Source organism: Eupeodes corollae, chromosome 1 (assembly GCF_945859685.1).
Source record: "Eupeodes corollae chromosome 1, idEupCoro1.1, whole genome shotgun sequence".
In the NCBI taxonomy this organism is placed as follows: Eukaryota; Metazoa; Arthropoda; class Insecta; order Diptera; family Syrphidae; genus Eupeodes; species Eupeodes corollae.
Window position 1 is genome coordinate 2,750,961 of NC_079147.1, and position 144,179 is coordinate 2,895,139.

At 32.5% G+C, this 144,179-nt stretch overlaps 6 protein-coding genes across 12 annotated transcripts in view; 3 read left to right on the forward strand and 3 right to left on the reverse strand.

Annotated features, from left to right (window-relative positions):
• LOC129941850 (sideroflexin-1-3) overlaps positions 1–229 on the reverse strand; it is a 9,344-nt gene extending 9,115 nt beyond the window's left edge. Inside the window, exon 1 of the mRNA XM_056050601.1 lies at positions 30–229. The gene's annotated coding sequence lies outside the window, so the exon portion shown is untranslated. The remainder of the gene's footprint in view (positions 1–29) is intronic.
• Positions 230–15,147: 14,918 nt separating this feature from the next.
• On the reverse strand, positions 15,148–108,278 carry LOC129942635 (probable sodium/potassium/calcium exchanger CG1090). Of its 4 annotated transcripts, none has more exons than XM_056051659.1 (7): positions 34,417–34,890; positions 25,721–25,909; positions 25,399–25,642; positions 20,075–20,364; positions 18,999–20,004; positions 18,699–18,887; positions 15,148–16,577 (listed from the first exon to the last, which is right to left on the reverse strand). In XM_056051659.1, exons 1-7 carry the CDS (start codon positions 34,417–34,419, stop codon positions 16,567–16,569), a joined length of 1,932 nt encoding a protein of 643 aa, XP_055907634.1. In that variant the 5' UTR covers positions 34,420–34,890; the 3' UTR covers positions 15,148–16,566. The 4 variants fall into 4 exon arrangements, with proteins under 4 accessions (XP_055907634.1, XP_055907632.1, XP_055907633.1 ...); XM_056051657.1 differs by lacking the exons at positions 15,148–16,577; positions 34,417–34,890 and adding exons at positions 17,661–18,088; positions 108,137–108,278; XM_056051658.1 differs by lacking the exons at positions 15,148–16,577; positions 34,417–34,890 and adding exons at positions 17,661–18,088; positions 81,375–81,492.
• LOC129941741 (uncharacterized) lies at positions 75,461–76,687 on the forward strand. Its single transcript, XM_056050449.1, has one exon. It carries the CDS (start codon positions 75,461–75,463, stop codon positions 76,685–76,687), a length of 1,227 nt encoding a protein of 408 aa, XP_055906424.1.
• Positions 85,638–86,915, forward strand: LOC129942636 (zinc finger protein 586). Its single transcript, XM_056051660.1, has 2 exons — positions 85,638–86,316; positions 86,437–86,915. The coding sequence occupies exons 1-2, from the start codon at positions 85,806–85,808 to the stop codon at positions 86,673–86,675; spliced, it is 750 nt and encodes a 249-aa protein (XP_055907635.1). The 5' UTR covers positions 85,638–85,805; the 3' UTR covers positions 86,676–86,915.
• Positions 108,279–108,348: 70 nt separating the features above from the next.
• LOC129942639 (uncharacterized) lies at positions 108,349–114,397 on the reverse strand. The gene is made up of 4 exons (XM_056051662.1): positions 113,957–114,397; positions 113,720–113,862; positions 109,033–109,120; positions 108,349–108,959 (listed from the first exon to the last, which is right to left on the reverse strand). Exons 2-4 carry the CDS (start codon positions 113,846–113,848, stop codon positions 108,496–108,498), a joined length of 681 nt encoding a protein of 226 aa, XP_055907637.1. The 5' UTR covers positions 113,849–113,862; positions 113,957–114,397; the 3' UTR covers positions 108,349–108,495.
• A 2,836-nt stretch (positions 114,398–117,233) lies between these two features.
• On the forward strand, positions 117,234–139,002 carry LOC129942634 (ubiquitin thioesterase trabid). Of its 4 annotated transcripts, none has more exons than XM_056051654.1 (10): positions 117,234–117,537; positions 126,957–127,264; positions 127,327–127,918; positions 127,989–128,181; positions 128,248–128,355; positions 132,988–133,606; positions 133,668–133,912; positions 133,975–134,186; positions 134,247–134,395; positions 138,277–139,002. In XM_056051654.1, exons 2-10 carry the CDS (start codon positions 127,137–127,139, stop codon positions 138,323–138,325), a joined length of 2,295 nt encoding a protein of 764 aa, XP_055907629.1. In that variant the 5' UTR covers positions 117,234–117,537; positions 126,957–127,136; the 3' UTR covers positions 138,326–139,002. The 4 variants fall into 4 exon arrangements, with proteins under 4 accessions (XP_055907629.1, XP_055907627.1, XP_055907630.1 ...); XM_056051652.1 differs by having other exon boundaries at positions 138,326–139,002; XM_056051655.1 differs by having other exon boundaries at positions 138,330–139,002.
• The last annotated feature ends 5,177 nt before the right edge of the window (positions 139,003–144,179 follow it).

The window sequence follows — 144,179 nt, forward strand, 5'->3', positions numbered from 1 at the left end:
AATATTAATTTATTGTTATACGAACTTACTTATTGTTTAAAAAAAAAAAACTAACAACAATTCTTTCGAAGAACGTTTAAACTTTGTATATAATTGTAGGTACTAAAAATGCTGTGCCAGCAGCAGCGGAAGAACAGAACAAGGCCACACAATATCAATACCGCACGAGCACACGACCGACGAAAAGACTCTTACCACGACGACCTGCCAAACACGAATGGGAATCTCTGCTTTTGGTAATCAGAGGTTCTCCTCAGTCATGTGCATGGCAGTTCGGTAGATATCAGTGGATACCTAAACTTGTTCGTGAAGAAAATCGATAAATTTGGTTTGGAAGTTAAGAGCTTTTGTCTGTACAAAAATTGTTACTTTTTTGTTTACAGTTGTGTTTAAGAGAAGCTAATCCATTATTATTTATAAAGTAAGAAAGTCTTTTGAATGTTGGTAGTAGGAACATGAGCATATTGTCAATTTGATCTGGTGCCGCTAGTGGTCGAACTCAAAAAGTAAGTTCAGTTCAGCTAAAAAATGTAAACAAGCAAAAAGAGAGGGGAAGTTAATAGCGACTTCCCCGTGCCGTGCGCCGAGTGAATTTCATTCAAACAACTTTTTCTTTCGTTCTCGTGCCCTTCACACTCTGGATCAACTGAAAAGGTTCTAAGTTTTTTAACTTGCGACATACGAGTATATTAACTAAATATATGACAAGTATTGCATTTGGAACTCGAAAGAAATCAAAAGAGTGGGTCCCCGATTTCGTCCGCATGTCTGTCATCGGAGCCTACACCATTGGTTCAATTGATACTTGGAAATTAAGGGTTTAAGCAGAAAATTCGAATTGTAGGTATCTATTATTATTAACGAACCGATAGATTTGTATTAATAACATTTTTTTTTTTTTTTCAAAATACGATATCTCGAAAATTGATCATTATTTTTTACGAAAATCAAACACAAAACGAATATAAATATGCTGTAAGTAACTCAATTCTAAATTATCTTGAATATAAAGTTCAAAAATGTTTTATATACAAAATTGTTTAAAAAAAAATGCTCTGACGATTGTGATTAATTCAATGGCATTTATATTTTTGAAGACATCCTGGCTGCGTTCAATCTCGTGTTGGATAGGGTATCTTGGAAAGGTGGATTGTTAGATACCTTGTTAATCGAGTTGGATAGCTACAGTGAATTAAAAAATTCTGCGTACAAATAAAACAAATGAAAATAACTTAAAAATTCCGCTTTATTTTAGGAATAACTTCATGAAATATGCTTCCGTGTTTTATTAATTGTTATGTATTCTTATAAAATAAAAAGTAAAGCTTGTAAAAAATTTCACAAAAAAAGATATTTACAAAAAATTAAAACACTAGCAAAATTTGTCCCAAAAAAGTCTGCGTACAACACTGTATTTTTTAACTTAATACCTTGTTTGGTATCCCTTAGCGCTAATAACAGCTTTAAGTCGACTTTTTATGTTAGAAATAAACTGCTTTGTATCTCCAGGTGTAATTTTATTCCACTCTTCCTGCAAAACTGTGCGTAGAACAGCTTGCGAAGTAATGTTATGTGTGCGTAATTCCCATAGATTCTCTATGGGTTTGAGATCAGGTGATTGGGGAGGCGGGTGAAGTTGCTTCGGAACATGATGCAAAAGCCATTCCTGAACCAAAAATTACTTATGCTTTAGGTCGTTATCTTGGACAAACGTGTAATTCCTTGGTACACCAATCTTTTGAAGACTCTCAGACAATTTTGTTTTCAGTATATATAGGTATAAATATTTATCCATTGTAGTATCAATAAATTACATATTTCAAACACCCTATGACCCATACAACTCCATATCATCACACTTTTACCACCATGTTTGATGGTGGGATTAATGTTTTGTTTTGCAAACTCTTGGTTTGGCTTCCTCCAAACCATGGTACGGCCATCGGATTTAAATAAATTGAATTTGTTTTCGTCACAAAATATAACTGTTTTCCAAAACTCGTCTGGTGTTTAATCCACTCCTTTGCAAACACTAAATGCTTCTTAGCGTTCACTTTTAAGATGTGCGGTTTCCGTCTTGCGATTCTACCATGAAAATTATTTTTTCTTAGAACAACTTTTACAGTCTCTGGATTAATGTTCCCATCAAAATCTGGTAATTACCGACGCGATTTTAGGAGCACTTATTTTAAAATCCGACTTAACTTGTCGCAGTGATAGTGGTGGTAGTGGTTTTACTTTTAAAGTTCCTGTACTTTTAAAGTTTTTTACCACTCTTTGGACAGAGGAATGACTCCTGTGAACAATATCATCAATTTTTCGTAAGTCCCCTTGTTGTAAGGCTCAATAATACTTGACTTGGTATCCATAGGAATTTCACAATTTTTTCGACTCATTTCAAAAATTAGCTCTATCACAACTATTTTTCACTATATCAACTCAAATTACAATAATTTTCAGCTTTGCTAACTCAAATTTTCAACTGATAATTATATAAAGAAGCCAACAAAACACAATTGACAAGATAACAGTTAATTTCCCGTTGCACTTCACAGTTGTTTCTAAGTAAGAACAGTGTCGAACTCAGACTTTTGATTTTGTAAGAATACATAAAATATAATAAAACACGGAAGCATATTTCATGAAGTTATTCCTAAAATAAAGCGGAATTTTTAAGGCATTTCCATTTGTTTTATTTGTACGCAGACTTTTTTGATTCACTGTGTATTAAGATAGCAGTCAACAAATAAAAACAACTTTCAGTTATTCACAAAAAGCAGAGAAACATTTAAGCTTCGAAATCAAAATTGATGTAGGATAAAACATTTAATGGAACACTAGACTGAACCTAGACCTTTTTTCAAATTCATTTCTATTACTTCAATCTTAAACCTATCCTTAAGTATGTAAGCCGGCCAAGGCTCAAAATCCCATCCCAACTACCCACTATCAAGTCCCGATTGAACCCATCAAAACAGGTTTTCCTGCTTCACCCTATCAGTACCGATTGTACAGGAGTCGCCTATCCACGGTTTGTCGTCTGACGTGGTAGATTAGCGGAACTGCCAATCTATTCTGTATCAGACCGCATCTATCTACAAAAAAGAATGCCACGGGTGGAATGAAGCCGCTCAAGCGTGCACTCTCTAAATACTCGTCGTTCGCAAAGAACGCCCCGAAAATTAAATTGTTGTTCGAAGACATAGCTCTTGCAATGTGACCTCTAACGAGTTTTATCACGAAATTGTCAATTCTGTTGTTTCGAGCCCCGTTGTATAGGACCTCGTTGGAATAGTAATGCACATAAGAAGATTCGGCTGTTCGATATAAGCCGGTACAGCGTCGTAAACACTGCCGCTCGAACACCCGAAACTTTTCTATCTGGGAAGGGGAAACGTTGAACTACACAGGACAACCATAAACGATCATCGGCCGTATGAGGGCCATGTAGCAAATTAACTTCACGCAGTGGTCAACCGACAGAGAGAAGGCTCTGGCCCTGGTCAGAGCAGCATTTAAATGTCTGTCGCAATATAAATACTGATCTAACCAGATACCGAGGTACTACACTTTTGCTCGCTAATGGCTACCCGTGAATATCAACGATTACCATCTTGAGCCAATTTTTGCACGTATCCCTCGTGGGCCTAGCCAACGGAGTCCGGAACAGAATTGTCTTCGACTTCTAGATATTTATTTTCAGTTTCCAGTCGTCGCAATATTACTGAATCTTGTCGAAATCACGCTGCAACAGAATTGTAATAACGTCAACCTTTCGGGCCGTTCCGTACGCAATTAGATCGTCGGCATACGCAATAGCCTCTGTAAGACTTTCTATCAGATCGGTGGTGTAATTGCTGAAGAGAATCGGCGAATTCACCGTTCCCTGTTGAAGACCATTTTTAATTGAGAATGTTGTGGTAGAAGTTACATTTCCACTTTTGACAACAAACTTTCTACTGTTAAGCATATCATAAAGTCCGCAGCCCACTTAGTCAGAGCCCTATTGATGATATTTTCGAAAACTTTGCTGATACTCGGAAGAAGACTTATCGACTGAAGATTTGACGGATTGGAGTTGTCCTTTTCATTTTTCGGGAGAGGATGAACCACAGCGGTCCTCCAACGCACTGGATAATATGCATTATTCAGTGCATTGTTGAAGAGTGTGGTGTAAATGTCAATTGCTTCTATCGGTAAATGTCTTAGTACAACCTTGGATATACCATAGACCACTGCTGACTTTTTATTTTTTATTAAATTGAAGATTAGCTGAAGCTTAACCTTCGTCACTCACACGGGACTTGCTCCCGTTTGCACGGCAATTATGGAATATGGCAAGGAATCGTCATTGAACTGCATGAAACCGCGGTTCTCAGATCGACATTGTGTGATATCATTTCGGACGTAAAAGTGATTAAGTGGGGCTCTGTTTTCCAAGTCGCCTAACATTTACCTTGTACACTAGCTGGAAGACAGTTCCCACAGCTTCCACTATCTCCTTCGGATTTTCAATTATGTAAAAGTCATCGTCAAAGATGGATTCTTCTGGATCTATTTGCGCTGTACGCTGAGTACATTCCTGTTCTCTGAACCATGACCTAACAAAATGGTCATCTACAAAACGAAAACAAAATAGGTCAATTTTGAAGTTTAAAAAAATAGATCATAAATACCTTCTAAAATTCGGAGGCAAATGGCTTCTTCATCGCCTATTATGTACAGAACATCCTCAAATACAACTTCAACTAACATTTTGTATCTTGTTGTTTACCAACAAATACAAAAAGCTGAGACAAATTTTCAAGTTTTTTAAAATTCAACCATTTATTGAATCAGCTGTTCTGTCAGATACCTAGATTCCCCAGAAACTCTTGGAAACCTTTGGATTCCTATTTTGACATCTCAGCTGTTTTTGATCAGCTGTTATTTTACACGTAAAACACTAACTAAAACGTATCCGGATACCCTATCTGTCTGAGATTGAACGCAGCCACTTACATACATATGTATGTATATTATTCGTACATTTATAAGTCGTACATTTATAAGTCCTATTTTCAGCATGAGTATACATTTGAAATATTTGTATAAGTTATTCAACTTTACATGTCCTACATAAATCTTGAAGCAATTCTGAAAAGGTTTTTTAGTTCTAAAACAAACCGGTTTGCACACGAGACTATATCATCAAGTTTTCCAGTAAGTGTTACAAAAATGAAAATATTTTGAAAAACTTGAATTTTTTAAAATTTGAATTGATAGTTTTTATTTGATACAAAATCAGCAACGAAAATAAAAAATAAAAAAATTAGTTGGCGCAATAGTCCGTTGAGAACTAGGGCCTAGTGACTTACAACTCTCAACCCTTCCTGTGTGCGAGTTATGTTGTCAGGGATGAAGGGGACCTACAGTTTTAAGCCTAGCCTTATAGAGGATTTGTCAATTTCTCGCAAGATTTAGTACCCGTGAAAAAAAAAACTTTAGATGGCACAGACAGGGTTTGAACCCAAGAACTCTGGCATGATAGTCCAACGCAAACGAAAATTAACTGCACAAAATATTTCCTTTTTTGTTTTCAAAACCACAAGTGTATAATATTGAGAGTTTTTCAAAACTTCATATATGTAGAGTGTTGACAAAACCTTTAGCAACTAAAACAACCTCCATTTTTATTTCATTCAAAAATTAATAACCTAAACAAATCATGGTATTGTTTTTCAAAATTTAATACATTATTTATGTATGCACTTCTAAAATTTCCAAAATTTAATACACTATGTACATATGTACTTCTAAATGGACCACAAGCGAATATAGCAAGCTAATCGGTGTTCTTAGCTAACTTTTTGTAAAACGACCGGAAACAAATACTCTAACGAAATAAAAGAAAAAATTATAAAAAGAATATAAAAGTGGTATGAGTCAAATTAAAATATCGGACAAAATATTCCAGACCAAGAAAAACAACAAAACGACACGATTCTGCTATAATAAAATCAATTGAAAAGACCCTTTTATATCATCAAGATAAACACAAATCCAACTTGACCTGAAGGTAAGCGCGAGTACAATTCAGAGACGAGCTGTTGATGGTGGACTAAAATCTTTTAAAGCTGTATAAAAGCCTTTTATTTCCACCAAAAACAAGCTGGCGAGAATAAAATTTCCTCATTAACACATCAACTGGACCGTTAGAATATAGGGGAACATATTCTTTTCAGACGAGTTCAGATTCAATTTGTAAGCTTCCGATGGTTTCCGCCGTGTTCGCAAACCAGCCAAAGAGGCACTAAAACCACGTTACACCCAAGCTATTGTGAAACACGGAAGAGGTAACGTAATAGTGTGGGGATTTATGGATGGTGCAATAGATCGTTGACTGTACCGTGACATTTTGCAAACAGTAATGCTGCCACACGAAGGATCAGCTGCCCCTGAAATGGATATTCCAGCAGGACAACGACCCCAAGAACCACGTCCAATACGGTTAAGACGTGGTTTGAAGAAATCCGGATTGACGTGTTACAAGGGCCAGCACATTTCACAGATTTCAACCCCAAAGAAAATTGAAGATCGATGAACTGTAAGGACTAATTGCAAAAATAAAAATAATCTGTTTTATCAAATTAATTAAATATTATAAGCAATTTAATTGACTCCATGGCTTGAAGATGTGCTGAAGTGATTTAAAACAAAGGCTTTGCTACCAACTTCTAGCAATACTTTAGTATGACTAAAAAATGTATACACATATATATATTTTTGAAAAGTTGCTTTTGTTTTGACAAGCTTAATATTGAACTAATTGTATGTACATATATATTTAATGAACTATTACAAAAACAAGTATATTTGATCTTCTATTACAAACTGTAAATATTTATTTATATTTGAAGAAGAAAAATATACAATAATTGAATCCTAAATTTGTTTTTTAATTATTTTATAATCTAGACAATTAAGTCTTATAATATATTGAGAACTCATAACAATTACAAAATCGTAAACAAATTGTTTGCTAAAGAATCCTTTTTGTTTTATATTTGTCTTGAAAATTCGGTATTATTCATTTTCAAAAAGTTATATTTAAAAAATGTTGGCTTGATAGAGTGTTTCGAGATATAAAAATAAAAATACGTACCTCATTCTTATCATATGGTTAACATTTATAGCTGATGATTTTGGCCAAATTATTAACTTTAAAGTCGTTTGGGAAGTTATACCTTGTTTTAAAGTGCCAGTTTTTACTCTTGGTGTCTAACGACCGAAGAACAGCGTCTTTAAAAATTTAAAGAAAAGCAGTATTTAATTTAATAAGGTATTCTTCCTTATATTGTTGGTGTTATAAAGAAAATTTACTTACATATATTTCAAATAGAGTAAATTAAAAAATCAAAATATGTCTTACAGCAAAATTACAACCTAACATACATTTGGTAGTATTATTTTTTCAAAAATTACTCAACACACTTCGATATGCAAAATATTTATAATCTTAGAATCGTACGTAGGCCTGAAATAAAGAAAAATTGGGGTCTGTAGAAATTGGTTGCGTTGTGAATGGATTAGTTTGTGCGGGTTGTATAATTAACTGTGTAAAAATCAAAAATAACTTTGATATTTATGCAGGTTCGTGAACATGTGCAGATATTTTGTGATGTAAATATGAAAATCTGTATAACAGCTTATTTTAAAAACAACATTTCTGGAGTACACATTGATTTTGCAGACGTTTTTTTATAACAAAGAATGCATAGCAAAAAGGTTGAAGGGAATTTCTTGAGCTATACCGGTAACACCAGGCTCTTTAAAAAGTAAAGGATACTAAGACTGCGACAGCTATGAAAAAGATACATAATTACGGACAAGTTACCGGAATGACTTTAAGAAAGTCAAAAGTAGCCAGAAGTCATGTCCTGGAGCGTATGATATTTATAAACCGCCTGTATGGTATTTTTCATTGCTTTTGTATGTTTTCATTACTATTTTTCCAATTTCTTCAAGATAAGAAGCTGTCAAGAATTTAAAATCTTTATAGCTGTTTCCGCTGGCCAAAACATTAATCGATAAGCGATGATAGGCGGATATTATTTTTCTTATCATAGTATATGTATATCTGAGCGATCAAAAGACGTGACCTTCAACATGGAGATCTCTATTAAACCCTTTATCGAAAGGATAGGTAGATCCTGGTTGATGCGTTGATCGATTATCAACGGTAGCGGAAAACAATTTTCTGACCTTACTGACTTTGTCTTAATACAACGAGGACTTTGAATGGCTTTCGAATAAAGACCATCAACGACGAGATTTGTTAAAAATAAAAAGACAGCGATTTCCCCTAAAGGTGGTACCATAAGAGTCCAAAAGATTTTATTTCGTTAACATGTATTTGTACAAAAATTCATGTAATTTCGAAAGAGAGATGACGTTACATTTTCAGTTTAATTTTTAAGTCGAATTTATAAATATAAAAAAATGGCGATTGGTATAATATGAGCGCTAGATTTGAATTTAAAAATTAAATGTTTACAGTTACAGAATTTGAATTTAAATCCAAGATATTTAAGAATTATTTACAACATTTAAAATAAAAGTTATTGATGATTCGTAGTATTATTTTCTGCTTCAACATTCCGCCTCCTTTGAAAGGACTTCCTTTCAAGATGGAATCGCTGCGAGTTTGCGAATGGGTCTCCTGAATTCTTCTCTTGACGTTTTTATATCGCCGAGTCTGACTCGAACATCTGGACCTTCGATGATTTTCGTGACTCTCCCCAAGAGCCACTTTTGAGGAGATAGGTTGTCCTCGTGAGTAAAGACGAGGCTACTAAGTGTGATGTTTGGGCTGGACGACGCCCACTTTGCACGGCCTTGGAGTTCTTGGATATACTCTGATGACCATTGCTTCCAAAGTGAGTTTTGACGGCATTTATTCGCCGCCATCGTTGTAGATAGCTGATGTCGGATATATCTTCAATTGCCTGAGGAACTATTGGCCATCGGAGTTATTGGCCTGGAGTTCATTATGGCCTCGATCTCCACCAGCGCAGTTGACAGTTCTTCGAGCTTGGCACCTCCACCGAAGTAGGGTGCCCTGGGGGGTATAAAATGAAAATTTATGGTGGAATTAGAACTAAAATGAACATATCGCGTAATTCCCTCAGTTTTGACTGTGCGCCAACGAAATTTGTCGCATTGTCACAGTGAATGTCTCTTAGGAGACCTCTACGACTTATCATCCTTTTCAAATGCTCCTATAAAAGCATCAGCTGAAAGGTCTGACACAGCTTCCAAGTGAACTGCCTTCGACGAGAAATAGACAAACACTGCAACATAAGTCTTATAGGGAACTTTGCCCGAATTTTATAATAGGTGTATATCGGACCACAAAAATCCACCCCGCAACAAACAAATTGACGTGATGGTGTCAATCTTTCGGCAGGCAAGTTTCCCATAACCTGCACATAAAGTTTTGGCCTATACCTTGCACAATGGGTACACTTTCTTACTACCCTTCGTGCTAACTCTCGAATATTTAGGTATTACCCAAAATCTTTGTCTGGTCAATGCGACAAGAGCTTTTGGACCAAAATGGTAGTTCGAATAATGAAGATGTTCGACATGTTTGCATGCTTCAAACGCCCACCCAATTTCAACAAAAGAAGCTCATTTCTATCCTTGACGAAGCAACTTAAAAAATGTATGGACCCTTTAAGCGGTGCGTTTAATTGCATAGCTTCAATTTCCTTAGCAAAGTACTTCATTTGAATTAAGTTAACTATGATTTGTAGTGAATATTCCAGTTCATTGGCTGTCAGAAATTCACTAGGAAACGGGATTCTCCATACACGCAAATTGAGGTACCTTGCAACAAAAGCAAAGATTCTGATGAGTTTTTTATACGAATTCACTCTCTATATTGTTTTCAAATAATAGTTTGTGTCAGGTTGTTGACAATTTAAAGCCGTTTGTCATTTTTCCAACGTTTTTCCTCTGGAGAAGGACAGATATCTATCGTGGATGGCCAATTTTCCTCCCGTTCAACTAAAAATGCTGGACCGTTAAACCAAATCGAGTTTTGTAGCTCTTCTACGGAGCATCGGGGCTGTTGGAACATGTTTCCAAACCACCTGCTTCGTTGTTTCCTGAATTTCTGCTATTGAGATTTGATGAGTGTGTGGATATCCAGTGCAAAACAATTGCCGAATCAGTCCAAAAGAATGCTTCCGAGAAGTTTTTGTCGATCACTCTTTGAATTTTTACCCAAAGTCTGGATAAAAGATATGCTGCACAAAGCTCTAATCGCGGAAGTTGTTTCTTTTTACCTGGCGCAACTCATTAGTTTTTTTGTACACTACTGTGACAGATAGAAGTTGTTCAAAAGCAAGCTTCTCTATGCGTACATAACTTTTAAAATCTTCTTCAAAAGTTCTAATTCTAATTCTTCTAACATTTTAGTTTTTTTTCCAATTAAGGGAAGAAACCTTATAAACATTGATTTGAAAACGTTTAGGTTGTTATAAGAGGAGACTAATCAAAGGAATAGGAATAACTTTCGAAAACATTCCATGCATAAATCGTCAAAACAAAATTAAGTAACTTGTTGTTTTTAAAAATATGCTGAGTTGCTTTCATTCCGTTTTGTACTTAGGTTAGGGTAGGTTAACGTGGCTACGGATTAAAATCCACACACTTAGGCCAAGAGAAAGGCCCATTGTGATACCACATGAATCTAGAGAATTACTTCTTACTAGTCGAACCATTTTGAGCTTTTTATAAAGTGAAGAAGATATTTTATATCCTTTTTAGCTAGTTCACTGGGATTATCAAAAGAGTAGTCCCCCAGATGAAGTTTACGTCTGAGTGAAAGAGCAGAGCAAGTGCAGAGGAGATGAGAGATTGTTTCCTCTTCTTCGTCCATACAGCTCCTACAGAAGTCATTTGAGGCTACACCAAGTCGTATTGCTTGTCTGCCTATAAGACAGTGTCCCGTAAGGACACCTATTAGGGAGCTAATATGAAGTCTGCTTTGAGATAACAAGTCTTTAGAGCCATATGAGTTTTGTGGCTGCGCAAGTTGGTAAGTTGTGCCACCTAGAATTTGCTATCGCAAAAGCTGTTTCTTTTAGCATAAGTTTACATGTAGCTATCGGTATACCTATCTTCTCCCTTTTAGGGTATGACGGTTCCATTTTTAGCGAGTTCATCATCCTGTGATGTCTCTGTGGCCCGGCACCTCCATAAGAGACGATCGGCAATCGAGGGCCGTTAGAGATTTGGTTGAGACACCGTCAAGGGATTTGATAGCAGCCTAAGTTTTTTCCAAATAGGGGTTTAGGAATAGTGTAGTCTATGGTATAGAACCAAAGAGGTTCAAAATGATGGAGTGCCCCACATTGTTGTTGGTCTATTGAGATGAGTCGTCGAGTCTTATCGCTGTACTCGCTGCCACTTATTTACTGAAGATGTCGAGGGGTGTCAGATGGAGGAGAGTGTCTAACGCTGCTGAGGGTGTGGTTCTCAATACCCCGCTTATGCAGAGACATGCAGTGCGTTGGACTCTGCTGAATTTGTCGTAGTATGTGACTTTCTCCAGTGCAGTCCACCATACTGCAACCCACTACATAAGTATCGGCCGGATGACCGATGTGTATAGCCAGTAGGTTATGCGAGGTTGAAAACCCCATTTGCTTCCTATAGCTTTCTGGCAAAGGAAAAGAGCTGCTGTAGCTTTTTAACTCTTTCCTGTATATTAGATTCAGATATCAGACCTAGGTATTTGGCTTCATTGACAAAAATTAGTGGTATACCTTTTATTGAAGGAGGTACAATTACTGGGATCTTGTATTTCCGTGTGAAAAGTACGAAATCTGTTTTTTGAGGATAAATACTAAGTCCGCAGTGATCAGCCCTTCTAGTGAGCATATTGAGTGCATTTTGGAGGAGGTCTCTCAGTGTATTAGGATGTTCCCCTGTGACTTGCTATCGCCGTCATCATCGATACACAACCACTCTGTAGCCTTCACTCTCAAGGGATATTAGTAGTTCGTTAACCACTATGTTCCACAGGAGAGGGGACAGAACACCACCTTGCGGAGTGCCTCTTCTGACATACCTTTTTGTGAAAAAAATCTCCCAAATTAGAGTTGATGATCCTGCTTTTTAGCATTAGATTAATCAACTCACAGATTGAGTATTCGACGTTTGAGGTCGTCATAGCAGAAATGATAAAATCCGCTCAACGTTGTTGAAAGCGCCCTCAATATTCAAGAAGGCCACCATAGTATATTCTTTTTTCTCTAGAAACAGAGTGTGCAAGGCTGTTTCTACCGATTTCCCTATGCAGTAAGCATGCTGAGACATTGATAGTCTCTTTTCAATGTTGTTGTTTTGTACTTAAAAAATCGTAATTTTGTATCAATCTCTCAAGGGGCCATCGCTTATACTTGGTAATATTTTCTAATAAAAGAATATTATCATTATTTTGAAAACCAATTTTAAACATAAATGAAGAAAAATATCATAATATTTCTAAACAACAGCTTTTATTTAAATAACCTTTTTTCACACAGAATAAAAATAAATTCACTCAATAAATTACATTTAACACGATATCTTTCGTCATCCTTAAAACGAATCATAATTTTTAATTTTAAATGTATATATATTTTAACTTATAAAGTGATTTATGCTGAAATGTCAATAATTTATATCAAACTAATGTTATTTCTTCTCCTTTTTGCGTATGCTTCCGATAATAATTCAAAAATCATTTTTTTTGATAATATTGAAATAACAATTTCTTTATTCACTTTAAACTATTTATTTTAATAATTTATTTATTTTGATAAATAATAATATAAACAATACATAATGCAATAAATTACATTTTATAATAACATTCATAAATTTAATTATAATAATAGGTAATTAATAATATTATTATACTTACTACTTATGTTCTATTGTATGATTAATCCATATACATATATATGTTGCAATTTCGTTTCATTCTAAATGTGCATATAAAATTGAAAACACTATTTATTTTGTTGTGTAAATACATACATATACTGTGTCTTTTTTACTATTAATTATTCAATTCTTTTTAATAAATGGATTTATGTAATAACAAATAACAAAAAATAAAACAGAAAAATAAAAGAATTAAATATATGAATATTAACAGCCATAGACATAGAGAATTAGATAGGAAGAGAGAAAGAGTTTCAAAAAGTAGAATAATTTTAATAACATTTTACATTTACAATAAAAAGGGTTGACTTACAATGTTTCTTTTTATTTAGCAAGCACTTGTTAATTATTGTCAAATACATATTCTCACTACGAAATGTTGGTTAATTTTTCTAAAGTTTATTTTTGTTTGTTTGTTTTTTTCGTGTAAGACCCCGAGTGAAAATAAAAGTGCATGTGGTGGGAATTCTTAACTTATTTTCATAATTGAGTTAGGAAAAAAGGTTTCCGATATTTAATGTTTTGTCAAAACTGTACTATTTTAATAAAACTATGTATTTTTTTACTCAAAACCATTTTCAAATGATTTAGGGCAAAAGGATATCTTAGCAAAGCAAAAGCTTCTTACTTTAATTCAGCAATTCGTATGGGAATAGACAGAATCGGAAATTTAAATAAAATAGCTAAGAATCGATAAAAATTACATTTTAAAATATTTAAAGTATTATAAAACAATTACTTTACACAAGTAGTACGAAATGTTTGAGAAAAGAGAATTGTATTAGCAAAGAATGGAAATTATTTACAATATAAATAGAAAGTTGCCATTGAAAATAATGTTTAAGAAATTAAAAAGCAAATGAATTTACAAAAATAAAAAAAAGAAAGAACGAAACCATTTCCATTATATTGCTCGATTTTTAATTTTTTACTTTCGTAAATATTATTCCATTTTCACATTTGGTTATTTTCATTTTATATTTTTTTTTATAAAAATGCATTTTGTCGGTAATTAATTACATAGTATTTATGTTTAAGTTTTATGAACACGTGACATGCATAGATACTTATGTTGTTTTAATATTTTGTAAAGCTGCTGCTTATATATTTTTTATTTTGTATATTCTTAACTTAACCCAATTAATAATATTTCAACAAAATTTTTAATATTGATGATATTATTTTTTACAATGTTTTATTAATAAAAGTATGCTTGTAATTTAACTATTTTTGTTTAATATAATATAATTTGTATAACTATAGATTTTTTTGTTTTTTTTTTTTTAAATTTAAATACATAACAGTCAACATTTTTTTTTTATTTATTCATTTTTTTAATATTTTTATTATATTTTGTTTGTGTTTTGAACCTTATAACCTAAAATAAAAATGCTTTAATATGTCTTTTCTAGAAATTGTATCATTTTTCTTTTTAAATTGAACGCTAGGATTTTTTGTTTATTTTTATCAATTCTTTGTTTCCTTTCGTACCAATGTTTTATGGTTTTGTTTATATAAACGAAGGAAATGAAATGTAAACTGGATAAATAATTGATTGCGGTAAATATAATATTATTTAGTTTTCTTTTTGTTTCTCATTTTCAATAAAAATAATTTATGATTTTTGGTTTTAAATATTTTAACGTTTAATTTGTATACGAATAGATTGAAAATATATACTTTTCATTTAAGTTAGATATTTTAGGTTTTCTAAATATTATACATAATTGATTAATAGAATTGACCAAAGGTTACTTTTTTTTTTTGTTAAATTGAACAATAATAATTGAAGGAAGTAGCACGTTGGTTCTTAAGAAATAGATTTGTTTTATTAAAATGTAATTGAATGTGGAACTGTAACAACTGAGTAAGGTTTATAATCAGCATGGAAGTTTATTTAAGATTGTATATAGTTTTAAGTTTGTATATGAATAAATTATAAAAGAAATTAGTTTTGTTCAAATTGAAATTCAGAAGTTAGAGGAAGTTTATCAAATTAAAACTATGAATAAGTTGCATTGTTGAATCTTTTACAGAATTTGGTTTGCATGAACAGAGGCTAGTGGCCTAAAAATGTATTTAAGCACTATTGAATTGTTGAATTTTGTGTATGAAACAGCAATTGAAAATATTTAAATATACTTTTTATACAAAGTAAAGGTGTTTGCGACACCTTTATTGTAATACTGCTAATTTTTAATCGATTTCATGTTTTTATCCTTTCAAATTGTTTAAAAATGGGCACACACATGGAAACCTTTGTTAAATCAAAGAAATAAAGCCGTTGTTACCAAAAACATGTCATGCAGCTGTTTACACAAATAATTTTCTATAATTTTGATTTAAATTTAAAAGCGACACTGGTTAAAATTTTCGTTTAAGCGATTTCAGTTTAAATTCAAACTACAAACACACTATCATTCTTCAGCTTCAATATTCAATACAGTGAAAACTCATTGAGTTATTTAGATAGTTAATTTAACAGAAATGTTCGTCTTTACTTAAAAACATTAAATACCATATTGAACTGATAACAAAATAAACATTCACTTCTATTCCTGTGTGATTCGTTGCATGTAATTAGTTTTTGTTTTTATAAATGAAATCTTTTCTGTTATTGTGCTTAAATAAATACATTGCACAGTGGTCCTTTTTGCATTTTTGTTTCCTTAAAAAAATATTCAAATATTCCTTGACCTCTAAAAATGCTTTCAAAACGTCTTCAATACAAAATCAAATAAACATTTTAAGTATATCATTGTGTTTTTTTTTAACAATTTAAATTCCTTGTTCGCGATTTATTAGTTTATTTCCGGTTTAATATTTTGTCTATACTTCATAAGAATCTTCCTAGCTAGGTTTTGTTTCTTTTAATTAATAATATTAACGCGATTTTTTATTTCTTCTAATTATTACTTGGAGTTGTTGATCTTCTTATAATAGTGATCATTTGTTCATATTTTCTGTTGTTTTCGACTTTAAGTTTAATATATTTTTTGTTATTAATTTCAATTTAGCTTGAGAATTTATAATTAATTTATTGTTTCGAGTGTTAACGATTTAATACTTTTAAATTAAAATACAAACAAAAATTTAATATCATCTTTCAGTTTGCCTTTCTTTAATAATGTTATGTATAATATCACACAAAAATTAGAATATATTTTTTGTTTAACAATAATAATTATAAATACAATAAATAATTTTTCTTAAATTATATTTTAAAATACTCTTGGTGAAATAAATTTAAATTAAAACAGTTAATGTGTTAACAAGGGCGAATTGGTTATAGATATTTGTTTTTAAATATTATATATTTATGACTATTAACATATATAAATATATATATGTTTAAATTAACTGTTTGTTTAATGAATTAATGTTTTTTAAGGTTTGTCAAATTTGTAATCATCATCTATACAACAATGACTGAATGGCATATAGCTATAAATGTATACTTTTTTATTTTTATTATTTTTTTTTGTTTCTGGTGGTTCTTTAATGATTGATTTAATTTATATTGTTTTTGATGTAGTATGTAGAATTGTAAATATCCATTTGGAAACTGGTTCTCCTCGAATCTTCTTAGTATTTGCCTAGAAGAAAATTTTGATTAAATATTGATTTAAAATTATGAGCTCTTTATAAATTTGGAAAGGAAAATAGGATAGGACCACAGAAATAGGAATACCTATTTAAAAATATATATGTATATATATTAAATAAAAATAATGACTATTAATTTTGTTTTAGAAGAAATGATAAAAATTTTGTTTGTATACAGATCTGATTTTGTGTTTTTGTAATGATTGTCCATGATGGTTTTCCTGACAAACGATCGTTTATATGTCTCCTTGTGTATGGAAATAAAATGAAAAAAGTAAATAAAAAGTATTAAATATTTAGTGTAGTGTTTTTTTTTCAAGTTATCACATCAAATTGAACTTCGTTTAAACTATACAGAAGCCTTTATCCAGCAGCAAACTTTAGGAACTTCTATAAGCATCAACCCAAATGAGTATTAAAATTAAATAAGTATTATTTATAAAGCCTCCAAAAATGTATAATATACATTTAAAGCTAAAAGCAAAAACCAAATAATTATAACTTATAAGTTTAAAAGCCCTCACCTTTTAAGCATAAAAAGTTGATTAAACTAAATTAATACTTCTCTGATAAGGCATTTTTCATGTAGAACCAAAATATATATAAATGGACTAACGATAAATGCCTTGAAATAGTAAAACTATTTATTTATTTGCAATTTAATAAAAACACATTTATAGAATGAACATATTTATAAAATATAAACAATTTGGAAACCAATTTTGTTTATCAGTAAAGTGAAATTAGTTTCGTATAAGAAAAAATTTATCAATAATTAATTAAAATGGTGCATTTCTGAGAAATCAACATAATTATAAACTGGAAAAACATTTTCCTAAAACACATACATATGTATTTAAGTTAAAAATAACAATTTAAATATTTTGTAATCATAAGATCAATTTGTGAAATTGTATAACATCATTAGTTAACGATTTAATTTTCTTTTTTTAGAATGCTCCGTTAAATTATAGCCTGGATAGCAATTTCGTGCTATCCAGTCGTGTATTATATTTTTTATTTATTACCTCATACTGATATATCAAAAGCTTTTTTAATTACTAATGTATTTTTAATGCACAGGGCAAATATAAATGAAACTGTTCAATAAAAGCAAAATAAAATCTCAAAAACCTACACTTGAAAACCTAGATTTAGAAAAATAAGAAGTATACGCCATAATGACCCATACAATACTTTGCTTTGATAAAGTTGTTGATGCAAAGTTAAAATATTAATATTAGGACGGCGTTAATAGTTTGATTTTTTATCTGAATTTATTTGGAATCTCAATTGTTTTTTTACAGATAGAAATATTATGCATTTTAAAAATATACATGTTAAGAATATTAGTTTGAAAACTAGAAACTTTTAAAAATAGCAAAGAAGATTTAATGTTTGCCGGCTTATAAAGACGAAATTGATCTTTCGTAGATTTTTTTTCGAATTTACCACACTCCAGAGGGTAGTTCATCTCATTAGTAAAATGTATTACATCTTTCTGTAAATAAACAGTGTTTTCGTACGTACAATGTTAAATTTCTATTTAAAAAAAATGGTTTAAAAGAAAACTGGACTTGAAACGCACAGTTTTATTAAAACAACTTTCTATATTGCTTCTATTTCCCTTAGCCTACATTTGTACAGATATATATAGGGTAACTATTACAGAATCACTTTTTAAATAATTATTTTCGATGAGAATAAAGTTTATGCTTATTAAATGTTTTTTTTTTACCTGTAAACTGAATTCTTTTATGTTTTTCTTTATTTTGAATTTATCGACTGAATTCTTGAATAGAAGCTATTTTTTGTTTTGATCCTAACTTGAAAAGAAGTTCAAAAATCAACAAGCTTTAACAGCAGTCTAACATATTCATCATCTTTACTTTTGCTATCAAATGCTAAAATATAAAAATTTATTAATACGATCAATTTGTTTAGAGAATACATCCGAAAAAATGTAAGTGTATTTTTGTAACAAAATTAAAATAAAATGTGAAAATGTGTAGCAAAATTATACCGAATAACAACATCTCATGCCTGAACCAATTATAATTTAACCATAAACAAAAATAAAATAATAAATACACTTAATCACGTGTACTTACTATGACATTGTTCTGGATTAAGCTGACCAAATACATTCAATTCATATAACGACGCGAGTGTTATAAACAAAAGATACCAAACCATCAGAATAATACCCAAACGTTTATCTAATTTCCATCCATTCAAATGTGTTGACAAAAGAAGGAAGACTACTGTCGAGAATAGCGATAATGTTGAATAGGCCAGACCTGGATAATAGAAAAATAAGTTTAAAAATTAATCAATAGAAGGTAGCAAACTCTCGATCACATCGAATCAAAGCATGCATTTTGTGATTGTTTTGGAAATATATATACAACCTTTCGAAATAACATTAACATGTGAACCAGGCTTTATTATAGCAGTTTGTATGAACCACGGAAGACCTAAGCACACTAGTATATCAAAGACATTTGATCCGATCGCGTTAGAAACTGCCATGTCTCCAAATCCTTCTTTGATAACAGCTATTGAGCTTAGGGCATCGGGTACAGAAACACCAGCAGCAACAAATGTCAGTCCCATAACGGTGTCCGGGATGCCGAGTGTAAAGCCAATCACGGTAATCATCCATACCATGAAGTATGAGTAGAATGAGATCCATACCATTGACACGAAGAACGTGAATGGATACCAATTTCGGTATTTTTCTGTTCGGCAATCCGGCATTGTTTTCTGGCAAGTATAATGAATTGGATATACTATATACCATGAAATCAGAGCTGGAAGTCCACCATCCACAGGACGATCTAGTGGATTTGGTCGTGGTTCAGTATTCTTGGGATCGCGGGACTTGTAGAAGTCACCTTGTTGAGCATCAGGCTTTCCCACGACAGCAGTGGATTGCTTGTTAGAAGCTTCTTTTTGTGTTACTACTTGATCGGGCTGGTCAGCATTGTATGCATAGTTCTCTTGACCTTCATTCTGTGCAAATTGATTCATCCCCCAATCGTCGCCACCTGCTGGCTGGCTCGGTTTAACATTGGCTACTGGCTGAGCTGATGGCTCTTCACCCCAGGCAGAGTTTGGATCCCATCCAGCATTAGGATCTGAATAACTTTGATAATCTGCGGACGGTTGTTGCTGCTGCTGTTGCTGTTGTTGCTGCTGTTGACCAGGTTCCTGTGAAAGGCTGGTTTGCTGTTGATTTCCTTGCGTATAGGACGTGTCGGGAAGATTCTTGTATGTCACCAGAGCTGATTGTTCTTCTTTTGTAGGAAGCTTTATTGGAAGATTCAAAGACAGAGCCCACTTCTCAATGTCAGAATTGAAGCAAAGTGTTACACAATAGACGACATAGAAGAGCAACATCACCACAGATTCCATCTACAATAAAACCATAATAAATTTAATTATATTACTCTCTTTAGTACATAGTACATAAAGCTTGACCTACCCAAGATATAACATCGTTAAATATTATAATCAGCATAACGAGAATTGAGAGGCAATAAAAGAAGCAATCACGCACCAATGGATACCAATTAAGTTGGCAAACGGTTCCGGAACATAATGCACAAACTGATATTACGAACATGATGTTAAAGACAGCCGATCCAATCACGCCACTGATACCGATATCATCTTTAGCAAAGAATACTCCTATAACAACAGTTGCCAATTCAGGAGCAGAGCTGCCGGCTGCCATAAATGTAGCTCCTGCTACGTCCGGAGACAGTTTCATTTCTAGAACAAATTATAATGTAAAAGAATTTTATTTGGTTCTTTTTTTTTGGGCTCAACAAGTTGATGCAGTTTTGTGTTTCAATTTGAACGACAATTCTTCCAAATGGCAGACTGTTTTTATTTTTAGTGTTTTAAGTGTGTTAATGTGAGGTTTATGGATGAATTATCAGATATTTATAGTAATTATAGAATGCCCTGGAGATAATGGGACAAGAATCATAAGTTTAATTTATTTAAATAAGTCGGCATTTCGAGGTCTTGACTGTTTTTTTATTCTTGCCCTAGAGCATTATTTTAATCTGAATTATTGGGATCATATTTAATAATTACTACAAAATTGGAAACGGGATTAGGTTTCACACCTCCTGGATGATACCTATTAGTTGACCTATTTCATGTCAAATTTGACAAGATTTCATCGCTGTTGACATGAAATGAAAAACAAATCTTGTCAAAAGTGTTTTGACTTGTTTTTGAATTTGTTTAAAAAATTCAATATGCAACTTAACTTTTTGTTAAAATATTTTAAAATACATTTCAACTTTAGTGTAGTCCGAGTGTAATGTATTATACTATGAACTGCAATCAATGAAGTTACCTTTGAATATATGTATATAATATGGAGTACAGCCTAACAAAAACCATTCCCAAATCCCAACTTTCAAAATCTAAATCAGATTTTGATGCTGATTCGAATTTGAAAGACTAAGAGTTGCAAACTTACCCTTATCTAGGATCAGAGTTTGAGGAAAAATCAATTTGGATGTTACCGACGAAGACATTCATATTTTTAGAAAAAATTGACAAAGTTTTATCATCAAGCTTATACAAGAATTACAGCAGAGTGCCAAAAAATTTAAAAATTCTCAAACAGATCAGCATGCTTTCTGTCGACACATGCCTTTCCCGAAATAAAAGCTCATTGCTTCCAGTTATGGAAGAGATGAAGGTTGACCCCGATTCAAAACAAAAGATTTTAAGCCAATGGAGCATCTTTGTTTCATAAAATGAAAAAACATAAAAGAGACGGTGGCTTTTTGTAGTGAAGTTTATTCGCATAAGGATGCCAGTGGAAAAAATCTATTTAAGGAGTTAGCAAAGTTTTCTTTATTTATTTTTAGTCAATTAAATTTGATTAAAACGAAACAAAGAAACAGAATGCAACTGTTGTTAACTAATTCTCTTTTGACGATAAGAAATAATTTGTATATAATAATAATTTATAAAATATAAATGGCTCACAGCTTATTTGATAAAGTACTAGATTTATAATTTAAGTTCCCATAGTTTGCAAACAAGAAAGATTATCTACAAAAATTCAATGCTATTTCAAAGAAAATCAAATATACTCCAACAAAGAACAAGAGTTTATTTAAAAATATTGGTATTTAAGAAGGTAACATCAAAAAAACTAAAAAAAGCAATACATTTCACGTCACAGATTATTTGATACAAGATCATTTGTTTTAGAAAAAACTTGCTAGTTTTAAGAATCCTTGAGTACTTAGTATGGTACACTTTTGCCTTTTCAAGAGCTTGTAATCATTTTGGCATGGAATCAACAAGTTTCTTTGTTATTTCCGGTGCATTTTTCTGCCAGGACTTCTTCAGATCATTTTTGTTAGAAATGTTAAGTCTTCGTATATTAATGTCCAACATAGCCCCCCCACATTTTCTATCACGTTCATATCTGGTGACTGAGCCGCGAGACGTCATCAAGTGAGGAAAATCTCAGATAAGCCATGTCTGCGCCATTCCTGACTTATGCTTCGGGTCATTATCTTGATGAAATCGGAAATTTTGATGAAAAACCAACTTTACTGCACTTTGAATCAAATTATTTTTTAATATGTTTAGGTACATATTTTTGTCCATTGTCCCTTTAATAAATTCCAAATTTCCAGCCCCTGCTGCAGACATACAAGCCAATACCATCACGCTTCCCCCACCGTGCTTCACAGTAGCTTTCAGGTTCTTCGTTTTGAGTTCCGTATTTGACTTTTGCCGGACGTAGGACATTCCTTCGGACCCAAAAATGTTAAATTGAGATTCGTCCCACCATTTTATAGCGTCCGACAATTTTAAAGCGAGAATCACACTGTCTCAGAAGTCAGAGTTCTTCAAAATATGCTCCTTAGCAATGGCCATGCGGCTTCTCTGATTTTTCTTACTGATCAGAGGCTTTTTTCAAACGAGTCGTCCATTGAAATCATGCTCACGAAGCACATGGCGAATGGTTTCAGCACAACATGTCTTAATTAGTTCTTCTTCCTAGTTCTGTCTCATTAGCAGTTTTGGGGACTGATATCTTTTGATTGTTTTTGATTTGTCTAACAATTTATCTTTCATCAGACGCGTTGATTATTTTGTTCGATGCGTTTCTTCATTTCTCTTTAATACGGTTTTCAAGAATAAATCCCTCTATTTTATGCTGAACTGTTGAGGCACTCAAATTTACACATTTTGCAATTTGCCGAATAGAGCGTGCATTTTTATTGTGGTGAATTACAAATTTGCGAGCTTTAATTGTTGTGCGACGACCCATTTTGAAACAAAGGCTTGATTTAATATTTTGGCTTACAAAATTACATTTTTATTCATGAATCGCATGCCAAATATCTGAGTACAGTAGTGAAAAGAGAAAACGGACTACATAAAACATCAAACCTGTTAAGGCAACTTCGAAGAAACGCAACACCTTTCAAAGAATGGAACGGTCTTGCTGCGGCACAAAATGTAACGCTTCCTTTAACTGAAAATTACGTTATTAAATGGCAGAATTTACTTGAAGACCTGATTGCTAAAACTGATAATGCGATATATTTACTTTATCTAGAAAGGGTATCCTCTTCAGAAAGTAGAAACATTTACAGGAAACTGAACCACCAATTGTCATCTGATATGAGTTATTTTTGCAAGGAACTGACTGCAGAAGCTATCGGTATCATCTTTAGAGCTAGAGTCGAAATACTTAATCTAAACTTTGTGCCTTATAGATCCAATTTATCACAAATCTGCACTATCCGCAATTTAAGAGAACAAGAAGGTACTCACCATTTTATAGCAGTTTGCCCAATATTGCAAGAAATAAGGCGATTATTTTTTCAAGCCAGTTTTTTTTACTTTTAACGAGCTTATTGATATTCTCAACGGATCAATTAGTTGGGTTAACCTCTTTAAATTTTGTAAACATGCGTTGTCATATCGCAATAGTTTTTGAACCTTAAGAAATATTCTCCCAGTTAAAAAATAACAAATATTTGTGTTTCAAATCACGTGAAAATTGTGTACCTAGTTTATGTTTCAAATCATTAAAATTGCATAAAAAGCATCCTTGAAATATTTGTGTTTCAAATCACGAACAAATTGTATAGTATTTATGTTGCAAATCATTAAAATTGCATAAAAAGCATTATATCTTTCAAATATTTGTGTTTGAAATCACGTGAAAATTGAATAGTAGATATTTAGGTATGCTCCAAGTCATTAAAATTGCCTAAAAGTGTAATATCTTTCAAATTTAAAATATAAAATGTTTCTCAACATTATCTGTCAAACTGATTATCTATTGAAGATTTAAAAACTTTTATATTTTACTTATATGTGATTTAATTTAAAAATGTCTATCAGGCAGACGCAAGCTCTGCCATGTCCTCATGTTTTTTGTTTTAAAGGATTTTAAACTTATAAATTGTAATAAAGAAATTTATCTAATTATGCAAAATTGATCTCGAACTAACCTAGCCACTGAAAATATAAATAAATAACTACTAATTGCGTGAAGATTTAGAAGTAGGTCCAATAAGTTAGCTGTATCCAATAAGCTGTGAGGGATTTTTTTGATCAAAATTGCGTTTTTTTCTTAGTAGGAAGAATATAGACGTTAATTTGGTTATTCTAAAATTACAAATTGCTCTCTGAACATGGGTCTGCAAAACTACATTTAAATTTCGGACATACATATATATTTTACTTAAGTGATATACTTTTTTTATTTTGGAAATAAACACTGTATCAAAAAAGCTGTGAGCAGCTGTATATAAAAAAAAATAAATAAATAATTGCATGCATCTAAAATTGTCTAATATATGTAAGTCGTATCTTTCATTTAGTTTAGGAATTCTATTGGATACGATTTCAACGTTATACAAAAATAATTCATAGCACCCGTTTTGCAGATCAATAGCTTAGTTTTCGGTCGCAAATTTGTCTTTTTTGAAATGCAATTGAAATCGTCTACAAAAATTGTTGTTTTAAAGTTTTGAAATCATGATTGAAGCCAGTGTTAAAAACTGAACCCAGTACTAAACGCTGGGGAGTATCTGGTAGTATGCAGAAAGGAAAGCAATGCCAAACGGAATCAGATTTCTTGGTCAAGCTAAACTATAGAAAAAGAGTCATTAATGTCACTTTCTGAGAATAACAAAGTTATGGCAATCAAGTGACTCGGTTGGACATTAAATCATTACTCCCAGTTGATTCATCGCTAAAGATAAGGTTTGAATTTTTTAAACGAAAATGTTTTAGGACATGTCCACCAGTGATTTTCAATTTCGTATACGAAAACTAAAAGTGGAGCAAGTTAAATGTACTCCACATAAAATTACTTAGTATGTTGATACTCGTGTATGTGCAGCAACCAGCAACAGTTTTTTGGCATTCGATATTATAATAAATTATATTAAGTATGCAAACGTTTTTGTTAGTATAATAGTTAAACTTTTTTGACCTATCGTTTGCAACAGTCGATAAATCCTTTAACATAATTTCTGTGTAAAATGTTTCAGATGAAATACTGAAGATGACATAACATCTCCATTCCTATACATTAAAAGGTTTTTGAACTCCATCTTAAAAAACCCATAAAAATGTCTTACAGTGTGTTTTTTTGTTGTGAGAATGATGTTATGGAAGTGAATGATTTCATTGCACTACATTTGTTACTGAAAGTATTTCCTTGAACAAGAATTAATCAAAAAAAAGTTAATAACAAATTGCTTTTAAAATAAATATAGGGATATTAGCGTGCAGTACCTTCACAGATTCGGTCCAAGCTAGCGACAAAATAATCATCACACACAATGGCCAAGCCGAAGAAAGTAAATATCGCTACAATAAAGTGAAGTATCAAGCCGCCATGGCGTCTAGCATATTGACCCATTAAGGGTGGTGGAAATTGTTCGATAGCTGGCGGGGTGCAATTTTCTCTTTTCGGCCTCCAAGTAGGTACGGCATGTCTATGATGAGGGGCGGTAGGCGTTGTTGTGGGGAATTCTTCCTGTTAAATGGAAAATAAAAGAGATGAATAATTATGATAAGATTTTTTTGAAAATTTGAAATCATGTTTGGAAAATACTTTTGGTATCGCGGTTGTATACTCATCCGGGTTGTTCTGTGGATTTGGTGAGAAATTTTCTTCTAAATTCGTTTTGTCTAGGTCTTCGATGTTTTCGGGTGATTTTTGAGAGTATACCGAAATGCATGTGTATATCAGGAACAACAGCCCCATATTCCAGAACCGACCTCGTCTTGTTCTCCTCATGGCCTATAATGCAATAAAAAGAGGGGCTTAAAAGTTGTTTTTAAATTTGGGTAAAAGAAAATATATATGTAAATACATTATATAATTTGAAAGACTTGAACGTTTTTGAATTGCCACCAATTTAAAGTACTTTTTTCAATATTCACAAACGGAGAAGAAAAGGCTTTTCAAAATGTACATATTTATTTATTTATTTCATTAAATTCATTCAGAACTGCTGATTACAAAATTCTACAAAATAATAAAGCTAATAAGACATAAACATTTAATTAATTAATCAATTACATATTTCAAGAATTTTTTCTTAAAACAATCTCTATTCATACAAAGGTCAATTTCATTATAAACCATATTGAATAGATGCAGAGAACGCGTTATTGGTTCATTTAGACCATAATTAGTCCTATGAAGAGGGGGCTAAAAAAATACATATATGTTGTGAAAAACTCGTGATAAAACATGGAATGGAATTAATGAAAGCAAATAACAAGAATTTATTCTGTCATCAATAATATCCTTATTGAACAAAACACTTTGGACTTGTCTCCAACATTGAAGCGTTTTTAAGGCAATTAGAGCGCACCTTGATTTATAATCTGGTAAAGATCCAACCCAGTTAAGTTTTCGGAGTGCATAACGAGTTAATCTTTTCTGAACTCTTTCTCAAAATATTATTTTCATAAAAAGGAGACCAGACGATCCAACAATATTCTAAAACAGGTGGAACTATAAACATAAATAAGGTCTTCAAAGTATATGCATCCTTAAAATCTTTGGAGTTCCGCTTTGAGAAATTTAAAAGTGAATTACCTTTAGATACCATGTAATCAACATGAGATGTAAAGTCAATATTTGAATCAAAAATCACCCCAAGATCATTTACTTCATTACCCTCAGAAGACAAACATCATAGAATTTATATTCAAAATCAATAAGATGAAGACATAGATACGCTAAAAATTTTACACTTCGAGTAATTCAAGATTGTTTATATCCAACTGCATTAATAAGCAATCTTTAAGTGAAAATGTTTCTCTGAAAACTTTCACATCATCGGCGTAAATCAAGCAGTTACCAAATTTAAAAACTGAAGGTAAATCATTTATACAAATAATAAAAAGAAGTGGGCCCAAATGACTGCCTTGTGGAAAACCCGATACCACGTCTGTAAGATTCGAAACACAATCATCTAGTTTAACAGCTTATTTTCTATCAGAAAGGTATGAACCTAATCACTGTACAAATTAAGCATTCAATTCTAACATCTTAACCTTTTGTAGGAGAAGACCATGATGAATGCGGTCAAAGGCTTTAACAAAATCAGTATACAGGATATCAACTTGTCTAGACTTAGACTTAAATTAGTACACGTTGATCTATCCTTTACAAAACCATGTTGTTTTTGAGACAAGAAATTCTTGACAGCAAAATAAAGTCTTTGGGTGACCATTTTTTCAAATAGTTTGGGAATAACTGAAAGTTTTGATATTGGTCTATAGTTCTTCAGTAAGTGCTTAATACCTTTCTTATAAATGGTATCTATAAAGATATTTTTTATTCATTAAGGAAAACACCAGTTTTTAAAGATTTATTAAAAATAAGGGTTTAAACACTACAAAGTGAATACGAACATTTTGACTAAAGAATGGGAGGAATCATATCAAAGCCAGTTTTTTTTGACACATCAATATCTTTTCTACCTTAGCTATCCAGAACATCTTGTTCTGAAAAACTCTGTAGTTTAAAATCAATCAAAGGAGTTATATATGGTATGGATACAAGCTGCTGATATTTGTTAAAATATCACAACTATAAGAAGTTTGAAAGAATCGAGCAAATGGGTCAGATGAGGACTGAATATCATTGGATTCAAGTTCATCGGATTCCATATATTGAGGAAAAGATGAACAATTTCTTTTAGAGTTCAGAAATGTCCAAAAAGATTCAAAATAATGTTTTATATTTGATTCAGTATTTATAATATAATGTCTATACAAAAACTTCTTCTGCACGATCTTTCGAAAATCTTTATTTATAACGCTTAAATGTCTTATTTTTAGCATTCTCTAAATTTTGTATCCTTTTGCTTTTTTTAGTTAAGGTAGGAACAAATCGTTCAATGCTTTTATTAACAATATTTTTTAAACTTGTAAACATATCATCTAGAGACTTGCCTTCCAATAAATCCTTGCAGTTCCCAGTATTATAAAAATTATTTAATGCGGTGAAATCTGCCTTTGCAACATTAATTTTTTTGTTTTTCGAGAGGGGCAGAAGCATAATTATAGTTTTCAAAAGAGAGAGAATAGAGTTATTTAAAGGAAAAAATCATACATTTTTAAGGAATACTTTAAATCATTGTTCCTCGTAATTTTTTATTATTAACAAAACGACATTGTAATTGTTTTAGAACTACAACAAGCTCTTTAAAACAAAAATAATTGTAACATATTATTAAAGGTAGCGGTAGTGTCCTGGCAAGTTATTAGGTATTTCTCCAATGTTATAGGAAAAATATTAGCCGAATTTCGACTCCCTTTAATGAACAAATAAAGTCAGAAACTTCGGTGGAGCAAATAAGGACAATGAATAAAAAAATATTTTGTATGTGCAAAATTGTGTATCGAGTGCGGCGAAAAAGCTATGGAAGTTTCATTTATACAATACAAACAAAACCTTCAACTCAAATTGAAAAGGGCAGGAAATATATAAATAATTTAACAATTTAATTAGTTATATTTAAACAAGGGTACGAATAATTCAAACTAACAAAAACATATTGGAAAGATGATTAATGAATCAATTGATTGATAAGCGGATTTTCAGAGATTTCACAATTTAACAAGAATCTGTTAGTCAGTTTATTGATTCTTAGAGATATCAAGTCATCATTTGTTTTCTCATGTAAGTCTTAGTGGAATGATATCGTGGAAAGTTAAGCATCATTTTTAGAAGTTTGTTATGTGATATTTGTAGTTTTTTAAGATGACATTTTGCACATTTCCCCCACACCTGTCATTCATACAGAAGTATTGCTTGGAATACTACTTTTTGAATCATCATTTTATTGTCGTTGATAAGACAGGACTTTCTTTTTATAAAAAGATATAAAATATTCATAGCAATGCTAACTTTTTGCAGAGTTCTGACAATATGTTCTCTGAAAGTCAGTTTTTGGTCTAAGTAAATAGCAAGATATTCCACACTTACTTTCCATTTGACATTTACACCATTAACGGTAAGTTGATTGCTTGGTAGGTAACAAGATTTTCTTTTTCTACTGAAAAAGATGGCTTGTAGTTTGTCACCAATCAGTATTATGTGCCACTTAGTGTAGTAATTAGTCATCAATTCTATCGCATTTTTTAAATTTGTCTCAATGGTAGGATTAAATTCATGCGATGGAAAGATGCCTGTATCGTCCGCAAATATGGCTATCTGACAACCTAGTAATCTAGGAATATCAGAGGCATACGTACAGTTAAGGACCTAGTACTGATCCTTGCGGGATATTGGTCACAGTTAGCCGAAAACACTAAAGTAACAATTGGAAAACCTTTAGATAATTTTTACAAGATACGAAGGAAACCTGAAATATGCCGTCTTGTGCACAACTCCATCGTGCCAATCTGAGTCAAATGCCTTTTCTATGTCGAGTAGAATAAGCAGTGCAGCAAATAAGGACAATGAATACAAAAATATTTTGTATGTTCAAAATCTTGTATCGAGTGTAAAAAGCTATATAAGTTTAATTTTTGTTAATAATGGATCTATATTCCTAAGTATTTTGATGAAAAAACTACCTAGTCAACTAAAGTTTGCTGTTGTCATATTTTATTAATTTTCGTCCTTCAACTTATTTGTGCCTGTTATTTATTCAAAAAGTAGGCAAAGTGCATGGTGATTTTAAGTTTAAGCGTTATAAAACTATTTTAAGATGATACAGACATCATCGATTTAACACAAACCCAAAAATAACGCCTATTTTCCAATTTTTAGCATACAAATGACATCCACAAGATTTCGTAAATAATTAAGATTAAGATTACAAAAATAAAAAAAAAGTTATATTAATCCTGAGGCTGTCAAGAAATAGTATTAAAATCCTGATTTGTTCAACGAACTAAGACTTGATAGTTAAAAAACAATTAATACCTATCCAATAATTATTCGTATATTTTGAATAATATTTAAATAAACCTGCCTTACATTTTTAAACTTTGTATATATTTGTATATAAAGTAAATAGCATATATTATTTTTATAAAGCATCAAGTTGTCATCTTTTGTTTTTCTCTAGTGTTGTATGCTTAAATTAATCAATACTGGTTAGAGGTCACTATACTATGCTCTTTTGTGTGAACTACTCAAAAAAGTTTTTCCAAGGATTAAAAAAACGTATTTCTATAAATCAAATAACTGATAGGAACATACAAATAAATTCACATAAATCAAATGAATGATGTGAACTTAAAATCCTTGAAATTTATAAACAGGACAAGTGGGTATTTAAAAAAAAAAAACTCTGTCAATAGACTTATAGATTTATTCATTTTATTCTGATGACATTCAAGGTATAAGCATAGGCTTTGTACTCTATAAAAGTCAATGATCCAAAAGCATCCCTAGATACAGCGATACAACTGATTTGCAGTAGTCCTTTACGACTTGAAACACTTGAAGATGATCGTCATTTTCTCCAAGTAATAAAATTGAAGTTGTACGAGTATGTATGTACATAAATACAAATTTGTATACATTTTAATGAGCACAGATCAATGTACACAGTTGCGGTCAAAAAATAGAAGTGTAATTTTAAATATTTTTCAACATTTAAAATATTTGCGGACGGTAGAAGAGTTTCGTGAGCAAAGAGCGAATGTGAAAATACTGGACGACAAGATGTTGCTTTATGCATCTGTATAGATTTCTTGATTTTAAAACCAAATCTTGCAATCTTGTTAATCTTCGAGCTGACAAGTAACGATAAAGAACTCTGTTTTTTTTTTTATTTCATTTTTATAATAAGCGCACACTCAAGGGGATAATACTACCCTCATTATGTAGACACAGTGTGAGCACTAGGAAAGAGAGAGAGGGTTTGAAAAGAGGTGTCGGTGCACATCGATTTTGAATTCCTGAATATTGCAATAGCTGGGAAAGACAGAGTGTGGCAAGGCATTCCACATTCGCATAGTACGGCTAACGAACAAATCTCTGTACTTGACAGTACGACCGAAGTTGGGCTCGAGGGTATATTGATGAGCATTCCTATTAGCGCCAGTATTACGGTTGAACTCTTTAAGGGGAGGAATGCAACTGGCTGTTTCTCTAGAGCACAAACCATTAAAATACCGGTAAAAGAGGGTGAGACAAGAAACATTTCGACGATGTTCAAGCGACGTAAATTATCTTATGATGGTAATATCACCAATCAATCTAAATGCTCTACGTTCAATACTGTCAAAGAGACTTAAGTAAGTTGCAGGAGCACCACCTAAGATATGGGATTTATACTCAAGCTTTGGACGTATATAAGTCTTGTAGATAACAGGTAGATCAGAGGGGGAGTAAAACTTCTTGCATCACCTTAGAAAACCCAAACATCTTGCGGCTTTTTTGGCAACATCGCGTATGTGACCGCTCCACAAAAGGTTGGTGATACACATACCGAGAAAATTGAGATGTTCAGTCTCCTCGACGCAAGTGCCATCTATGGATAATGGCGAGGGGGTATATCTCGCTTTAACATTAACTTTAACATTTAACTTAAGTATTAAAATCCACGCGATTTTTTATTCCCCATTGTACAATGCTGTTTAGGTCGGAATTCAAGTAGGTTATCAAATTTTGTCGTTGCAGTTCCACATCCGAAGAAAAGGATTATGAAAAGCTAAGAGTACTATCGACAGCGAAACAATGTATTGGATTAGAAGTTGCAGACAGGAGATCTTTAATAAAAATGATAAAGAGTGTTGGAGATAAAACAGAGCCCTGGGGCACACCAGCATTAATTTTATGGTTTTCAAACTTCTAATACTACTTGTATTGAACGATCCGAAAGGTAATTACTAATCCAATGAAGCAGGGATTCATGAAAACCGAAAGCACGCATTTTCGATAAGAGAGTCTGATGCCAAACCCTATCAAATACTTTTGAAATATCAAGTGCAAAAATCAAACTTTCTCCAAAACGATGTAAAGATTTGTTCCACTGTTCGGTTAAATGAACCATGAGATCACCAGTGGACCTTTTGCTACGAAAGCCGTATTGTTGGTCATTAAGAAGCTTTCGATCTTCAAGATATTTCTTGAGCTGATAATTAATCAGCATTTCCATGACATTGGAACGACGGGACGTAGGTGCAATCGGTCCGTAATTAAAAGGTTGAGGAAGATTCGCCTTTTTTGAGAATAGGCTGGACAAATGCAGTTTTCCATTCGCTCGGAACGAGACCTGAGGAATAGAACAGATGAAAAAGCTTATGCAGTGTTTTTTCCAGCGACGAAGAATACCTTTTCAGAACAATCGGGGATACCATCTGAACCAGCGGATTTAGGAATGTTGGGATTTTTAAGAACTCTTGCCACAGTACGAGTGTTAGAAGCCATGGAAAATGCCTTGAAATTTTAACATATCTTCAAAAATGGATTGAATTTGACATACCTTCAGCAATAGGTTGAGTTTTTTTTTTTTTTATAAAAAGTCTAAGAAACTCATTTATTCAACAGGAGCCGGCTGTATCTGAACTCACAAATCATTTCTTTCACTTTATAAAGTCGATGATGTTCTGCATTTGTGGTGGTATTTTTTACCGCAGCCGCAAGTAAACATGTTTGCGTGTACACAAAAATGTATCATATTATATTAACTTAAATTTAATAGGAATTTAAAATAAAAACAATTTCGGTAAATAGAAAACTAATTCTTTTTTAAAACTTTTTTCTAAAGCGTTCCAAAAAACCTTAAGTTAGCTTCATTAATTTTATACTATCACAATAATTCTAGACGTTATTTTAATTATTATAAGTTAATGATCCACATCTAAATCTGTCTACAGTATTTCCACATGAAGGCAAAGTTACATGAATGACGTTATTTTGTATCAGTTCATTACCTGACGTTATTTAATATTCTCACTATGAATTGTTCAGCGATTGAGTTACATACACTTGGGTTTAATTACTCATACTTAGTGCCTAATTAAACAGCAGCTAATAATAATATTTATACAAAAAATGCTAACAACACTTCCTTGATCCTTCAAAACAAAATAAAAGCACACCTTAAGAGCTCAAAACTTGAAGGAACAAGGGTTCACTGTTTTCAAGTTGACGACGACGACGACGATGATGAGGATGATGAAGACGACAACAACGGCGATGACGATAAAAGCAAAAATATTAAAATCCAATCCTCTTAATACGCAACAACTAAGACGACTAGATTAACCACCACATCAAGATGCAGTCACAAGTCATCCTAGGCCCATCAGGTAGCGGTAGCTGGTATAACTTGGAGAAGTAGAGGTTCAAAAAGACGACGACGGCGATGGTGGTGGTGGTGGCGGCGCGGCGGTAATGTAACTTGACACCCCTTTAGAGCGAATTTAAAAGCCCAACCGAGAAACAAAAGAAATAATATAAATAAATGTGTGGTGTGGATGAATAAACTATTTTGCTGAGGAAATCACCGACAACGTCAACTTCGACGAAGACGACGACAACGACAACAACGACAACGACGGCACAACTACTTTAAATGTAGTCTTATGGGTTTCTTTTTTCTCGTAATATTTTTCTCCAAAGAATCACTCCACCCCTTCAACCTTCTTCTGGCGCAGTTTCCATTTCTTCCCATCACAAATCCTGTTTTCTTTTTTATTAAAGAGAACAATAAATATTATTGTTGTTTGCTTAAGCATTCGCTCTTGCCTCGCTCTTCGGTGGTAATTTTTATCAGCTTTTCCTCTTTTTGCCATCATTTACTACACAAAATTACGTGCCAACCGACCGACCGACCCCCATTTAAAAGGAGTACAGTTGAAAGGCGTGGGGGGGATTAACCGCCCATCATGGTGCCATGCTTTCAGCTTCGCCTTCCTTCCATTCATTCACTCAAAATATCGATTTACGATTTTCCATCTCACACTATATTTCACAGTTTGAACTGAACGGCAAAACTTATATCTGTCATATAACATTTTTCTTCAATTGACCACCCCTCCAAATGTGATCCTTTTTTTGTTGGTCCTAGGTCCTTTGACTCCCACTCGAATATCTCTTTCCATACCCATCATCATCACTGATGTTCCTTACATCATCCGGAAAAAAAAAATAAGTTGAATAACTGAAAACGGAGGATTTGCAAAATTCAAAAACACACAAATTCAATGCACCCCCATCTTTATAAATAGGATACAGGATAGTGCAAGGATTCAAACGGTCTTGAGGGATCATTCAATTTATTTATTTATAAATAAGAAAAATATAAAAGAGATAATTTTTACCATTTCTTTCTTTTTGATATTTTCTCGAGAAGGAAAAAGAAATAGATAGCTCTACTCGTAGACTTCTTGGCTACAAGGCCCTTCTTTATATAGGCTTCAGGAAATTTTTTCACTTCACTCACAACACTAACACACTATATGTAGATACACTTTGCACTTTTCAAATTTGGACTTTTATAGGAAGGAGTTTTGAGAAAAAATAAAAAAATAAAAAGGATGATTATGAATTCTGAGAAAACTCCTAAAAGAGCTTCATTTCTTCTTTTGTAGTTCTACTTTCTAAGTTTTATAGATTTGGAGATATCAATTAAATATTTAATTTTATATTATTTAAATTTAATATGTATGTATGAAGAAGAAGTTTGTCACAGCACAACACTTAAAATAAAGACAGAGCTAGCGACGAGAAATGGAAAAACCTTTTCATTGAATTTTCGTTTGGTTATTTTATTCGCCTCCCAATATACACTCTGGTTGGATGGTGATGATGATGATGAGGTAGTGCTCTTAGTTTTCGTATTTTTATTTTAAGCTTTTCGATATTATTCTTCCGTGCGACACAAGAAGACCACAAATTATACAAACACCAACTTGTGTTAAGGTTCTCTTTAATGAAATAAGCTCAGAGAAGGTAGGGTTCGGGTTGCGAGCAAGAATTAAAGTGATGAAAAACTAAAAGTTAAGATTTGTTATGCTTTTTAATAAGATTATTGCACTTGATATTTCAAAAGCATTTAATAGAGTTTGGCACCAAGATCTCTTATCGAAAATGCGTTTCTTTAGTATAGATGAATCCCTTCTTCGTTGGGTTAGAAATTACCTATCGGACCGTTCAATTCAAGTAGTGTTGGACGGGTTCAAATCTGATATTCACAAAATAAACGCTGGTGTGAGCCAGGGCTCCGTTTTGTCTCCAACGCTCTTCCTTATTTTTATAAATGATCTTTTGTCTGAAACTTCTAACTCACTAAATTGTTTCCCTGATGACAGTATCCTCAGGTTTTCATATTCGTTTTTAGATTCTCATCCTTGACCTTCGGATGTGGAACTTCAATGGCAGCGTATGATAAGCTCATTAAATTCTGATCTCGACAGCATTGTACAATGGGGAATCAAAAACCGTGTAGAATTTAATGCTTCGAAAACTCAATGCTGTCTCCTGTCGTTAAAGCGTAACCTACCCCCGATGCCGCTATCCATGAGCGGCACTTGCATCACGGAAACTAATCAACTTTCAGTACTCGGTATGAATCATAGATCACCAATTATCGAATATTCACGTATTCGATATTGCCAAAATGCTGCTAGGTGCTTAAGATTTCTCTGACGATGCAAGAAATTGTTCACCTCTTCTGATCTGGCTGTAATTTACAAAGCCTTCTTTTGGCCAAAACTTGAATATAACTCACATATTGGGCAGGTGCCCCTAAAACAAGTTTAAGTATTTTGGACAGGATACAAAAAAGAGCTTTGAAAATGATAGGCAATATAACTATAAAGGAAACAATTAAGTCACTTGAACACCGCCGCAATGTTTTATGACTTTCGCTGTTCTACAGATATTTTTTTACACAGTGTTCAACATTCTCCCCCTCAAAAAATTCAGCCATAGTACTCGTACTTCTAGAAATGTACATCAGTTTAACCTTCAGCTCAATTTCGAACGTACTGTCAAGTATAGAGATTCTTTTTTTTACCGCTCGCACTGTGTTTAAACTTCAAACATGTTAAGGGTATTAATAACCTCTTGAGTGTCCGTTTATTATAAAAAAAATACGTTGCAATTATTAAACTTTTATCATTATTATTATTATTTATTAGCAATATAATAACATAAATAATTACAATGGTAATATTAATTATATAGCACAAGCTTCAGGGACTAACGCCTCTAATATTTTGTTATTATTTATACAAATGGTTTAATGGGTATAGTTTCTTAACTTTTAAATTCTTGATGGTCCAGTAAAATTAGGCTAGTAGAAGAGTCAACCTTGGAATGATATTTAGTATATTTCGTAAAAATTCTCTAAAATCTCGTGACTTTTGTTATTAGTTCAGTTTTTTTATATCTCCAATACTTTTAACACCTTTCTAAAACTGTCAAGCAACATTGTTCTAAAATTTAGCCTAACAAGTTATTTTATGCGCTTAACAAATTCAGAGATAGAGGGAAGAAGGCAAGGAACAAGTTTTTGGTGACAAATAAATAGCAAAAAAAATTGAACTTTTAACATAATATTTAGAACACCATAGGGAAGGTGTAAAAAAATTGTCAGCTTAATATATCTTACTCCAATGGGCAATCCTTATTTTATTGGATTAAAAGTTTTTTTTTATAAATTATTGTTAAACGTATACATATATGTATTAGTAACATTTCAATTAACATATTCTAATGAGAGTATAAGCTCAATTCATAAAAGCAAATAAAACTTGCAACTTGACATCTATAAACCAATTCCCTGTTCAACTGAAATCATTGAATCTTATGAGGCGAATAATTTTGACGTTTCATTTAATTGTAATCTAATAAAATACAAATTACGGACATGCTTCCCTATCTGTTTTAAACCAACATGTAGCGAAATAAAATAATTATGGGGGATAAAAACAAAGCTCTTAAGAAAAGTAAAGAGTCATCACCATCCAAAGAAAAACAAAATGCAAAAATTTTCATTTAGTTTCCGTCGATAATCATAAACTTAAATTCTGTAACAGCGTTTAAATGTGACAGTGAAGTCTTTCAGATTTCTAAGTTGGTACAACTTAGAAATTTTACCAAATACTTAGATTCCGGACATCCATTTTGAGATAGATCAGACTTGGTCCTTAAACCTCAGCTTGAAAACTTGAATTATTATAGAATTGTAACCACAGTTTTATTTAAAAGCAGTTTATAGGTATGATATGTTCTTGCGCAATTTTTGAGTTTTTAGTTACTTCCAAAACAGATTTAGAAAAACAGAGAGAGTATCCTAAAATCAAATGAGCGATTTTCTAACTGACCTTAAAACTCAGTGAACAAGATACATTTTCTAATAACATCATCTCTCATAGTATCACTGAAGTAAAATCCGGTCCCTAATAAAGTACTACACCAAAGGTGATACAGTGCACTTCCACTTTAGTAAAACCTACCCTCTCCCGTTCATGCGTACATAACGTACTCCCACATACACTTCGATACTCTATAATATTGCGGAAGAGAAAATTTTGTCTTATATTTATACATATACACTTTTCACTTGGCTTTTCCAAGTGAGATTAAAGCTTTGTGTAAAAGGCTTTAACCTCCACATAATGCTTATTCTTGGCCCTCATTCATTTGGGGGGTGTTTGAGTATTTGTTTCCTTTCAGGATGTTTCAATTTTCGAAAGTAACAAACAAGAATAAAATAAAATTAAAGAGATTAGTGCTTAAACTTTATACAAAAAAGCTTTTATCGTTAGGTTTAAAGTGCACTTGATTTGATTTGTCAATTTTGACAGAAGGAGCAAGTTATGCATATGATTTTTTTTTAGAAAAAATACGTGACATTAGTAAAAGACTTTAAATTTCGTGCATGTTTGCATGTATTTGTATTTCTATCAATATTTACTTCATAATAGGAATTTGTTTTTGAGAATAAGGGCTAAAAATAGTATTAATGTTGAGAAGAATAAATTTAAGTATTCAAACAATTTGACATTTATCACCTTTTAACTTGATGGGATACGACCTGTTTTTTGAACGTAATGTCTGGTTATCGCTTCACACCGAAGAAAGTTGTTGTACATTAAACCAGTTTCCTTAAACAATATTTTATACTGAGATATTAATTTCACTTTTGCGGAGGGACTGTCATTTGGTGGAACATGTCTTTTTTTTTAATTCTGTTTGTGAAGTCATTTCGTGTATAGAAAAAAAAACAAATTATTAACAAAACTGCAGTCCGAATTTTGTTAAAACCATTTAAAAACTTTTCAGTTTTGAATTAGTAATTTTGTTCGGATGCAAACATTTTATGTCAAGAAATTTTCAAAAAAATATTACAATTAAGCGAAATATTTGGTTTCAATTAAAATACCTCAAAGTGCTTTTAGATATCAGTGAGATTTTTAAAGATGAAACTATGTTAAGTAGTTAAGAACATCCACTTCCATTTTTTAACTCCCAAGAGTTCCAACTATTACACGTGTGCGGGTGTTCACTGCGTCCAGCATTTTAGCACCAGCAATCCCAACTTTAGGCATATTTTAAAGAAAAACTGTATTTTTTAAAGTGAAATTGCATTTTGCATGATGCGTCATTCTTAAAAGAAAACATGTTCTCCTGAACTTTAGCTTTAGTTAAAAAGTAATTAACTTAAGTTATTAAAGTCTTTTCGTTAATTCCAATAGCTGGGATATTAAAACTTTAGTTCTAATAAGAACAGTGTCAAAGTTTGTAGGTTTTTATGTTGGGTTAAAAAAAAAACTTTCAATTAGATTTTTCTCAAATTTTTACTGAATGTTGACAACAATAGTTTTTAAAAGATAAAAGTAGTTTAAAGCCTATATCCCAAAGTTATGAAAAGATATTTGAGTCGAAAATTAATGTTTACCAACTTTTGTTCAGGATTTTATTTTTTGTAAAAAAACAGTCAATTTGATTTTTCTCAAAATTTTACTGAATGTTGAAAACAATATTTCTTATAAGATAAAATAGGCTTAAGGCCATTATCTCAAGTTTTTAAAAGTATATTTGAGTCGAAATTCAATTTGTACCAAGTTTGAGTAATGTTTTTTTAGGTTTTTATTTTTTATAAAAAAAACTGTCAATTCGATTTTCTCAAAATTTTACCAGATGTTAAAAACATTATTTTTCGTTGCACAAAATTGTTTTGGATATAAAATCGTTTTGTATTTTGAGGTGAAAAAATTTTTTTTTTTTCAGTTTCTTGGAATAATAAAAAAAAACCCTTAATTGGTATCACGTTACAATATATTATATAAAATTTAATTTAGGTTGTTTTTGGTTCCTAAGATATTTAGGGTTAACCTAAATGTTCACCTTTTTTAAACTGCTATGGTAAAATAACCAGCCATGCAATTTCTTGAGGCATCTTTCTGCCTTATTATCAGTATAACAAAATTTATTTGAAGTCGATATCTCTTCTGGTTGTTAAGCTATTTACGACGTAAAAACGTCGCGACCGTACGGACGTACGAACGTACTTACTCACGCACGCAAAGACATCTTTCTAAAAATCTTTTATTTCGACTCTAGGGACCTTGAAACGTCGAGAAATGTCAAAATTTTCAATTTGACAAATCGGACCCATTACAAAATCTTCCTATAGGAAATTAAAAATTATCAGTAATATTTTGAAAACCAATTAGTTAGCGATTTGCTAAATATTCAACAATTTATTAAGGGGGTATACAATTTTAAAACTTTCCTTTTATTTAGTTTAGTTTAGTTTATTCATCAAACAGAGATTACACTAATCATCCATACAGACTACTTAAAATTAAAATTTAAACAAAGAAAATAATAAATAAATAGTAAATAAATAAAGACATTTCAATCAATATTTAGGAAATGGAACACAAGTTTATTTTTTAAGGTGACTCTATTAAAATGGAAATCAAAGTCTATTACATTAGAGACAGAATTGGTTTCCCTAACACAGCGAGTTATAGGTTCATTAACTGCGTAATTAACCCTATGGTAACTTACGTGGAGTAGATCATAATCTCTGAGTTGACGAGAAGGAATATTTAACTCAATTAAAGATAGAAGGTATGGGCAGTTGATATGATGCTACAGAATATCACGAATAAATAAAACAGAGAAGATTTTACGTCGATTTTCAAGTGACTCTAAACCGATAAGTTTGCATCTCGTAGCATATGAAGGAGATTCAATATTCCATCCAAGTTTCCATACAACAAACCTAGTGAAATTCTTTTGCACTCTTTCAATTCTTAATGAATGAATTCTATAGTATGGGTTCTAAACAACACAACAATATTCTAACATAGATCTTACGTACGCACAAAAAAGAGATTTAATAGTATAAGGGTCTGAAAAGTCTGTTGAATTTCTTTTAATAAACCAAGCATGGAGTTAGCTTTGGCAGCAATATATTCAACATGTTTGATAAAATTGAGTTTGAAGTCAAAAACAACACCAAGATCTTTCTTTTCATTGACTCTTTCAAGAACACTACTGCCAGTTTTATATTCAAAGAAAGTAGGACAGTAAGAACGATAGAATGAAAAACATTGACATTTTGAAACATTTAAAGATAATTGATTTTTCTTGCACCATTCAATAAGCTTGTTAAGGTCTTCTTGCAAGAGGAGGCAATCATCAGTTTGTTGTATGCATCTATAAAACTTAAGATCGTCAGCAAATAAAAGTCTTAGAGAATTATAAAAAATATCTGGCATGTCATTAAAAATAAGAAAGACTAAGGGTCCCAGGTGACTAACTTGAGGGACTCCTGATGACACATGTACCGGATTAGAGAGAACATCACCAATGGAAACAAATTGAATGCGTCCTATAAGATAAGATTTCAACCATTGCTAAATATTTGAATGAAAACCAATGTTTGATAGTTTGTTCAGTAGAATAGTATGGCTGACTCTATCAAAGGCCTTTGCAAAGTCAGTATAGATGACGTCAACCTGATACCCTGCCCCAATTTTATTGAGAACATAGTTTGTGAAAATAGAAAGGTTAGTAGTTGTCGACCAGCCCGATACAAAGCCATGCTTTAAAGGCGATATTTCTTCCTTAAGCAAAAATGAAAACTTATCACACACAAGTTTTTAAAAAAGTTTTGGAATGGTCGACAGTTTGCAGATTGGACGGTAGTTAGATATTTCCTGTTTGGGCCCTGCTTTATGAATAGGAATTATGAAAGATTTTTTCCATTCAGAAAGAAATTCACCTTTAGAAAGAGAGAGATTAAAAATATAAGAAAGAGGTTCAGAGAGTACTGCAGCACACATTTTTAAGACTATTGGAGCCACTCCATCTGGACCCGGACGATTGTCATTATTAACATTTAAAAGTGCTTCTTCAACTTCAGACTTGCTAATAACTAATCTTCCAACATATATCGCGGTAACCGAATTGTCGTTGTCATAAACAGATTGTTGGTGATCAATGGTACTTGCATAGTTTGATTCAAAACATTCAGCAAACAAATTACAAATCGTAGTCAAATCGGAATAGGTAGAACCGTTATACTGCATATTTTTTGGAATTCCACTGTTTTTTTTTTTGTTTTTAATGAACGTCCAAAAGCACTTACTGTTTACTTTTACACTACTTTCAACTGAGATAATATACATTTTATATAGAAACTTGTTAAGAATATTGAATTCCCTTTCAAGACGAATATACTTGTCTTTAGCCAAAGAGTTATTAGGTAACATTTGGAGAAGCTTATAAGCTATGTTTTTTTTGTTACTAAAGTTACAAAGGCTTTTATTGAACCATGCAGGTTTTGAGTTAACGTTTTGAGTTAACGTTTTGAGTTAACGTGTACTTATTTAGCTAACTAGTAAACTGCTCAAAAATGAGCATCCAAACTTGTCTAAAAAGTGAAAGTTCGTGAAAATAAACAAAGTCAATACGATTTCGCTTAAAATTTTACATTTTACCAGATGTCAAAAAAGTTATTTTTAGTTACCCAAAATTATTTTGAAGATAACATATTTTTTTTTTTAATATTTGAGGTGACAATTAGTTTTTCTTCAGTTTTTTTTCGATCTATAAAAAAAAAACCGTTAGTAGATAACGTACTGACATCCCTCTAAAAATATCTTACTTTGATTGTAGGGACCTTGAATCTTCGAGAAATTTCAAAATTCCTATTTCGACAAATCGTACCAATTACAATAACTTCCTATAGGAAGTTATAATTAAACAAAAATTAAGTCCGAAATTTTTAAAGACATTTAAAAACCTTAAATTAACTTCCCATAGGAAGTTATTGTAATGGGTCCGATTTTTTAAATTGAAAATTTTGACATTTCTCGACGTTTCAAAGGTCCCTAGAGTCGAAATAAAAGATTTTTAGAAAGATGTCTGTGCGTGCGTGTGAACGTACGTTTGTACGTCCGTACGTCCATACGTTCGCGACGTTTTGTTCCTCCTCCATAGCTCAAGAACCAGAAGAGATATCGACTTCAAATAAATTTTGTTATACAGATAATAAAGCAGAAAGATGCAGAAAGGGCTCTAAAGAAAATTGCATGGGTGGTTTTTTTACCATAGCAGTTTGCAAAAAAGGTGAAAATTTTGGTTAACCCTAAATATCTTACGAACCGAAAACGCTAAAGACTTGAATTAAATTTTATATAATGTATTGTAACGTAATATCAAACATGTATATTTTTTGAAAAAAAATCCATATAACGGTGTTTTTATAAATCAAAAAACCTAAAACAAAAATTGTCACCTCCAAAATTTTACGACTAAAATATGATTTCATCTCCAAAACAATTTTGTGCAACGAAGAATAATGTTTTTAACATCTCATTGACAGTTTTTTTATAAAAAATAAAAATCTAAAAAAAAACATTACTCAAAGTTAGTAAAAATTGAATATCGATCCAAATTCTTTTTTATCTTTAGGCTTCAAACTTATTTTAACTTATAAGAAATATTGTTTTTAACATTTTGAAAAATCTTGAGAAAAATCGAGTAGACAGTTGTTTTTACAAAAAAATATAAACCTAAAAAAAAAATAATAAAAGTTATATTGGCTTTAATTTACTTTTATCTTCCAAAAAATATTGTTGTCAGCATTCAGTAACATTTTGAAAAAAACCGAATTGACAGTTTTTTTTACAAAAAATTGAAAACCGAAAAAAAATTAACGAAAGTTGGTAAAAAATGGTTTTCGACTCAAATATCTTTTCAAAAATTTTATATAATAGCTTCTGACTAATTTTTACTTATAAGAAATATTGTTTTCAACATTATGACAAATTTTGAAAAAAATCGAATTGACAGTTTTTTTGCAAAAAATAAAAACCTAAAAAAAAATTTATAAAAGTTGGTTAAAATTGATTTTCGACCCAAATATCTTTTCAAAAATTTTGAATATTGGCTTCAAACTTATTTTATTTCACAGAAAATATTGTTTTCGATATTCAGTAAATTTTATATAAAAATCCAACAGTCCGTTTTTTCATAAAAATGATGCCCAAAATGGCTTACTGAGAAATCGGCTGCAAACATTTTTCGTCTAAGAAATCTTTGAAAAAATATTAAGAATCCTGCAAGATTTTTTGTTCCACTCAAAATACTCAAAGTTTAACTTAGGTTATTTAAGTTGTTCGTTAAAGATTAATAATCTAGTTCTAATAAGAACAATGTCGTTACTTTTATTAAGAATTGTAGTTAATTTATTAGCAGGAATTAAAAATATATATGTTATGTAATTTTTAATCCGTCTACAGTTCGAGGATTATTTTGTGTCAAATCGCATAATTTTGGTGGTAGATTGACGTTTTCAGAACGTGTAAATACTTCTCACAGAAGGCAAAGGCCTAACGACATCAGTTACAATTTGACTCTCTTTAATTTTTTGTTTTCACATTTTCACCGACTTAGGTTTAGTCTTTGGGTGATTAGTATCGCATAGTGCGTGAAAAGAAGCTACGTTTGAATCACGACTTTTGTAATTAGTTTTAATTGATTTGTTGATTGTTATGTGACCCTTATTCAACAATTTTCTTTTGTTTATCTAACTCTGATCACCCAATGTATTTAATTTCAAAAGAGTTTGAGAAAAGAGTGAAAGAGAGTTTTAGTACCAAGGTATGTTTGACTTACGTATAATCTTGTTTTTGTAAAAATCAGATTATTTCTCACTGCTCAAATTGAATGTTCGACTTCTTTTCTTTAACCACTGCCTATAAAAGTGGTCTTTTCAAAAGTCTCATACAAATCTCATAAAATTAAATTATTCTAACGAATATTAATACTCGTATAATAATAATTATACAAAATTGTTTGCCATCTTCTTCTTCATCTTCAAATAAAAAAAAATAAAACTTCTTAAAAGACGCCATGTTATTGTAAATGATCGTACTTATATTTATACAAATTAGAAACCTGAGTGTCGAAAGGGATAAATGCTAAAATATCAAAAGATACATATACAAGACCCAAACAATCTGTTTAGCTCTAATCTAATAGTAAGACATTTGAAAGAGCAAACCGACATGTCAACATTTATAACAAAAGACCCATATCATAAATAACAATAATTTCCACCCTTCTTCACCTTTTGTGTGCCAATTCTGCGGAAGTATAAGCGATACAAGCCACTTGGGTTGAAAACAAATAAAAATAAGGGTGTAACGATACCCTTGAATGCTGACGAACGGACGGACGCTGCGCCTATTATCCTCCAGCGTCAAAAGAAATACCATCCATATATGCAATGAATAGGATTCTCTCCGTTCGTTCCAAGTCGCAAAGTCAACTTTTCCATACAAATACATATATAAATAAATTTAATAATGGTTTCACATATAAGTTGTGATATTGTTATCATTTTATATACAAAATATTCACATAGAAAGATATCAAAACGTATTTTTCCCAATCTTAACCGCAGTCGCATCACATACTCGTATCTATGGTACGAGTATATAAATTCACGGACATCTGGATGTCTTTTGTGGTTTGCACTTTTTGACACCTTTGCGATCGAGACGGGTCCTTAAACGTACCTTCGTATGAATGCACTTTTGTTGCGTCACATTGAGAGCTATTAATTAGGGATATCATTTCTTTTTGGAGTGGTTTTTATTGACAACCATAATAATAGAAGAAAAACATTTCAGTTAGAGAACAATAATGTCCATGAAGATTGTGTAAGGAATTTGGTTTCTTTCGGTGGTTAAGAGATTTCTTTTGGTATATTAAACGATGGTAGAAGATTCAGGATAGATTCATAACAATTTTAAATAGTTTTCGAAATAATAGGTATTGGAACCTTTCGCTGCCTAGAAAAAGATGAAGAAGCGAATATAATCGATTTGGGTTTTAATCAGCGTTGCGAATTTCTTGATTTTCATTCACAAATGTTGGTATATTTAAGACTTATTAAATTTTATTTTAGAATTACAGTAAGACTGTATTTATTTTACACTATCCAAAATTTCTTATTTACTTGTGCTAAATTTAGGTAAAATTTAAGATTTTTTTTAAACTTAAGATAGCTTTAAGTAAAATTGAGCGTTTTTCTTTATTTGGTGAAATAGTGTGAACAAGGTTTTGAAACTTAAAATTAAGTTATAGTTTTCCGAAGGGTTTCGATAGGTATAATTTCAAAGACAACTCAATCTATCGCGTCGGGTTTTTGAGATAAAATGTTTTTGAATTCGCAGGCATCCAACGATTTGATTATTATGTACCTACGTATTTACATTCATGATTTTTTTTAAATAAAGTTGTTAATGAAATACCAGACCTGTAATGTACAGTGTTGGCCAAAACAACAGCAACTTTATTTGCCTTGATTATTAAATAATTAAAAAACAACTTTAGAATTCAAATATTGAAGTGAGAATTAAATAAAACGTTTTTTGTAGAAATTCATTAAATATAGTACAATTATTACAATTAGTCCAATGTTAAGCTGGCCAAAACAAAAGTAAATTTAAAAATTACATTTGTCTTTTAAACTTACTAAAATATTTCTAGTATTTGGTAGCAAAACCCCTTGTTTTGGATCACTTCAGCACATCTTCAAGGATTGGAGACAATTAAATTGTTTATTATGCTGTTTGGGATACTTTCCCAAGCCAATTTAATTTGACCAAACAGATTATATTTATTTTTGCAATTAGTCATTACAAGTCGTTTAGATTTTCTATGGGGTTCAGATCTGGATACTGTTTTGGACATTGTGACCCGCCAATTCGGTTTTCTTGAAACCGTGTCTTAACCGTATTGGACGTGTGCTTTGGGTCGTTGCCCTGCTGAAATATAAATTTCAGCGGCAACCGATCCTGTAATGCAGAATTATACTTGGTAAACTGCTGCGATATATAAAACGATCTATTACACCATCTATTTGGTGAATCAGTCCCAGTCCATGCCCTGACCATCCATCCATCCCCACACTATTACATTGCCTCTTCCGCGTTTCACAGCGGATTAAGTGTCGTTTTGGCGAACGCGACGAAAACCATTGGAACCTTTGAAATTGAATCTCGTCTGAAAAGAATAGGTTCCTAATTCTAACGGTCCAGCTGATGTAGTCATGAGGAAATTTTAATCTCGCCAGCTTGTTTTTGGTGAAAATGAAAGGCTTTTTTACAGCTTTGAAAGATTGTAGTCAACCATCAACAGCTCGTCTCCGAATTGCTCTCGTGCTTACATTCAGGTAGAGTTGGGTTCGTTTTTCTCTTGATGATATACATAAAACTGATTTTATTATAGCAGACTCATGTGGTTTTGTTGTTTTTCTTAGTCTGCCACCTCTATGGATGGTTTGGAATGACTTTTTGGATTTGTAAAATTGTATTATTGGGCATATCATTTATTTTGGAATGGAATATTTTTCCGATATTTTAGTTTGACTCCTTCCACTTCTATATTCTTTCATAATTTTTTTTCTTTTATTTCGTTAGAGTATTTGTTTGCGTCCATTTTACAAAGTTAGCTAAGAACAGTGATAAGGTTACCCGTGAACTTCATTACACCTAGTAAATAGATACAACTACACTCGTTTAACACCTTCAATATGAGCAATGAATTTTGTAGTTAACGGACTTATTTTTCTCTATTAATAATTTCTTTTGTTATGAAAAACACACAATTGGGTTAACTGTCCTACTATGTCATATTTAATGAACCGTTTTTTTTTATTTTCTCTTGAGGGCTTTTCAGAATTAGAATATTTATTAAAATTTCTAACCAAGATTCCCTTTTACCCAGCTGCAGTAATTTTTGATGTAACGACCTCAATGTCAAGTGTTCCATAATAACAGCTCTTCATATTACAACACACCCTTAACGTCTTTGATAAAGCTTTAAAAACTATTGTATCCCCTCTAATCGTGGAAATAAAAGGTATACCCATAATTAGAGCTATCGAAATTAAATAACTTTTCGTCTACTTTTCGTGATACTTTTATTTTGGGATCATGACGAAATCTAGAATACTGAAAATCTCGAAAATAAAAAACTATTATCTAGAACGCAAAAATCCCGAATTCACAAAAATCCAAAATTAACAAAAATCTCGAAAGACTCTATCTACATATTTTCGAGATTTTTACTTTCTAGATAATTAGTTTTTAGATATCGTGGTCGACCCCTTTATTTCGTCTAGCTTATTTGAGCTATGAAAAATTCTTATCACATTATTTCCGTTTTTCGTCAAGTATCGGTTTTTCTTATGTTTAAGATGGCTCGATGTTTAATAACTCTTAAAACTGTTGAGCGACTTGCATTTATGCCAATTTATTGTTTTACTTCTGTACGAATTTTTATGTTTTAAGTAAAAATAAAAGACATTAAAACTTCAATCAATTTTATCAGCTCCTTGGTGTCTAAGCAATTCGACTTTAGCTTTTGAAACACTGCTAAGGCATGTAAATCTACCCATTGGTCTTAAGATAAGAAATGGAATTTTACTGAAAACGATAACTGTTGATTTAATCTTTTCATTAAATATTAATAAATTCACATAAGCGACGATTTAATTTTCGTTGTACCCATGCAGTTGATCCTTAATCATTTATTTTGTTACATCACGAAGGCTTGCTGCAACTCTGCTTATAAAGGGTGATTTTTTTGAGGTTAGGATTTTCATGCATTAGTATTTGACAGATCACGCGGGATTTCAGACATGGTGTCAAAGAGAAAGATGCTCAGTATGCTTTGACATTTCATCATGAATATACTTACTAACGAGCAACGCTTGCAAATCATTGAATTTTATTACCAAAATCAGTGTTCGGTTCGAAATGTGTTTCGCGCTTTACGTCCGATTTATGGTCTACATAATCGACCAAGTGAGCAAACAATTAATGCGATTGTGACCAAGTTTCGCACTTAGTTTACTTTATTGGATATTGGCAGAAAATCCGCTTTTTTATCGACAAATTTTGTTCAGCGATGAGGCTCAATTCTGGTTGAATGGCTACGTAAATAAGCAAAATTGCCGCATTTGAAGTGAAGAGCAGCCAGAAGCCGTTCAACAACTGCCCATGCATCCCGAAAAATGCACTGTTTGGTGTGGTTTGTACGCTGGTGGAATCATTGGACCGTATTTTTTCAAAGATGCTGTTGGACGCAACGTTACGGTGAATGGCGATCGCTAACAAACTTTTTGTTGCTAGAAATGGAAGAACTGAACTTGGTTGACATGTTGTTTCAACAAGATGGCGCTACATGCCACACAGCTCGCGATTCTATGGCCATTTTGAGGGAAAACTTCGGAGAACAATTCATCTCAAGGAATGGACCGGTAATTTGGCTACCAAGATCATGCGATTTGACGCTTTTAGACTATTTTTTGTGGGGCTACGTCAAGTCTAAAGTCTACACAAATAAGCCAGCAACTATTCCAGCTTTGGAAGACAACATTTTCGAAGAAATTCGGGCTATTCCGGCCAAAATGCTCGAAAAAGTTACCCAAAATTGGACTTTCCGAATGGACCACCTAAGACGCAGCCGCGGTCAACATTTAAATGAAATTATCTTCAAAAAGTAAATGTCATGGACCAATCTAACGTTTCAAATAAAGAATTGATAAGATTTTGCAAATTTTATGTGTTTTTTTTTTTAAAAAGTTCTCAAGCTCTTAAAAAATCACCGTTTAACATGCTCGTAACTTTTTTTATGAAAACTAAGTGAAATACTATAAAGATTAAAACTTTTTTTTTTAAGTAGTCCATAATTTTTAAATCATGTTGTATTAGGTATATGACCTCCCGAAAATCTCGGAAGAAAAACAAGTGTTAAACACTGACGATCGTATCCGTAAGTCACGTAAAGCTCACGGTTTAATTATTATATTTTGTTAACTTTTATCATTTCTTTTCGTCCATTTTGCATAATGCGGTAAGGAATTGTTTATAAATTAAATATTAGGTTTCTGATAGCAAAAGTGAGAGATTTGTATGAGTGTTTGTTTATATTTCTGAGAATACGGAAATTTCAGAAACATATGTATCAAAGGGCCTAGAAAGACCTTTATAATAATTTCCATTCAAAAGGGCTCTTAAAAATTTCTAGGTCGTATTTCAATAACAACTAACTAAATTCTAGAAAAGCTACAATGAGAATGTTCCAATTCTCATCGTTTTACTTTTTACTAGACGAGAATTATTTGTTTTTCTTTTGTTTTCAAGCAATCCTTAACGACGTTTTCAAAGCTTATCATTCTCCTAATAACAAATTTACAAAATTTCAATTTGTAAATATCTTTATCTATCATGTTTATATGAATGTAAGTATTTTTCTTAGATTTTCGGTCAAAGACTTTTACACCAATTACGCCAAAATTCTTGATGAAGTTCTTAAATAAATAAAAAACTCGATCTTGTAATTCTGAGTTTATCTATAGAACGTCATATTAAAAATATTTAGAACTGGAGCATTTTTTCACATCTAATCCTATCTACGGAACTCAGTTCGAAACCATTTTTGAGTTCTAGAATTTTTATATCTCGGTTGAATCGAACTGAGATCTTACGTGTTTTTTTTTCCTTTTTGTAGCACCCCTTAGATAGCTCTGTGTTAAAATTCTGACATTTAACAAATAAAATTTTAAAAAAATCGTCAGTTTTCGTTGAGGCGGAAATATACTATAGGTTTGATATTCGCACTTTGTGCTTCCGTGTTTTATTAACTTCTCATAGGAAGTTACTGTAATGGGTCTGATTTTTTAAAATAAAAGATTTTTTTCGTTTTCTATAGCTCCAGAACCAGAAGAGGTATCGACTTCAAATAAATTTTGTTATACAGATAGTAAGGCAGAAAGATGCAGAAAGGGCTCTCAAGAAAAATCCGTGGCGGTTTTTTTACCACAAATAAATGGAAATGGAAGGGATCTACAATTTTAGGCCGAATCCGATCGGCTAATTTGAGAAAGTACTTTTTCATGACAAGATTTACTCTTGAAGGATTTGTCAATTCCTCGTAAGAGGATGTACCCGCGCAAATTATTTTTTTTTTAAATAAAGGTGAACCCAAGACCCCTTTCATGACAGTCCAACGCACTAACCATCATGCAACTGGTGCTACCATAGCAGTTTAAAAAAAGGTGAACATTTTGGTTAGCACTAAATATCTTACGAACCAAAAACGATAGACTTGAATTAAATTTTATACAATAAATTGTAACGTGATGTCAAACAATTATATTTTTTGAAAAAAAAAATCCTATTGACGGTTTTTTTTATAAATCAAAAAAAAAACTGGAAAAAAAATTTGTCACCTCGTAAATATTACGAATACAAAATGATTTTATCTCAAAAAATATTTTGTGCAACAAAAAATAAAAACATATGGTAAAATTTTGAGAAAAATCGAATTGACAGTTTTTTTATAAAAAAATAAAAACCCGAACAACAAAATTAATAAAAGTTGGTAAAAATTGATTTTTGACTCAAATATCTTTTTAAAACTTTGAGATACTGGCTTTAAATTACTTTTATCTTTTAAAAAATATTGTTATCAACACTCAGTAAAATTAACAGGTTTTTTTACAAAAAATAAAAACCTAACAAAAAAACAACATTCACGACTCAAAAAGCTTTTAAAAATTAAAAATAATGTCTTCAAAGTCTTTTTATTTCACAGAAGATATTGTTTTCAATATTGAGTAGTTTTTTTTTATAAAAATCCAACGTTTTTTCATAAAAAAATTAAAATCTACACAAAGTAGTACGCAAAATTTGGTAAAAATTGATGTTCGGATATCTCTCAAAAAAATTTAAGAAATGCTGCTAAAATTGGTAAAAAAAATGTTTTCAACAAAAATCTCGTTAACAAAACTAGATTTTCAAACTAAATAATTTTTTATTTGAAAAATATTGTTAATAATTTTAAGTTTTGTAAGAATAAGTCAACTAACAACTTTTTTAACCCAAAACGAAAACCTACAAACTTTTAAGCAAGACAAATCGACAGACGGGATGGGAAGTTATCAGTGTGGGTCGCATCCCAGCTTTTTTTTGGATTTTGTTTAAGATTTTTTGTATTTATAATTATTTTTTTTTTGACATTGTATACATGTATATATGTAAATACATACATATTTTCGTCTTTCGTCTTGCACTGAACATCTTAATCGAATAAAGATCAAGAGTAATTAGTTTCGAGTCCCTAATATATCGTATGATGCGTGCAATTTAAATGATAAGAAATATTATATTGAAAGTTTCAAGAAGTCGTGTGTTCAGTAGATTCAGAAAGATTATTGTCGAGATGAAAAATGTAAAATTCATATATGTATTGCTAAAAGTTGACTTACTTACTTGCTAAATAAAGTTTAGTGTTTTTGAACATTTCTTCACATGCACATACCTATAGTTAAAACTGGCGTCTTTTCTTCTATAACAGATTTATCCTAACATTTATGTGAAACTGTCAGCGTCCACAACATTTTACATTATGAAGGTCCTATTTATTACTTTTTAGCCGGCCGGCGTCCATGTTTACGTATTTTCTAAAAATATTTTAGTATTGCACATAAAATTCAAAACCGGAATGACTCTAAAAAATTAGGTCTTTGAAAGAAGTAAAAATATTTCTATGCAGAGTTCTAATATCCTAGACCCCCTATAGATCTAAATTAAGAGTTCTTACGCTTTAAAAACTTCATGAGGAAATGAGTTAGAACTCAATCGAGTTGTTGAGAATATAACTTTGCCAAAAAATTGGCCGTTAAATTTATAAATTTATACGCTAAAAAAGTACAAACTAATCTAAAATGTAACATAGCAATGAACCCGAAAATTGTCATAATCTTGCCCAATGAAAATTACCATTCAAAAATAAAAAAACGCGCAGTTTGGCTTTTCAGAAAACTGTCCAGACATTTCTTCGCACATTTTATTAAGGAAACTGAAGCAGTTGAGATATTGTTCTATTAAGCTCTTTTGAAATGAAATTCTATGAAAAAAAAATTGTTTCGGTTCTGAAGGAATTCTGTTGTATAGCCAACACATACCTATTTTTTCGAATGGGTAGATCTTGAAATAAGGATTTTTCCTTATTTGGGATCACCAATACATATTTTTAAATATACTTTGAGTAAGAAACATAACGATTAATTTATTGATTAGCAATATTAATCAAGTCGGTTCCCATCACTTGTTCCAATCACATCGAGAAGAATAGCCTACTGATTGTATTGCAAAATTCCGAAAAAAAACCCACTCCTCTTACAATACCAGACATACTGACGCTTTTCAATTCACAACAGGTACTGTTGGCGGCAACGTTGTTTTAAGACGCACGATCAAAGATTTTACCGAGTCTTGATTGTGGCCAAAGAAAATTTGCCAATATAAACCATGTGACAACAGGAGTAGGACGACTTCATATATCTGTTTTGTATGTATATCCAAAAAAACATCTAACAAAAAACCCCGAGTCCCAATGGAAAACCCTTAAGAGGACAATCGCATCGGTGTAACATATTTTTGAAGATTACCGCTTGGGCCAATATGTGAGTGAAGGTGGATGATGTCCTGAGAGTCAACAAACAAAACCTCTGTGCCTATCTGTTTGCGAAAGATTGCAACAAAAGGACGTCGCAGTGCTCTTCACACATCTCTATGTTGGACAAGAGTGTTGACAGTAATGCAGCGCGGTGTCCTTTTGATTTTGTGTCAAAGAAAAAAAAACGAATTTGAAGGACATAAATCAATAAAAACTCACAAATGTCATGAGGACTAGTGCAATTTATAACACAGTGAGATGGAGACACAATCCAAAAGATGCTCAGAACTTCACAAGCGGTTTTGTTTTGTGTAGTTTTTTTTTTTAATTTCAAATCAAATGCGAAACCTGCTGGAAAACCAATACATTCGGCAAGGGGTTTGCTCATTTCGGTATATTTGTTTGAAAACTATATTATTAGATATCATATTGGGAATGTGTTTTCTTTATCTGATCAATAGCAAATAAATCCTTTATTTTTAAAAAGGCTTAATTCATGTTGAAGACTCTTGAAAGAAAGGGGACTTTAAGAAGATTTAAATGTTTTTAGAAAATACGGGCTAACATTTGAATCGTAGCTAGAATGTGTCTTTTCAATTAATATTAAAATACACTACTTGGCAGTTGGTCGCATAAAATACAAAGGTGGTTTTTAAATCTAGTATTTTGACGCGTGGATTGAATTCTTCATTCATTTTTCATCATTCTATAAAGAGATAAGATCGAAATTGTCTAATGTATCACATTTCGATTCTAAGTAGTTCTTTTTCGAGTCACACATCACTTAGAAAAATGTTCATTTAATTTAAAGATCACACTCATTCAATTCCTCTATGTATTGGGATTTGATTTTAAAAACGATTGCAATTTGTTTTTGTTTAAGGTATACAAATCTCAAAACCTTTTATAAATCCTGGATTGTGCGGGTTTTAATTATTTTATTCATAGAATCTATATTTACAACAATAGTTTGTAAAATAATGGCCTGGAAACAAAAAGTTGATAAGGATTATAAACAAACTCAAAATCTGGGATGATAAGCAAAATAGGCGAATTTCATAGATGTAAAGTGATAGTCAACTTGATCACTAAAAAGCAACAAAACGCGATACTCATTTTGAAACAAACAGTACGGTTCTGTCACAATGCTTCCTCAAACGATTGAAACATTATCTCGGTTGCCTTTTTCCGTTAGTGAGTTAGTGCGTTGGACTGTCATGCAAGGGGTCTTGGGTTCAATCTCTGCCTGTGCCACCTTGCGAGGAATTGATAAATCCTTCAAGAGTAATTCTTGTCATGAAAAAGTGCTTTCTCAAATTAGCCGTTCGGATTCGGCCTAAAATTGTAGGTCCCTTCCATTCCTGACAACAGTACTCGCACACAGAAATGGTTGAGAGTTGTAAGTCACTAGGCCCTGGTTCACAACGGACTGTTGCGCCACCCAATTTATTTATGTATTTATCACAAGTCACCCAATTCCGTACTTCAATTTGGATACATCGCAGCCTTTCCGTTAATTCATCGTAAGCACCAAAATAAATTATATCTTAAACGACAAATCAAAAGCTTACGGATGGTCCTTGAACCAACTTATACAATAAGCCAGTAAGAGAATTTATTAATTATGCTTAAGCTAAGGCATGACAATATCCTTTAAGGCTTTATGTGTTACTAGCAAATTTTGATATTTAAGGAAGTACTCAAAAATTGCTGCATGACAATTCAAATCAGAAATCATATTAAAAAGACGGGACTCTCTTTACTTTGAATAGAAAGATTTTGAAAATCCCCAAAAAAAAAACTAAAAAACTTGCAAGGAAAATCAAGTTTGTGTGATAAAACCCTCGCAAAGGGCACAAATTAAATCAAATTTTTTCGGAAGGGACATCTTTGGGGGAAACTCATATAGACTTATTTATTTAATAAAAAAAAGAGTAACTATAATATTGATAATTTTTAAACAATACATAATATCTACTAATAATATTTACAAAATGAATTTAACTAATTATAATATAATTCATAACTTTTTGTTTGAATACATGTTTTGGAACTTCAAGTTCGACTGTATCTGCATATTTGTTAAAAAGTAGGCAAGCTTTTGTAGTAGGCTCATTAAATCCGTAATTAGTCGAGTGTTGGGCTGTTAAGAAATGTTTGATAAATAAATGATGTAATCTACGTCAACTCTAAAATCCAGTTTGGAATCGAATACAACTCCCAAATCCTTATGATTAAAAAGAAAGAAATATAATAGGATTGAAAGATCTAGTAAGCATGAGAACATTTATTTATATTCAATCCAAAATCATTTAAAAGGCACCATTTAGATAGTTGTTTAAATCATCTTGGAGCTGTTTACAGTCAGATATTGAATTTATGAGCCTGTATATCTTCACGTCATCTGCGAAAATCAAACAGTGTGAATTTAAAATAAATTTCGGTAAGTCGTTTATGAAAAGTAAAAACAATAGGGGTCCCAGGTGACAACCTTGGGGAAATTTGGAGTAATTTGAAATTGGCAATGATTTCATGAAAAAGATTTTAACGATTTGAATTCTATTTAACAGATAACTCTTAATCCAGTCAAACATCAAAGAATGAAAGCCTATTTGAGTTTATTCAATAATAATTCATGGCTTACCCTATCAAATGCTTTTGAAAAGTAAAACTATGCAAACATGGATATTCGAAAAAGTTACGATGCAATCACTCACAACAAAAAAGCTATAAATTACTGCATATTCAATTTTTTTTTTAATTTCGAAAAATGTAAGAAACTTAAAGATAAAGGTTGAAATCTTTATTTATTTATATATCAAGCTGACTGTACATATAATGTCAATAATAATATATATTATCTTATAGACTTATTGAAAATAATATAAAATAGTTAGCAACTTGCGATGCTTTACAATTAAGTAAATACTTACAAGCTAACCACCCAGGATAAGGAATATTTAATTTATAAATCACCTTTCTTTTAAATAAATCACGACTAATATTATTTAATATATATTAATATAAGTACGTACTAGATTTGCCTGTTTCAGGCACCGTGTTATCGGGTCATGGAGCCCGTAGTTTACTCTATGAAATGGTTAAAAAATAAACTACGCACTCTCTGTTCTTTTGAAGGAACATATAACTTTATCAACGAAAGAAGAAAGCAGCAATAAATTTGATAAGCAATGAAAACTATCTCAAAGTATCGAATATTGCAATTAATCTACAAACTACTATTCTAGTAAATGGTTTTTGAATGGTATTAAGTCGTTTAGAACGAAGAGAATAATACGGGTTCCATATTACACAGCAATATTAAAGGACACCTTGTAGGAGTAATTCTATGAATTACGAGATATAAAACCAAGTATAGAGTTAGCTTTTACTGCAATGAAGTCGACGTGTAGAGAAAAAGTCAGCTTTGGATCAAAGATGACGCCAATATCATTTTTATGAAATTGACACCATTTAGTAAATAAGTAAAGTTTGATAATCCCAATGTTACGATGAAAAATTATATAATCAGATTTAATCACATTAAGACGTAACCGGTGTGAGGAACACCAGTTAACTAAACTAGGTATCTAAATCGTTTTGAAGAACAATTCGATCAGATGTCAATTTAATACTTTTCAGCTAATTAATTCTGATACAAATGGACAAGAGCAGAGAATAAATAATAATATAAACGAAGCCATGGCACAAAAGATCTAAGTCTTTTCTAGATTAAAGTAATTTTTTAAACTTCTTATTTCTATGAAAACTAACCAACATTTGTATTAAAGAAGCTATTTTCTCTTTTACACAGAAGCATGTAAGTGCATTTGTTGTTATTTCTTTATTTAGATCAACTATATTATCAAACCCCAAACCCAAAACTAAAGGAGGTCATCTCTTGGTTAACAAAAGGCTCTTCCAACTCCAATCAATCACTTCAATCACAAAAGCCAAACTATTACATACCTCTCAAAAATTCGTACATTTTTTCGGTATTTTTTGCAAAAAATATTTTACAAAACAACATAATTAAATTGAATGAATAGAAAACCACACGAGCGTTACGTGACTGATGGTTTAATGTAATGAAATCTTCATCCATTATAAATATGACAGTTTTTGTGTACTTTGACTAACATTGAGTTGCATCTTTGTTCAAAATATTTAAGATTTTTTTATGAAAAAAGATGGAATTCTAGAGAAAAAAAACTTTTATATATTTGGGAAACGTAAATTCAAAAAAATAACTTTTGAATTGTGTGTTTTCGATGTATTTGAAGGTTTGTTTGGCGTGATAATTCCTACGTAATATGTTCATCATATGTATAGCTATCAATCTAATTTTTTGAGACAACTATGTTAAGAGAGTTTGTAAATGTTAATACATTATCAATTTGTTATTATATACAAAATATAAACGTGATTTTGAATTCAAGCTTGAAATGAATCCATAATGACAAACAAAATCGAAATCTGTTTTATATCCCTTTTACATTCATTTTTAAATAAACTTATGTAGATGTAATATACTTTAAATTAAGTTTTATGTACTCTATGATACATAATATTATGTATGTATGTATTTAAAGCATTATGACATTTAGATTTGTTGTGTATTATAAACTCTTTTTCAACAAAATATAAGAAAGTAATTGCTATTATTCAATTAGTTACAAAATTGCTTTGGTAAGAAAAAATTCCTTAGTTTCAAAAGTCGCACACTTTGACCACCATTATTTATTTCAAAAACAAGTTAATTAAACCAATTATAATAAAAAAAATTTTAATTTAACATAATAGTTTTCATTTCTCAATTAAATATTCTAAAAAAAAAATGGAAAAGGGACCAAACGTTGGTGATATCAGAATTTTGAACTACAAAAAATTTCAAATTTAACTTTATTATCCGGTAATATACCGGGTTCAGAAACGAAACTTTTGTAATAACACGGGTGAAAGAGATTATGATGCTGACAATCGAAATATACTTTTTTAAAGGCTTGTAATTTCTTTAGAATCAAAATCAATCAATAGCGCTTTCTTTTGGTATTCAAAAAAAAAAAAACTTTTTGAGACTCTGTTAATTCATGAAGTAGTTATATTTTTTTTTCAATGAAGTTCGTTATTATTTTCTGAGATCCTTTACTTCATTATTCTGTTTAAATATTTCCACTATCTTATTTATTTTCCATAAAAAACCTCACAACTTATGAGCTTACATAAACCGTAAAAAAAATGCAGCATTAAAGCTGAAACGGTTCTTAATATAAAAATACAATTTATATAATCTTAAGGTTTATAATCTTCAGGTTTTTGAAACATATAAAAATAATGTTGAGAACGGTTATTTCTGAACATGAGCACACGCAGCTAGGAGCGGAGTTCAGATTCGGAATCAAAACCAAAAACTAACCATAAGTAGTTAATTTTAAGGTTAGTTTTTGGTTTTGAACCTCAATGTTTTATAAACTTTAGATAGAGTCAAATGAAGACTCATTTCATAGGAAATATAAGTGATATACTATGTGATTTAAAAATGATAGGTCTCTATATCTGCTCTGTGAAATCATCATACAATATTTTGTTAGGAACTATGCTCAGTTATACACAAGCCAATGAAACATGATTTATGTATTTGTTCCAATTTTTTTTTAAAAGGGACCTAATAAATAGGTAACATGGTGAGATTTAGATCCAGGACAAATAATTCCCTTAAAAAAATATAGTTTGGTGGAACACTGAACATATGCTTATTTAGTATATTTTACTCAATCTTTCGGCTAACTCCTTGACAAAGTTTAAGTCTTTAAAACTCGGTTTATTGAAAAATTAGAACTCGCTTGATTTTTTAATTATTTTTTCATCAAGTTCTCGAGCGTAAGAACTATGATTTTCATCTCAGCCTGAGATAAAACTTTGATTTATTAGACCCTAAAATTTGAGGGTCTAGGATTTTAGAAGACTGTCAAGCAATGCTTTTGATTCTTGTTTAAAGTGAAATAACAATAAATTGTTAGAAAATAATAGTAATTGACGCTGTTGTCCAGCTGACAACAATTTTCAGACTAAGAATTAGACATAATATAGGTATGCATATGTAATGTATTAAGGTGTTAATGTTAAGCTTCTAAACCATAATACTACACAAGAAAACATAAAACCATGGACAATTTGTCAAGAAATAATTTCAAATCTCAAAAGTGCAATATGTCCACAGGTTGACATTTTGTTTGTTTAAACAAGTCAATTCGTTTGTATGGACATTATGTACTTTTAAAAAGCCATAATATTTATTTAGTTATACTTTTTTTAACGAAAATTATATTGCAGAGTAAAATTCGCGTTACTCTCATAAATGTTTTCCCAACAACGGAAACGACCCATTTACCCTTGCTAAAGTAACTTTAATTCTATGAATTTTTCAAGGAAGACATACCCTGTTTCAATTTTTAGTAACCGTGGACATTCTAAGTATACATGTCATGTAAATCATTAATGATCTAATAGTAACAGCAGCACTTCAAACATTTATTAAAACCAAATAAGCAAAACATTTAAAAAGCAACCAATTTAAAATATTATTGAAAATGTTGAAACAAAAAACTTTTAAAAGGCATTTGTTCCCAGAAAAATAAATTAAAAAAAATGTATTTAATAAACCGAAATCAACAATAATAATAACGCATTATTAAAACTGACAACCATATTATTACTCGCTAAGTAGTTAATTATTCGTTAGAACTTTGTTTTATTAAACCGAGATCTAAGTCCTTAAAACTGAAATTTAAATTTACACTTAGTTCTAAGTTAAGAGAAGAGTTTTATTATTTTCAAACCCAAATTTAAAGATAAACCGAGAATTATTAGATCAAGTTTTAAATTGATTTTAGAACCTTTTCAAGGTATTATAACAGCCATTTCTTTAAAAGTTAATTTTATTTTTATTAAAAAAAGAGAGCAAAATAGTTTGATCACTTCATGTTCTATTATTCAGCCGCTTGGTCTAGTAATCCAACAGGCTTTTCTTGTAACCATATACATTTTAATTAACAAATTTTGAGTACTGCTTCATTTTAAAATACATTATTTTTAATTCAAAAAATATAAAAATAAATATAATACATGCTTATTCCAATCAAACGATATGACTCAAAATCAGTATTTTTACTTTTCGATGTCAAGTTTCTAATTTTTGTTCTGACGAATGTTTCAAGTTTTAAATTGGCAAATTTTAGCAATTGGTAAAATAGATCTGAAGACCCATACGTCATCTCATAACTTTTAAGATTGATTTTTTGTTTTGGCATAAATACAGTGCTTCAAATCCTTATTATTTAGAATAACTACAAAATTCAGAGCATAATATTGCCTGGGAACTGGAAAAAATAGCCAACAATTATTTTTTAAAGCTCTTTTATTGCTAAATGTTTAAAACAAGGTATATGGGGAAGGATTAATTTCAAAAACATGTACAGTATGAAACATAATTATTTGAAGTTTTTAAAGAAATTGTACTTGAATGTCTTTTAGCAGAATAACGACTCAAAATGGTTTCGGGTCACTCCATTAGTCCCATGTCTTGAATTACAATGGAAAACTTTTGGGAAACATAAAAACAACCAGTTTATTATTACCAAAAAATTGTAACCCACACCGAAAAAAAACTATAAAAGATCGAATTTTTATACAAAATGTATTACCAACTGATCCGCTTATTGATTTTTCGGTATCGATGGAATTTATAGTAGGAAGTGATTAGCCATAGAAAAAAAAAACACAAATTAAGTTGATGTAACTACTAATACACTCTGGTTATTGTGATTAATAATTTAGTAAACAAATAATTCTTATATTCACCGTTTGCTTAAATTACTTCAAAAAAATGATCTTGAAGCGAGTACTACCAAGATTGTATGCACTTAAAATATTGGTAGGACCCTCACTTCCATATCGTGCAAGAACCATGAATAGTAACAATTTTTCCACTGACTTTTCCTCACTGTTTAGTTAAATTTAGAAACAAAACACGCTAATTTTAAATTATAGGGGATCATATGTTATGTATAATAAGTTCTATCACAGTTTTTAAGAATGGCGGTGGGAGATCGGGTGCAAGGGAGCAATGGCACTATAATGGTGAAAGAATATGCAAAAACAGCTTTAAACGTAGCATGGAAGCAATGTTTTAATAATAAGGAAATTACGCAAACCAGTAAATTCAGGGTCTTCGAAGCTGTATCAAAATCAGTTATGTTTTATGCAGCGCAAGCTTGGGGAGGTCGGAAATATGGAGCAAGTGGAAAAACTGCTCAGACTTTACATAAAACAGATTTTCCCTTGAGTACGCCAAACTACATGATCATGCTGGAAACGGGTTTATAGCCTTTATTAATAAATCTTTCTCTCTCACGCTGCAGGCCGATTACATCCTCAAAGTTCTGGATATGCCAAGTTATCGTCTCCCAAAGAATGTAGTTTTTCAAACAATCCAATCCCGAAGTGGATGGTTTAAAGATTGGATTGAACTAGCCCAGCAGGTGGATGTTGACCTAAACTATAGAAACCTTGCCTCTTAGAAGCCAACTTTATATCGCCTAATAGCTCGTTTGGATAAAGCCTCAGGAACACAATACACGGAGCAAGCCAAAGCTAACTGCACCGCATGATTTACAGTAAACTAGACTACGATCTCCGGGAAAGAAACTACGTCCACAACAAATATACCATCGACCAAATTTCGTGCATGTTCCGGTTAAGAGGAGAACTCCTTAATCTGAACTACATTCCTCACCGTGAGGACTTACCGATTTTATGTAACCTGTGCAACTTGAAGGAGCGCGAGGATGTTTTTCATTTTGTTGATTGTTGGTTGCGATATTTAGAGAAATAAGCAGACTTATCCTAGGCAGTGACTTTCTTTCAAATACTGATATCACAAGACTTCTACAGGAAATGAATGTCACAAAATTATATGCATATTGCAAAACAGCACTTAAGAAATATAGACATCAAATTTTAAATGAAGCGTCCATTCCTGAAAACATTACTCGCACACAGGAATGGTTGAGAGTTGTAAGTCACTAGGCCCTGGTTCACAACGGACTGTTGCGCCACCCCATTTGATTTGATTTGTTTTAATGTTAAACTTTTTTTAATTTATATAAAGCTATACTTTTAGTTGTCAATCGGGGAGACGGCAATGCCATGCATAATATTGATTGTATTAACCAAATTATTGTTAAAAATTTATGCTTAAATAAAATCAAAACCTAATCTAATCTAAAGGGTGATTTTTTTGAGGTTAGGATTTTCATGCATTAGTATTTGACAGATCACGCGGGATTTCAGACATGGTGTCAAAGAGAAAGATGCTCAGTATGCTTTGACATTTCATCATGAATATACTTACTAACGAGCAACGCTTGCAAATCATTGAATTTTATTACCAAAATCAGTGTTCGGTTCGAAATGTGTTTCGCGCTTTACGTCCGATTTATGGTCTACATAATCGACCAAGTGAGCAAACAATTAATGCGATTGTGACCAAGTTTCGCACTCAGTTTACTTTATTGGACATTAAACCAACCGCACGAATGCGTACAGTGCTACAGAAGAGAATATTGCGTCTGTTTCTGAGAGTGTTGCTGAAGACCGTGAAATGTCGATTCGTCGCCGTTCGCAGCAATTGGGTTTGTGTTATTCGACCACATGGAAGATTTTACGCAAAGATCTTGGTGTAAAACCGTATAAAATACAGCTCGTGCAAGAACTGAAGCCAAACGATCTGCCACAACGTCGAATTTTCAGTGAATGGGCCCTAGAAAAGTTGGCAGAAAATCCGCTTTTTTATCGACAAATTTTGTTCAGCGATGAGGCTCATTTCTAGTTGAATGGCTACGTAAAAAAGCAAAATTGCCGCATTTGGAGTGAAGAGCAACCAGAAGCCGTTCAAGAACTGCCCATTCATCCCGAAAAATGCACTGTTTGGTGTGGTTTGTACGCTGGTTGAATCATTGGACCGTATTTTTTCAAAGATGATGTTGGACACAACGTTACGGTGAATGGCGATCGCTATCGTTCAATGCTAACAAACTTTTTGTTGCCAAAAATGGAAGAACTGAACTTGGTTGACATGTGGTTTCAACAAGATGGCGCTACATGCCACACAGCTCGCGATTCTATGGCCATTTTGAGGGAAAACTTCGGAGAACAATTCATCTCAAGGAATGGACCGGTAAGTTGGTCACCAAGATCATGCGATTTGACGCCTTTAGACTATTTTTTTGTGGGGCTACGTCAAGTCTAAAGTCTACACAAATAAGCCAGCAACTATTTCCGAAGAAATTCGGGCTATTCCGGCCGAAATGCTCGAAAAAGTTATCCAAAATTGGACTTTCCGAATGGACCACCTAAGACGCAGCCGCGGTCAACATTTAAATGAAATTATCTTCAAAAAGTAAATGTCATGGACCAATCTAACGTTTCAAATAAAGAATCGATGAGATTTTGCAAATTTTATGCGTTTTTTTTTTTTAAAAAGTTCTCAAGCTCTTAAAAAATCACCGTTTATAATTAGTTCTAGAAATTCTCGCCATTTTCTTTCAATCTTAAACTCTTTGGTAAAAAAAGAATGACCTACAGAAAATATATGGGTTAGTTTCAGAAAAAATATAAAAAAATACTAAAACTAATTGATTTTTACCAAGATTCTAAACTATTCCATAATGCCAGCACAAATCTTTTAATCTGAATGCAACATGCATTCACATGTAAATTAAATAACATATTGAAAGATTAAAATTTACATTACAAAATCTTTCTATCTATACAAAGCCAGAAAATCCACATTATCCATAATCCGAAAATCGGTTAACCCAGCAAAAGTGATGTCACTTGAAATAATACGTTTTCATAATTTTTCTGAATTTCCATTCATTGCCAGCATACGGTTTGCGCAAGGCGATCAAAATCCTGATTTTCATTTGAGAAAATCCCAACAAACATCCCCATGGACTATCCCACTATTCTTTTCACACCTGAAGCACACGCTTGTCATGCCTCAATACGGAAGCAGGGGATTCCCGAATTGAAACCACTTAACACCTTCGGGTAGATTAACCCAGCTTATTATGATGATCGGTTTGTAATCCTCCTGTGGTAAAGTATTCATAGAACCTATAGATAGGAGGAAACTAGTTCAATGAGCTGTGTGGGCTCTAGCTGCTTGCTTGTTGATTGTGGATTCTAGGCCATTCAAGAGCGTTCCTCTTTATTTTAATGCGTGCTCTCGTTTTCATTCATATACTAGGATGTATAATGAAGTGCATCATACACAAAAATACGAAGACAAGTATTCTAGGATGTTTGTTTTCGTCAGGACGCATGTTGGGCTTAGGTCGGCTTTATTCAATTTGTCGAGTAACACGCTTTAAGGATTACATTTGAGATCTGACACTCGAACACAAAGCCCCATTCCTCAACAATGGAGACATAGCATAAGGGTCTTCTTCTCAATGGGCCGTGTCGGTCGGCTTCTGTTAAAGAATTCAACACAAAAACTGTGCACATTCACCAAAGTCAAATGCAAATTGAAATTTTCAGGGGCAATTTCATTTCATGATGTCTTAAGTATAGCCTAGTGTAGTATTATGTGTATGTGGGTTGCCAGGGTACAAAAGGATTTATAACTTCATTGAATTTTTGGCACCTACTGTGAATAATGATGTTCTTTGGGTTGCAAAAGGTGCGTGTACCGAGCAAATTGTGTTTATCAGACAATGAATTGTCAATGAAATGACCGTATCGCATAAATGTACCAAACCATGAAAACCATGAATGCATTTGGAATCCTGTGAATGAATGTAATGGACAATAAGTACTACTATTTCCATTTCGTTGACAAGCTAATTTATTATTTTTTTTCAAATAAATTTGCACAAATGATCTTGGTTGTTGGAGCGGCCATATTGTTTTGGCATTTGACAGGAACGTCTGTCAAATCCGTTGTTAATAATTTTAAATATTCAGTTCGATTCAACCATTTTGTTTAGTTCTGAACAGAGCTTGAACTGTCAAACTCAAAATTATTATCGTTAACTACATTTTGTACTTCCAAAGTTAAAGAAAAAGTAGTTGTTGCAGAAATTACAAATGTCATTTCATGGCTATTAAATGCTCAAATGCAATAAGAAATCTTAGTTGTCAACATTCTAAACACTTTGTTCAAAGCATGTTTTTATTCAAAAGACTAGATGTGTGCGTTATACAGGGTCATTAAGTTTGGGGTTTCAAGTTCGTAACGTTGGCATTCGACTCTTTTCAAACTAAACTGCCGAAATATTAGTTCTGCTATTTTGCTATTTTGGAAACTTAATTTAAAAGACAAGAATTACTTTTCGCGCAACTTACATATATAAAACAGATTCTTTCCCATCTGATTGTATGAATAAAGAGATGAGTTGATTCCAATCGTCTCAAGAAACAAGACGTGTTTTAATAAGATCGAAAAAATATTTTTTTAAAAACTTATTTTGAACAAGAAAAAGTTAAATCGCACGTTATGAGTTCAGAAAACCCTTCAGTGGCTAAGAGGTTTCGTTGTGTCCATATAAAGTAACTACTGGTTTGAAACTCATTAAAGATGTCAGAGGTTGGAGGTTAAAGTCAATTCAAAACAATATGGTCGAATGATAACTAGATCATGACGACTTGTGGAGCCAATAAAGTGGAGTAACAAAACACATTCAATTTTGGCTTTTTTTACGAGAGAAGTTTACTCGTCGCTTTACCGTTAGACGCATTGAAAAGCAACATTACTGAAGCTATGGCCGAGATGACGCCCGAAATGTTTGAAAAAATAATCAAAAATACTTCGCATGTCAAAAATCTTCCCGATGTGACCATTTGAATCATATTGTTTCTCACAGACCAAACTTTATAATAAAATACAAAAAAAATATTGGAAATTTGTGTTTTATGCAGCTCAACTTTCGAAACCGAAATATGAATGACCCTATATCACATGAATTGAATATTTTGAATAAATGAAGGGCACCAGATTGCAATTCAAAAATGAGATGCAGTTTTGAAAAGTGTTTGCGATCATATATTTAATCGCATAATCCATTCTGTGTTGAATGGAATATCTAGAAGTGATACGTCTGGCGAATCCAACTTTATCAGTGCTCAAGGACCATCCGTGATTGCCATCGGAACAATAGCGGGAAATTGTCGGAATACAATTACAGATTTCAAAGTGGAATTAGCGAATTTTTCGTTATTAAATCTCAGTTCATCAATAATGTTTCACAAAGTAACTTAAACAAATTTTTGAAATTGAATTGGAATGAGAAAAATTTTCAACTCTATAACTCTCGCCGAAATCGACAGTGTAACTCTCTTCCTACTCATCCTTTAAGCAGATTAGAGCAGTATGATGAGCATTTAATACGAATTATAAAATAGTCAGCTCCGTCACCTAACAACAACCCCAACTCACGGTTAAATCTTAGAAATGTATGGTTCGATAGTGATTGCAAAAGATTACGTAAATTATCTTTTGTGTATCTCAAATTGTTTAGATCCACAAACGCTTTAATTTTCAAAAATATTTACCTACACAACAAGGAATACAAACAACTATGTACAACGAAAAAAACGGATTACTTAACAACCTAACAAAAAAACTCACTAACTGCAACAACTCAAAGGAATTTTGGAGTAATGTTCGAGAATTGGGTGGACGTAATAGAAATATGGAGCTGAGACAATTGCTGCTCATTTCAAAACACTTTTGTTGATCGATGAGAATCAACATTGTTTTTCCTAAGCACTTCCCAATTTCACAGTCAGTGAATTAGATAGTCCAATATCTTGGAGTGATTTGGAAACAAGTTTGAGAAAGTCAAAGAATAACAAAGCTCCAGGCATTGATGGGATTTCTGTCGAGTTTTACAAAAACAGCACTGATCAATTTAAAAACTATCTTGTGGAGTACTTTAACAGGTTATATAATATGCTTATGTGCCAAAAAACGTCAACAAAGCAGTTATTTTTGCCATTTTCAAGAAAAGAAATTCAAATCTTGCGGAAAACTACAGAGGAATTTCTATTCTTAACTCTTTGAGGAAGATTTTTACTTCAATTCTATACGGAAGGCTCATTAAGTGGATCGAGAACACTAACCGTCTAAGCAAGTTTCAACCTGGTTTTCGGTCAGGCTTACGAACGATGGATCACATTTTTGCACCTACCAGCATTGCCAATAAGTCTATTGAAAAGAAAAAGCAATTGTATGCTTGTTTTGCTTGCATTTGATAAGGCCAACAGACAGACTTTAATGAATAAGCTCTCATTACTAGGGATCTCCCGAAAATTCCTGATGATGTATTTTAAATTTTTGGAGTCATCAAGCTTCTCTGTATGGGATGGATCAGAGTTTTCGGATTGGTTTGGTTTGCAACAAACAGCGGGTGTTCCACAAGGCTGCAATTTAAGCACAATAATGTTTGCTTTGTTTATCGACGATATCTGTGATGAACTTCCAGGAGGAATACTCTTTGCCGATATCTAAGTGAAAGCTTGGCTATACGTGGACGATTTAGTTGTACTAGCTGAAAATTCTTTCACTCTGCAGCTACAAATAAACAGATTGAACTTCTTCTGCTAGAGGTGGGGCTTGCATGTTAACACCAAAAAAAAACAAATGGGGTGGCGCAACAGTCCGTGGTGAACCAGGGCCTAGTGACTTACGACTCTCAACCATTCCTGTGTGCGAGTACTGTTGTCAGGAATGGTAGGGACCTACAATTTTAGGCCAAATCCGAACGGCTAGTTTGAGAAAGCACTTTTTCATGACAAGAATTACTCTTGAAGGATTTGTCAATTCCTCGCAAGAGGCAATATTTTTTTTTAAATTGGTGGCACAGGCAGGGATTGAACCGAAGACCCCTTGCATGACAGTCCAACGCACTCTCTCTCTTCAAATTCATTTTTATTTTTTTAATCTTATACCTATCTTAAAGCTTGACAAAAATTCATAAAACTAGCCTAATTATCCACGGGTACTACGCATGTTAACACAAACAAAGCGAAAATAATGATTTTTGAAGATCATCAAAAAAGAAGGCTGCCGGAAGAGAATTGGTCAGTCTATAATGAACGTATTGAAGTAGTACAAGAGTTTAAATATCTTAGAGTTTTGCTTTCGTATAATTTAAATTTTTCTAAGCATGTTCAATAAAAAAGCAAAGAGACCTTTTTCAAAGAATGGAGTCAGTTAGCTATCTCACATGAAGCTAACTTAACTTTATTGGAGTGAAATGTCGATGAATGGAGCTCTATGTTTGCAAATGTTACTGCTAAAATTCGTCGATTACATTTAAATGAAAGCCATTTCACTGTAAACAGACTTCATGAAATATTAAATGATTCGGTTGGATGGTCCACCCTATATAATTTCTGTAAGCACGCCCTACTATAAAAGTTTCCCAATGTAAAGTCTAATCATCATTCGGCCAGTTACCATTATATAAAACTTTTTAATTTTGTGTTTCAAATCACTTAAAAATTAATTTTTTTACGTTTCAAATCATATTAAAATTGTTATTATTTTTGTGTTTCGAATTATACCAAAATTGTTAATGTTTACCTATCAGGCTACCAATATTTTAAAATATTTAAATTTTGTGTTTCAAATCACTTTAAAATTGTAAACTTTGTATGTTTCAAATCATATTATAATTGACATCTTGGTTTGGTTTACTATTTTATTTTAGTATTCGAATCCGACCAAATTGTTATAATATTGTTATTGGTTTTTTAAAATGTTTAACATTTTTTTAATTATAAACTAATTATTTAGTTCAATTATTTTACTTTTATATTTACTTTTATATCAAATCAGGCAGACGGAAGAATTGCCAAGTCCTTATTCTAAAGTAAGAATTATTGTTTAACTTTAATAAGAAAAAATAAAAAATGTATCTATCTAATCTATCTATCTATCCAAAGGAAAGGAGGTGCACATTGAGGTTATACGAATAAATGTTAGTAAAAGGACTGCTAATATGTTGAAAACAGTCATTTAAAGCCCAAATATTTCGATTTTAAAATAGTGTACTAATAATATAACAACTTCATTGTCTCCTATCTTTGACATCAAACTTTTTCGTGAAAATACGGAGTTTTATTTAAACTAGTAGCCTCGATTAAGTCCTTTTCTATACTTTTTTCAGCTTATTAAATAAACTCAAGGGGACATAACTGAGTAAGTTTATATAATTTTCTTTTACGTGAAAAAATCATTTTCTATTTTCTCGTCTTTTATCAGCCTTTGAAAGAATAAACTAAAAAACTTAAAGCAATTATTTGAAAAAAAAAAATAAACAATAACAAAACGCATTTAACCATATTCCATCTTTTGACGGTAACTCAGGGTTTCATTTTTGCCAAAAAAAAAAAACTAATTCTATAAAATAAATCAAATTTGTTATTTCCAATGAATGAACAATTCACAGCAGAGGGTTCCATATCCATAGACATAGCATAGGATATCCTAAGATACAAAAAGTCGTATAAACAAAACGAACAAGACAAAAAATCGGTGATTTTTACCCCGTGACACAATTGACACCACAAGCATGTGGCCGTAGACAAGCCTCAACAGCCGCTGCCACCGCGTCCGTCGCTCTGCACTGTATTTTGCCCTACAGCGACAGGGATATCCCTTGACGTCCTGTATACTAATGGCCTTTTGTGGCTGAAAATCTAACGCGTATACGGCGCATAAAAGTCCTCAAATCAAAAAAGGGAAACAATAGATCCCTGGTTGATAATAACAAATGGAATAAATATAAAAACCACTCAGCCTCGGTGGACTCTTGTGCGGTGGGTATAAGTTGGAAATCTGCTGCTTCTTCTTATGGTTGCGTTTAACAAAGGAATCCTTCATCTCAAAAAAGGATATTACCTAACTATCTGCTAGGATCATCTATCTATCTATATATGTATATATGTATTCTGCGTGTGCTACATACTGCCAGCTTCTTAAGCGTCGTCCATGGTGAATAAAATGAACATCACGCAAGGGTCTATCTATACAATAAAGAATTTTTGGGCTTACGCGTTTTGGGGTGAGTTAGATGGTTGGATGGATGCCGTTGTATGTTTCCTCGCTTGATGCAAGCCCTGACAGGGTGTGATAGTGGCTCGTTCTAATGCAGCCCTATTTTTGCCTGCGGTACTCCCTTGTACCGTGTGGATTTTCAGAGGCGTTTGGGTCATGGAAAATAATTTTAGATGTTCCCTTTTTTAGTTCGGTGGTTGCACATCGATAAATAAAAGGTACGGAGGTAACCACGCCCCATGTGCGTATATTGCTCATGGGGAGGGGAAATTGCAAATGAAATCAACTAAGGCACATTTTGAAGAATTCAATTTTATGCGATGAGTAATTTTTCAAAACGATAATGTTTGATTTAATTAAAAAAAATCTTATATACTAAATTATAGCTTTAATTTAAAACTAAAAGAAGTTACAACGCTGTACAAAACCAAATCAACCATTTTGTCATCATGTTCAATATAAGATTTTTCTCGTATTACAATATCCTAATTTTTGTAGAGGTGATGATATGAAAAAGTGGCTGGCTGAAAAATTATTGTCCCATTTTTTGTTGGTTAGGATAGATTTTGAGACACTCTTCACATAGTGGAAACAGAAAGTTCGACCTGATTTAGAAGTGTACTAAAAATATAGAGAAAGACGAGCGAAATACGAAAATACGAAAATCCAAGCAAGCAAAGTGAAGCTATTAACTAACATAATATTTGGAGCGACACTTCATCTCACTTGGGGCCCTTGAAACAACGATAGACACTGGGCCATGGGAAGGAATGAGAACAACGACCGAATAACTGACAAAATGCATTATTTACCCATAATATCTTATTTATTGAAAATGTATGTTTCGACTCATAAGCCGCCTTATCAAAGATCGGGTAACATATTGCGATGCAAACAACCTACCTACCTACTGTCGAAAATTTAAATTCATTTACGCCGTCTTTTTATTAAAAGATATGACAACCGTTATGAGCTTAGTTGGATTTAATTTTTAACTAATAAGAATTGATATTTTCGACTTTGGCTTTCATACCTTTAAGACCGATTAAGCTTTTTCAAACAATTGATTCCTTACTATGTTATCATTAAGAAAAGTATTGAACACACTCAACGATTTAACGTTTATCTAACTCATACACTGAAAACAAGTTGTCTGGAACTATAATGCGAGTCGGCGTTTTAAAACTACATTTATTTAAAAACAAAATTAAGCCACATAATGCAAAAATCACATAATCACATCACATAGTGTAAAAACCGGCAGAAAATTTTGGGAGTGGAGTGATAACCAAAATTCCTTGATGTGAATGTTTAGAAATATCCACCATTAAATTAAGTAGTGGTCGGGTGTAAGCGTTCAAAAATGGTGTTTCTTCCAAATTTTATGTCGAAATGATAACTGATCACTTACAACCTTCAGACGCATCTTAGGCTTTTTGAAATAATTGTTTTAACTAAAAACCCCAACAAATTTTTCCTAGAATATATAACCATAAAAATGGTATACTAAAATATCAAAAAACTTCCCCTGATTACAAAACGCGTTTCCACGAGATTTAAAAAGTGGACCGATTAAACAAAAATCTGAAAACTTGAAGAAATTGACCACAAAAATAGAAGATGTCAGTAATAATTTTTTGGATATAACACGGCAGTAGGGTGATAAACGTTTTTAAACATGTTGGGAGAAAAAAAACGTGACACATTCTTAAATGAGTGCAAAGTCGATCCCACGAAGTTTGAAAACAAAATTCTAAATGTTGCTTCAGAATATAAGGCCACAAGTAACCAGACAGTTACTCGTGGAAAAATTTTAGGTCAAAAATGGTAAGAAATTTGATTCGAAGGATACCTTTTATAGCATCAAAGAGTTCATCAAAAATTTATATGACAGACATTTTTAAATATCTATCAACTTTCATTCCTTAATGTCTTGGACATTAAGATGTATCCATAATAAAATTGTAAGACGATTCTGCCTTGTTTTGAATCCTACTAGAACTACTAGAACTATTCGATTCTCGTTGGTTCGAAAGTATTCAAATAGATACATAGTACCGATTTTTCGAGTTACATAGTGGGGCCCCTGATAATGATAATTGAATTTTTGTAATTATTTCTTTCCTTAAAAAGAAACATGCATCCCTTAAGATTGTCTAAGATGCACATTCTAATCAGGAGAAGTGTAAAGTACAACGTCTTGGACACACTTTTTTCGTGCTTTCGTATTAGACAGTGTCCGGTTATGACACCTATTATCGAGCTTATATGCGATTTGCTTAGAGATAGCAAGCACCTTGAACGCTTTAAATCTAGTGTTGACCAGATGTTTTTAGTGACCTGACACTTGGTGATGTTATTCCACCTGGAGTATTGGTATGCAAGTATGGGCCAAACGTGGTAGCATGGGCTGCACTGTACCGTTCCTGCCGAGTTCATCTGCCTTACAGTTACCTGGAATGTTTCTATGGCCCGGCACCCAGCAAAGGTGTAATATTCAACTGCTGTGCCATCTCCATTTGAGATGATCGACAGTTATGGACTGTTATAGAGTTTGTTGAGACAGAGTCCAGAGACCGGCTAAGGCGATACGTGACTATCAAATTTCTGATAGCAAAATTGATTATCACCGAACTGAATTCAATTCGATTGAACAATTTTAAATAAAAATTTTCATAATTCATTGTTGCTTTAGCGAAATTTTAAAATGATTCTTAATGCAAAATCTATATAAAAGTATAGAATTAAATGTGTTTCAAAACTTTTCTTGTTTTTTAACGAAAAAAGGTTAATACACAAAATTTCCACTCGTTTGTGTAAACGTCTGGTTGCTCTATTCAGAAACAACATATTGTTAGCTATTGATTTGACTATCACCTTCTAAGTTTTCATAAACTATCATAAGTTATGAGTATTCATAACTTTTGAAGAAATATTACATATACAATTGAAAATGAAGTATTTAAGTTTCGGGCAACTTATAATTTGGTAACTATAAATTTTCATGTTATTCACAACATCCTGGAGCATTATGTATTACCAAAAGTCTTATTAATTGGCTGGTTTAATGTTATTCTTTGATATTTATGAACTATCTAATCTAATTACTAAACGAACTTATAAGCCCAAATAATTTGCATATGTTATCAGGTAAGTTTTAGTCGATAAATCAGACATTTTTGGAAAGCTCTTAAAGAATAACTTAAATAAATTAGAATATAGAAAAAGATAGTCTAGTTTGAAATTAGTTCAAAAAGCAAACGCATTAAGATGTAGTTAGTTGTAAGTTATTGATAAGGTAAATTTTGTTTGTTTTGAAGTTAATGAGAAACTTACAGCTTATTTTTCAATTTTATCTGCTGAACCATTAGCAATTTTAAGGGCAACAATGATAGCCAAAATAACAAAAAAAAAAACATCAAACTCACCGACAGCCTTTCCACATTATCTTCCATAAAAAAACATTAAACACCGAACACGAATCATCAATAAAATACGATACAACATTATATCGCAGGGTCAAAAATTAAGATTAGTCTGGATCCCATGGCATGTCAACATTTCAAGAAATGAAGCCGCAGACAGAGAAGCTAAAACCATTTCTGTATGCCCCAACACAGCTGTCACGCAACACCACCCACCCAAAAAGGACCTCCAAAGAATGATTGACGCATACTGGCAGCGTAAGCGGAAGAATATTGGGCTCACCATATTCACCACTATTCGACAGTTAACAAAGAAGGCGAACCTGCCATTTATCCCACAACCACGTCTTCAAAAATGAACAAGTGTTTTACAAGATTGAGACTTGTGCATACCTGGATAACCAACAATCATACCAATTTACCACCTCTGCCAAACAAATACTTATTATCAAAAAAAAATGAGAATGCAAAAGAATTTGCGGAAGCCTACCCAGCAGCAGTAAAGGCAATTCTGGAAAATCACTATGTTGATGACCTGCTTGTTAGCGTCGATACTCACGAAGAAGCGATAGAGTTAGCTAAGAACATCCGTTTCATTCACAGCCAAGAAGGTTTTCATATTCGAAACTGGGTAACGAACTCCCCTGAGGTGGTAAAAGCTCTTCAATCCAGCAGCAGCACAGAAGTAATGAGTCTGAATAAGGAGCCTGAACTGATGTCAGAAAAAAATTTAGGTATGTATGTGGTGGTGCAGCTCCAATGACATGTTAATTTTTAAACCAACAGCTAAACCTAAATTTTTATCGATTTTGTCTGGAAATTGCCGCCCTACAAAGCGAGACGTTTTGCGGCTTTTGATGACCATATTTGACCCTTTGGGACTGATTGCTCATTTTTTAATGTATTTAAAAGTCCTCCTTCAAGAGATCTGGAGATCAGGTATAGTCTGGGATGAAGAAATTCAAGACCAACAACACAATAAATGGATAAATGGTCCGACTAGCAAGATCAATTATTCAATCACATTCCATATCCTTCACCAGCAAAGTTTTTTGGTCTGATTCAAAAAATGTACTTTCTTGGCTTCGTTCGGACCATCGAAAATATAAGCAATTTGTGGCGCATCGCGTAAGTGAGATTCTGGAACTTTCTGATGTGTCGGAGTGGCGGTGGATCCCAACCAAAGAAAATGCGGCTGACGAGGCCACAAAACGGGCCAAAACTCCAGATTTCTGCTCGTCCAGTCGATGGTTTGTCGGCCCATCGTTCTTACTTCAGCCTCCAGAAAGATGGCCAACGGAACAAGAGCAATCACCCAACACTCTTGAGGAACTAAGAAACCAAAACGTAGGCGTCCATTTGAATTGTCAAGAAGCTTTATTTACGGCTGAACGATTCTCGAAGTGGAAAAAATGTCTTCGTTGCTGTGCATATCTTCTTCGGTTTGTTAGAAAGTCACAGTCAAGAGCAAAGTTGAAGAAACTTTTATCTCAACATTTGATACCGACGGAACAACAGCTCATAGATCTCATGGTTATGAAGGAAGTAGCTAGCACCATTGGACCTCTCACTCAAACAGAACTGCAGCAAGCAGAGGTGACACTACTGAAGGAGGTTCAGCTTTCAACATATGAAGACGAAATTGATTGTTTATCTTAAAAAAGGCCGGTAAGTAAATCGAGCTCTATTTACAAACTTTATCCCTATCTAGATGAATTAATACGTGCCAGTGGAAGAGTTGACCTTTCCAAAGACGTAGGTCATGACTTGTAGCGTCCCATCTTGCTCCCCGGAAAACATCAGATGACTCGATTGATAGCTCTAGACTACCATGAACAATACAAACACCAACATCATGAATCAGCTTTAAATAAAATTCGCCAACGATTTTATATTCCAAACCTGCGAAACGTCTTCAATTCTGTCCGGCGGCATTGTCAATATTGTAAAAATGGAAGGGCACAACCACTTCCACCAATGATGGCTCAGCTACCCCCTGCCAGGCTGGCTTCCTTTAGCCGTCCATTTTCGTTCGTGGGCATTGACTACTTTGGCCCACTGACGGTAACAATTCACCGAAGGACAGAAAAGCGATGTGGAGTCTTACTGATTTGCCTCACTACTCGAGGAATACACATTGAGGTTGCCCACTCCTTGTCTACTGATTCGTGTATACTGGCGATTCGTAATTGCACTGCCCGAAGGGGATTGCCTGTAGAATTCCATTGTGACAATGGCACGAACTTTCGCGGTGCAGAACGAGAGTTGAAAGAAGCTTATGCGAACCTCAATAAAGAAAAGTTAATGGAAACTTTTACATCAACTATGACTAAATGGGTCTTCATTCCACCAGGATCCCCACACATGGGAGGAAGCTGGGAAAGTTTAGTCAGATCCGTTAAATCAACATTGGCTCAAACTATGTTTACTCGCAATCCTTCAGAAGAGCTTTTAAGAAGTTCGTTGATCAAAATTGAAAGCATTATCAATTCGCGTCCTCTTACATATCTGCCTATTTCAAGCGAGTTTGAAGAAGCGCTGACCCCAAATCATTTTTTGCTTGGGTCATCTAGTGGAGTTAAACCTTTAGCAATTTTCAACGACAATCGGTTGGTGCTCAAGAGCAATTGGATGACCAGTCAACAGTATGCGGATAAATTTTGGATGCGTTGGGTACAAGAATACCTCCCAACTATTACACGTCGCTCAAAGTGGTTTACTCCTGCTAAGCCAATTGAAGTAGGCAACATTATCATCATCGCAGACCCTAACAGCCCACGAAGTTGCTGGCCCAAAGGCAAGGTAATCGATAAAAAGATATCCAGCGATGGACAGGTACGAAGCGCTACCATACAAACAAGTTCAGGGGTATACGAACGGCCTGCTGTGAAGTTGGCTGTGTTAGATGTCGATGGTATTAATCTGGTAAAGTCCACTCATCCGAGTGGCCATACCGGGGGGACTGTTACCATCTCTGTTCTCCAGCCAGACAGCCAACATGACGTCAAAAATAAAAAACGTCAAAAATAAACGACATGACCTTTTTGTCCTCCTATTTTTTGAGGTTAGTCATATCATCCACATAAAATAATAGAAGCAAACTAAAAGTATGTAATAAGTACCCGTGGCATGATGGTTAGTGCGTTGGACTGTCATGCAAGGGGTCTTGGGTTCAATCCCTGCCTGTGCCACCTTAATTTAAAAAAATTAATTTTCGCGGGTACTGCCTCTTGCGAGGAATTGACAAATCCTTCAAGAGTAATTCTTGTCATGAAAAAGTGCTTTCTCAAACTAGCCGTTCGGATTCGGCATAAAATTGTAGGTCCCTTCCATTCCTGACAACAGTACTCGCACACAGGAATGGTTGAGAGTCGTAAGTCACTAGGCCCTGGTTCACAACGGACTGTGGCGCCACCCCATTTGAAGTAAATTAAAATATAAATATTGAATTAAAATACAATAATCTTTCTTAACAGGAATTTTGTAACTTAAGATAACACAATAAATACAAAAACTGAATTATAACTTGAAGTGTTTTAATAAGTTACAAAATCTGAAGATTTGCGCTTGAAACGCAACAAGCAGAATACATTAAAGTCAATAGCTTATTTAAAAATGTTCATAATACTACTTTTCTAACTTTGCTTTCAAATCCTACTGAAAAAAAACATAAAATCTGTATTCAAAATCTTACAAATTCTTAAACTTAATTCATGTACATAATATTAATACCTTATTTTTCAACTACCGGGGGAGCGACGGAGGGTGAAATATGCGGGAACTTTAACACCCCCTGTCATCTTCGGCCGCTCCCCATAGATCTTTGCATAAAACTTATTTGTACATCAATTTATTTAAGATACCAGCCGAAGCCTTGTTGCTGTGCTAGTTCTGTTTAGTTTTAAGTATTAATTTGTACCATTTATGTTTAAATTAATAAATAATAATAATAATAAATTAAAAAAAAAAAGTAATATACAAAGATGGACAGCTGTCATGGAATATTTCCTCTTTTTTTGAAATATTAACCCAGTCAATTGCGTGTTTCAAAATTCATTCATAAATATGCAACTACCTGATCTACATAAATGCACCTACTGAATTAAACACGAAGTTAGTAAAAATATTGAATACTGAATGAATTGGTCCATAGAACAAAGGGATGTTAATAATTGAGGAAGCAATAAAACTTAATTATCCTTGCATACAGCAGGTAAATCCCGAACAGCGCCATCGCTGCAAATTCATTCATAAATTATTTTTTTTCTTTATATAGGAATCGGTAAATACCATAAGAATTGTGTGTTCTTGGAAAAAGGAGGTGTTTTCTTATGTGTCGCCTAATCCATTCAGAAGTTATACCGATATAGGAATATGAACCGGAAATTGATTGTTATTTGGGAATTCCTAATTAATCCTTTTAATATCATTAGCGGCGTAACAGAGTGCTCTAAACGTTAACATTACAGGAAAATTAGCGAAGAATACCATCTCAAGGGAATAATGATCAGCCACAACAAAATCGACTTTAAAAATTAGTTTTCTGTTATTGTTATGTATAATCGATTTTAAATTTGATCAAATGTTTTAATAAATATGAGATGCCTTTAAAGCGACTAGAAAAAGAAGAGGGTAAATGTTTTTGAAATCATTTCAACATTATAAGAAGTAAAAATTGATTTGCTAAGAAAAGATCAAACAAAAAGCTTGTTTTCTAGAAGTTCTTGTGATAATTAAAAATTTAGAATAACTAAAAGACTGCATTCTGAAATCATTTAATAAGCACTTAGTAAACTATCAAAAGAAAAATATGAATGACTATTGCAAAATTGGATATAAAACCAATTTATCAATCAAAGTGTTGCAAATTCACTCCAGAACCCAATCACGTTCAGGTAATTATGTAAACACTGTCTTGAGTGTTTTCATTTTGCATTAATGAATGAAGTTTCATTCACAGAACGAAAACTATATGGCTACCTGTTTCACAATTGTTTTGAAGACACCTACCCCTAATTAGACACGCGCTTCAAAAAACAAAAGAATGTTGTGAGATCTGATAAATGATCTGGTTCATAGAACAAAGAGATATTTTTTTTTTGTATTTTATTGAGGAAGTAATTGAACAAAAATATGGTAAATCCCACCATATTCCTGATGATGATACGGTACGGATATCTCAACTAGTTCATTCAGGAATTATGCATCAATAATTGCTCTTGGCGCAGTAGCAGACTAAAATATACATACTGAAACGGATATCATAAAATAACCTATTTTATCTTCTAGGAAAAAGTAGGTGTTGGTCATCCTGTCGCCAGGATTATCTTGTTCAAAGATTCCATATACATATGTGTGTAAGTATATATTCCACATATTTATACATTAGAATTGGATATAGTAAAAATAATGCTCACGAGGATTATTAGAGTAAGGAGATAAGACGAAATGAATGCTTGGACAAGCAAAATGATAAGAACAATTATTTATTTATTTGTTTATAGATAGTTTTACCACTATGACTATGTGAGTTTTAGGCATTTCTTCAGACAAATTAATTTTCTAATGTCGGCTGCATTTATTAACAATATATTAATTTTTAAATATCATTTACTATATAAAGTGAGATCTGATTGCGTTTAAAAATGCTCTAATTGTAGGAATTGACGTTTGACGCCATGTAATGATTCGAAACTATTTCGCTATTTAATTGGCCATAACTTCTGCTGTTCTACATATTTCCTCGTTTAGATATCCATTAACTTGACAAGACTAATAGACTAGCGAATAGTGTGATTACTTACTAGCAACAGCCGTCTAGTGGAAATCGATATGGTTTCCTTTCAAACTTATAATTTGAGTCTTAATTAGTAGATATTACACATACATACTTCGTCCTTTAATATTATTATAAAAGTCAAATTTAGTACAAAATTACTGGTTTACGTTAAAATCGTCTATAAATTAATGTGGATCTCAACTAATTTAAGTTTTCTTCGGATTATGTTTGCATTTTTGTTTTGAGGAATTAACTTCATCGCATAGGATGAGGAAGTACTTAGTTAATAAATATGCGACTTCTTCCGTAGCTTTCTAACTACGTGTATCAATTTCGTATTCGTACTCCTTCAATAAAAAGCTAGTGGTTGACATATTTATATTTTATAGAATTTCTATAGTTGGTAAAATTAATTTTTTTTAATTTAAAGAAAAGAAAAAACTGCAGTAATACTGGAACTATTTCGTATTCGTACTTGGAAATAATTACAGCTTGCAATCGTCTTGGCATTTACCTTACTAGTTTTTCAGCTGTTTTCGAGGTTATTTGTGTCCATTCACAGAGAATTTTCTCCTTAAGGTCGTTTTTGTTTTAATTGTACATTTGGGGATTCAGTTCAGTTCTTTTTTTGTATTTATTTAGGTACAATGTATTTTAAGATAGGCCAAGTTTCAGTATTTAAATACTTTTTAAAAAATTTGTATGATGTTAAGTAAAACAACAAACTGATTAACATTACCATAGAAAAATAAATAAATAAAATAAAATCGAGTCTCCAAAGTTTTGCCTAAGTCTCGTCTTGAACCAAGTGCTGCATCCAATCATCTTTATGAGCAGGGGAAGGGAATTCCACAGTCGAACCGCGTGTACAAAAAATTGACGACTAGAAACAAGGTAAGAAGTTCGTGCCATAAATTCTCTATTGGATTAATGCCTGGTGATTGTGTAGGGGGGGGGGGGGGTACCCAATTCTGCAATTCACCTTAGGCTTTGGGTCTTTATCCTGATAAAAAGTAAAGTTGTTTTCTAGACCCATTTGTGCAGCACTATCTTTTAATTTCGTGTTCTGGATATCGATGTAGTTCTTGTGATCTGAAAAACAACCTCGCACCATTACCGACCCACCATCATTCTTAACGGCTCCTCAAGTGTTTTGCGGAAGGTATTCGGCTTGCGCCAAAGCATTTGTCTGCCATCCGAGCTATGAATATTGGACTTTGACTCATCTGTGAAAATAACAGTTTCCCAGAAGTCAAAGTCTTTTGCTTGGTATTTTTTTGGCGAATTCAAATCGTTTAAATCTGTTGACATGACTAATGATTGGTTTTTTGCGCGATATTCTTCCGTTGAAACCATGTTCCGTCATGAAATCTGATTACAAGATTTACCTTCTTGGTGGTATTTTACGATGAATTGTCGAAGTTCTTTAGAGGTCTCACTTGCTTTTCTTCCCATTGTTGTTTAATTCTGAGACAAACTGTCTAGAACGCTTTTAAAAATTTTAAATAACTTCAGAATAATTTAAATAATAGCACATGAATTGACAAAACACATTACGAAGTTGATCTAGTTTTACAGTAGTTTTTTATCATTTTAGCATTTACTTAGTAAATCATTTTTACCAACTAAGAAAACTTCATAAAATATATCAACCATGAATACACACACTTAACCTGAATGTGGTATTAATGTCCTACATCAAGCCATTTAGGATCATGAGAACATTCAGTGTTTTAATAGAAGGGGTACGAATATAAAATTGACTTTATAATTATGTTAAAACAATTTCGGGATAGATTAATATTAAAAGTATAAACACATCATTCATAATGTATGCCATAAAAACATTTCAATTTAATAACGTACATATTTCACTACGCTTGAGTTAAATTTTATTTTGACACAAAAAAGGCAATTCAGTTCATGTGCAAATATTACCTTTTTCTCTACTTTTATATGTTGTTTCTATAAATTTCACCCGAAAATTATATTTCAATTTTTATACTGATGCCGATAGAATGAAAAAAAGAATTAATTATTTGATCGCCAACGCGTGAGCAGACTAAACTTGACTTTTTGAGAAAATCAAAGATATGTGTTTTTATAAGAATAAGCTTTCGAGTGGATTTCTAAAAATAATATAGACAAAAAAGACTCACTCTTTGAATTGTATTCATTTATTGACTACGACTAAAAAGTTTGTGAACTGTAAGGATTTGTTGTTGGTTATTTTGGAAGAACAAATACATGATGTTAAATTTAGATTGGTCATATTTTTTTACAACTTTCAAATGGTGTTTAATTAAGCGCACGTATTAATACCTTTTATCAGAAACAAACTTAGCCAGTTTTATTAACTCTAGGACCAAGCAAGTAGAAAATCCCTTAATTAGCAATATTTAATCTATTTTAGCTTTATGTTATAAGTAGTTTTTGAGATACAGTAGTAGTAAAAACCTTAAGTGACTTACTGTCTGATCATCAAAATTATAATGAACTTCCCGAAATATTAAAAATTTGGTGGAATAAAAGAAAAGGTTTTCGATTTGGGGACGTGGTTTGGTGTGGTTTATATAGAAAACTTCCAATTTTTGTATATTGATGAAATTTAATATAGTGATATCGGAGCAATACTTTCAAATTTAATAAAAAAATGTTTTTCCTCAGTTGAACCTCTTCAAATTATTAACAATTTGTCTCTTTCAAAGGGATTTTTTTTAGATGACTGTAAGTTTTCATTCATAAATCCCATTTTTAAATCAGGTCAAAAACATAAAACTGAGAATTATCGTGCAATCACAAAACTTTCTGCTACACCGAAGCTTTTTAAGTTGATTGTAAAAAACAACATTTATTTTCATGTTAAAGAATTTATTTCTCCATGTCAACATGGATTCGTGTGTGGTAGATTTTCTACAACTAATTTGTCGCTTTTTACTCAACATTTGTCAAATGCCTTGGAATCTGATTTTCAGGTTAATGTAATTTATACTGATTTTCGGAAAGCGTTTGATAGTATTTGTACACCACTTCTTGTTCAAAAACTCAATAGATTCGGATTTCATTTAACTTTTCTCAAGTGGATTTCAAGCTGTTTGGTTAATAGAAAACAAGTTGTGAACATTTTGAACTCGCTGTCAACAAGAACAATATACGTATATGTACCATCAGGTGTTCCACAAGGGAGCCATCTTGGTCCATTGTTGTTTTTGATTGTCATAAATAAATTAATATCATACTTGAATTTTACATAATGGTCTATTATTTGCGGATGATTTTAAAATATTTGCAACTGTTAAAAGTATCAATGATTGTGTATTAATATAGAATGATATTAATACTATAAGCAATTGGTGTAAAAGTAATCATCTTTCGCTTAACATCAATAAATGTAGTTGTATGTCTTTTTCTCGATGTCATACTATAATTAATTATAATATTTTATAATACTTCAAACGTCGTCTTATGTAGAGTTTCGGAGATAGGGGACCTCGGTGTACTATTCAATGACAAATTAAATTTATTTGGTCATATAGATTATGTTATTTCTAAACCTGGGCTTTCTTAAAAGAAATTGTGCCGAATTTTCGAATCTATATGCAATAAAATCCGTCTGTATGTTTCTTGTACGTCCTCATTTGAAATATGCTTCAGTTGTATGGGATCCTTATTATACAGTTTCAAAAAATCGTATTGAGAAAGTTCAAAAGTCTTTTCCAAAATTTGTAGTTCGACAACTTAAATGGAACTTAGATTCAATGCCTTGTTATTCTACAACAAGTGCTTTATATTGTCTTTCCACATAAAATGCTCCGATGTACTTAATCTATTAAATTTCTATGCTCCTTAAAGATATATAAGATCTAGACAATGTTATCAATCATAGATTTAATTATGGTTTAAATGAACCAATTTCAAGATATAAGCAATATTAAAATGATAAATAAATAAATTAATATGTAGTTCAAAGCAATCTGTAAATTAATAAATAAGAGGTATTTTCCATTGAGAAAGATAGATTTTTTGTTTTTTTTTTGTCGTCAGAAATATGTACTTCAAAACATATCGGAATTAGAGAAAATGGGTTTTATTAAACATATATAAAAAAAAAACAGCTTAAAATAATTTGTTTGAAGCGATTAATTACAAATGGATGGTTCTGTAGCGTTTGAGATGACGCCTGTTGTTTAAGGGTCTATGTCCGCACTAACAGCTCTTCTAATTTTTAACTTACATATATTGAGTTAATGAACTCTTTTTGATTGTACATATCAGATGCAAGAAAAACAATTATGATTGTTGCGACATATTAATTATGTGTCAAATGTGGCACTTCTTAAGTGAAAATACAAAATTTGTCTACAAAATTGTCACATAATTGTTAATAACAAATGAACTAGGTATTGTTAAAAAATAAACCTATACGTACTTCGATAATATTCTTTCAAAGATATATTGCAAATTTCAATTCAGTTGGCTTGGCAAACTTAAAAAAGGTAATAGTGAGAAAAAAGCGTTTGAAGTTTTGAATAGTAGAAAAACATGAGTAATTTTGCAGTATTCTTGATATACAAATTGGAAACCAACTGCGAAAAGCTTTTTTTCGGCAATAGTTTGCTGGCACATGGAATAATTTTAGATTCAGAAAAAAAGTAATCGATTTTTCGATTTCGATTTCATTTAAGCCTTAAATAGCTTAAATGGTTATAGTCTAAAATTAAGTTAAAACACATTTTTTTAGATTCTTTAGGATATTACTTCTTATTTAACATTTATATTTTTAGTGCGACGAACATTTCAATGCACATTAGAGAGTATTACCTGAATTAATTAATTTCCTACATCAATCAGGAAGGACTAAAAGCCAATTTAAAGCTTAAATACTGAATGTGCGAAAAATTACAATAATTTTAATTAATATGGAAAATGTCAGTTTAGAAGGATTAACAAACATTGCCATTGAATTTTTATATAATGAAACAAAAATGTAAAATATTTTTAGTTGTACGTTATACTTAGTCAAGGGACCTATTTAAAAAATGTTGATCATAATTTATAGACTTGTTAATAAGAAGATTGTAAATAGTAAACGTTTTCTTCAATTTGTTAAACGATGATTTATAAGTGCTCATAGCAAATAAAATTTTATATCAAAATGGTTAAATCATTTTCTTCATTATGCTACGACATGGAACATCATTTTTGGATGAGCACCGAGTTTAGATTTTGAATATGTAGCAGTATTCGGGTTTAGTTTTCAATTGCAGAGGAAATTGCCTTTTTTTATTTTTCAGTATTTAGCATGTTTAGGACGGCTACAGAATTTCAGCTTGCTCTAAGGGATTAAAGGGATTTGTTTTTATTTTTGATTTTGAATGCGTATAAAAATATAGACAGAAAAATATTGTATAACTTCAAAAACTCAGTAAAAAAGGCAAACTATACGTTATAATTTAACAATATCTTAACCCATTCACACTGTAACAATAAATTAAAATTTATATAAATAATTGATTTATTTTAAATTAAACTTTTATAAATCAAATTAGGAAAACTTTCCATTTTTGTAATAAAGAAAATTTAAAAAACAAATTAATACATGTATGTTTCGAAAGTAGTTTGAATCGATTTTTTGGGTTAGTGAGGTTGAGACTCTAGTAATGTGTTAAGTATTGTTTTGGATTATGAGTACATCCAAATCAATTTGTAGGTGTATTTGCTTGTATAAAACTTGGCTCATAGATAGTTATAAATTAATGTATTTGAGACTTCTAAAAAATATTTTTTTTTTCAAAATTTATTTTTGAATATTTTTAAAGCAAAAAGTATCTTGGCATCATTTCATACTTTTCGTTTTTGCGACCTAATATCAAAATTCAAAATTTACGTTATGTATGTATATACCACTGTATTTACAATATTATATACAGCAATGTCTTTCATCCTGAATGAAATTGATTAATTCAAAATAGAAAAAAGGACAAGCAAATCACCCCTGACTGAAAAAACCACTCGAAAGGCTCACTTTAGGGCTGTAAGTTGTAGCCATCATATTAAGGAGAGGGGATGAACAATTGCATTATATACCTAAGCGGCCATTGTAAAAACTCACCCCTGACGAAACATGAATGAAACTGGGGTGGAGTGCTTGTGTCTAGGTAGAAAATCAGGAACCATTTAAAAAGACCCTCAGAATCCTTGTGACTTCAGTTCAAATTTAGATCTTGTAGAGTGCGCATCACCAGCTCTCTAAGTAGAGATTTTACGTTTCGTTTTTCTTCATACGTTTTGCTTAGTTAATCTGAGTTTTTCATCCTTGAGTTCTTTTTTCTTAAATATTATAACAACAACAAAAATAAAACATTTATAATGTCTTCGGTTAATTTGCATCCACCACAAACCTATTCAAGGCTTTTCCGTCCTTGGGATTCGAAATCGAGCGATGAGGATAGCAGTAGTGATTGTAGTTCAAGTGTAGTGAAACAAGAAAATATAAGTTGCGAAAGCCCGGTTTCCAGCAGCAATAATCAATCAATTTATGAGGATGTGCCACAAAGTGAACAACATGGTGCCTTTCCAGCCAGCAGCCCAATAAGTTCTTATACATATGAAAATGCTCAATTCGCTCCAGGATTGCCGAGCGTTAGTGATTTGTATCAATACCCGAGTGGATTACCTTTGCCGTCGGCACCATACGTCGGCATGGACCCCTTTTCAATGAGTCTAATGGAGCAAGAATACGCCCGTGTTATGGCCGAAGACGCTCATCTAAAAGCTTTGAATTCCCGAAAACAACGACCAAAGAAATTCAAATGTCCCCATTGTGATGTCGCCTTCTCCAACAACGGCCAGCTTAAGGGACACATTCGCATTCATACCGGTAAGTTAAAGTTCTCCATGATAAGTTTTCATTTTAAGATTCATCTTCAAGAAATAAAACTTTAGTATAAATCTTAAAATTGATTTCCATATATTTATTTGAATTTTCTTTATTTTTCAGGCGAAAGACCTTTTAAATGTGATGTGGAAACTTGCGGTAAAACATTTACAAGAAACGAAGAGTTAACACGCCACAAGAGAATCCACACTGGTCTCAGGCCGTATGCTTGTACTTCTTGTGGTAAAAAGTTCGGACGGAGAGATCATCTTAAGAAACACATGAAAACCCATTTGCCACAAGAGCGACAACTTGGACCTGCAATATTTGTGCCTATGTATCCATATTTGTATGGATACTAAACTGCAACAATAGTCTGGAACTTTGTGTTTATCATAAACATTCATGTTTTATTTTCAAAATCAGATATTATTTTATTTATGTAGTCTATGAAAATCACAAAAAGATGATGGTGTATATTTTGTAAAAGTAAAAATGTAAATATGTTAAATATAATTAAGTACAAAAGTGATGGTAGATGTTGTAAGCAAATTAATTAGGAACAAATACATATACAACTTTTTATATATTTACAAATTTAACTAAGTGTTTTGATAATTTGAAATTTTAAGGCTGTACATTTTACAGATATTAAGTTGACCAAGTCGAGTGATTTTTGCAATATTGTTCCTCTTCACTAAAAGTAAAGATGAATGCTAAGCCTGTGACTTGTATGAATTTAAAGCATGTCTGATAGTAAAAATGTCAGAAGAACGCTTCGATTTAAAAGCCAATCATCCCGTCGGTACTGAAAGCATTTTGTCCAAAAGTAATTTGTGGCGAAATTAGATGGCGCAACAGTGCTTTGAGAACTTGGGCCTAGTGACTTACAACTCAGTTGATTATCATCACCTTCATTCCACAAAAACCAATAATGACCTCGAAAGTATCAATTCCTTGAAGATGGATCAAAAATGAAGGGGTTGGTGAATGTGTGTACTCTGAAAGACTGAAATTAAGTTTTTCATTCCGACTTACAACTCAGTTGTAAGCGTGTTTCAGGCGAACTTTTGTCAATTAAATAAACATTTGTCTTAGCTTAAAGAAAACGTGATATCAACATCTGATATCCGTATTTTCTCAGATAGTCAGACCGCCATCAAATCTGTGGACTCTGTCTCTACAAACTCTATAATAGTCCATAACAACAGTTAGGTATTCACTTTTGCTGGATGCGAGGCCAAAAAGACATTCCAGAAAAATGTAAAGCAGATGAACTTGCTAGAAATGGTACAGTACAACCCATTCTACCAAGTTTGGCAAATGCTGGCATACCATACCAATCGCTTGTTATCTCTAAGCTGCTCGCATATTAGCTCGATAATAGGTGTCATAACCCGGCACTGTCAAATAGGAAAGCACGCCACGCAGATATTCTTATGTATGTAGACTTTATCTGTACTTGTCCTGCTATAGGAGAATTCTTCTATAACGGTCTCAATCACAATCAGTTTCTCACTTTTCGTAAGGCACTAAAACTAGTTTCATTGAGCTAAGAAGAAAGCCTCAAGACTCATGTAATATCACAATGGGTCATTAAACTAGCTAAAGTGTCTCCTAGTCCATAACAGACTGCCACTTTAACCTAACCTAACATTTTTGTAAATTGGCTTCTTGGTTATTTAGAAAATTCCAAAGTTAAAAAGTGGAATTAAAAAATCACAATTACATACATTAAAAGCTTGATAACACGAGTATGGTTTGGGGTACAGAAAACCCGCACGCATACATTGGAAAGCATATACACCCAAAACGAGTCACTGTTTGGTGTGGATTTTGGTCCAGAGGCATAATTGGACCATTTTGCTTCAAAAATGAGCAATGAGTGGCCGTTAAAGTCAATGGCGATCATTATCGGGCCATATTGAAAGAATTTTTGTTCACAAAAAAACGTGCCAAACAGACGAAGTTGCACTCGACGTTTTGCGCCCTATTTAACAAAAAAAAAAGTTATTTTGCGGACCCTTTATAATGAAAATATGTGGTTTGATGAAGAATGGCTTTTTATTCATTTTCTTTGCCGAAGCCAAAAAGAAGGACCGGTATCTTGATGGTTAGTGCGTAGGACTATGATAGAAGAGTTCTTGGGTTCTGCATGTGTCACCCAAAAGTTTTATTTTAGGGGTACTTCTTGTGAGGAATTGTTAAATCCTCAGAAAGTAATTCTTTTCGTGAAAAGTGCTTTCTCAAATTAATGGTTGAGAGTTGTGGATTGCTACGCCACCTCATTTATTTTATGTTTTAAATGAATCATAACTTAACAGAACCTTTCGATGTCAAAAAAGGTTTTAGACAAGGTACTTGAAAGAATAGTGCAGAGCTCACACGTCAACACTAGAGGCACTATCTTTCAAAAGTCTGTTCAATTGATAGCATATACTGATGACATTGACATAATCGCAAGAAATCAGCGTGATGTCAATGGGGCTTTTGTAAGTATTGAGGCAGAGGCGGCAAAAATGGGTTTAACGGTTAATGAGGGAAAAACAAAGTACATGTTGTCGTCAAAAAAGGACATACAACACCGACGTCTTGGTCAAAACGTCACCATCGACAGACGTAACTTTAAGGTAGTCAAGGACTTCGGCTACCTAGGCTCCGCTGTAAACGCAGAAAACAAAACCAGCGCCGAGATCAAACAAAGAATAACTCTTGCTAACCGCTGTTTCTTTGGGCTAGAAAAGGAATTAAGCGGCAAAGTCCTCTGTCGAAGGACCAAAGTGTCGCTAAATACGACTCTTATCATCCCCGTCCTGCTACACGGTGCAGAAGCATGGACTATGACAAAAGCGGATAAAAGCACCTTGGGTCGTTCTAAGAGAAAAGTTCTTCGTGTGATCTACGGTCCCGTATGCATTGAAAGGGAGTGGAGGAGAAGATGGAACGACGAGCTGTACATTGACGTAGACTTAGCCAGAAGGGTAAAAGTCCAACTGGGTCACGTTAAGCGCATGGAAAAAAAATGTTCCGGTCCAGAAAGTCTTTGAATCTATACTCAAAAGACAGCAGCGCAATAGAGGAAGACCGCGAATCAGGTGGCGAACACAAGTGGAAAGTGATCTCAACCAACTTGGAGCGCGAAACTGGAGACATCTAGCTAGGGACCGAGCTAGATGGAGAAGTTTGTTGGGTGAGGCCCTAGTTCACACAGGACTGTAGTGCCACCTTAAGTTAGTAAGTTAATGAATCATAAACTTTTCAGTTTCCGATCTGAGTTGTGAATTTCTACAAATCGGACTATTTGACATTTCAACACTGAGTTTAATAATGATATTATGACATAATATTCTTACAAATCGAAACAATCTTAACGTTTTGAAATGTGAACACTTTATTTAATTTTTTTTTAATTGAATTTCAAAAGATAGTTATTAATATTAGAACTTCGTCAAGAAATGGGATCAACTGTAGTAACCGTAACCACAGAAGATAGTAGCTTAAATCATAGATCGAGCATTAATACGTTTGACTAAACCATATTTAGAATCAGTAAGTCATAGGTGTTAAGATGCAAGAGGTCTTCACTACTTCAATTGTTCAACTGGAAAAGATGTACTTTTGATGTAATCAATCTGGGAAACATTGCAGCACGTTGTCAGACGAGCATTAATATTACCTTCACTAAGATAACTTGTAACTTATTATTCTGTTTAATAAATGCAATTAACGATGCAAAAAAAGGTCAAAATAATTTGAATAATTTAATTAGATGGTGTAATATCAGTGGGCTATATTTTAACAAATATATATTTTCTAGAAATCACAGTCCATTATATTATATCTATAAACTTCAAAACGACATTTTACAAAGACTGATTGCCATAAGGATCTAGCCGTAATCTTCGATTCTAAAATGAATTTCTCAAATCACATAGACCATGCGATTTCAAAGCAAACGAGATTTCGAAGACGCCTATGCATTAAAAGCTCTTTATTCTAGTCTTGTCCGACCATATTTAGAATATTGTACTGTTATATGAAGCAACTTTACCGCATCGTATGGAAAAAGTTTGCCTTACGAAAAATATTTCGTTATTCAAATGTTCCATCTTATGAGACGAGGTGTATTTTAATTGATCTCAAACCTCTTGCTCAGAGAAGAAAACTAAACTCAATACTTTTTGCTTTCGACGTCTTAAATTTTAATATTGATTGTCCAGTTTCGTTATCTGAGCCGCTCAGTGCACACTTCGATTAACTCCACTTTTTGAAAAATTTTAAATTTAAGGTTCAAAGGCATTGGTATAGTCATAACTTTTTATATTTATAATAACTTTCCCGAATAATAAAGATTAGCACCGTTAAATGACAATTTTTTTGGACATTGAATAATAAGTAATTTATTTCAGAAGCCATTTCGATTAACTCCATACTCGAATGTAAATCGTTTTAGAACGCTGTATCTGTTTTAGCTGAGCATAGACACTTATTTGTTTTTAAACAGCCGAAGATGCCCTCTCCCTCTCAATAATATTCGTAACAAAATCGCATTGGTAAACAAAAAGAAGTACCACTGTTGCCACATTGGGGGTTTTCCACCAGTTTTAGTGGGTTTTTGTGTGTCTGGTGAAATTTTCGCAGTCAAATAGCTGCCGATCGAATGGCAACATCAGATAAGTTGTTCGTATTTTCGTTTGACTTGGAAAAAGCTTTAGCCTTTCCCAAGTTGACCACATCCGTAGCTTATTATAGGCTAAATTTATATGTGTATAATTTTGGATGTCATGAATTCAATAAAAATACAAGCGACATGTTTGTTTGGCCAGAAACTGAAGGATCACGTGGGTCTCAAGAAATTTCATCTTGTCTAACAAAGTACATAAAGACTTACGCTGCAAATTACGATCAAATAATAACATATTCGGATTCGTGTACCGGCCAAAATAGGAATATTAAAACCGTCTTAAATTTATTAAAACTTGTTCAAAGCACGGAAATCAAAGCTGTGTCAATTGAAATGAAATTTTTGGTAAGTGGGCACAGCTATTTACCCAATGACTCGGATTTTGCCATTATTGAGTCATGTGCAAAAAAAAATCAAAACATCTTTTCACCAGATGATAGGTACCATATAATCAAAACATGTAAATTGAAAGCGCCATTTCATCTAATTCAAATGACTCACCAAGATTTTTTGTCAACAAAACCTTTTAGAACAGTCTATCATTAAAAGAAAAGTGACCGTCACAGGTCTTCCAGTAAATTGGCTTAAAATACGCTGGATAAAGTTAGAAAGGTCAAAACCCTATCTCATACAATTCAAAAATGACTTTAAAGAAGATACTGAATTTCAAGCCATTAATATAAAAAAATCTTTAGTGGGTAGACCGCAAAGTTTGAAAAATATTGATCAGCCTTTATTATTTCCTAAAGGAAGAACTGTGACAAAGGAAAAATGGAGAGATATGATGGACCCAAACATAAAGCTGCATTAAATTAATTAAAAAAAATTGAAAGCTGTGCTTAAAATGTATAAAATTTAATTTTTCTTAATAAAAACTTAAAAATGTAAAGTATAAATTTAATCTTAATATTTGTTTTCAGTTGCCAAATCGATTAACTCCACCAGTCACATAAAAAATGTTACATTACTGACGATTGTTTACTTTTTATTTATTTTATATACCCTTAGATGAAAGCTATATCTGCAGTTGTGCATTCTATATTACATATTTGAATTCATATCATCACAGGAATTTTTAAAAACAATATATGTATATTACATCATCGCCTCTCTCGACTTTTTGTTTTATGGAGTTAATCGATGTGTGCTCTGAATGGCTCACTATGTTTTTTATTAATGTGTCTTCTAGAAACTTGCGCCCTCGTGCTGTGATTTGTTAAATGTTCCTTACTAGCTATGCTGAGTATAATCCTATGGATTTTAATAAATATGATGTTGCAATTGATTTATTATTTATTTTTTGTAATGTATCATGACTATTAGTTTAAATAGAGTTTGTAACTTTTAAGAAGTATAAATAAATAAATTTTAATGTGCGAATTGTTTTCTTTTCACGCTAAAAATTTTCCTTTAGCTCTAAGACTAGTAGCTCCGATAATCTCTTATTTTTAAAATTTTTAAAGAGTATTTCTGTTCGGGTTGTAAGTTAGGTTTTGTAGATTGCAAAATAGCAGTGATTATAAAATTAGTTTCAATAAATGTTCATCCTTCTTTCTCCTCCAGAAAACCATAGAATTCATAAGAAAAAGAGTATTGGAAAGTTAGTTGAACGTGCCCAATAAACTAAATGACATTTGTTAACTTAACAATTACATACAAAATTACTTCTTCTCTTTCTTACAATCAAATGGAAGTGTCATGTTTTACGTTATCACTTGTATTTTAGGTAATCGATATAAATCTAACAAAGAGATAAAAGTGTCCAATGTACATATCCCTCCTAAGGGAACTTTAAGCCTTCCAGTTAATATTGCATGAGAATTTTTAAAATAGTATTTTATTAATATTATGACATTCACATGTTACATTGCAATGAAATATTATATTTATTTATTTATCTTTATTAACCAACTTATCTTTAATTTAATTCTAAATATTTTAAATCATTTTTGAAAATGTAACGAAAGAAAAATAATGAATTTATATTTATATATTTTAGCACAAAAGTGACAGGGATTTATGACTTTCCCTCCTGTCTTCGAATAATCACACTTCTTTGAGGGAATATAATTAAATTAATTGTTATATGCATCGACCAAATGCAATACGATTGACCCATCGAATTTTAAAAACCTAAATTGTCCTTAATCGAATACCCACAGGACATAGGGTGTTTGTTTGCTGAATTAATGTAGGTACCAGCGAACACCAAAATCCATCAGAATCATCACCACAATGACCTATAGTTACTGCAAGGAAGTTCTCTCCTCGGGTGTCATTTGTAATGTATTAGCATCGAATTGAATAGAAGGCTATAAAATTGCACCATAGGTGGTTCTCTTCCGGATTCTTTTGTGGTAAAGTGAATTACTATTCTTTCTTCAGTAAGAAATGAAGGCATCCAATAACAAAGTGAGATATCCTTTTTGTGGAAGTTGCATTATTACGGAAATCGATATGAAATTGTTTACGTAAACAACACATTTGCACTGACAAGAGTTTTTGAATTGATATTTTGAGGAACAGCTTGGGAGTTCTCAATCAATAACAAATCAATTTTCTCAAGGAAACAGCCATAACCATTTCTTCCGCAACTTATTGTTCAACGGAAGAAGTCATCAGTTTGGTTGTGACAGTTTTAGAAGTTACATTTTACAATGAAAATTAGTTTTCCTTTTGAATTTGGTGTCAATGTTTAGAGCCTTTGTCATTTTATAGTTTCTCAAAGAAATAGACGTAGAGCATGCGCTACTGTAGGCTTGAGAGTTTCTAATAAAAATATCTACATTTACCAAAGCAAAATAAAGATTCAATACATTATTTGTTGTTATAATATGAGAATAATTTTAAGACGAAATTAAATTGATTGAAATCCTATATTTTGGAAAATTCGAATGGTCTGTTCATCAGTAGTGAAAAACAGGAAATTTGTCAATTGAATTATGCGTACAAATTAAAGCCCCCGATTTAAATAAGATTTTGTAGTTGGATTGCCCTAAAATATTTGGCAAACACAAAAACATTGGTGAGAGAAATTTGCGGTTACTACGCTTTTGCAATTTTATTCGAACAAGTTTAACATTCGTAAAAAAATTCAAACTCGAAATTTGAATCATTATTTTTGGCATTACGATGGTACAGACGGTCCCTCGATTTTGTCTGTCTGCCTATCTTCGCAACTATAGCCCAAAACACTGGGTCGATTGAGTTTAAATTTGTAAATTAAGGTTTTAAGCAGTTTCGCGGTAGGCGTTAGTCTCCATACAAACTTTTTGGTCAAAAACCGAAAATTCGAATCGTAACAAAAAGGTAGATTTTTATTAAATTTGTTGTTCTTAATTTGGATTCTGTCAATAAAAATAAAATGCACGACTGGATCGCACGAACTTGTATGCAAAAAGTATGTTTAAAATAGTAGGTACCTATATAAAAATTTAAAATATACCTGTAAGATAAGTTTGTCTTTAAAGATATAATTTCATTTGATTTGTCAAGAAAAAAAACGAGCAAATCATCCCAAGAAACAACTCATCCTAGGACATTTCTCCCGGAAGTGAAATATACTTGTAAACGTACTTAACGAAAACGATTGTTTGTGTATTCAACTTTAAATATAATTAAAACAAATATTTTAAGATTTAAAATTTTACCTGAAAAATAAGTTTGTCTTCAAAACTTTAAATGCCATTTTATAAATAAAAAAACCTTTGATTTTTCAAATTTTTTTTTTGAAAATCGTTAGAGCGGTTTTTTTTTTAAATTAATTTTTTATATATAAAATTTTCAAATTTAGTTCTAAAAATATTTTTGGTATGCAGTTGTTTAGAAATTGTAAATATTCGCTATACATTTGAATTTCGTAAAAAAATGTAAACCCGTTTTTGAGATATCGAATTTTGAAAAAATACTTTTTTCGACTTCTCTACCATCGTAATATCATGTTTGATTAAAATCTCGAGTTCGAAATTTTGCACGAATGCAAAACTTGCCATATACATATGTACATACATAGTTCCTATATGTCGCAAGTCCACACTGATAACTTCAAATCCCGTCTGTCGATTTGTCGTTCTTAAAAGTTTTTAGGTTTTCGTGTTGGGTTAAAAAAGTTGTTAGAATATTATTCTTAAAAATTTTTAAATTACCAACAGTATTTTTCATAGAAAGGAATAGTTTAGTTTAAAAATCTAGTTTTGTTAAATAGATTTTAAGCCTAAAACTAATTTTTACCAATTAAAGCAGCATTTCTTAAATTTTAACAAATTGGATGAATGAAATTAATATGAGAGATATCAATTTTTCTTGTAGATTTTATTTTTTTATGAAAAACGGACTGTTGGATTTTTATTAAAAAAACTACTGAATATCGAACACAATATTTTCTGTGAAATAAAAAGTTTGAACACAATATTTCTAATTTTTGAAAAGCTATTTCAATCGAAAGTAAATTTTTAGCAAGTTTTAGTATTGTTTGTTTTTTAGGTTTTTTTTGTAAAAAAAAACTGTTAATTTCATTTTTCTCAAAATTTAAGTGAATGTTAATAACAATATTTAAAAAAAAATAAAAGTAGTTTAAATCCAATACCTCAAAGTTTTGAAAAGATATTTAAGTCAAAAATCAGTTTTTACCAACTTTTATTAATTTTTTTGTTTAGGTTTGTAAAAAAACTGTCAATTTGATTTTTCTCAATTTTTTCAGAATTTTGAAAACAATATTTCTTATAAATTAAAATTATTTGGAAGCCTTTAATCTCATATTTTTGAAAAGATATTTGAGTCAAAAATTAATTTTTACTAACTTTTATTAATTTTTTTGTTTAAACATTTTTTTTTGTAAAAAAAACTGTCAATTCGATGTTTCTCAATTTTTGACTGAATGTTAAAAACAATATTTGGAAGCCATAATCTCAAAATTTGAGTCGAAATTAAAAAAAAAACTGTCAATTTGGTTTTTCTCAAAGTTTTATCAGATGTTAAAAATGTTTTGGATATAAAATCATTGTGTATTTCGAGGTGAAAAATTTGTTTTCTCAGTTTTTTTGATTTATAAAAAAAACGTTTTTTGATTCGTAAGATATTTAGGGTTAACCAAATTTATCACCTTTTTTTTAAACTGCTACGGTAAAATAACCACCCTCGCAATTTTCTTGAGAGTCCTTTCTGCATATTTCTGAATTATTATCTGTATAACAAAATGTATTTGAAGTCTATATCTCTTCTAGTTCTTGAGCTATGGACGACGAAAAAAACGTCGTGAACGCACGGACGTACGCACGCACATATATCTTCTATAAATCTTTTATTTCGACTCTAGGGACCTTGAAACGTCGAGAAATGTCAAAATTTTCAATTTGACAAATCGGACCTATTACAATAACTTCCTATGGAAAGTTAAAAATGTATTTTTGCATTTATTCGTAACGGTATCCACCATAGAACCATTATTCTGTTTTTAATTTTCCTCAGGAACTCTGAACTGATTTCAATAAATTGTTTGCACAGGCTCTTTATTGTCTAAATAATGTTTGTTGATAAAAGATGTCAACACATTTTATTTGAATTTTACAAAAATATAGTTCTTTTTCTCAATATTCGATATCTAAAAAACAGGTGAGTATTTTTTTTTTTGAAAAACAAATTAATTTAAAAAAAAAACGCTAAACGTTTTTTTGGGAAATTAGATGACAATAACATTTTTGTAAACTAAATTATTTTAAAATCTTACATAATTGTAGATAATATTTTTAAACAGATTCTATTGATACAGGATCAAGTTCGTGCATTTGCATTTCATTTGTTTTGGGGATTATCTTTTATAGAAACTGCAATCTTTGTTTTAAAATTGTTTTTCTAATTTTAAATAAAATCGCAAAGCGTGTTAATATCCTGTTTTATATTAAGTTGTCCAGACCACGGTATTATACGAGTACATACTTGAAAATCCAAAATAATATTGCTGTAATCCTGTGCGTAAATGCAGACAAATTTGAATCACTTACCTTCTTTAGAATGATAAAAACCAAATATCATAGTCTTAAAAAATGTAGTTGACCTTAACTTTAAAACTAAACTTCTCTTGATTGAATGAGGGTTATAGGTTCGGAATAAGAATCCTTATATATTCTCCAAGACACATTGCCTAAGCCAATAACTTCTTTTAACCATTAAAGGTATTCTACAAAAAGTTGGTGCAAATTTTTATTTTGCACCCATTTTCAAAACGTTTGGTGTCAAAAAAGTATTGGCAATTATTTTGGAAGGAATGATGTAAAAATAGTTCTTTAAATATACATAATTAGGTAAATGAATAAATAGTTGTTTTTCGACATCAACCTAGGGTTCGGAAGAAGATTAGTCACACTATGCCATCAAAATTTGTTCTTTTGAAGAACTTGCAGATCTCGGTAAGGATAGCTCCTTATAAATAGGTAATGTCCCAGACAAGATATACATATGTATTTATGTATGTGTCTAATATATGGTGAAAACATACAGATAGTACTTAAGGCACCTAGTAAAAAAACATAATCTTACGCTAAGCAAAACAAAATTCTTCTAAAATAGAATTATTTCTTTTAAATACAAAAATACTTCAATAAGGTCCCAACACAATTTGTAAGAAAATTTGTAATATTAACACTTCCAGGAAAATGTGCAATAATTTGTATCTTTTCAAACCACAGTGAATTACTTTTGGAAAGATATTTCAATTAATAGAATAATTGATATTGAATGCCAAACATTATACCTTAACCACCCAAGAAGATTAATGCAACTTAAAAAAAGACTTCCCCTAAAAAAGAACCAAATTTTTTCAAAAAAATATCATATCTATTTCTGGATAAGGGTCAACACAATATCTTCTTGAAACCGCAAAAACCTTATTATTCGTGAAGGGCTAGACATAGTGGCTCCATTCTTTAACTAACCAATAAATTTCCAATCTATAATAAGATGACATTTTAACTTTCCTTTTTTCCATTGGTACCTACATACGATTTTATCTCGTCCTTATTATTGTCTATCCATTCAATTTGAGTGTCAATGTAGATTGAATATCCTACCTGGAACTCTCCTCCCTATACGTAATTCAAAACATTGCATTCAATTTCTCTTCTTTCTCTTGTAATAATTGCGAAAGTAAGATATCCCAATTTTATTTTCGCACAGATATCTAGAATAAGTCGAGTTGAATCCAGGCACTCTGTGTGTGGTATGAGTGCACTATCAGACTTTTTGGAGTCAAATAATTCATTGACTCAATGAATAGCCCAGCCCAAACAGTGGTAGTGACAGTAAGTGTAAACAAAAAACTCTTTAAACGCAATTAAATGGATTTTGGTGATATTTATATCTTAACAAAGCAACCATTGTTAATGAGGAATGAAAATGTTAACAATTATGATGCCAACAATTGTTTGAAAATACAGTAACTGTCCTCATATCTTAAAAATTCACAGATTTCTCAGAAGTTTCAAAAGGATGGACATGAAAACGATTATTTTATAAATTAAAATTATGTTTTTTTTTTTGAAAACAGAAAGGTAACATTTTTAAATTTCATATTTTATAAATTGAAATTATGTTTTGTTTTGAAAACAGAAAGGTATCATTTTTAAATTGGTTGATTTAATTTTAAGGTGAAACATAATACATAGTGTATAAGTAAATTGCTCCTAGACTTTTATAAGAGCCTCCAATCTCTTAACTGGTATCGTTTTCCATTGCCAATGACATACTTTCCCCTTTGCAATTAAATAAACATCCATTGATTTCATTTCAAAAAATACTTTTTTTTCAATACTAAAATTAATAATTAAAATTAATTGATTAATTATTTAATTATTGAAGAAAAGCTAGATTTAGAGAAAGGTTCTCAACAACAGACCACTAACGTACAATGAATGAACTAACAGAAAAATGAAATGAATATAGGCTACGACTTTAGCAAGATTTTGACTCCGATGATACGATATGGTCCTCCCTTACAAAAAAAAATCAAATCATAAACCCAAATTTTGTAGAGACGATTAAAAATATTTACATATGTACATATGTATGTAGAAAAATAACACAGCACGAATAAAAGCAGAGAATATCGGACGCAAGTTTAATATAACAAGAGGATTTAGACAAGAAGATATTTTCCAAAAACCTAATTGGAAGGCAAATTATGGCATAAAGCTATGTGGACAAGTTTTTAACAATTTAAGATTTGCAGACGATATAGTTTTTAAGCTACACATATTCAAGACATGTTGTGTAAAAATAAAAAAATAAAAAAACGAAAACTAAAATCGTGACAAATCACGTTGGAAGAAGAAAAAATTCAATACGTGAAAATAACATACCTATACAATTTGTGACATCCAAAATCATTTACGGTCCAAGAAAATGGAGAAATTAACAGACGCATCACGTGTAGCTGGACACCATTCTGGAGCCTTAAACATATTTTACAATTGGACCAAAGTGCAGAAACAATTAAATATATATTCGATTCTGATATTCTACCGATCCTTACTTACGGACTACAAGCCATGAGCTGAACTGTAAAAACACTTGGCCAAATAAAAACATGTCAGACAAAAATGAAAAGAAGAATTCTGAACATACGACCAAGTCATAAAGTACGAAATAAAGATATTCTAAATAGAACCATAATCATTGACGTCATAAAAAGAACATGTATCTAGACTTGAGGACCAAATATGGACAAAAATGTCAAGGAAATGGAGACCAAAGAACAATTAATCAACAGGACGACCAGATTAAAGATGTGGTGACGATCTATTACAAATTGGTAAAACGAAGCCAAAAATAGAGACACATGCACAGCCTTGGGGGATGCTTATGCCAACAACCAAAATTATCACTTTTCAAATTTTGCGTTATTCTTTAATTCAATATACAAATTTTAAAGTTATAATTCCATAGTTTTAATATCGTACATTTTTTTATTTTAAATTTTAACAAACAATACTTTTTCTTTTAACTCTTTAAAACTTTTAGTTAAGAATATTATAAATACTCATTACAATGTTTATATTACAAGAATAGAAAATATCCAAAAAAAAGTTACAAGATTTGTAGTACATAAACTAGGCTGGAACATTGAAATGCCTTCATGTAACGTTAGATGTCAGCTTATTGGTATGCAAACATTAGAAAACCGCCGACGTAAGATGTTTGCCATAAATTTTGTCAGTGATATTTTATCATATCATATCAATTGTCCTTATTTATTATCGCTAATTAATCTTTACGCTCCTTCTAGAGAACCAAGAATTCGAACCTTATTCCGGGAAAACGTTCATAGAGTAAATTTTGCGTTTAATGAACCCATAACTCGCAGTGTTAAAGAGATTAATAATGTATCACATCATATAGATTTTAATTTTCATTTGAGTAGAAATTCATTCGAGAATTTGTCGAACTTATTGTAATTATAATTTTTTTGTATGTAGCTTTAATTTTATAATGATTCAATGAATATTTTAAAAAAATCGGTAGTCTATTTGAAATTGTAAACTCTAATTGATATTAAATAAATTAAATAAATAAGGAATTAAATAAATACATGGAATCATCAAACTGAGGAAATCAAAGCTTATTATAATAAAAGTTGTAAAACCTTATATTATGTAAGTCTTCTAGTTAATTTTAGTTTTCAAAACATTTGCTTGCTTTTTCTAAAAACCTTATACAATCATTTTTTACAATACAAAAAATTAGATATCTTTCTACTGCTCCCCAATGTTCTCTTAACTACCTTGAAGCAATAGCATAGAAAAGATCTTTATTAAATAAAATCTTCACTTAAAAAAAGTGAACTTTTTTATGCTTTTTATAAATGCTAAGCAAAACAATGCCTTATATGTTTCTTTTGAAAGCTTCTACCGTTTACGATGCATGTCATTTGATTACTTTTTGTTTTTTGTCAATCTAATTTAAAAATATTCAAATTTTCATTTCCATTTGTTACTTAATACATTTTGAGTAGGTATCAGAAAAGTAGTAATTCGTCGCAGGATATTTTATAGATTTAAAAATAATTTCACCCACATGCCTACATTTGTCTGCTTTGATATTATGTTTTCAGAATATCATTCAGGTCTTTACAATTGACTTTGCCTTCTTAAATCCTTTAACAATCCTTTTCAATAACAAAGACCATGCCGACAAAGTAGAAATCCTAATTATTAACCTGAATGAAATGTACGTCCGCCTCCGCAAGCACAAGCCATGCAAATAATTATCTTGATAATCATTAAATTTTCCACAACCATTTATCACAAATTTTTGCACAGAAATTTAGTAATCCTTTTACTCTTATTATAGACCTGCATTTGAAATCATTCCAATAGGGAGTCTCGTCTCCACTCTGTCTAGCAGTTATTGCAAGAAATTTCCCAAGCAAAGCCTGACAAGAAAAAATACAATGTCTTTTCCTCTTTTGTTGATTTCTACCTGCTCATTGTTACAATATGATTTTTATCCTTGCCCTCCTCATCATCGTGTTCTATTGTCATCAATGACTTCTTGGCATCACAAATTTAAGTTTGTTTTTCTCACCATCATGTCCAGCAAAATGTCCTCACTTAGTTTAGTTACCAGGATCTTCTCTATTCATTCATTAACTGTGGCCAATAAAGCATTCACGGGGTTCTTGGTTATGCTACGGATTCCTGAGCATAATCGAGACAAAAGACTGCTTTTATCTTCCTAGTTTTTATTCTTCTTCTTCTTAGTGCTCATAAAAACCTTCACATAGACGACAGATAGCAATTCAAATAGAAAAAGGATAGTAACCAGATAGGGGCGTGCAGGTATCACCTACCTGTTTGGATTCGATATTTTTGTATTGTCCTCATCATTTTCACACCATTCTTGCGTTTGATAGCGTAACAGACAGTCCTCGATCACACTTGCACTTCTTTTATCGATAATAATCGTTATTAATTTTCGTAATTTATCTACTTTAGGACTTAACGCACTGAATCGATGTGGACAATTGCACTGATTTGACATTTGAGGGGAGGAACACATTCTTTTATAAGGTATATTGGGCCATTTATCAATGGATGACAAATGCGAATATTCGACCATCACCTGTAGAATGATATCATGTCTTACAAAGCAGGTTCAACATTATTTCTGTTTTATTATTTGTAGAGACAAGATTTGTAGAAGGACACACAGAGGTTAGTAAAATAAGTAAATCTAACTTGACAAAGAACAATTTTATTGGATAGTGAGGGGCGTCTATCGATAAAAGTACGTAACTTGTTTTTAAAAATGTGTTACTCATTTAAATAAGAGATAAAAGCTAATCAGTTGCAATTTGAGTCACATTTTGAACGAACTCAATTTACTTATATAACTTCAGGCTTCATTAATAATACAATGATACCTACACTCTTCAACAGAGTGACCCTTTCAAGCAAATCCCCAATTTAAAAGCTCTTCTTTAAAAGAAAGATCAATTTTGTATACTATTTCAACTAGAATTTGTAGCAATTATAATTCATGTTGTTATAATATTAATTCCGTTTTAGATATTCTTTGATTAGTTTTATTATTAATTATTTATTATTAGTGTTATTTTTCAGCATGATTTGCTTTCAAATTGTTTTAACTCATTCGTTCTTTATAAAAACTAAACGTCTTAATAACTAAAATTTTCTATGGGCACGAATTTATATCCTGTGCAGGGAAAGTTGGTGAACATCGGGTGCCTAGTCCCTCAACTGGAGATTGGGTTCCAACCCCAGTGGAAAGTTGTTGGGGGCAGCAAACGAGAGAGGGGGGGGGGAGAGATGTTTCCACTAAGGCACCTCTCCTTATCCAGGCGGCAGCGGACGAATTCTCGAGATAGAATCAACGGTGGCGTCTACAGTTCCAGTAAGGTCGAACTACTTAGTGAACACCTTATAGGGCTTCTTCGACATATTCGGAGCCCAGGCCTATAAGGAGCGGTTCATCCGGTTATACTAAGGATCTGGCCTTCCAGGTTGGGGGTTGTGCCGTCGGGGTGACTTCCTGGCCACGTAAAAACATCATAGTTTCGAAGCAATAACAAGCCTCGGATACGGACGAATTCACTGTTGACAACCCACGCAAACGAAATAAGGACAACGAACTTCGGATATGTACGAGGGATGTCACAACAGGAATGAGGTTCGTAAATTTTACCAAAAGGTAAAAAAAAACCTCCCAAGGGTACCAGCCACGAACCGAAGCCTGTAAAGACGATCAAGGGAACATCGTAGTAGAACCACAGTCGATGCTGAGAATATGGAAAGATCACTTCTCCAAATTATATAACGGCGATGAAGAACCGAATTCCGCATGCACCAACTCATCTGCAAAATATGGTCGGAAGAAAGCATGCCCGATGAGTGGAATGTCAGCATAGTGTGCCCGATGCATAAGAAAGGAGACCCTCTAAACTGCGCCAACTACAGAGGCATCAGTCTCCTTAACATTGCGTATAAGATCCTCTCTGCCGTATTATGTGAACGTCTGAAGCCATTCGTCAACAACCTGATTGGTCCTTATCAGTGTGGCTTCAGACCAGGAAAGTCCACTATCGACCAAATATTCACACTACGGCAGATCTTGGAAAAAACCCAGGAGCTTCAAATCGATACCCACCATCTCTTTATCGATTTTAAAGCCGCGTATGACAGCATCTATAGGGAAGAGCTCTACCGAGCAATGTCTAGTTTTGGCATCCCTGTCAAACTTATCCGTTTGTGCAGAATGACGATGGAGAATGCACGCTGCACTATCAAGGTCGGAAAAGATCTTACCGATGCATTTGATGTCAAAAAAGGTTTTAGACAAGGCGATGCACTGTCATGCGACTTCTTCAACATCGTTCTGGAAAGAATTGTGCAAAACTCAACCGTCAACACTAGAGGCACAATCTTCCAAAAATCCATCCAATTACTCGGATACGCAGATGATATTGACATAATTGGAAGATCAAAGCGTGATGTCAGTGGAGCGTTTTTGAGCATTGCGACGGAAGCGAAGAAGATGGGTTTAGTGGTCAATGAGGGCAAGACCAAGTATATGCTGTCATCAAAAAAGGACACTGAACGACGACGTCTTGGACAAAACGTCACCATGGACAGCTATAACTTTGAGGTAGTTAAGGACTTTGTCTACCTAGGCACCGCTATTAATGCAGACGACACCAGCGCTGAAATCAAACGAAGAATAACTCTTGCAAATCGCTGCTTCTTTGGACTTAGAAGGCAATTGAGAAGTAAAGTCCTCTCTCGAGCATGTAAAATCACCATCTATAAGACACTCATCATCCCGGTTCTCATTTATGGCGCTGAGGCCTGGACCCTGTCAAAGAAAGATGAGAGCGTCTTAGGATGCTTGGAGAGAAAAATTCTTCGGGTGATTTTTGGTCCCGTACGCATAGATGGAGAATGGAGGAGAAGATATAACGACGAACTGTACGGGCTGTACAGCGACACTGACCTAGTTAGCAGAATTAAAGTCCAACGGCTTAGATGGCTAGGTCATGTAGAGCGGATGGACATCAACGCTCCAGCCCGGAAGGTCTTCGAATCCAATCCCGAGGGACGGCGCAGTAGAGGAAGACCGCGACTCAGGTGGCGCACCCAGGTGGGAGAGGACCTCAACCAACTTGGCGTGCGAAACTGGAGACAGATAGCTAGGGACCGAGCTGGCTGGAGACGCTTGTTGGTTGAGGCCCAGGTCCGCCCCGGACTGTAGCGCCACCTTAAGTAAGTAAGCAGGGAAAGTTGTTATATTTGTAATATCTCTTAAATAATTAATTTTGTCTACAGCACCACAAAGAAAGGAGTGTTGGTGCGAAATGCAGTCTTGGTTTGAATATGCTTTTAACGCTTTTGATTATTAAACAAATATACTTTTATTAATTTTTGTTGCTTTGATAAATGCAGCTACTACAGCTTTCCCCCTGCACAAGTGCACATACATGAGGGCAACACGGCCGTGAGGGATTTTACCGAAATAGTAATCAATAAAGTAAAATGTATTTAAAGAAAGCGATTGTGATAATTCTTTCTTAGATATGAGGATACTAACAAAATTTGCAGTTTTTGAAACTTTAAATATGATAAAGGACTTAAATTATTACACTAAGAGGACAATTAATAGAGCTCCAAAAATGAATCCACGATTATTTAAAAGCTATTTTCAAAAACATTTTAACACCCTTTTTGTCATATACAGATATGGACATTAAAATAGAAACACCAAACAGTTTTTCAATTTTTTTTTTTTTTTTTGAATTAAAAAGATTTTTTTCAAGTTTGGAATTGATTTTCTTATTTTCTTTCTTTCAAACTAAAATTATCCATTATTTATATTAAAATTATAACTAAAAATATTTAAAATTTGTTAATGTAAAAGGAACAAATTTCGTGGACATTAAACTAGATACACAGATTAAAAAAAAAAAGAAAAAATTAAATGCAAAGCTATACTGGATTTCAAAATTATTTTAATATCTGGTATACTGGCTTTAATTACAGTGTGACATCTCTTGGACATTAAGTCAAATAATCGCCGGCATCTGTCAATTAAAATATTTTACCACTCCTGTTGAACCATCCTTCACAGTTCAGCTTCATTTCTTGTAACGGTTTGCGTACCATCACTTCCGAACAAATGTATCTTTGTTTCGTCCATCCACTTTTTTCCTCCTTTTGGCCCTCTCCAATCAAAATAATTGTGGGCGACTTTAAACCGCATTGTTATATTTTTTTCATTAGAAAGGGCATTATTCTTGCGATCCTTCTGGACAAGTTAGCTTCAATAAGTCTTTTACGAGCAGTTTAGGAAGCTATTGGGACCTGTAGTTTGTTTTTTATTCCCCCTGAGGCGCAAATTATCTTTCAGTCTTCTCTTGGGGTTGTTTTCCTTGGTTTTCCCAGCTGTTTTTTGGCTCAATTGGTCAATTTTTTTTGCAATCAACTTGAGAGATTTGCTCTTTATTCTGGCTATATCCCTCACTTCGTAGAACTAAAATTACAGCTTTCTCTTCAAGGGAATAAATAAATTTTAATATTATTAAAATAATTTAAATTTACTTCCTAAAGTGAACTTTTTGTTTTAAAAAAATATTAAAAGCTAATATTTTTGATACTAGTTAAATATTAAAGTCTGTGTTCCAATTTGTTTCTATTTTAATGTCCACCAAAACCAAAGTCTTACCTAGGGAACGGTTCATCTCCAAACAATCAACAAGCAAAAAAATAAAAACCCATGTTATTTAGCATAAGAGTCTACCTTTTTTGATAACGGTTAAATTTACTTCTAGTGCATGTTGTTTTTATTTGGTTTTACACCTAGCAACTCACTCTGTGTCTATTTTAATGTCCATATCTGTATGCTTATTTTAGCCGTACTACACGAATATGGAATGTTTAGAATCTTAAAAAATGCTAGATGGTATAGATATTAAATTATCATCACCTAGAGGAACGCCTCAAGGAAGTGCACCTTCATATCTCTTCTGGATTCTGGTCACGAACATAATCTTCGCCAGACTGTAATGCAGTAATGTCAAAAAATAAACTCATATAGCTTTTGTAGCGCGAGAAATTCCTCACTACTATTGGCAAACAATTGAACCAAAATATTGCGACTTGACGATTAACCACTTTTTAAACAGACTTAGCACTTAGTAAATAGGAGGAAAATCTCAGATTATATAATTCTTAGTATAGTATAAAAAGCTGAACTAGATAGGGTCTTCAGAAGAAACTGTGCACTGAATCCTTAAATCATAATTGCAATCGTTAGACTTATGATAACATGATGATTGACGACTTATGATTTAATGCTTTGAAGACAGCTATGAACCTTCAACAATGGTACAGAGAATGAGGCAATACTCAATATTTTACCTACGAACCTATATGCTCAATAAACTGGTGCAAAAAGTGCATTGCGGGTGAGCAAGAACTATTGCTGCAAAACCAGCCACACTGAACAGATTGTACAAAAGTACTTAGGGAGCAATATAAGAATAGACTACATGACACCCTGTTCTCTGAACATGTTGTTTTAAATTTCCATAAAAATATGGCAGCGCGTCATCTCAATTTTTTAATTCGTTTGTTTACAGTCTTGATGAACTTGAGTACGATGGTGCATTGGTTAATGTTGGTATTGATGAACTCCTTAGTATTTTTACTAAAGAAAGAGGGTCATCTCCTTGTAGCTGAGTGGCAAAATCAGTTTCATCTGCCGCTTCGGTTGATGAAAAAAATACAACAAGCTTGCAAGCTACACGTTCAAGTAGCTGGGAATAGTTTTCAAATGTAGCTTCTCTGTTTTATAGGCAACAGTCCTGTCAGCATTTAAATTTTGTATGTAATAGCTAGGACTTCTTGCTTAGGTGCGATATCTTTGAGTTTGTTGTTGTTATGCATTCGATAAGAAGGACTTTGAGGTCCTCGATTGGGATTCTTTCAATAACCATTTGAACACTAGTATTTTGAGCAGATAACTTTTTCGCTTGTTAATAAATGGTCAGGTGATATTTCCCCAACATTTCTTTTTGTAGGTACTCATTAAAAAAAAATAACGGTTTATGAGACCAACGAATAGCGGTGTAGTTAAAAAAAAAAAACAATTATTTATTAGTTGATTCTCAACAAGTAAAGAAGTGGAAAGTGAAACTGGTTGTACTGGCACCAATTAATAGAGCTTTTAACAACTTTTTTAGATAAAGATATCTAATAATTCCTTCTTCTCAGTAACACAACTGTCAAAAATGCAATTCACTTAATGACAACTGAATTAATATTTCAAGAGCCGGCAGCAAATTTTTCGAGAAAAGCGGTAAACGCCTCGATATGAATGTCTGATTTTTTTCTCATCTTACGGCGAAAATTCATCACTGAGAATGGACTGGTCACCCGGTGTAGCTTAGGTTTATCTCAAATAAAGAAATACATAGAGCGTTGGTTTTTTTTTTAATTTCCAGAATTAATGAATATTGACACCACTAAAATACAGAGCAGTTATGCCTTAATTGATTTAAACATATTCGACATTTTAACCAAAACAAATTACTCTAGAAATTATTTTAACTTAATTGATGACAAAAGTAGAACTTACCTAAAATATTATCCTAGACTTCATTATCTTGTTGATTGAAGAAGCGTTGTTTGAAGTTTATAAATTATTTTTTGTGTTTTACTATTTACATAATATTTTAACAAACAAACAAGAACTAGGTATGAGTTGAAGAGGAAAAAGACATTGTTTTTAATAAAAATATTTATAATTTAATTCATTATATTCGATTCATTTTTTTTTTTTTGACACCGTATTGTGTTTTTTGTTTATTTTTGATTTTCTAGTTTCGTTACTTATATAAACTTATTGACTTTTTTGTTAAGTAGAAAAACTTATTAATAAAACTGAGAGATTCAATATTTTTTAAAACAAAAATAAAAGGCAAATTGTTGGCATTTTCAATAGAGCATTATAGCACTTTGATTTTTCTCCTCAGACGGCGGCTCGAACCGATGATCTTCTCTGTGTTCACGTCTTTTTGCATAAATCAAAACGATGATATTTATCAGGACAACTAGTATCGACAAAACAAGCATGAAGAAACTAAAGCCAAACGAAGCAGTGCCATGACTATACCAGCGCATCTTTGTTCGATCTTTCAATGATAATACATTGTGAGTAAGGTACTGATAGAACTGAATAACCCAACATGCAAATGCAACTATCTGCGACGATGCTGAGGAAATATTTGAAACAAAAAGCAAAATCATTGTGCCTCGTTTTTTTGAAGCTGATGCCGCTTTTATAACAGATGCTATCGCAGCAATTGCACAGCTTAAAAGCCCAAATCCAGTTCCTAGTGCTGTAACTAGCCACAGCCAAAAGCTCATTACATCTGGTTCAGATGTAATAAATGTGTAAACTATCCGTTAAATAAAAAAAGAACATTATTAATAACAAAACATGAAAAATTAATAAAAGTATAATTATATTACCATTGACGGCATCAGGTCGATTTCCGTAACCAACATTTAAGTCTCTGTTCCCGAAGAAGAGGCCGTAATTAACATTTCCAAAGGATTCCTTATAAAAATAAAATACATCGTTATACATATTAAATACTTAAAATCTGTAAAACAATATAAATGTAGTCTAGATCGTTCACTGTGGTAAAGTTTAAAAAAAAAATCACAAGATTTGCTTCAATAGATCTTATCACTCAAAATCGACTGTAACTTTAGATTTATTTTAAAACAATCTGGTTTGGAAGCGCCTTTGAGAGCTGCAATCAAACATTAAATAAAAATTGGCAAATCAATATTTGTCAGTTATGAACAACTTACGGGTAATTTTTTAGCTATTATGTTTTTGGCAACACTGGTTTAAACAGCTGAGCACGTTTCGTGTTTTGTTTCACTGTCAAAAATCTTCAGTTCGGTCTATAATTTAACCATGCATCGTTTTACAAACAAACAACGCTTGCAAATTATTGAATTTTATTGTCAAAATACGTGCTCTGTTACGAAAGTTCATAGCGCGAAAAGTTGTGTGTCTTTTTTTCTTATTGGGTACGTAAATAAACAGAATTGTCGATTTTAAGTGAATATCAGCCAGAAGCATTGCAAGAGCTACCAATGCATCCAGAAAAAGTCACAGTTTGGTGCGGCTTATGGGCTGGTGGCATCATTCGACCGTATTTGTTCAAATGTGATACGAATCGTAACTGTGGATGGTGAGCGCTACCGTGAAATGATATCCAACTTTTCATTGCCCAAAATGCAAGAGCTTGACTTGCATGTGGTTTCAACAAGACGGCGCCACATGCCACACAGCACACGCAACAATAGACTAATTGAGAGGCGAGTTCGGCTAACATTTTATTTCACGTTCGGGACCGGTTATTTGACCGACTTGATCGTGCGATTTAACGTAACGCCTTTAGACTATTTTTTGTGGGGCTATGTTAAAACTCATGTCTATACAGACAAGCCCGCTTCAATTTACGCATTGGAAGGCAATATTGAAGCATTTATTCGTGAGATACCGGACTAAATACTGGAAAGAGTATGCCAAAATTAGACTAAGCGGATGGAAGATATGAGGCGCAGTTAAGTTCAACATTTGCATGATATAATCTTCAAACATTAAATTATATGGACCGTGCTATCGATACAAATAAATATTTCATGCATTTTTCCGAATTGTAAACGTATGTTTAAAAAAAAAAACGTATTAGTATATTTTGTTTGTTTAATAATCCAGTCGAATCGTCATTTGACCTTCAGCGCACAGGGATAGTTTCTTTTATTATATAGTGTGCGGTGAAGCACACTTATTACTCGGTGGGTATATTAATAAACAATCTTGTCCTATTTGGGGTTCTGAAAATCCTCAAGTAATTTTAGAGAAGCCATTACATCCACAAGAGGTCACTGTTTGGTGCACTCTTTGCTCCGGAGGTGTGATTGGACCTTACTTCTTCGAAAACGACGATGGAACGACTGTCACCGTCATTTCGATAACCTCCTTTTTTGCCTGCTATTGAAGAATACGACTTGACTTGAAAATTGAGGTTTCAAAAAAACGGTGCCACATTCCACATGCCACCTCGAGCCAATATTGCAAGAGACATTTACTGGATAAGAATCTAAAAACGAATATGAAAAGCTGAGGGTACTGTTATCAGCGAACAAACAGAAGATCATTTATAAACATAAGGAAGAGCGTCGGAAACAAAACGGAGCCCTGGGGCACACCAGCGTTTATTTTGTTTATTAAATTTGAACCCGTCCAATACTACTTGAATTGAACGGTCCGAAAGGTAGTTTCTAACTTAACTAAGAAGGGATTCATCAATATCAAATACACACATTTGACAAGAGAGCTTGGTGCCAAACTCTATCAAATGCTTTTGAAATATAAAGTGCATTAACTTACTTTCTCCAAGAAGATGTAAAGATTTGTTCCACTGTTCGGTGATATATACCATGAGATCACCAGTGGACCTATTGCAACGAAAGCCATACTGCCGGTCATTAAGAAGCTTCCGTTCTTCAAGATATATCTTAAGCTTAAAATTGAACACCTCTTCAGAACAATAGCGGGGATACTATCCGGGCCAGCGGATTTGTGAATGTCAAGATTGTTAAGTACTCTAGTAACTGCACGATTGCGAAAGAAGATTCGTCCCATAGAATCGTTCACGCTTTCAAGTACAGGTGGAGTCATGTCACTCACTGGCAGCATCCAAATTAACAGCAAACTGTGCTTCAAGCAAATTGGCTTTATCAATAGAGCTTACATAGGGACTGTCATTAGACACGAGCGTAAGAATTCAAAAAGACGTAGTAGTACGCAAAGTCTATCCAATTACTGGCATATGCTGATGACATTGACATAATCGGAAGAACTCAGCGTGATGTCAATGGGGCTTTTGTGAGTATTGAGGCAGAGGCGGCAAAAATGGGTTTAACAGTTAATGAGGGCAAAACAAAGTACATGCTGTTGCCTAGAAAGGACATACAACACCGACGTCTTGGTCAAAACGTCACCATCGACAGACGTAACTTTGAGGTAGTCAAGGCTCCGCTGTAAACGCAGAAAACAACACCAGCGCCGAGATCAAACGCAGAATAACTCTTGCTAACCGCTGTTTCTTTGGACTAAGAAAGCAATTGAGTGGTAAAGTCCTCTCTCGAGGGACCAAAGTGTTGCTATTTAAGACCCTTATCATCCCCGTCCTGCTATACGGTGCAGAAGCATGGACCATTACAAAAGCGGATGAAAGCACCTTGGGTCGGTTCGAGAGAAAAGTTCTTCGTGTGATCTACGGTCCCGTATGCATCGAAGGGGAGTGGAGGAGAAGATGGAACGACGAGCTGTACGGGCTGTACAGCGACGTAGACTTAGCCAGAATAGTAAAAGTCCAACGACTAAGATGGCTGGGTCACGTAGAGCGCATGGAAACCAATGCTCCGGCCCGGAAAGTCTTCGAATCCGCACCCACAGGGCAGCGCAGTAGAGGAAGACCGCGGATCAGGTGGCACGCACAAGAGCAAGGTGACCTCGCCCAACTTGGAGCGCGAAACTGGAAACATCTAGCAAGGGACCGAGCTAGATGGATTGTTGGGTGAGTGGTGAGGCCCTAGTTCACACAGGACTGTAGCGCCACCTTAATTAAGTAAGTAAGACCAGAAACATTTACTACCATTGGGACATTGTAGTATTTTTTGCTGTAATTTTTGGTCATGCAAAAACTTAATGCGTGTCTGGTTACAGGTCTTTCTAGCTTGCTTTGGACATGAGCCTGACAAAGAATATTTAATATGTTTTATTTACGTTTACTTTTGAAACCTAAAAATAAATAAATAAGATTATTAAATAAAATAAATTGTAAATAAGAAATGACTATAATTTGAATGATGGTAAATATTTTTCCTAACAATCAATCAATTACAAGTCTTTTTCAGCTTTGATATCCAGATTTTCATTCTTAAAATACATAATTCATAATTAAAATGTTTTAAACGATATAAAATAAAATCAAAATTGTTTAAATGAGGCAGAAATAGCAAAATAGTCTTAGTACAATTATTTCCGTTTTTGTAGGGCAAATAGTATTAACACATTAAACTGAAAGTGCCCACAGATCAGCATTTATTTAAAATAAAATTAATATTGAACAAATAGTGAAATAAACGTTCTTTCTCTTTAAAGTCTGTAAGCTTAATCTAAACCGCGTCTATTATCTAATACAATAACGCTAAGTGATTAAAAATAGATTTTTTGAAACAATTTACGAAAAGGGTATCCCTAACTCAAGATAAATTACTAAAAACTGTGTTTTAACCGCGCTTCTTATTTTTAAAAAAGAAACAGTTAATATAATGATGACATGTTGTAATTTTTGGTGCAACATTAAACAACTAACTAACTAACACTTTTTTTGCCTTATTTTATTGGAATACAAAATATTCATAAATAGAAATTGAAAAAAGCCCTAAAACGCAGAAATATTGGCAATCATGTCCCTTCTCGTAGAAGCACCGTTTTTTAGTTCAGTTTTTTGATATTCATGTATTTCCATAAGTTAATTTAGCTTAATTGAGTTAGTTCTTTTAATTTGTTTAAAAAAAAACTATTGCGTGTAGTTTCAACCTCTTATTCATAAATTTGGGTTTAATTCCCGAATTTAAAGCTACTTACGTTGAATCAATTTTGAAATTTTACTTGAGGCTCCTAAACAATCCATAAAATCTCACTAAGCACATCATAGCTAGTGATTCACTCATTACATCAACTTAATATATCTACAAACAACTGCCACCACAGTGCTATTTATTTAAATCATTAAATTACACACAAATGCGCATGCCTTAGATAATAAGTATTTTTGTGTGTCAACGCCAAAAACTAAGCCTCAAGTCTGTGTAAGACGGAAAGCGGAAGACCAGAAAAATGTATACAAAACAAAAAAACAATTACACTTAAAATTCTTCAGTTGAGAGATTACCTTACGCAACTTAACAACTTTATAGCCCTTTGTATCACCAACCGGAACTGTTTGAATTTGAAATGCAATTTTCAATATAAGGAATAACTAAATCACATCATTCTTATACTTGGTCTCCTAACTACTTAGTCTCCTTAATACAAACGTTTTCCTAAATACCAATAGCTTACCGATGTGTTGTATCTTTTCGGCGAAGCTCGGACCCAATAGTTTGTTGTTAGACTGACCAGGAGGAGGCCGATGGCGATGCAGCTTCCGAAAAACGTCGAAAACACCAATGCCCTTGTTTTGATGCTCATTTTTGTTCTCTTATCTAAAAGTAATGAATCACCCAAACATATTGATAAACAAAAGATTTGACTCTAGAACTCTGTGTGTGAGCGCAATGAATCCGCAACAACTCTCACCTTGTGTGCTCCTTTATTTGGCTTTAAATTTCGTTTCTTGTTTTTTTTATTTGGTTTTGTTTCTTCCCCCCTTGAACAAGCGACAAGGTTCTCATCTACCAGAAGTAGCTCATCGTGATGGGCTCTGCTGCTGTTTTCTCTGTACTTTGTAGACCGACGTTTTATTTTATTTGTATGTGCAATGGGAGACCGAGTCAAGTTGTAATTTGAGTAAGGCAAAGCAAGTTATAGCTTTTCCTGGAATTCTACCGTCAAATTTGTATCGGTTACTTAAGTTTAAGTTTGTACCAAGAACGAATAATTAGTTGTACTAATAATACTGAGAATATGTATTTTCTTTGCATTTATTTGATAATAAATTTTTGTTTGGATTTCTTAGTTTCGGGACAAACAAGAAAACAATGCACTTGCTAAATTATTTATCCGAAGTTAACTGAGCGTGCGCATGGGCAAGTGGTCGTAGGCTGGAGCCGCTGAGTTGAGAACGTTGGTACGACTGCGCAGCATATGAGTTCTCAAAAGTGCTGCCAATATGTTTTTACAAAATGTGAGAATTGTTTGATACTTTTCGTCCACGACTATGGACAACTTCAGGAGAAATCGCAATTTACTAATTACAGTTACATTCAATTTACAAACAATTTATTGTCAATTTTACACTTTGAAGTGTAAAGATCATAAACAACAAAATGTCACCTACGATAATTGTTCTTTAATTTTGCATTTGATTTGAATTTGAAAGTTTTGTAAAGTAAGTAAAAGTTGTAAGTTTTAGAAAGAAACAAACTTTTGATTAATAATAAAAATTTTGCACATATAATTGAGGATGAATGGGCTGGAATAATGATGGATTATAATCCAGTGTAACTTTACCATAGTAGCGAATACAAATAAAACTTCTCTGGTATTAATGAATATGAAAGGGTATTTTTAAATTCGAAAATCATATTCAACATTTAGAAAAGCATAATGTTTACACATTATAAACATTTAACAAAGTAAAAAAGATGTTTAAGAATCAATAAAGAACCTAAATAATCGACAGACGTGGAGCTGGTCTTCACTTCACGCATCTCTGCATGTTCTTCTGCTGCCAAACTAAAAGTGTGTGCCCTCAGCCATGTAAATGATGCATAGTTCTGTCAAATAAAATAAAATCAGTCGATATTTCTTTCTTTTTCTTTCTTAAAAATGTATTTGAAAGAAGTACAATATGATTAATGTTATTAGGAATAGAGACATCGTGCAGTACTGCGCTGGGATCCAATGTCAACAGAAAGAAAACAGTAATCCGCGTCTGTAACTGCCATAAGAACCAATGAAAAATAATTCTTGTAATTCATACACTTCGATCCGGATTTAGATAGTTTTTGGACCCTTGTGGAAATTTGTACTTGTTAAACATTTTTCAAAAACTTGTTCCCAAGTATCTTCTGTTTGTTCTGGTATGTGATTTTCTTTAAGGCATATCCATATTTTGTCGGTTGTATGCTTAACCATTTCTCGTAGGGCTGTTTCACCTATGAGAAATTCGTAGAGACCGAATATTGTTTCCTGTTGCAGGGTTCCTATAGAAAATAATATTTTTAATTAAAGAAATAAAAATAAAGAAAGCATCTGGTCTTAAAAAAAATCAAATCGTTTATTTTTAAAGAAGAAATAAATGTCAAATTATTCAAAAATACAACGTTTTATTTAATATTTTTAGTTGAAGACTAATATTAGTATTTTGAAGACATGTTTTCGTCGGGAGCTCAGTAAACAAAAAATGTAAAATCAAGCCAAGCAGCTACTAAGCGGCGCAAATATGTTTATTTCTAGCAATTATCTCTTCTTTTGTTATCGATGAAAGACCGCCCAACTGTCAGCAATTGTGAAATTGAAGAATTTAATGAAAATTTGGAGGTATTCCTTACAGAACCACATAGTGCACCCTAGCAATTATCTCTTCTTTTGTTATCGATGAAAGACCGCCCAACTGTCAGCAATTGTGAAATTGAAAAATTTAATGAAAATTTGGAGGTATTCCTTACAGAACCACATAGTGCACCCGAAGTAACCACACAGATCCAAGCGACTGGAATCAGCAGGATTTGTTGGAATCTTCAAGAAAAAGAAAAAAAAATGTAGACGAAGACAAACCATTTTTACTCTTTGTTACCATCGTTTAAATAACTCAAGAAAGCGAAAAATTTGATGTAAAAATTGGATTTTTGCACGTTTTGAAACGAACAGGTCATAACAGAGAGAGCCTTAAACATAAATAATTTCACAAACGAAATCATCATCATCGAATCAAATTAGTTCGATGTGTAGCCACTCATTTTATTGTCTAAATTCGGAGATACATTTTATGTTAATTTATTGCATTAATAAATTATTTTTTTTAAATTAAAACATAATCTTCAGTGTAACCACCAATCTTACTTCTGGAGATATTGCTTTCCTCCTATTTTTAAAAATTATCAAATGTCGTATCAAAAACAGAAGTCCATCAAAACTTCTGTCGCTCATCCGGAAACAATTATAGAACTTGCTTGGGTGGGATCGGAGGGATCACAAGGCGTTGTGAATTCAACAGGTGAACCCAATATTTCCGTTTGATTACAGGTTTATACCGTCTTTTTATTCAAAAGGCATATATCAGTGCCAATAATTCGTAAAAATCCATATCCAGACATTTTTATTAACTTATGATATCTCTTTCAACAGTAGTACCCGTAGCGTGATGATTAGTAATTCAATTCAATTAAGTAAAAATCACATTGTTATTAAATTATTAATAAAATAATGCAATTAATCCGACAACGACAGACACAATACACGAATTTCCAATTTTTTCCTTTACTATTAATTTTCGAAACCTTCGCAACACCATAAAAGTTGGAACGGTTAATAAATTCATGAAAATTATGGGCGTGATATGCACAATTTGCTGACAATTTCGAACAAACTGAAAAGTAAACTGACTGGTGAGTTACTAATCAGAACTTTAGTTTAACATTGTGAAATCCTTACCCCTAGTCAGTTTTCCACTGTTATATGAATATAAAGCACATTTTTTGAAGTTATATAATTTAATCTTTGCATTAAAGCCATCAGCATCTAATTCCCCAGTCTCGACTTGAATCGAATCCAGTTAGTTTGTAAATATTCCTCAGAAATCAAAATAAATTTAAAGTTCCCAAACGCACCAAATAATCGTATCACAACTTATGAACACACCCCACAGCTCTAGTACATTTTCTTTAGTTCCTTGGTTCATCGAAATCGAAAATATTCGTGTGTTGTGTGAGCGCCTGTCAAAATATTGACGTAATATTTTTTGGTTTCTCATATTTTCATAATTTTCACCTAAAAAACTCCCCAGAATTACAAAAAATCATGCAGTTATCGAAAATTTGATATTTCGTTCATCATTATTAAGAAAAATTTTCCAAAACAAACAACCGTACATATACGAAAAATCTATTTCAACAAATCACTTCAAGTTCAATCTCGATCCGAATGACTGCGAAGAGCCATGAAGAAGTTTCACAATAAACCAAGAAAAGTGCAAAGTGTTGTATGTGCCGTGCAATGTTTGTATATTTGTTTATATTTATTTTTATTATTTATTAGAAAACTCAATACAAAAGAAGAGAACAAAACTTTTTTCTTTTTTGTTATATCCCAGGCGCCATCGCCAGTGTGATTTAGTTATTTGTGTGACCTTTTCTCTTTATTTTATTTTATCAACTTTATTAATTGATTAATAATCCCGACGAATGAAAAAATAAGCACCGTTTGCTTGTCTCGCTGCCTCTGGTCCTTAACCTAAACGCGCTCCAATCGCTTTTGACCCAATTCTCTTCTTTCTCATGTTTCGTCTGAATTTTTCAAGCTAATTTTTTGGTTTTAAAGTTTTGGGGTCCTTTTGAGCGGTTAAAAAAAGAAAAGTTCATATATGTAAATAAATTCTAATACTAATAAATATAGGCAAGATATTTACTATTTCATGGCCATTCTGTGTTGTACATTATGTGTAAGAAGGAAAAGGATTCAACGGTGTCGTCAAATAAGGGTGCCTACTTTGTTCTTTGTGATTTCTGTGTCCAAAGTGAGGGTAGATTTTTCCAAAACAAACAAAAACCAAACACGTCATTTCATTATATGATAAGGTTAACGTTGAACAGGGTACTCAACAACTGGACGCAGAAATTATTTAATCGTTTTTAAAAACATTAATTGCTCGTATTGAAAATCAGAGTGGGCTTAATTTTAAACCTATGGATACTTTTGTTTTGTAGATTTCTTATTCTTCTTAGAAGCTAGGTCTTTGAATACTAAAAAAGTTGCCAAGAATTTGAAAAATGCACTTTGTTTTACATTTTTGGCTTTCAACAAAGACAAAACTTATCAAACACAATACCTATAATGGGTACATACAGTTATGGAAAAAATAATAGAAACATAGACTTTTATTGTATTCAACAACAAATAATTGGATTTAAATGCATTTTGATCGCTTCTCTTAATTCACAAATTCACAAAAAAAGACGGTTTCAGATTCAAACAATTTCAACACTTAGAGTTATGAAGATAGTTTGGTATTATCTTATGTTGAATTTCAAACTATGGTACATAGTAGAATAACAATCAGGAATGTTTTTAAGAAAATTGATTTTAGATAATCATTTTTAAATTGGAATTTTAACCTAAACAACTATCATTAAATCTGTTTTGTTCTAGCTATTATTTTCTGGAAGCATTTACAGCTAATAAGCGAACCTTGACTTTCAAAAAGAACAAAAACAATAATGATTTTGATAAAAACTTTGTTTTATTTTAAACATAATAGATGTTTTTTTATTCAATAATTACTTTGGTAATGTTAAACGTTTGCTTTACATTTTTTGGACATTTTAGAGCTTTATTTTAAGCTGTTAAGTGTTTAGGTTTTCTTTTCTTTCTGATCTGGCTATAATTTATAAAGCCTATATTCGTCTAAAACTTGAGTACATTTCCCATATTTGGGCAAGTGCTCCTATAACCCACTTGAATCTCTTGGACAGAATTGAAAAGAGAGCTCTAAAAATGATGGATGGCCGTTGTCTAACTGAAACTTTTGCATCCCTTGAGCACCGTCGTAAGGTTTCATGTCTCATTATTTTATCGCTACTTCCATAAGCAATGCTCTTATGAAATAGCCAGTTGCATTCCTCCCCTCAAACAATTCAACCGTAATACTCGTTCTTTTAGGAATGTCCATCAGTTTACCCTTGAGGCCAATTTCGGTCGTACTGTAAAGTACAGAGATTCAAAACCAATGTGCATCGGTGTCTCCTTTCAAAACCTATCCTCCCTTTCTATCTACTCGCACTGTGTATAATCATTATAAGGGTATTCATATCCCCTTGAGTGCGCGTACAATATACAAATAAAAAAAGCAAAAGATCAATTCTCATATCTAGTATTTTTTAACCAACCCATTTCAAGCTAAATTGACTTCGTACATAAATACATTTTAAAATTTTAATACTTACTTACTTAAGTCCTCAGACCTGTTAAGGAGCATAGGGCCTTTACTACGCCTACGCGCCATCGTGTACGGTTTCCGGAGATGTGTTTCAGCTGCCTCCAACTTCTGCCTATTGACGCTGATTCCGCCTCGACTGTCGTGCGCCCATTGGTTCCTGGCCTGTCCTTTTATGAAGGACCTCATTTGATATACAGTTTGGCCAGAAAATACTTAGGATGTTACGAAGACATCTATTCACGAAAGTTTGCAGCTTTCTTGTAATGGTTGAAGTAACCTTCCATTGTAGTTTTGTCCTTAAGCTGATAGAGTTATTCCTCCTAATTTTACGCCGCTTTTGCTTTGCCGATGCGACAGCTGACGTCTTCTTTGGTTTCACCCTCGATGGAGACGATAATTCCAATGTACTGAAAGCTCTCCATTTTTTCCACCGGTTGCGAGGAAATATTTTTTTGAGAGGATGGTTGGGTTCCGAGGCTGATCATTTTTTTTCCGGGCAATGATTTATGTATCCCTATATACATAAGTTAGCTAAAATTGCAAGAGCGAAGTTTCCTGACTCTTCAGGATAGGTTACGGACTCTTTGTAATTGAACTCCATACCGCTATGGAAACCGAAATTAAAAATGTTAATGATAAAATTTAATTTTTACTGATCAGCTGACTGCCAACAGCCAACAAAATTCCACTTCGTTTTACTAATGGTGTTCCATTTTTTACTATTTGGATGGCACCGCATCAGTAAACAAATTATTGCTGGCATTAACAGCAAGAAATAGCCCCTGGTTATTAAATAACTCGAATTTAATGACGTACATATACTGATACCTATAAACGCTCATCAGTTAAACATTTCAAAGTTCTGCTGCTTCAATTTTTATAGATGGATTTTACTGATATAACGGCCTCTTATTCTACTTAGAACAAAACATATTTGATATTTTATAAAAATGTACTGTTGATCAACGGTTAACGGTTTTTAACTTATAAAACATGAAAAGAACGACCAACTTGCAACATGTATTTCCTGATATGGAATGGAGTGCTGTTTATTTTGTATTTTTGACAATAAAACGTACTTCTTGTTTGACCCAAGTGCCTGGGGGGTCATTCCGTAAAACGATAATCGTTCGACGATATCGTAGACAAATTAGTAGTACCCGTGGCATGATGGTTAGTGCGTTGGACTGTTATGCCAGAGGTCCTGGGTTCGATCCCTGCCTATGCCATCTTAAGTCTTTTCACGGGTACTACCTCTGGTGAGGGATTGACAAATTCTCCAAGAGTAACTCTTGTCATGAACAAGTGCTTTCTCAAATTAGCCGTTCGGATTCGGCATATAAACTGTAAGTCCCCTCCATTCCTGACAGCATTAATCGCACACAGGAATGGTTGAGAGTTGTAAGTCACTAGGCCCTATTTCTCAACGGACTATTGCACCACCCAATTTATTTATTTTTTAGAAGAGCCCAATAGTGAAGTGAAAAGTAGTTACTTCTAGGTAATCGTTACTTTAGTTACTTTTTTCAAAGTAATCGTTACTTTTGAATGATTACTTTGTATTTACTTAAAAAAAATACGTGAATTAGGCACGAAGTGGACTCAATATCAGAAATTTGTTTGAGATATTACAAGGTCATAGGGAGATTTTGATAAAACCTGAAACAGGAATCTAAATCAATGGTTTTTTGCACGTTCGTTTGCTTGGGACACAATTTTTCATCGGCCATATCTCAAGAACCTCAATTATAAATCGGATCATTCCTTTTACGATTTATTTACTTAGAATTACATTTTAAAGATATTTCTGGATTTGATTATTCATTTATTTGTTACGGAATACATCTAAATGATACTGAAACTGATTACAATTTTTGAAGTAATTTAATGGAAATGGAATATTTGAAAAGACAGTGATTCAAGTAGAGTTTCTGGATTTTTTCATACTTATAATATTTTTTGTATTTATACAGTTGTGTTCATAAAAATAGCATTGCTCTCCAAATAAACAAAAAAATACCTTCAATTTTAACGTTATAAAATATTTCATTAATCTTGTAATAACAAACTAAAATATTTTATTCATAATAACAGAAAATAAGTATTATCAATTTTTTGCCGTTAGCTTTGTCACAGTAAAAACCGTTTTTTAAATATATGGCTGTTCATAAAAATAGCAGTGTATGACAAAGTACTAGATCTATTACGTAAAAAGTAAGAATAACTATAATAAGTTGTATGAAAGTATACAAATAATGTTAGCTTACAATTAGTACTTTGTTGCGTAACCATTTTTTATGACTGCTTCGTATCTACCACTAAAACTTGACACCTCTCAACTGGTATTGCGTTCCACAAATCTCACACTGCCTCCCACAATTCTTTGGAATTCTTAGGTATTGCTTTATAAACTGCGTTCTTAACATCCCCCCACAAATTTTCGATGGGGTTAAGGTCGGAGGATTGAGCGGGCCACTCCATAACGAATACTCTTCTGCGCAAACCATGATTTTGCATTTTTTTGACGTATGCTTTGGGTCATAGCCTTGTTGATATACCCAAACCAACGGGATTTCCTGTTCAGCATAGGGTAGAACAACCTCCTCGAGAATTTTCACATATTCGGTTACATCCCTTGTACCCCCGATAATATAAAAAGCAAGCCCATATCATCATTTTTTTTCACCATCCTTCACTTTACCGTGGATCGTTTGCTGCATTTTAGGGTCTTCTCACATATTCTCAACTATCCTTGGACTCAAAGAGGACGACTTTGCTTTCATCGCTCCACAGAACATTCATCCATTTCTCTTTTGCCTAATCTCTATGCGCTTTAACAAACTCCATTCTCTTGGCCACATGCCGTTTCGTCAAGAATGGTACCTTGCGTGGACGCTTATAAAAGACGTCTTCGTATTGTGAAAGCGTTAACAGACAGTTGAAGTCCATTTCTTATTTTCCTAGAGCATATGAAAGGGCTATGTTTTGCTAACTGAACAATTTTTCTGTCAATTCTTTCAGTAGTCATCCTTTTTGGGCCTAGCGTTTTCGGTTTATTTTGCCATTTCAAAGCCTTACTGATCATTTTTGATGAGCAGCCAATGTCTTGAATATTTTGGTAGGTTTTTCCCTCCAAACGCAGTTTTCTAATAAGTTTTCGAAGTTCTTCGACGCAGTGTTTATTTTTGAGCTAATATTATTAATTTACAAATACTTAAAACTTTAAATATTAAAATATTTACTTACGGAAAAATAAAAAAAATGATTTTTTAACACTTTTTATTTATAAAATCAAAAGCACTGCTATTTTTATAAACATTCTATATCCAGAGAGTTTTAAATAATGCGTGTTCCCGGAAAAAGTATAAAATCAAGCTTAACGTCTCTAATATGAAAACGAAAGACCGTTAGATGGAAGTAACATGATAATTTTTTTGTAAGAATTTCCGTTATTTAAATAATTGGAAATCTAATAAAATGTGACACGCTATCTTTCGTATTTCGTGGTATGACAGTCCACAATGCATACAATTTACTTGTGGCCTACAATTTAAGGTCCAAGTGATCAATATTCACAAGTCTGCTTATTCATCTAAAACATCATTGCAAAATCCAAACCCGATTGGTGTCACTGTACATTGCTCTACATTTTTAAATCAAACTGACCAATATTCGCAAAATATATTGCCGATAATTTCTAATTGTATCTAGTCTCAAACTCTAAATAAATCCATTTTATAGAAATCCGAAAATTCTATTAATACATTTTAGCTAAATTGAATAAAGTATTGATACCAAGCTCAAATCTTCAACATATTTAAGTTTCTCTAAAAAAGATTAAGATTTATGGTTTTTGGAAAGTAATACCAGATCATTGCCCAATATGTGTTTAAAACTTTGTTTCAGAACTATTCATTCGTCGATTTACATAATTTGGCTATCAAATTTAATTCAGAAGTATTACAAATCTCAATAAAACTTTTTCTTCTGATCGTTACAACTGGTTCTTAAATAACTTAATTCCACTTTTTGAATTCCTGGTTTAATTACACAGCGCTCATTAATCATATTTGTTGTGGAGTTTTCCATGGGTAAATTCAGATTACCGTCAAAAATTGTTGTTTTTTCGTGGCGCTTGGAACACGATTGGAACTATTTTACATATAACGATTTCGGTAGAGTGAGAGCTGTCAAATTTCCAGCCAAAAATGTTTTTTATTGCTGCATTAGTATTAGTGCAAAGAGGGGCAAATCTGCCTTAAAATCTAGATCTTAAATCAAAAATAAATCAATTTATATTTTCCCATAGAATTCAAAAACAGTAAATTTCTGTTTTGATAGATCCATATCAATTATAAATTGATTTATTTTGGGCATAATAATTGCTTGATTAACCGAGCTACTAGTTTAATTAAACTTTCATCGGCAATATATTGTTTTAAATTTATTATACAACTATTTTACTCACAATTTTTTTCTATAAACTTTGTTTTCTATCCATAATGCCCTGCACTCAGAAAGTATATTTATAACTCTTAGTTTAAGAACAATATTTAGTAATATACAAATGAATGATTTTGATCTAAGAACGTAGAAGTTAGATTACAATGCCACCTATCGGATTTAAATGTGTCCATTGTTGGTAAGCAAGTAGCCTTTGTTGTGAATATTGATCACATTGACCTTAAGAAGTTAGACTACAGCGCCAACAATTCTATTTAGATTTTAGTGTTCTGTTTTTTGGTACATAAATAACCTTCGTTGTGAATATTTATTAGTTTGGTCCAAAATTGTAGGCCAGGCCACAAGTAAATTATATTTATTTCGAATTCTCATGTAGCCAAAGACGAAAGACGAGAGCTTTTTGTACAAATCTTAATTTCTGTATAAATAAATGCAACAAATATTAACAGTGTCAACAAATTCAGAAACTTCTCCACTTTCTTTTCCAATATTTCATTTCCATACAATTATTTCTAAAATCGTAATCAGTTTCAGTATCATAAAGATGTATTTCGTATAAAAAAAAAATAAAATTTAATCCAAAAATATCTTTCAAATGCAAATCCCGAAGTATGTAACTAAAAGAAATCAGATCCAAAAAACTAGAAGTAATCAAATCCTCAAGAAAAAATTGTTTCTATTATTTTGTCTATACCTACAATGAATCAAATTCAAACTTTTACATTCACTGTTTATTATAAAAATACAATAAAATAAGCATAACACATTTAATTTTGGAAAATATTCATACTAACTCATCCTTAAAAATATCTTAAAATAAAATACATACAATGCGCCTGAAGATAATAACAGATACTTTGGAGATCCTACACTATCCGGTTTTTATTATAGTTAATATTTCTCTGCATCAACATTTCAATAACCAAATCTGTGGAAATAGGTACTAAGATTGCAAAAGATTTCTAACCAGAACGATCTCAAAATAGTGTTAGTGAAAGAAATGTACAAAATACCAACATCGTACTATAAGAAATTAGTCGAATTTATACCTCGAAGGTTAAAAACTGACAAAGCAAATAAAAGTCTTCCAACGTAATATTTATTTGGTTCTGTTTTGCTACAGTTGTTATATACAAAATATTAAATTCATAATGTACGAGTTAAATTTTGAAGTGAATTTTGGAGGTTGTTTTTGTTTTTTTATAAGTTGCATTTAATTGTGTTGGTTTTATTGCAATGTTTAATGAATCTTGTAGTTGTGTTAAATGAATTGTGCAATAAGTTTTATGTTAACACTAAAGCTTTTGGATGTTAAATAAAACTTATAACATTTTGTATAAGTTTTATTTTGATACACTGTACATATTATTTCTTGTAAATATTTAAGATTTCGGTCGAATCATCAAACTGTCTTTAAGCTGACTAATAATTCTTAACGAGGAGGCAAAATAGGACACCTCTCACTTTCTTTGCGAAAGCTGAAGCCAAAAAGCCAAAAAAAGATGCGACCGGCTAATTCGCCATCTAAATTCGGAAAAACTCTTAAAAACAAGGATGGTTCCTCACCAAACTTTCTACATTTTAATATATAATGTTTGTTTGATTGGGCTTTAATGATCAATATTCTTGATGCAATTAATAAAAAACTAATTCATCTTCTGTTACCCGACGTTTCGCTGGCTATTTTTCAGCTTCTTCAAGGGATTTTTTCAAATTTATTAGTTTTGTTACATTTTTTGTTCTTATAAAAAGTTGAATAAATAAATATATAATACAAATAAAAAGATAAATAAACGAACAATATAAAATAATTTAACCAAAAACACAACAAAGTTAAAACTAATATCACAATTTATCACTTCTTATGGCAACACTATACAAGCGAGCTTACATTTTACCCAATAATTTTTGTGGGGTTCGTAAAATGTCGTTCGCGAACGTCTCACGATCCAAAAAAAAATACTCAAAAATTTTAGTTCTCTCTCGGAACAAATTAAATTATTTGTTTTATCTCTTTTTTCATTCGTTAGAGCTCGGAAAATGAAATTTCTTTCGATTTAGATAAATAGTTCTTGCAATTTCATCAACTCAGGTCTTAAGTGGGCTTTTAGTGTTCTTCCAGTTATTATTACGAAACAGCGGAAAGCTTTTAAAAGAAACAATAAGTAATGTGCTCCTAGCGATTGAATTGAAAACTGTTCCTGAATGGATGTTTTATAGATCTGGGATAAATTTGTGGAAGAATTTAATGCTTCAGTTCCAAAAAAAATAATTTTTTCGTGAATTCAAATCTTATTTTCAAAGACCTGAAAATAAAATTCCCGGTTGAGTTTTTTTGGTCGCAAGCAAATTAAATTGTACCATTCTGCAAACCATGTGTTTTTGCCTGGGCAGCACAATGGATCCACAGAGATCCGAGTGAGATGCTTTTCGGCGAGCAAATAAAAGTAATGGTATGCCAATTTTTCAATTAATACACATATACTAGCAAGAATGCTGCGATTGCGCAAAGCGTAAGGTGTGGACTCCGAAATCTAGACAACGAAAATAATGGAGTTTAAAAGTTGGCATCCTTGAAACATGTACATAAATTTAGCGTCTCTGAATTAGTTGTTGTTTATCCAAACTATTACTATTATTATTAATGGGCCATTAATTTTTTCTTTAAATCTACACAAACTCTGAACTTATTTTTGTTTTAATTAAATAAAAAGTACATCAGAAATAAGTATAAATAAGATTTTTAAACATTATTTAATATTAAATACAATAATAATATTGGACAATTCGTTCAGACAGTTTTTAGTTTAAAAGTTGATGATTTAACATTATTTCATTCAACAATGTAATTTGTCATTAAATGACAGACAAAAATATTAACGTTGTGTTTAACAAACACTCCACTAGTTTTTTATGAATTATGTAATTGCAATATATTTGATTTTATTTGTTCATTTAGGTTGTTTATATCAAATTCAGCGTTACTTTTTTTCACGTTAATCTTTTTTAATCTTGCAGGAAATAAAAAACTAATCGAAAACCACAACATCGTTTATAAAATTAATTCAATATTTCTGCATACATTATCAAGTTTGTTCTCCAACGTACCACACAGAATCAGTTGTTAATATAAAAACATCTTAGTCAACGGAAGGTAAAAAACCAAAGCTCTGTAAGACGGTTTAGCTATTTAAAACCATGTGCGATCCACACGAACAGGGTCAAAAGTGGAAATGCGAATACTGCACCTACGAAAATTTCCCTTCAGCTATTAAATGTACTATGTGCAAGGGTTTGAAACCTCTGCTCAATGAGGATATATTTCGGTAAATACATAGTTTAACATTTTCTTTTCTTTATTATAATTCCATTCCATCCACTCTTTTAGACTTAGCCCTCCTCAATCGACTGCAACAAATGTAGCCTCATCATTGGTCGAAGCATCCAGTTTGAGTTTATCTCAGAGTAATCTAAGTGCTTGCGGACTTCCTTTGCAGGAATCATCAAAATCAAAATGGTCCTGCAGAACATGTACGTACTTCAATTGGCCACGCAGTTTGCGTTGTGTCCAATGCTATACAAAACGTTCAAATTCCAACGAAGATATGTACTTCAATGATGCCGGCAAGAGCAGTAGTAATCGTCACACTCATGCCTCTCCTTTACGAAGTCCCAAAGCGAGTCCACCTCCACCCATAGAGACAGCACCTGCTCCCACCAGTACCAGCATTAATGATGATCTAAATTTTTTGAATAACATCTCTGGCTCCGATCCGGATCTAATGGCCAGCAGTAATAACTTAGCTTCGAGCAAAATCAGTCCAATAGGTTCAATAACGAATTTAGCTAGTTCGAGAAATTCGCTTACAAATTCGCAAACTGCCGCAGGAGCGGTAGCAACTCGTGTTAGCCCTGTTGAGGCAACAACTCCACAACACCACACACAACAGCGTTGCCTCGTAGCTAAGTGGGCTTGCAATGTAAGCTTTTAAATTCTATTTATAATTTGCTTATAGTTTATTAATAAAATATTTCTATCGGTAATTTTAGGTATGTACTTACGAAAATTGGCCGAAGAGTCTCAAATGTTCTATGTGCGGCCGTGCCAAAGACGCTCTGATCTGTGGCAATGAAGGTTTGTCATGTAGTAATAAGGCTTTGGCCGATAAAGATGAAGGTTTCGGTGCGTCTAATAATACTTTGTCAAATAACACTTTTAACAACAAGCACAGATATCAACTTGGTACATATTTTTAAATAGAGCACATAATTTTTTTCTATTAAATGAATACGTTTTTAATAAAAATAGGTTCATCAGAAACTATAAATAACTGTGATACAATACAGGAGAGGCAAGAAAGACGTCAGCGACAAATAAGGCGACAAGTTGATTGGCAATGGCTTAATGCATGCTTGGGTGAGTTTACTTAAAATAGAAATGTTTTATTGTAATATCAGACATAATGCCATCTGACAAACAAACAATTTGAATTTGGGATAATTCTTTGACAAATTCGGCACTATAAAATTCAGATAAATTTTTACAATATTTTAGTTTAAATGGGTTTATTGTTATTCACGACGATTTCTCCAACTTTGAAAACTTTTCGACTACTCAACGCGAGAGACCTCTCAAACATGAATTAATCTTCTTGTTGCGTAGAAAATCAGTGTTTTCGAAATTAATTTTCGATGTTTGGGGACAAGAAAAAGTTGTTAGACGTTTAAATCAAGGGTGTATGGCGAATTCCTCATCAATTCATTGTCTTAAGTGTTGAGAAATTATGTTGTTTCAATGGCTATGATAGATAACAGCGGCAAAAACCTATGAAATTTTGAGCTTTACAGCATTGTTTAATAAGAAATCACAAACCCTAGTCTTTTCACTTATGTGATTGACACTTGAATCAATGAAAAAATTACAAATATTCTAATTATGTGCAGGAGCTTTTCTCCCCCTATGATCTGGCTACATTCAATAAAACTTATGTACGTCCATAACTCAAGTGAAACTTCAATCTCTTGGACAGTCCTCAAAGAGCATATTTTCTAGTGAAATAGCCAGATGCCTTTCTTCTGTAGCATTAGATTCTAAAAATGTCATTGCAATTTTTAAAAATTCAAAGCTAATGTGCACCAATACCTCCTTTCTATACCCTATATTTTTCTCAATACTCACACTGCGTCTCTGGAATATATTGACTATAATTGTGTGGTAATTTTTTTTAAGGACGAATAAACACTAGTTATGTCCGTATGAACAAAATCCTTCGCGTGCAGTATTCGATAGTGTCAATAATATAAATAAGTATATATAATAATATACAAAAGTTTCGCTTAGATTTCAAAACGATGATTTTTTGAATTTATCTTCAAATTTGTATGATTGTTTTCTTAAGTATCCTGTGACTTTGACCAAACGAAAGAATCATCCATTATATATAGGCCCTCATTATCGACCGAAGCTATAAGTTATATCTTCAGAGCACGAGTTGAAATTTTAAATCTTAACTATGTGCCTCATCGAGCTGATCTTCCACAAATTTGTAATTTATGTAACAGAAGAGAAATAGAAGTTATACATCTTTTTATTGCGGTATGCCCGATATTGAAGGAAATTCGTCGATTACATTTAACTGAAAGCCATCTCACTGTAAACAGACTTCAGGAGATATTAAAAGGTTCGCTTGGATGGTCCACCCTATATAATTTCTGTAAGCACGCCCTACATTTCCGAAATAGTTTCCCAACGTAAAGTCCAATCATTCGGCCAGTTACCATTATTTAAAACTTTTTTATTTTGTGTTTCAAATCATTTTAAAATTGATCTTTTTTATGTTTCAAATTATATTAAAATTGTTTAATATATTAAAATATTTTAATTTGTGTTTCAAATCACTTTAAAATTGTAAACTATTTATGTTTCAAATCATATTAAAATTGGCATCTTTTTTGTGGTTTAAATCATATTTCAATTGTTAATGATTGCTTATCAAGTTTTTTCCATTGCTTAACTAATTTATTTTAGTATAGGAATCCAACCAAATTGTTGTATTATTGTTTTTTTTATTTTTAACATTTTTTAAATTATAAATTAATTATTTTACTTTTAATATTTTTCTTGTATTATGAAATGTCAAATCAGGCAGACGCACAGTGCGTCGATTGTATGGGGGTAGTGGACAAAAATCAGAATTCTAGGAAATTTGTTGTTTTTGCATAGAATGAGCTTGGGAAACACAAATTAGGATTTAATTCTGTTAAATTAAAGTAATAAATGCTTCTTACAACTTAAAAAAAGTCCATCGTTGTCTTCAATCACATTTTCTTGAAAATCTTGTTCTAAATTTTCGGATTCCAAGAAATAAAAATTAAGTTCATCATCGTTTTCTGCAATTTTTTTTTGAAACTGTGGATGGAATGCAAAAAGTTTTAGCCTGGTTCTAATTCTCATTATTCTGTGTTATTCTAGGTTTGGAATATTAACCTTATTTCGTTTTGAATTACAAACTGGAATGTAAACAATGCAAAAATAGGTCATAATATATGTCTAATATAAGCCTTTCAAGATAGGCAGCATTGTTTCTTCATATAACGGACTTGATTTTTGTTTTTGTCCACTGTGAGACGGCGGAACTGCCAAATCCTTATTCTTTAGTATGAATTGTTGTTAAACTTTAATAAGAAAAAAAATAAAGAATTTATCTATCTATCTATCTATAGGCCCTCATTATGTTTTGCCAATAGTACGTTTGACTCGAAGCGAATATTTTTGAAATTCCATTTCCATTTTCACTCTAAAATCCATATTTGTTGGCAAAGCAGATGTTAGCCTTTGTGAATATCAAAGGTCGTCCATCTTAATTGAATAACATATTGGATTTATCAAACGTTCGCTCTGAGTCGATAGTAATAATAATACACAATGACGTTTAATATTGAATGTAATAATAAGGTCCTCCTTTTGCCAAGGTTACAAATTTCGTGAATACATCACCTTATAAAGCTCTAAATTTTTCGTGAGCTGTCAGAAATTGAAAAAGGGTTCCACAAAAAACTACATTTGTTTCACAATATCTGATCCACTGGTTTTTCCGGATTTGTTGTTGGTTCGTTCGGTTGTTAGTTCGTGGATTAGAAGACGTTTAAGTTTAAGAAAAGCCATGTTAACTAAAATGATTGGCTAGTAATTGAATACATTTTTGTGCGAAAAAAAGACGGAAGAGTGAACAGGGAGAAAATAATAAAAGAAAAATAAACTTTATAGTATTTGACTAACAAACCAGTATAAATATCTTGGCGTGCGTCGTCTTTACATAAAATATGTCTTGGTCTAAACATCTGACAAAGAGGCTTGCAACTTCGAAAAATTCAATCAACGCAACCTGTTCTAAGTTCTTAAAAAATAAGTATGGAGTACATAGAATGTAAAAAGCTTTAAAGGTTTTTCCTCAAAAGATGTTTCAACCTACCAGATAATATACCAAACTACTTTATTAAAATGAAATACATTTGAAATATTTGCGAAAAGTTTTGACTTACAATTTTCAACCATTTCTGTGTGCAAGTGTTGTCAGGGATGGAGGGAACCCACAGTTTAAAGCCGAATCCGAACGACGAAGAATTTGTCAATTCCTCGCAAGAGGCAGTACCTGTGAAAAAAACTTTAAATGGCACAGGCAGGGATCGAACCTCTGGCATGATAATCCAACGCAATTTTTTTCTTTTTTAATTCATTATTTCTTAAAAATGTCTTAAAGCTAGAAAAAATTCATAAAACTCATCTGATTATCCATGACTTACAACTAACTTACTGGTCCCATACGGACACTCGTAAGTTAAACAATAATAATTAATTCTAATGCTTTTCGGCCCTAAGATGAATTTTACTTCCATTCAATTTTATTTATTTTTTATTTATGAGAACATTTTTAAAAAAACTAATATTAATAACTTTTTTTATTTTTCCTTAAAAACTACTTATAATTAGGTCCTTAAATAAAACTAACTTAAACTACCTATTCTACCTATAAACTACTTAAAACTAGAACAACCACAGCAGCAAATCTAACTGTCTACCTTTTTTGTTTTTCATATTTTGCTGTCCCTTTTTTTCATATTCCATGTTTTTTTTTAATTATATTTTTAATTTTTTAAAATTTTTTTTTGTTGGTATGCCTATTGTACTTAAAACTAAACCCTTAAACTATAACACAAGTATGTAAGTCGGCCAAGGCTTAAAACCCCATCCCGACTACCCACTATCAAGTGCCGATTGAAGCCACCAAAACTGGTGCTCCTGCTTCACCCTATCAGTTCGGTCCCGTTCGGACACAGCCCTACTGAACCGAATGAGCTCTGCTCCGCCTTGTGCCATGACGACCCGATTGTACAGGAGTCGCCTATGAACGGTTCGTGGTCTGACATGGTAGATTAGCGGAACTACCAATCTAACCTGTATCAGACCGCATCTGTCTAAAAAGGGAAATGCCTCTGGTGGAATGCAGCCACTCAAGCGTGCACTCTTAAAATACTCGTAGTAGTACGCCCCGAAAATTAAATTGTTTGTCGAAGACATAGCCCTTGCTATGCGACCTCGAACGAGTTTTATTACGAAATTGTCAATTCTGTTTATTCAAGCCCCGTTGTATACGTCCTTGTTGGAATAGTAATGCTTGTAAGAATCATGCCACGGGTACTACCAATCAAGGAATAGTTTTTCTTAAAAACCACAGACTTTCGCGACAATGTCAGAAACTACAGAAAATACTTATTTTACCAAGACCCGATAGGAGAACCATCCCATAACAAAATTCTTTTTTTTTTTTTACTCAAACACCCTTTTTGATTCTTTATTTTTATCGTTTTTTTTTACAATTTAAACCAATATTGTTTAAGTTATAAGAAAACTACTCCAGCTCCAATAAACCTACTGAAAACATAAAACAAGTAAATGCTACTCAGCTTTGTATTTTCTTGAATAAAGATTATATGTATAATGTATATCTATGTTTTTATTGTTCATGATTTTATCTCATCTTTATTGTAGGTGTTGTTGAAAATAACCATAGCGCTGTAGAAGCTTACTTGTCGTGCGGAGGTAACCCAGCTCGTTCCTTAACTAGCAGTGAAATCGCAGCTTTAAATAGAAACTCTGCTTTCGATGTCGGCCACACACTTATTCATTTGGCGATTCGTTTTCATCGCGAAGAGATGCTGCCAATGCTTTTGGCCCAAATATCTGGTTCTGGTCCTGGAATCAAAAGGGTTCCATCGTATGTTGCTCCAGATTTGGCTGCCGACATACGTCGTCACTTTGCAAACACTCTCCGAATGCGAAAATCTCTCTTCAATTGTCATTACGTCCAGGAGCATGCAACTTTTGCCTTACCAGTAGAAATCGAAGAACTCCCAATACCAATACAGGAGCAACTCTACGATGAGCTCTTAGATCGTGATGCTCAAAAGCAGTTGGAAACTCCTCCGCCTGCTCTGAATTGGTGCTTAGAAATAACAGCTCGTCTTGGTTCGCGGCTATTTGTTTTGTGGAATCGCAGTGCAGGCGATTGCCTTTTGGACTCTGCCATGCAATCGACCTGGGGTGTATTTGATCGAGACAATACTCTAAGGCGGGCTTTGGCTGATAGTCTCCATCAATGCGGGCCAGTGTAAGACTCTTGAAAATGACTAAATTGCAAGTTTAGGTAAGTTAATTGAATTTCATTTTAGATTTTATTCACGATGGAGAGAATACGAGATGATTCAGGCAGCAATGAATCAGTACACTCTTGAGGAGGCACAGTGGGAGGAGGATTGGAGCACTTTGTTGTCACTTGCTAGTCAACCTGGCTCGTCATTAGAACAGTTGCACATTTTTACTTTAGCACACATACTTCGTAGGCCGATTATCGTATACGGCGTCAAGTATGTAAAAAGTTTCCGTGGTGAAGACATTGGGGTTGCTCGTTTTGAAGGTAACTTTGCTTCCTTTTTAAACATTTGTTATCGTTTTTCAATTTGGTTCGTCTTTGTGTAGGTCTGTACTTGCCCCTGTTTTGGGATCAAAACTTTTGCATTAAGTCACCAATTGCTCTGGGATACACTCGAGGACACTTTAGTGCATTGGTCCCAATGGAGCCCTATGCAAGAATCGATGCTCGTCGTGATGAGCCTGGCGATGTTACATTTTTACCATTAATGGATTGTGAGTCGAAGTTGTTACCTATACATTTCCTAACCCAAGCCGAGGTATAGTCATAGGAGTCTTAAAAATTAAACAGAAGAGTTAGTAATTTCTTCATTTTTTAGATGGGACGAGAAGAAACAATTATGAGGCAATGGCTGGATGTTTGCGTCACTGAAGGAGGATTGCTTGTAGCTCAACAAAAGTTACGAAAACGACCGTTGTTAGTAGCACAAATGCTGGAGGAATGGCTTAATCACTATAGGAGGATAGCGTAAGTTTTATTGATTATTTTCAATAGTTTAGGCATAGTAAGAAGTTTAATTTTTAGTTGTGTTTAACATAAATATAGACTTCACATACATTTTATTTTATTTTAACATGGAAATAAAGCCATCTTTTGACATTAGGTCTTTAAATTGTTATCTGTAATCAAGTCGTCCTTATCCAGTTTTCATAGTTTTTGAAAGCGAAAATACTGAGTTTACAATCAGTTTTTAGCAATGACCATTGGTCATATTAATATTTTTAAACGAATCAAGAGACAAAAACTAGGACCTATACAGAAAAATATATTCAATCTCAATTTAACAAAGAAAGAAATACGCTGCTTTGAAGTTTGGCCGAAAATTGAACAAGGCCTATTTAACCATCGAAGTATTTAAGAGGTGCTTCTCGAGCATCCTCATTTTAACGAAAAGCTTGTTATTTGAAGTAAGCGCTATTTATCAATGAATTTTATGCTCCTTATATAATCCGCTTCAACTGAATACGCACAAACATTTTCGCTTTTTACATTTTTTCCAAATATAGAGGACTTTTTGTGAAAAAAATATCCAAATAAACTGTTTAAGTCGCAGCAGCTTATAAAATTCGCTAAAGTCTTAATAGCTTTTATTCTTACTTAAAAAACAAAGATTTGTACAAATAAAACATAAAAGGAAGTGAAAAGAAGTTCAAAAACAGCTGCATATATATTTTACATAGATGAGCAATTTTACAAACTCCAAAAGCATAACTTTCCCTTGTTCGTCAAGTAGAGGTTTTTTCTTAAGTTTAATAAGTGTAAGAAGGCTGGAATTGGAATTACTCTTACAACTATTGAATATTTCTATCGATTGTAACGAGCTTAATAATAAATTTGTTACTTTGAACTCGATAGGTGTTGAAACCCAAACCTATGAGTTGACAGATATGATAAATGATGGTTCATCATTGACTAATTTTTGCTTCTTGCCTGTCAATGAGTACGATGTTCTGGATAGTGTACTAGGTTTTTCTTAAAGCCATTCTTCTGTATATAGTCAAATACATAACCTACATTTTTAATAATATATTTATGACTAATACTTTCCCTTCTTTTTTGAAGCAGGCGAAGATATTACTAATTCCCAAAAATCGTGTATCATTGATGTGTATCAATCGATCTGGCTTTTTATTACAGCTTTAAAAGACGTCGTTGAAAATATCAGAAATGAATTAGATAATTATGAAGTGACTATATTAACGCTTCTTGACTTTTCAAAGGCATTTGATACCGTCAACCATTTTATACTTTGTGATAAACTTAAACTTAACCGGTAGATCTCAGGCAGTTTTTGCTAACAATGTTATGTCTACTTTCCTTCCTCTGCAGAGAGGTATCCCTCAGGGCTCTATTTTGGGCCCTTTACTGTTCCCGATGTATATCAATGATCTTCCGACATGTCCACTGAACTCTTCTGTACACGTTTCTGCAGACGACGTTCAATTATACAACAGTTTGCAACTAGGCATGCTTGAGAATGGTGTGCATGAAGTCAACAAGGATTTGAATACAATTCTTATGTGGTCCCGCAAAAACGATCTTTGTTTAAATCCAAAAAAAAAATTAAATGCTTAGCCATCTCTAGAACTATAACGGATACCTCATATTTTCTATAGATATATTTAATCAACTGTGCTATTGAGTTCGTCGATTGTGCTAAAAATCTTGGGCTTACATTTAATAAAACACTAAGTTGGAACACTCATATTAATCAAACGCTAGGTTAGGTATATGGAGGTCTTCGACTGCTCTGGGCGTCTCATGACATAACGCCTTTGAAAACACGCTTAATATTGGCCAAAACTCTATAAGTGCCCCTTATGCATTTCTGTTGGGAGGTGTTTATTAATTGTGACTTCGAACACAAGCGAAAACACAAAGTTGCATTCAACAGTATCACGCGTTATGTTTATGGTCTTAGGAGATATGACCACATCTCAAGGTTTTCTAAGTCAATCTATGGCATTTCCCTCGATAATCTCTTTAAAGTAAGAACTTTAACCATGCTTCACAATATGATACAATCACATCAGCCTGAATACTTACATATATAATAAAATACACTTTACGCGTGTTTGTTTTTATGTGCATTCTGTTCGTTTGTGGAACTCCCTCCCTCGCTCTGTTAAAATTATAAGTAGTCCGACCATTTTTGGAAAAATGCTAAGAGAATTCTTCTCATAGCCCTGTGCTTATTTGAAGATGATGGTGATCGTTATGATGATGAATTGTAAGGGCCTATTATGGATCACAACTCAACTTACTTGAGTTGTAATCAAGACAACTCAATTTGAAGACAACTGCAAAAAAAATCGTATTACGGGAGGTAACTTTTTTCAGTTGAGTAGACCAAATACGTTGTCTACTTTTATGTGCTTGTTTTGTGTCAAAATCAGCTGTGTAAAGTAAAATACGTAGGAATTCAGTGCAATATTTTATAAATAAGACAAAATAATAGGAAATGGACAGTTCTATTGATTTGTTTCTTGGAAATTCGGAAGAAGAAAATTCCCTGAATGTTGCGCTGATGAGAAAAAATATTCGAGATCACTCCAATCCATTGGAATTTCCAAACAAAAAGTATTATTTATAAACAAATTCAAATAAATAAACAAACAGCTGCAGAATTTGGGTATGGTTTTCTGTTTGAGTTTTAAGATACCCAATTCATTCTTCTCTAATTGACTGCAATGGCTTTCTCTTCTCAGCGCTTTCCTGGAAAATGATGTGGATGCTGAGACATTTTCCTGTTTACCGTTGCTGCACAGATAAGGAGAGGATGAGGATCCTAAACTTATATGCTGTGATGTACCACAGGTACCCTGTGGTTTTCAAATTTAGCTTCTTGTTGGCAAGCTTTCTTTTTAAATTTCCCTTGTAATGGATCCATACCTGTATATGTGTATATACTTTGTAAAAAAATGATGGCTTTTGCATTCAGTTAAACTTACTCTTTGCTGTTCTTGATGGTGGTCCAATGCTTTTCAGTTGAACAGCTATATTTTCCCATTCTTCGTCTTGGGTTCTTTTTGTGGAACCGAATTGTCCCTTGCCTCTGGCCAGCTTCTGTAGAACCTCAATGAACCTCTCGAATTCGGCAGGTTTAGTTATTTTTAATCTACAGATGTTTATATTATTATTTGTAAAACTTACATTTTTTTCTCCATTTTCTTAAAAAAATTGGTTGATGCCTACCGTTATTTTTTTGTACACACAAATGCACTACACAACTAGTAAATATCAGTTGCTGAATTTTGACAACAATCACAACTGAGAGACAACTCAACTCCGAACACACTTAAAAAGTCAACCATTTTTTAGTTGACTACTGGTTGACTTGTGACACAACAACTAGTTGTGATCGGTAATACCGATAGCCGGATTACAACTCAACTTTGTTCTTAGTTGTCTTACATAATAGGCCCCGTAAATTTAAATTTTTAGATAATTTCGAATATACATACATATGTTACTTTTTTTTATAACTTATACCTACGTAATTGATTTTGTTTTGTTAATCTGTTTAATGCATACATAATAATTCCACCTTTTGAATTCAAAGCACAATTTTTGTAAAAATAGTGTTATGATACTGAGATTTGCTCTAGCTTATAAGATATTGTATCTTACAGAGTATAATTATACAATAAATAAAATGAAATTATTGAGAGACTTGCATTTACGTATTTTCAAAAATTTGTATGCGTATTCAGTTGAAACGGAGACGAGCGTATACTGCATTGATAAATTGTTTCTTTAATCCCCGTTTATTTTATTTAACAAATATTGTTTTTGATAATTTTTAATCAACCTTTTTATTCATTTTAAATGTATTTTTTTCGAATTAGTAATAAAGCAGACTATCCGAATTCTCCCAACTACATGTTTATTTCGTAGACAGGTGATTGCCGCCCCCTTCGGAAGACGTCCACAGACCACAGGCTATTCAAGTGAAGGAGACACAGATGAAGAATAATAGTGAATGCTTTATTTAACACATTTAATTGTAATCTTCGTTTATAAGTCTTTGAAGTTTTAAGGAATTTTTTTCAACCTTCGCCACCCAGATTAGGTATATTACAAAAGAATATATAAAATTTATTTTATGTCTTATTAAGAAAAACTAAAGAATAATAAAGTAATACAAAATTCTCTACCAAATTAAATTTACAACAAATAAAAATTAAAAAAAAAATATATATAAATAGAATCTAAAAAGTTTAAAAGTAAGATGTTTTTCAAACAATAATAGATTTAATAAAAAAATACAATCTATTATCTAAAAAGAAGAAATTTAAAGAAAAAATTCAACGCGTATTTTGGGTGCGTTATTACTGTACATTTTCGGGAAAATTTATTGCAATAAGTTTTAATCCTTTTTTTATATATAACAGAAATAAAAAATAATAATAATAATGCATAGATATAACGTTACTAAATATTTAAATATTATACAATTATTAATATATTCATATAATTAAATTGCCTACTATAATAGCTATTATTAAAATTCATTGCTTTCGGTAATAATATTGTAGAAATAAAACTTATGAAAAGTGAAATATAAAATATAATGTTGCTTTTATTTGCATGAGTAAATATCCGGTGGAACTTTGTAAATGTTTTCGTTTCGCTTTCAATGGAACGTAAATCTTATTGCGTAAGAGGTTGTTCAAAAAGTACCCGGAATTTTTGGTTTTTCAAAATAAATATTTATTTATTCGTTTACATTAATATAGTCCCCTTCAAAGTAGGTCAGCCTTTTTTTTAATTTTCGAATCACTCTTGATATTCACTTTTTGATATGTCCTTAAGCATTCTCAGCGATTCGGCCTTTATTTCTTCAATCCTTTTATGGGTCTCTTCAACTTTGGAAACAAGAAAAAGGCACACGGAGCCATATCTGGTGAATATGGAGGTTGGGGCATCACCACGGTATAGTTTTTGGACACAAAATTACGAACAAGCAACGACGTGTGAGCAGATGCGTTATCGTGGTACAAAAGCCATGAATTGTTTTTCCATAAAACTGAGCGTTTTTTTCGGATTGTTTCATGCAAACGTCTCATAACTTGAAGGTAATACTCCTTATTAACCGTACGACATTGTGGTAAGATCTCGTGGTGAACTCTGCCATTATAATCGAAGAAAACAGTAAACAAAACCTTCACATTTGATCGAACTTGACGTGCCTTTTCAGCAAACTTAGATCGTCGTTGACCTCATTTAACAGCTCCTTGAGCGATGTTTATGCGATTGTTTTTTTGGTCAAAATTCAGCAGTTCAACAAAAATGGCCGATCCCATAAATACAAATCGAACCTTACAAACTACCATAGACACAGTAAACAGTGAATATAGCTGAAAATTGCATTATACTTAAAATATAAATACAAAAATGTTGACCTTCGGACTCTCCAATTGGCAATATTTTGGTATTTTTGACAGTTGTCACCTTAATTTCATTAACCATTTCATAATAAAGAATAGACTTTTATCCGAACAACGTTTCCAAATTTATTACCAAAACAATGGTTCGCGTTCGCTCATCAATTTAATGAAGGAAACTTTTTGTTAGCTTGTGGCGGGGTCTCCAAGATCATTTCATTTAACAACGCTGGACTGTTTTTTGCGGAGTTATGTGTTGTTAAGTTACTCGTCTACACAGATAAGCGCGACGATTGACACCTTGAAAGAGAATATTCACCGCGTTATTCCATACTAACGGTCCCAATAATAGTAAAGTTAAATTCTTGGTCATGGCATAAAACTATATACATTTTATTTCTTATTGGAAATCACATGTCCAAAAAAACAGCCTTTAGGTAATAGACGTCAATTATTATTTATTCAGATATTTAAATATTTGATGTTAAACATGCAGCTTACAAAATTTGACGTTACTGATAATGAAGTAAAATATTTTCACTGTTCCATATTTCGATTTTTAAGTGATTTTAATTCGACTGGATTAAGTCGGTGTGATTTGAATTGGACTGATCAAAATAACTTTAAAAAAGGAGCAGATTTAATTAAAGAACTAATGTTTGTAATAGAATTTATTTGTTATTAAGGGAACGACGATTTTAGCACGACAAATGCCTCCTATGTAAAATTTCGAGCAAAACAATGTTCCAAAAACGTTTCTCGAGTGTGCTTCGGCGCACAGCAACATCAGTCATTTTTTAGCAGATATTTGTAAACTACCTCATGCATACAAATTTAAACCTGCAGCTCATTGTACATCAACACATTGCAAAGAATATTTTTATTTTATAAAAGAAGACATTTTACAAATTATAACAATCAACAAAATTGTTTATTGACGATCTAACATACAATTATGTTGTATATTGGGAAAATATAATTTAGAAATCTGTACAAATATTATAAATGCGAAAGAAACTCTGTCTGTCTGTCTGTACTCAATCGCGCCTAAGCTACTGAACCAATTTGCATGAAATTTAGTATGGAGATATTTTGATACCCGAAAAAGGACATCGGCTACTTTTTATCCCTGGAAAATGACGCATTCCCATGGGAAAATTCAGGTGGGCCGATCGCTTTTACGCATAAACTATTTGGTAAGAAGATAGCGTGAGACTTAAGAAAGACATGAGTTACTTTCTCGGGAAAACAACGCATTCCCATGGGAAAAATTACTTTCCGGGGAATCTGATCGATTTCACTTCTAAATTACCAAAGATTTGAATAATATTTGTATAAAATTGGTATTACAGGAAAACAACGCATTTGCAACCGTTATGAAATAAGTTGTCTAACATGTTAAACTTATCATACACGTATATTAACACGGGCTTCGCGCACCACGTCCCTTAAACCCTCAACGTTGGATGCAAACTGTGGCTCCCACCAAGTTCTACAAATAATAATTTAAAACCTTAACTTTGTTATGCTCAACCTTTCCCAGCGAGTGCGCCGGCGGGGGTCTCACACGGTAGATGATGCAGGTGGTGGCGGTAGTGCGGCGCGGGGGGAGGTTGCGAACGAAATCGTCGTCTAGTAAATTTTATATAGAGTCAAATGAAGACCAATAGCTAATGAGTAATTTCAGAAACATTTTTAAGGGGCATATTTCAAAAATTTAATTTCGAATTCAGAAAAACTTAATACTTTAAAAAAGTATTGTCTTGTTTGTGTGACTGAAAAAAACGTAATTTTGTCGACAATCGATATCAATTTTTGCTTTAAGCCCATCACTCGTTACGGTGTGGTATATTTCAATTTTTTTTCATCAGTAGTCTTTCGATGTTGAGGGTGTTTTAACTCTATAGTTTTGACGATACTTGCTAGTCAACTTTCAAATCTTATAAGACTTATATATTGTGATTGTGACTTGTTCTTTTGAAAAAATGTGGAATTTTTGTCTCTTCTGTTAAAATGCTGATTAAGTCGACCATGCACGAACGAGAAATTAAATTTCGATATAATTTCACTCGGTGAAATTTTTAGTTTTCTACAAAACTAAATAGCTCGGCTAGGCATTTCATGCTTGAGGTCGTCTAAACCATTATCAAATACCTACGTTCAGGCTTATCATATTGTAAAATAGGTTATATTTTTAAATTTACAGTGAATGTCTTTTAACTTAAAATCCAACTATTGTTTCCTTGTCGTTTTTGTTTTTCCAGTTATATTTTTATTTTAAATAAAACTTTCACAAAAAAATGTTGACAAAGCTGTTTTTGTTAAAAAGGAAATTAGGAGACACAAATAATTAGATTAAGCTTTCGAAAATATCACTTGGAGTTCATTCATGAGAATTAAAATTTGTACGAAGGCTCTGGTTTTCATTTCAATACAAAGAATAAGGCCCTTATTACGAAAAGCGAATGGAACGTTGGATTGAAAGCGAAAGCTTTGGAGTAGTAGCCAATTTTTTCAATAGGTAACTTTCTGAGAGAAATTAGAGGCTTATACAAAATCTGGTACTTTGGCAGTTGAAATTTTGGTTTGTTTCAAATCAAAAATTTGTTTATTTATTTGATTAAATACAAATAATCTAATATATTTAAAAATATTTTGAGAAAGTTCAATTTGTTAGTAAGTATGTGCATCCCCTAGTTGTGCCAACTTGTTTTTTTTTTACCAAACCACCTTTAATAGTATTTCTTGTCATGAAAAATAACCGTTCAAATTCCGCCTAAAAAAAGAACTAGGTCACCTCCAATCCTGACATTACTCGCACACAAGAATGGTTGAGGTTTGTAAGTCACTAGGCCTAATATCTCCAAAAGCTGTCAAGCTACCAAATTGTTTCTGTTACGGTTTTTGTAAATGTGATAATTTGATCGTAAAGTCGTCTTTTCTTTAATGTATATGAGATGGTACCTCATCAACTATTAAGAGTACGATTTCTTTAATTCATCCTTAAAACAAGACCTAATTTTAAAATTAATAAACGATACTAATTGCTCTTTAATTGTTTATTTCAGCACTACAAACAGATTTAGTTCTCATACCTATGTTTCATAGATATCGATAGTGAATTTCGAAGGGGGAAGGTTCAACTTTACTTCCATTTGACGGCACTGAAGTTGCAAGCGGTAAATTTTGATGCTTAGGAACCTCCTCTTCAGTTCCTTGTATTCCTCATCATCGTCCATAGAAACTTCCAGCTTTTCAAAACCGCTTGAATCCCGGTCAAGCAAGTCCCCATCTAACTGGTAGTTTGGAGTTGGTTGTTGCTGCAGTAAACCAATGTCTTCTGATCCAAAGCTTAATGCTGTCTGTAGGTAAATACGGACGACTTGTAAAACAACATTCGTGGATTATCATGTAATAAATATTCTTACATTATTAAGTGTGCATTCAGTCTCACTCATTTTGATTTTATTGGTATTTTATCATCAAAACAAATAATCCACTTTCAACTTAACTTATTGAACTGTTACCGTTTTGTCATCCTCGACGTTGCCCAGCCAGACCGTTGGTTCTTTCATCCAAATTGATATTGAATAGATATGTATGATGGAAGTGCAAGGACAACAATTAAACTTAAACATACATGTATGAAGTATGATACCTTTAAGGAATGATACCGTCAATTCATACATCGGACACCTACTCAACTTTGTTTTTCCTTATTGGATCTTTGCAAAAAGGACTATAATACGCCATCTTCAAAAACCACACGCGTATCGTATTTTTGATAAGAGCATGCTCGACAGCATGGATCGATGGCAAAAATAACTGTAGGCACAAATTTTCGTTTACATTAATACTGATGTTGACGAGCCTCAGTATTTAAGAATTTTAGAATCAAAGAGACGCAGGATGGCGTAAATGATTTTGGCCGCTTTAATTAAGAATGAGATCCTTGAAGAGGAACGGAAAGGAAAAAAATAAAGGAAAAAAAGCCAAAACGTTTATTTGTAAAAAATAGATTAAGCAAAGAAAAAATGCTAGTTTTTCATCTTTTTTTACTTTTGCGATAACAGGAGTGAATTGAGTTTATTTTTTTTTACCGTCTCTAAACTGGCATTAAGGTAAATTTTCTTACATTTTTCTAGCAACAATTCCTATCCTTTTAAATTTAAATTTTTGTTTTTATAAATATCCCAGGTAAGCTTTTGTATAGTTAAAAATACTCTTTCCAAAACTCGCTATTATTGGATATTGTTGCCATTATTTTCGCTTATCGTGCCCGTGTTATCTGCCCGAGATCATTTACCAAATGAAAAAAGTACGAAGTTGTCGAGCATCTGTTCACATGAGTTGGCTGGTTTGAC

Coding starts and splice junctions, on each gene's coding strand:
- LOC129942635 (XM_056051656.1), bottom strand. Junction 20,365..25,398: donor CTTGGACCGAATCTGTGAAG/GTACTGCACGCT, acceptor AATTTGTTCTAG/AAATGAAACTGTCTCCGGAC. Junction 20,005..20,074: donor TTAACGATGTTATATCTTGG/GTAGGTCAAGCT, acceptor GTTTTATTGTAG/ATGGAATCTGTGGTGATGTT.
- LOC129941741 (XM_056050449.1), top strand. CDS start 75,461: ATGACTCGATTGATAGCTCTAGACTACCATGAACAATACAAACACCAA.
- LOC129942636 (XM_056051660.1), top strand. CDS start 85,806: ATGTCTTCGGTTAATTTGCATCCACCACAAACCTATTCAAGGCTTTTC. Junction 86,317..86,436: donor ACACATTCGCATTCATACCG/GTAAGTTAAAGT, acceptor TTTATTTTTCAG/GCGAAAGACCTTTTAAATGT.
- LOC129942639 (XM_056051662.1), bottom strand. CDS start 113,848: ATGAGCATCAAAACAAGGGCATTGGTGTTTTCGACGTTTTTCGGAAGC. Junction 109,121..113,719: donor CGAAAAGATACAACACATCG/GTAAGCTATTGG, acceptor TATTTTTATAAG/GAATCCTTTGGAAATGTTAA. Junction 108,960..109,032: donor TCGACCTGATGCCGTCAATG/GTAATATAATTA, acceptor TTTAACGGATAG/TTTACACATTTATTACATCT.
- LOC129942634 (XM_056051652.1), top strand. CDS start 127,137: ATGTGCGATCCACACGAACAGGGTCAAAAGTGGAAATGCGAATACTGC. Junction 127,919..127,988: donor TAGCTAAGTGGGCTTGCAAT/GTAAGCTTTTAA, acceptor CGGTAATTTTAG/GTATGTACTTACGAAAATTG. Junction 134,396..138,325: donor AATCACTATAGGAGGATAGC/GTAAGTTTTATT, acceptor TTTATTTCGTAG/ACAGGTGATTGCCGCCCCCT.